Consider the following 129,943-nt stretch of genomic DNA (forward strand, 5'->3'; position numbering starts at 1 on the left):
TTTCTGGGTGGAGCTGAACTCTCTGTCCTCTATACTTTCTGTTTATCTCCCTCACTGCTGCCCTGGTTTATGGGTCAAACTGCAAAAGTGTGTGCCTCCATCTGTGTGTGTGTGTGTATCTTTGTCAGCCCCAGGGCGGCGTATCCTATCTTGGTGTGTGTTATCATGGGCGGATAGTTCCGGCAACAAAATGGGAGAGAAATGGAGGAGAGTTTGGAGAGAGGAGAGACTGAGCGTGAGCTGGGCCGCAGCCAGTGAGCGAGTCCCTGATGGACCAGACTCTGGCTGCTCAGACAGCTGATAAGACCTCGGCCTCTCCAGCAGCATCTATTCTTACTCTGGGTGTGTCAGCTATCTGCTCCGTCCAAGTTTTCCTTTATTATCCAGACTACACCTTCCAGGTCACTCACGCCTCCTCGGTCTCTGATTGCAGAGGCACTTCATAAAACACTTCCAGGCCTCTTGAGATCTTAATTCATCCAGTGCCAAGTTATTTAAAAATGTGTTTATTCTAGATTTCAGATCTGTGCAAAGCAGTCTATTGCATATTTGCAATTTGCATATTGTAGATGTTTTCATTAAAGCTGCAGTGTTTTTGTTATAGCCCCAGGCTTATTTTAGCAAAATGTTGCTGATGCAAATACAGGTCTTCCTCCTGTTGGCTGCACATCTACCTTCGTTTCCTGGAAGATGTCAGTACAGGCTAGAGCGGGAAACCGACGGCTGTCTCTTTCCTGTGATGATGTCACTTTCCCAAGCTCTGCCAAGTTGCAGCCTGTCATTGCTGGGTGGACACCACACATGAGCGGAAAGGGTGGGGAAGTCCACAAGGGGAATGGGGGAGAGAAAAAGGGAGAGGGATTGACGGACAAGACAAATACGGGATTGAATGAGAGGAAGGAGTCGAGCGCAGGCAGAAAAGAGAAGAAGAGAGGGGCTGTGGGTGAAGAGATTAGGGAGGAAAGAGAGGAAGGGTGTTGCCAGAGAGAGAGGAACAGATGAGGGGTGCTGGGTGTGCCCTCACCTTCTTTGATCACTGCTGTCAACATGTTGCAACGGAATTCACAGTTTGTGTCTTTCTGTTTACTTTACAGGCCCTGTTAATGAGAAAGTCACAGATTTGATTGTGCAAACATCTTATTATGACACTGCAGGGGTGTGTGTGTGTGTGTGTGCGCGCGCACGCGCGTGTGTGTGTATGTGCGCGCGTGTGTGTGTCAAATTCGATAAATCAACTTAAACGGTAATGATATGTTGTGTTCACAACTTGCTTCCGCTCAAAATCACTTATTGCATGTTTGACAAAACACCTTGAAAGTTAAACACGGTGTTTAACCAGCAGCAGTTATTTCTAACACATCCCCAGCTCACTCTGTTTGAGCCATTTGCCTCCAACATATCCAACCAAACCAAAAAAAAGGAAAGGTTTTCTGGTTTTGTGTGATATATGTATTTTGATTTACTACCTCAAGTGTGATTAAATCTTGTACTCATTATTAAATATTTTATCTGATAAATTCAGTCACTAGAGGATGACAGCCTCACTCATTAAATGCATTTGGCCTGGCCTGTTAGAATGATCTTTGTCTAAAAAATGAAGATTTTAATTCATAAAACCTTAATAATTTCTCAGTCTGACCTTATTAGAGGTGGTAATTTAAGTCCAGACATTTCTAGCATCAGTATCGTGATACATTTATCGTGATAGAGAAACAGCATAAAAAGGTGAGATATAATCTTTAGAGGTTATTTGATTAATCATTTAAAAGTGGGCATGTCGTAAAAGTGAGTCTCAGTGGTGTAATGCCAATACGCTAATATATGTCGGGAAGAGAGATACGAAGTTCATTATAGGCACCGTGTAACGTTCTTAAGGCAGTCCACTGTAAAAAGCACTGAACACATTATGGAGCTAGGTGAGGATTTTTGGCACAACTTGACTTACTTACAAGGTGCATGGAAAAGGGTAATAAGTCAAAAGGAGGTTGGAATCCAGCAACATCAGATGACCCTGATAAGGTGTGTTGTCTTGCAATAAAGTTGAATACTACATACTTAAATACTACAAGTGTTGCTGGAGTTCCAAACCCTTTTGCATTATCTGACGCTGCCAAAGGCACCACTTTCCTAAAAGTGGCCAAATTCTAGCCAGATGGCCTGTAACCACGGTATTTTGGGGAAACAAAAACACACAGATGTAGCATGCTGTTGCTTGCTCGCTAATTTAATTTTTAGCTTCTGTGTGGCTAAAAGTTGCAGATTGATTGACAGGTGGATGTCATGATATTATTGGCTGAAATGGGTGGGTACTAGCTCATGTAAGCACACGTCATAGTTTGTTTTACAGGAAGAAAACATGATTGTGCTGGCAATACAAAGTGCTTTGCATAGAGACAAAGTAGGCAAGGCAAGGCAGCTTTATTTGTATAGCACATTTCATACAGCAGGGAAATTCAAAGTACAAAAGAAATACTTTATTAAAAGAGTTTTAAATACAATTAAAGACACCATTAAAGAGCTAGAGAATAGAAAATAAAAACAAGACTAAGAAGACTAAAACATGAGAATAAAAGTTAAAGTGTAATGTAATAAAATGTATATTATTTTTTTTAAATGTGTGTGTGTGTGTGTGTGTGTGTGCGCGTGCGTGCAGATAGTAAAAACACATTTGTATTTTACTCTCTAAATTTAAATCAGTTTTTGTCTGCAGTCACAGTTGCTTTTTGTCTTCTACACTGGTTTTATTGTTCTGGCTAGGTTACCACAACAAAGAGCATGTTGAAGTCTGTTTCCGTAGTGTATGAAAGTGCACAAGTGCAGAACAAAACCAAAAAGAAAGACAAAATGTACAGGACTTGGTGCTTTTTGAAGACAGCCACGCACTGGCATCTGGCCAGGTGTTAGCACCTCGGCTATACACACAGACGCGCGCACACCCACCTAAGGACCGAGACAAGAGGTTGACAAAGAGTTGTCATGTTATTGAAGTCTGTGTGTTTATTATGTTCGTAGCCTCAGAGAGCGATCTGCAGAACAAACGTCTGAAGCTGGACTATGAGGAAATCACTCCGTGTCTAAAGGAGGTCACTCTGGTGTGGGAAAAGATGCTGGGAACTCCTGCGAGGGCAAAGGTCAAATTTGACGCAGAGACCATACACGCTGCTGTTGCACAAGGTACATATTTGGTTCCACAAATACATATATCAGTTCCTCTTGGAAATGTTTGTTCTTTTCTTCTTTTTTTTTTTTTAAAGAAAAACCCAGAGGTATAAGCAAATATTGACCAAAGCTTAATGTATTAAGCTCCAAAACTGAAAATATGAATTGTAAGGATATGCTTATCATCAGCCTGGACCCTTTTAACAAATACTGCAAAAAAAGAGAGCTTAAATTCCATGTGTGCACACAGTAAAGACAGTTTGTATTTCACTTTAACAGTTGTTCCGCTCACTGAGTTTTTCTCATTGTCAAGACCTTCTGTTCTGCTTTCTAGTATCAGTATGTTCCGCACAGAGGACAGGGAGGTTATCTCCGCTGTCCTCAGCCTTTAACGTAACGGGACATCTAAAGTTCAAACTGCACATGCAAGCAGAAAGGCTTCTGGCCAATGAAGATCAGTCTCAGAACTGAGTTAACCTTAAGATCTAGATTATGACGCAAGATGATGACATCAAATTGACACGGTGGTCACACGGGAGTAAAGCTGCAAGGTCACATGTTTGAACATCCTCCCCCCTGTGATCTTCACACACAGTTTTGTGGTTATACTCAGGCTCTTAATTTCAGTGAATTATATCTTATTATATCTTAGTTGTTTACTCCATACAAATACCTAAGTGTAAAAATAACATATTTGCTCTGCTCCTTTTAGAATATTAGCATACATACAATAGAAATTTCAGCCTGAAAAATATGATCAAGGATCTAAGCAATGGGTATCAAAATGAATAACAGTTGGAGAGTTTTGGAAATCTGAGAGGAAGATACCAAACTGGGAATGAAAAAAATTCATACGTACCTTCAACTAAAGGACTATTCCAAAAAAAATCATGTCAGATTCTTGGAGGTGAATACTGCTATCCAAATCAAAATTAAAGCATATCAGGAAAGTAACATAAGAATAATTTAAGCATTATATCAATGATTGAACACTAATAACAAACATTTAACTAAATATATCAAGGTGAAATGGGGAAAAAAGAACTCAGTGAAAAATTGGCATAATGTGTGTAAGATGGACCATTCATACACTAATTCGCCTGGAGGGAATTCTCACGGAAGAATCTGATTTGTGTCTTTATTACGCCAAAAATGTAAAGTAATCAGTTGCTGTCGTCAGAAACGTTGGTGAGAGTGTGGTTCTTTTGTCGTATGTTTTTCACGTTTTTTGGAAATGTCAGCAATAATTATATTTTTAGAAATGGTATGCAAAGAGATAAAGAAAATACTAGGACATGAGGTCCCTTTGGTGTTTTTTGTATGTAAATTCTTTGGACAAACTGTTAATGCCAGTGATAGATATTTGATCAAAATACTGCTAGTAGCAAGCAAGAAAGCTACCACTTAGAACTGAGGTGATGGCACACCACCATTGAAGGACCAATGGCTGACAGCTGTGGAAAAGGTCTTTTTAATTGAAAAATTGACACATACTATGACTACAAGAAGCACAACTAGAAAGAAAATGGAAAAAGCTAACTTTATAACAGACTCAAAAAGACGACACTGGACTGGAACAATAGAAACTAATCTTCAAGGATGTAAAAATTTATATACACCCAAGCAGTTTTTGTTTTGTACTTAAGCTATTGTCTTTGGGTTTATTATTCTGTCGTTACTGACATGTAGGGCAGGGCGATATGTCCTAAAAATAAGATCTCAGATTTTTTCACTCCAAAGTAGATTTACAGTTTTAATGGACATTTTTTCTCTCTTAAAAACAAACTACAAATTGCTTTAATTTCAGCAATAAAAATGAACAAAGGCAAACTGAAAAATGTAAAGGGCTTCAAGTCTGTATTGCATATCACACAGTTTTGCATATTGTACAGCTTTACAGCAGAGAATATTAAAAACGATCAATTCTGAGATCATACAACCGTCTTTAAACATTAGTTCCGTGTTAACAAGTAATGTCATTTATTAAGTTCAGATTTGGTCTGTTGTAGTGGAGTCAAACAACGTCCCCTCCAGCTCTCTAGCGATCTTTTCACATGTACATTCGCAGCCCACTGTGACCTACGGAAGCCCAAAGAGAGAGAGCAGAGGAGGAGAAAATCTAGATATGAATTTAAAAAAAAAAAAAAACAAACACAAATACAAATTCCTTGATAAAATCAGTTAATCATCCAACTCTACTTACATGGCAACGTCACACATATTTGTGTTAATAAAGATTTAAGTGGAAAAACAGAATATTTGCATACAGCTACGTATGTGTTCCTAAAGTCAGGAGTGAAACTCCACACTCACTCACTGTTTAGAAACCCTTTTTACTGGCAAACAAACTCCCCGTCTGTCACTCAGTCAGACTAATTACTGGGCTTACATGAGGTATTTTTTCAGAGGAGTTAGGACTTCTGAGTATCTTCAGCCCCCTGAGGTTCACCACATTTTCACGCCCTGACGTCAGCTTTTCTCATGATTTGCATATTACTGGTAGAAATGGGTCTTTGACAATGTCTGCATCTGAACCTCTGTCAGGTATGGCATGTTAACGTGTCATTCCACTTTAGTACTACCCCGCCCAACCCCACCCTCACTCTCTTTCATCTCTTGTCATCTTTCGGCAGGCGTCCCAAGGCAACATCGAGGTGAGATCTGGAAGTTTCTGTCGGAGCAGTACCTGCTCAGACAGACGGTCCCGTCCCGACCCCCTGCCAATCACACTCCGTACAAAGAGCTGCTCAAACAGCTCACCTCGCAGCAACACGCCATCCTCATAGATCTGGGTAACTTACACACACACACACACACACACACACACACACACACACACACACACACACCACACACACAGATAATATTCATATTCACTTGCACACATTTTTATATGCTTGATTTTGAAGCTATTCCATTACATGGAAAGAACACTGAGATACACATGAATATACAGTAAACCCTGTCCATAAAAACACAAATTTCCTTCTCATTCACACATTTTACATTTTGCAGACTGTATCTACAGGTCTTAAAAAGTATTATAAAGGGTCGAATTCAGTTCCCTTAACAAAAGGCCATAGAAGGTATTAAAAGTCTTGAATATTCTTGACAAAAATATTTCTTTCTTGCCTGCTGTGGACACTAGTTCTCTTTAAATGCCTTTGCAGTGGTGACAGTGTTTTTGGGTTATCTGTCCCATCCATAGACTGTATATAAAGATGGACGACATGACAACTTCCCCCCAAGTGAGGTTATACAATCTAAATCGCCCCCTGGTGTCTGACTGCAGTATAGGTCATAAAGCCCACCCCTCCATGATAGTGAATGGGATATAGGCCAAACTAAAAACTCAAAGTACACACCAAATAAATATTGTCCAGAGATGGCTTCTGTCACTGAAGGTGGTTCTCACCAACCTGATATTTGTTCAAGTGTTTGTTTTTATGATAAGTTTGGTTTTAATGAGTTATTGAATTATACTAAAGGGGGCTTTTCCACCATGATTGGTAGCTGTGACAGCCAATCCGTGTGCTCGCACTCAATGGGGCTGCTCACGTTTTTTGGCGGGATCTCCCCCACCATGGATATCGCTACTGCGCAGATGCAGGCTCTCAATGACATCACCCTCACAAGATGGCAACGCTCTTATCTCAAATATTTTAACCTCACTTGCATAGCGGGGGGTTAGTGGGGGCACGTCTTCCGTCTTTATATACAGTGTATGGTCCCATCCTCATCAACGCAATATCTCAAGAAGTCTTTGGGGGAATCTCCCTAAATTTACCACAAACTTGGAGTGAAAGATGAAATGATTAGATTTTGGTGGCCAGAGGTCAAGGTCACTGCGGCCTGATCCATCTCATTCTCATGAAGATCTTGTGACCTCATAAAACACGACTTTGGCCATAACTCAAGAATTCTTTCCCTCATTATGACAAAAATATGTGATAAAGTGATGTCAGTTTATCTCCAAAAGGTCAAAGGTCAATTTCACTTTGACATTATAGTCTGCAAGAACACAGAGGGGGAGACATTTGGTTAGATACTGAATTGGTGACACTAATCTTAAGACTGTTGTCATTGTTTACTTTGCTGCATGATTTAAGATATGACATTTCCATGTTTTGGAATATTTAAGGTCTTCGCAGCAACATCCATATTTGAAGCATTGTCAAATGGCTATATGTGAGTCTGGATAGATATTGATGGAAACTGCAAGTGCAACTTGACTGGTTCTGTTTTTTGTATCTGGCTGCGGGTTGTTTGAGACGCATCCAGCGACAGCTTCATGTGTTTTACTCTCTTGCCTTGCCGCCATTACCGCCATGCCAGGTCACAGTGTTCATGATTTTGACTGAATGATGTTTACTTTTTGTTCATAAGGTTGCTCTAGTTAGTGGAACTAATGTTACATTTCACAATCACATCACAGTTAGTCGACTGAGTTATTTTATTCTGTGGGACAACCGCAGCCCACTAAGGTCAGCTAGCTAAGCAGTGTTAGCTGATGTTATTTGTTTCACTGTCAATTTTTCAAGTTTAAGTAGCTGAGAACTAAACAGGTCTTCCCAAACTCAAAGTAAAAAGTAACGTAAACATAGAAAAATATTTATTTATTTTTGTATGTATTTGAGCTGTAGAAGTTCTAGAATGACCGAAATAAACTAAACTAAATTAAGGTAACAAAATGAAAAATAAATGTAAGAGCAAAAAACTCTATACTTCTATACGCCATAGCAATCACAGAGATTTAATTACATCAGTATTGACTCACTTATTTCTGAACTGGTTAAACCATTCCACATCATCTGGGTCCATTACTAGAAAAATAAATATTTTACAAATTGCCATTATGAGATATGCATGAAATTAAATGTATGTTAAATTATAGTTGATTGTGCCTAATGATTTCCCACAATTCTTTGACAAGTATGATCATCAAAAAGGTATTAAATTGCCTTATTGTGATTTTTCTTAAAAAGTCTCTAAAGGTCTTAGATATAATCTGGTGAACTCCCTGTCAAAGTACATTTCAGTGTGTCAAACCTCATTTTAACGCTTTCACCCTCAAATGTACCAAACACCTCCCACCCAAAAACCCACACACACACATACACACACACAAACATTACCTACACCTCACCCACGTAACACCCACATACATATACACACACATCCACCCACACATCCATCCCTGCAGCACCTCACCTCCCCTGTTTTTGCTGTTCACCCTGTGTCTTTCATCTGATTATCATGTTATTCACTCTACATCAAATATAAGGGCGGCGACAGAGGTAACGGCAATTGAGTGATGGTTATAGCTAACATGGCCCAGTATGAAGGTGTTATGTCCTGTAGGATAAAAGCGCAAGGTGTTTATGATGCTGACGCGGCAAAGATGTTTGCACAGCAGCTCTAAACCCGCCCGGCTTCACGTAAACATGCAAAATTGCAGTTGAAATGAGTGAGGCGAGAGAATAAAGGTATAGAATTTAGCGTTGTGAAGTTGCAACACACCCAAACCTTACATTCAGAAACACACACTTTCCTCCAGGCAGGGGAGGGAGTCTTGGCTTCATGTTCACAAACGATAAAGCCCCCACAGCACATTCCACGCATAAGCACTCACCCGGATCGACATTGTCTTCTCCAAAGCTTTACTGTCTCACACTGTAAGTCAAGAAGTCCTCGGTCCCCAAAACACACACACCTGCCAATTACTAGCCCATCCATGTTAAGAATGTTCTCTTACAGATCCCAGGTCATTATGTTGTCAAGGCAGATGTCCCATCCTCTGTTACATGTTAAGCTTCTGAAGGGAGGGCAGGCTGTTTTTTGTGCATAAAGCCATGTATGTTTTCAACATGTTTGTCGACAAATGCTTGTGCACTTAGCTCCTTTTTCACTCATCAACAGCGAAGTGTGAAGTCTCGCAACCCCAAGGCAAAGTCGAATAGAGTTTATGTGCTTCATTCAAACACATGCACACACCCAAAGGTCTCTTATGGAAAGTTCACTCAGATTTTTTGCAGGAGTATGTCAGGAAAATCAAATAAATCAAATCTATTAACCCTTAGGGCCTGTTTGGCGCATTTTACGCGCCTTTCATTCTTCATTAGTTAGAGTTTTGTCTGCGTTCATGCATATGGCTTAAATTCTGGCAAATTGCGAATTTTTGTTAAATTTTGGAATTTCCAGTTTCGATCCTACAGAAAGTCTAAAATACACTGTGGAAACAAAACTTAAACATTCATACTGTTTGGCATTTTTACTATTTTCTACCTGATTACATCATTTTGACCATATTTGGTATGTGGAGAAAATACATGCTATTTCGAATAAATGCATGTAACAGTTAACATTTCAGCAAACACTGACATAGCCCAGGCTCTGATAATACTAAAAAAATCTACGTTGTATGTAGTATATAAATAATTGTTTATTAATTTATTTTCATCTAAAAACATAGTGGCATCATGAAAACAAACCTGGCATTCAAAGGGTTAAAAGTTTTTACAGCCTGATTTTGAAAAAGCGTATTTTGTGCACAGAACGGTATGAGTGTGTGTGTGTGGGTTAAAACTGTTTTTTAACAGGTTGATCTCTGAGAAATCAAACAGTCTGCAGTGGCGCATCTTGCTAAATATAAACAGTGGTGATGTTTTTGCAATATAGATAACATCATGCTCTCTCTTTGGTCACAGGTCGCACTTTTCCAACTCATCCATATTTCCAAGCACAGCTGGGAGCGGGACAGCTGTCTCTGTATAATTTACTGAAAGCCTACTCACTGCTGGACCCCGAGGTATCCTTAAATTCTTCCTTCAGTGTTCTTTCTTTCACTTTCTTTTTGGGCGTCTCCCTCCTCCTCTTTTAGTGGACTAAACTGACCTGTCAGCTGTCTTAAAGACTTAAGCTTTTTTCCCCTTCCTCATCTGTGCAGACGTGAAGTTTGTTATTGTTGTTACTGTAGGTGGGCTACTGCCAGGGCCTGTCCTTCATTGCGGGAGTGCTGCTGTTACACATGGGGGAAGAGGACGCCTTCAACATGCTCAAATTTCTGATGTATGACGTGGGGCTCCGCAAACAGTACAGGCCTGACATGATCATCCTGCAGGTAAAACACAAACACAGGATCTCTTTGTCCCACATGTACAGAGCACATTTACAGAATCTGCCTCTGTTCACACCCTTATCTAGATCACATGTCTCATAGACTAGCATATTAACCCTTCAAAACCTGGAGCATCATCACTTCTCTTGTGCTGCTATCAGGCACCTTTCGTAATATTTAAACTTTTGACCCCTGGGCAAATTGTCAAGAGTTTTTTTGTTAAACATGGTAAACAAGGGAGTGAAGAAACTGATGAGAAATGTTCCACAAATCACAATAAATTAGTAGATTTAGTAAATAGTTAAAAAAAAATAGCTTGGAAAAAAATACCTGGGGGAAAAAAAGAAAAAAGCTAAAGAAATTATATTTTTAAGAACTTTTTCCAGGCAATTTCTTTTTTTTTTCCTTCATTTTTTTATGTGTGTGTTGTTTTTTTATTAATTATTTTATTATTTATTAATTATTATTTTTCAGGTCTTTTGATGTGTAGTCAACATAATGATGTTGTTCAATCCAATGAGTAGTTACATTTTGAGCAGGTGCACGTAATGCTGCAGCTGTGTGCATATGCTCCAAAGCTCTGCTATGGACCGTTTCACTGATAATGCATTGCTATGCAACAGCTTGGGTCAATAACACCTTTATGAGCAACAAATCTAAAAAAAGCACAAAACTGTACACTCAACCACATGCTCCCAGTCAGATTAATAAAACAGTCTCTGGTGTGTTGTCATGTCAGATTCAGATGTACCAGTTGTCGCGGCTGCTCCACGACTACCACAGGGATCTTTACAGCCACCTGGAGCAGCAGGAGATCGGACCCAGCTTGTACGCCACACCCTGGTTCCTCACCGCCTTCGCCTCACACTTCCCCCTCGGCTTTGTGGCCAGAGTCTTCGGTAATCTTTGAGAGCTGAATATGTATCCGCGCTCTTAGACCACACTCTTGTTTTACTTTGTGGCTGCAGTATAGATGTAGGACTAATGAGATCTTGGATCCAGAATGATGAAGGAATGATGAAGGTGATTGTGGTGAACTGTGATTGAAGGACTTGGCAAAACATGAGGAAATAGACGGTGTAGAGAGCAAACTGCATACAGAGAAAGTTTGGCAATAGGGAAAAGAAGATGGGAGTGGCATTTTGTTGTTAAAGAATAAACTATTAAGTTTTATGATTCTTTGGAATCAAGTTTCCAAAAGGGAGTCACGTACACTCAGATACATGTGAGATAAAGTCTTTGTTTGTCAGGTACAGGCTGTTGTTTTCAAGTGACCTTTTATCATTTGTGTAAATACCATCACACCCACAGCCCGTGCTATACGTCTTTTCCTCTCCCTCATTCCTTCCTTACTGTTGTTTTCATGCTTAATTTCTTACACGGTGCTCAGTCACTGAACCAGACTCTCTGGCTCCTCATGCTCATTTGAGCATAACGCCGTGTATGTGTGAGTGAGTGTAAGTGTGTGTGCGTTACAGTGAGGCATCATCATAACGCTGTAAAGTCTTTGATATGATACAGTATGTTGGGCTCCACCACTCCCTTCCCATTCTTTAATCTGTGGTGTGATCTCATGCAATACTGCCTCACCCCTACCCCACCCTGATGCATTCAAAGCACGCACACAAATACACACACCTACTCCGTCTCTGACCTATATTTATGCTTGCTCAAAGCTTTTTATTGACGTCAAAGCATCCATCATTTAAAGAAAGAAACAGTGAAGTCACCAATCAACACAGTAGGCTGTGCTTTGATCATCTGTTATTATTTATTTTACTGTTACGTAATTTCAAACCAAAAAAAAGTCACGGCACGGTGTTTCCGACCAATTATTCCCCTTTCTTTTCTGTATACTTTTGACTCCTGTTTGTCTTCTTTCAGATATGTTGTTCCTGCAGGGATCAGAGGTCATCTTTAAGGTGGCCTTGAGCCTGCTGGGGAGCCACAAGCCGCTGATCCTACAGCACGAGAGCCTGGAGTCCATAGTGGACTTTATCAAGACCACGCTGCCCAACCTGGGCCTGGTGCAGATGGAGAAAACCATCAACCAGGTGAGAATAACAAACAGACCCTACAAGGAGTCAACAGATATAGGTTTTTCAATGGCCAGTGTGTAATGCAATATCTTCTTGTAGTTATTGTTTATTGCATCTGATAAAATACAACAATGTAATAATAAACAAAAAAATATGGATTCTGTTATTAATTATTATATTCTGTGAATAAAGTATTGAACACACAAGCTCAGTATTCACAAAAAAGGAACAAAATAATTATGAACCACAGGAGGTATGTTAGAAAATTAATTATAAAGCACAATTTGTTTGCCATTTTCACTAAAAATGGCATTCTATAAAAGGCCTATTTTGCTTCCATGTGCTCTGTTAAAGTATTTTTAGTGGACTATGTTGTTAGTAATACAAACTTTACAGTTCTTGTCTCCATTTCAAATGAAAGCAAAGCCCATGGTAATCATCAGGAAATTAGCACCAGCTTAATGTTGGTAAAATATGCAAATGGCTGCCAGATTTGCTTTATTTAATAGCTTAAAAAACAGTAGTAATCTGTTGAGTACTGGTAGATTTTGGAATCCGCTAGCCACAGTGGCAGGTCGACAAAAAGTTAATTTCCAACCCTGGTAAACATCCTTTGCTTGATCTGCTTGCTCAGTTAGATGCAGAGGGAAAAAGAGCATCGTTCCACACACAGCAGCCGCACTGACAGGCTGCATGCAGTTCATGCAAATGTGTCTGCAGACATCGCGTCTTTAAGCCGCCTCGTGAGTGCAGGCATTGATTATTTCGAAAAAGCATTTAATCGGCGGGTCGATTAATCAGTGGACCTCTAAGTCAATACCACTTTTAGTCACTGGACTTCCTAATAATAATATAATAAAAAGTTTTTATGGGCCTGATCCAGTGCTGCACGATTTGGTAAAAATGTGCAATTGTGATTTTACTGAACAATATTGCGATTTCGATTACGATAAAATAATAAATAAATGATATCATGAGTCTGCCTTCTTGGTTATAAAGGAAATGCAGAGAATAATAAAAGTTTTGAAGTGTGTATTTCTCAACTCAAAACATACAGATATTAAGTAGAATGAGAATAATACAAAACCTTACGTTTTTACAGTACTGATTCCAAAATAACTGAATATTTTCCCAAAAAAGTATTTTTTTTCATTAACTGGCTAAAGTTTTCTGTTTGACTTTGGCTGTAGGTGGACTTTCCACATCCAGACTATCCTTCTCCTTTTAATACGCAAATCGCAGCCTTTTATGCAGTTATGTAATCGCACAATTGCTATTGTGATTAGCGATTAAGAATGGTAGATTAATTGCGCAGCACTAGCTGATCTTATGTATTTTAATTTTGGGGATTGCAGTAAAGTGCTTGAATCACATCCCAGCCTGGGAAGGTTGATGATACTTCTGGGAAAGCAAGGAACGGTAATCTATCCATTGCTAAAAAATGAGTCTGACATTCCTTTTAAAAACTTCATATCGTCACCAAATCCCATAAAAATACCAAAACCAACAGTGTGTTAGTCTGCGTGTCACTGCCTTTCAGCTTCCCTTTCCTGTCTGTTACTCACACAACAGCCCATTAACTTCCACTGAGAACACAAATCCTTCAAAATAAATCATGAATATATACTGTAGTTTAATTTTGAAATAAAAACTTGGTAATTTTCCAAACAGCTGCACGTGCTGCTATACAAGAAACTGTGCAGAAAACAAAATCTAAATATGCGTTTCATAACAAGGTCTGATTTTACAGCTCACGGCAGTGATAAAGACAGCATATAATTGCTTACAGGCAAAACAAACAAAACAGAGAAGGATATTCTGCATGAGTGGCAGGTGCTACCAGTGTGAACCACACCCTCTCCTTCAGCGCTGATGAGGGCAGCTGATGGGTGGAGCGTCAGTGAGGTCATTTAACCTTAAATTCATGTGTCAGTGTTTGCGGTGACAATCAAGGAAACTACCGAATGTCAATAACACCAGGCACACGTGTTTAACGACTCCAAAAAGCAAACGATTACAGAAGTCTTCTTGTGTAATAATGTTTTTATGAGTCAGTTCAGTGGAAGCTGATGGCAAGATGGAACACTTACAAGTGAAGTTGCTTGTAATGTTGGTCAGTTTGCATGAGATGTGATGAGTCACATACATGTAGAGAGACGTTATCAAGGCACTCTATAGTTTAGAAAGTATGCATATACCATATCATTTGCATGCAATTGCAGAAGGGTGTTGAGTCATGCTCAAGCCTGCAGGTACTTTCCCTCAGGTGCCACTTATCAACGTCAGGTTGTCTGTATGTTGACTGTGGTGTGTCTCACAGTTTCACAAAAAAAAAAGAAAGAAACATGGTGTGTACTCACAGAATGTTTGGAGCCGCTTATGCAAAACTTATGCTGCAATAATACTGAGTGTGAATGTACAGGAAAACAACAATTTACTAAATTTGTGACATTCAAAGGAAACATCTCTTAGTCATTCCTATTAATAATAATAACTCACCAAGTTAGATTTCTGAAATCTGAGAACACTGTAGCATTACTATAAGAGACACAATCAGACAGATTTACAAGTTGTAAAGAAACCAACAGGTTAGTCAGAAAACAAAGGTGACTGCTTATCTTGCTACTTTATTATGACTGCCTGGGCCTCTGTACTTGCCATAACTGTGCTGTAAGGAAACATTTCTGGTGTGCTCATGCTGACTTTTATTTCCCAATAAAGTGGCTCAAATATTCTTCCTAAATCAATACAAAAAAAGATCTGATTTGTTTTATGAACAAACAATGTCCTTAAAAGGGATCTATTATGCTTTTTCAAATTTTCTGTCATATATACACAACATTACAAACTCAAATGATCATATTAAATGTGACACAAAGTTTCAAGTAATAAGATAAAGATATGTAAACCCTGTGAGCAAAAACTTTTTCTACTTTCTACTTTTCTACTTTTGCATCAAGATGATGTCAGCTCATGACAGATTTCTCTATATATATGGTCATCTGTTCCAGGTATGTTACTGCAAGTGTTTATACTATGTAGCCTACACTGCTACATATAACTACATGCTGATGTCAGGAAAACATGGAATCTTGTATTCAGATGTTGTTAATTTGTCCCCAATTTTGGATTGTACTTCTATCAGTCATTCCATGACTGATAAGTACACTGCTACATGTAGCTACATGCTTCCATCAGGAAAGCACCTTATCTTTATTGTTTATGTTGATTATCATCCCCCACCCGGCCCAAAATTTAGGATCAGATTTCTGCTTAAACATGTCAAAAATTCAAAACACTTTTAAGATCTGATTATAAAGAAAGGGTTTAAAATTGTACAGCAACCAATGCATTTCGGTCAAAAAACCAAAACCTGACAAAGACTTTTAGCCATGTTTGGATCAGCCCAAACTGCTTGTTTAGAGCTTGATTAATTGATTGATTGATAAGTCTTTACTTAGCTTTGTCACTGTCTTAGATCTCAACAAATACTTAAGTAAGTATTTAAATATATTGTAACTGCAGTTCGTTCACTATTTTTTATTTTATTTTAGTAGTTAGTTTAGAGGACATTTAAAAATATTGGGATAAACATCATGTATGGCGATACAGCCTTTAACTATCGTGATAATATTTTAAAGCCATATTGCCCAGCCCTAAACCCAAGTTGTGACTACTAAGTGGTTCAAGAATCTGTTACATAAGCAAAAAGGCTCATGTGTCATACGTAGGAAACAATGACTTGGTTATTGCTCGCTTTGATGATTAGTGGGCCAAAAGGATGTGTTAGACAAGGACACACAATCAGGAAGTGAAAAACAGGAAAACTAATCAAGTAAAATGAGGAGGAGGAAGAAGGCTACAAAGAGTCTAGATTTCTTGCACATCTTCGACTTAATCAGACAACATTTTTTGAATAGATTGTCTTCTTATATTAAGCTGCGAGGTATTTACTGAAGAGCGGCTTAAAGTTTGTTTTTTAAAACATGTCAGGTTGTCTCTTTAAAAAAATAAAAACAGGTGTAAAGTAATCCAGAAACATTTTAATAGTCGGGAATTTTCTTTCCAAAGGTGAGTTTTCTTGTCTATTTTTGTTGGTAAAGTTTCTGAGCTGAGGTTCCCTTAATCTACTATTTTTTTGCAATTTGCAGGACATTTCTTGCCAAGTTGCCAATTTTTTTCCCCCATGTTTTTAAAGAAATCATACCAAACGCTCAGCATTCAAAGATTTAAATACTTCAGAAAGCCATCTGAACCCAACACAAGAAAGTTGATGTTGATCCAGGATTCAAAGGGTTAATTTAAGAAGTATGAATGGCGGGATCTGGGTTGTTGCTGCACATTGTAAACACCACCTGTGTTCATCAGGTTTGTCAGATGGACGTGTCAAAGCAGCTCCAGGCCTACGAGGTGGAGTACCACGTCCTGCAGGATGAGCTGCTAGACACGCCCCCGACCCTTAACCAACACCAGAGAGCAGCGCAGCTGGAGCGGACCAATCAGAGCCTCCGACAGCAGAACCTCGACCTGCTTGAGGAGCTGCAGGTACACTCACAAACACAAATGAAAACAATGAACAAAACTCCCTGTGAACATCCAGTGCACATGACTAATGATCAATATCATTATATAGTGTATTTCTAACATATTATCTGAAGAAAGCATAAATCATGACAATATTCACAAAACTTATCAAAAGACAACAAGGATTTCATGACAAATAGTCAATGTGACATTATTTACAAAATAACATTTATCAGAAACATCAAGAAGCCTAGAATACTTATTTATTTACCATTTTCCCAATAAGGAAACTAACTGCTATCCAGAAGGCTACATTTCTTAAAAAGAATAAACCACCAGTCTTACAGTTGTCCCTTTGTCTCACAAAGTGGGAAGGGTGAGTGCCAGGGTTGATAACTATGATAATGATAATAATGTTGATAATTAGTCATGTGACTCATGAGTATTTATCGCACCTGTGAATACTCATGTAATTTTACTGAGCGAACCTGTGGAAGCTACAGCCGAAACGCGTCGTTCGTTTTGAATAAAGTCACAATAAAGTTCTTCAGTGTGCGGTGGTCAATTTTTTTTTCACAAATAAAAACAAGTTATTTTCTCTTTTGCTCTCATTTGATCCATCATGCTTTGCCTCAGGTGTCACACGCTCGAGTCTGCAGCCTGGAGGGCCGAGTAGAGGCTCTGGCCCAGTCGGAGAGCCGACTGAAGGAGCACGTCTCTGCATTGGAGGAGGAGAAGGAGCAGCTGGTGAGCACCGTCACACGCCTCCAGGACCTCCTCGCCACCCTCGGCATACACACCACCCCTGACGGACACACGCTCCCCCCACCCTCCGATAGACACAACATAACAGCTTCAGCAAAGGTGGAAGATGGAGAGGGGCTTGTGAACAGGACTGTGGACGCCCTTCCCCACCCTTTGGTGCTTCCAGAGGGATCTTAACCGCACCTAATAATTTTCCAAATGGTAAGGTCGAGCAGAGGAGGAGCCGTTTGTGGAGGGCCCAGGAGGAGAGGGTCGAGTAAAACTCCTTGCCTTGACCTTTATCCTCCAAAATGTTTTGATAAATAGAGGGAACACGGAGGTAGTTGGACCTAAAACAGAGAGGAGAAGAACTGCAAAAAACCCAAAAATGATAGAAATGAAAAATAAAGGATGGCAACCTTGAGTATTATCCCAAAACAAAAGAAAAATAAACATGCACTGTAAAAATAAATTTAATTTAACCTAAGCTGAATTTGAGAATACGAGTTGAGGTGATTTTATAATGATTCAACTTGTCTTCTCAAATTTAGTCAACAATTTAAGTCAAACCCAACACTAACTTTTTAAAGAGAAACAAATGGTTTATTTTGACTGTGTGTGATATGAACAACAATTCCCAAAGATAGCACTGTCCCACTGGGCCTCTACTGTAAAAAAAAAGAACAGTTACATTTGCACCTGTACATGTATGAATGTTTGTGTCTTTGAATGTCTGAGTGTCTTAACTCGCGTGTCGGATTCAACAAGGCTAACATAGCCAAAGAATGTCATTATTGTTATTATAAAAGAAGCTCGAACAAAGAATCAGATCCCAAAACATGGTATTTATAACACTTAACCACAAAAAATACAAAGATGTAATGTTTCCAAAGAGGAGAGAAGTGTGACAAGAAAGTAAGATGAAGGGACGGGTGAAGAAATTAACTTCATGACAAAGTGTTTTTTTCTACCATTTTACATTGAATATGACATAAGCTAAATGATGTCAGATCCAAGATGGCGGTGCTCATATTCAGAGGTCAAACTATTTTTGATTCCTCCTTTGTATTTCTGGTCTCGTTTCCTGATCCCGTGCGTTTTTAAAACTTCGGTTAGAGTCGCTCACAGGAAGAGTAACACAATAAATCCAGTCCATTTCACATCCTGTTTTTTCACCTTTGAATATGCGTCGATCCTTCTATGGAAAGGGAACGAGATGCAGTTTCAGCAGAAAATTGAAGCTGTGCCTTGTTAGTGAGGGGAAGCACAGACTGATTAATGAGTTTGCTTCAAAACACACTTCTGTCTGAAACTTCAAATAGATAAAACCTCTGCTGTTGAGACAATCTGTCAGCTACGAGTCTTTTACTGTATCCAACACACTGAATTCAAGCCGAGCTGCAGCTTTGGTTTGAGTGAATGTGTGTGTGCACTTCATTGATAGCAACAAATCTGATTTACACTGTAAAAATATTTTGCTTTTACTCCATACTCCTCTTGCACATTTTTTTTTGTTTTATTGATTATTATTCTGTTCTTTAAAATACATTTCATATCCTTTCAGCACGTCTCAAGTGAGTTCTCTTTGTGTGTGTGTGTGTGTGTGTGTGTGTGTGTGTGTGTGTGTGTGTGTGTGTGTGTGTGTGTGTGTGTGTGTGTGTGTGTGTGTGTGTGTTTACGGGGCCCACAGTGCAGACTCACGTGTGTCAGGTCAGGTGTCAGACTGTTGAAGTTGGTGTAGATTGTAGCTCCTGTCTAAACACGCCACTCACTTTGAATGCTATGGGCTTGGTAGAAGGTTTCAGTCATATGGGAAATATACCATACACAATATTTAGGACACAGACATGCATTTGTTTCCAGGAACTCCTCCTGAGGTTTAAAGAAAAAAAGGCATGTCTGGGCAAGCTGTGGCTCTGTTAGTATGCATGTATGAGTGTGTACACAACGGAAAAACGCAAAAACAGCAAAGCCTCAACCAAAAGAAAAGTAAAAAAAAGACACAATAAATCAGAATGTGGAATGATGAGAATTTTGACCTCTTTGGTTTGTGCATTACAAACTTAAAACAGTAAAAAAAAAATTAAAAAAAAAGACACTGATCATGAATTATTGACATGACACTGCGCTGCTAAATGCCATGGTTCTTCAAGGTGATGGTGTCTTTTTGTTTTGTTATGCGAAAGACTGCATTTCCTCAAAGTCCAGCCCGCAGAAACAGGATTGAACAATTACTCAAGTCTCCCAGCGAGAGCTTTTTCTCCTCACATTCCTAAACCTGTGTGAGGACCTCTGAGTGCAGCCATTAATCAACCAGCTGGTCAGGGTGAAGCCCATGATTTATCAGGATGTTTTTGTGTGAGTGCATGATCATCACTACCAAAAACAACAACCATTTTATATGGTTAAGTGCGCTGTTAAAATATGATAAAGCACTGAACTGGTTGCACAAAGACAGAATTTCTACACAGTTGATGTAACATTAACTTTTTTTTTTTTTTTTTCAAATGTGACACAAACATCCAATTTGGCTCATCAATGAATGACTGGATTATTTTGGTCATAGGTCAAAGATCAAGGTTACTGTGAACTGGTCTTTCTCATTATTGTGAATATCTTGTGTGATATATAAAGAACATCTTGATTGAACTGATTCAAATTTGGCACAAATTTTCACTGGGACTCAACAATGAACTGATTTAGATTCTGATGGTAAAAGGTCAAGGTCACCGCAACCTTGCATCAGTGTCATTCTCTTAAACACAATATCACAAGAGCACTTGGAGGGAATTTCTTCAAATTTTGCACAGATGATTAGAATTTGTGGTCGAAGGTCAAAGGTCACTGTGGGTTAAGGATAGTCCCAGGCTGAGAGTTGGTCCTGGGCTAACTTGGCCCATTTTCCAATACATGTTGTTAATCTAAGACCAGAGCTGTACCATTTGCACTGCGCTTTTACCAGCCCTGGGTTACAAGTCATTTGCAACACATAACTAACATCAACTTTATAAAATTCTATTGGTTGCTCAGCCCCGTTTCACACTGGCAACTTTTAGTCCCAGTTTAGGTCCAGGTCCAGTTTTCACCCTGCAAACTTGAAGCTAACCCTGCTCCAGGGAAGGGCCAGTAAACTCTAAGTTTAAGTCAATGTTAGCCCACTTGTGTGTCAGGAATGTGCCAGTGTGAGCGCTGCCTCTGAAGCAGGAGCTACAGGAGCTGTTAGCCTGGGGCTGAAAGCAGTATGAAAATTTGTCTGGTTCTCATTTGCAGAACATTAGACTTTTTTTCTTTTCAGCATGAACACAGAACGGACAGCTTGTGGACAGACTGAACTTGACAACAAGTGTATCGGATTAGAATTGCTGACTCCATCTTTAATGCAGGTGACCCTAACAAAAAATGATCAAATATGTGCACAATCCTACTGTGAATCTTTCATGGAAATTTAAGGAAAAACAAAACTTTCTTAAGATTTTTCCTTGTTTGTCTTCAGGACCTATCTTACATCTGTTTGCAACTCATACTAATGTTTTTAGGTGTGAGTCCTTTTCCTCTGTGTGTACAGTGTGCATTGCATTGTGGGACAAGTGGCAGTCACAATAAATTAAAGGCAAAAATTATTTTAAAAAACATGTATGCTGGCTACTGACTCCTTGTTAGCTTCAGAAATGCTGCACTGCAAATGACCTTTGACCTGCCCTGTGGATAAGGGCAGGACTTTCCCTACAGGGATCAACAAAAGAAACATATTATGAGCTGTACACCATAATTAATACCGTCAGTGAACTCTTGTAGCGATCATTCTGCTTTAAAGTCTCAAGTCTTGATCCAAACAAAACACTCCAGCTGAATGGAGATTTCCACGAAGCGGCAACAAAGGGAGTCAGATTATTCTCACAGCACCGAGAAGCCGCACACGCCCTGCTGTAGGCCACTAATGACAGCGATCAGCGGGTAAACTGCATGAGTGCTTGATTCGCGGCCACACCCAGCACATCACCATCACCTGCCTCACCAGGGCTCGATGCAGCTAATCTGTGATGATCTCTCGGATTTTTTTAAACTCCATAACCCCCTCTTTGACCGAGCAGACATGCCCATCTCGTGTATGTGCCTGTGTTAAAGGCTCAGTTATTATGCAGTGTTGTAAGATTTTGTATATGTGTTTGTGTGTGTGCACCTGCAGTGTTGCAGGTTGAAAAGGGCACAAACATATTGTCTATTCAGGAGGGACGGCTTCTTGCGTGACTGCGGTTGAGACTCGGCCTCACAGGACAGATTTTCTTAATTCTCTGGTTGAATGAGCCGAGATGGAACGGGATCAGCCGCCGTCTAGAGTGCCGCCTACGCTGTGTGTAAACACAGTGCATGTGTGCAGCGTGTGTGTCTGGTGTGTTTATGTGTGTCCCTCTCTGCCAGGCCGAACAGACTGCCAGAGGTTGTGCCGCTGCCCGGAGTTTTGTTTTATTTGACTTGGCATCTATTTACCCTTCTTCACTCCACCTCAGGCCTGCCCCGCCCCGCCCTGCCCAACACACAGCTCCACCACATGCAATGTGTCCTCCTACAACCACGAGCCAGCGCACTCTGAGTCAGCCCGAGAGACGGGTTTTAAACCCTGGGATGTGATAATTATATATTGATTATAAATAAGTACTTTGATGGCAACATATGTTTGTGATATCAGAGATTATGAAACTCTGTTTTATTCTGGTAGAAACCAGTGAGGGTGCCCTAGCGATGATGTTTCTCTCTAGGCCAATGCAGAAGCAAATATCGCCCTGATTCCCTCAAAAAGCCCATGGGATTTTTCCACGTTAATTGACACGCTGTCCCTGTGCTTTTAAAACTGATGCTGGGGGGAACCTGGCGCAACATATTTTGAGGTTTAGGACCACTGACTGAGGGTCGGTATTTGACAAGTTGGGAGAAAGTGAGAAAGTGTTGAAAAACATGGAATGGACGTGTTTACAAGGTTAAAAACTTAATTTTCTCTGGAGAGGGGGGGTCTTACTACAGCTCATTCTGTGGGGCACATGAACATCTGTGCTAAATAATTGTTATAATGTTATAAATGTTATAGAATTGTAATTGTTATAGCAATTCATATGTATTCATATGTACAGTCTGTATCCACTCAATCCAGTCATTTCACTCAAAATCACCAAAGTGAAGCTCATGGTGGTGCCAAAGGAAAATCTCAGGGGATCACCTAAGTTAGGGTGGTTCATCCTCAAGAGACCATGAATGGCTTCACTAATCTTAATTGTAACTCATCCTGCAGTTGTTTGGATTTTTCAGCACGGACCAAAGAGGTGGGTGGACTAGCAGGGTGTGTCTATCAGCCCACCTTTACACACCAATAAATATCTTCTTTCATCCTTTTATGTGGCGTATAAAGTCATCCAGGTGGATGTAATCATTAATGATGCTCTGTTTAAAGACTTTTACCAGCACATCAGGCGCTGACATCAGAGCACACTGGTCAGTACAAAAGGTCAAACGCTGTCAGTCACAGCTCATAAAGCTCCACTGCAGCACTAAATCCTGATAAGCAGCTACTTTACCTGAAGCACCCGGATAATTAAGGGGATGGAGGCCATAAAGTCAGCTCCTGATGATACTGGACTTGCTCCTCCTTTTGTACCTTTGGTCTGACATCTGCTCAACCTTTGAAATATTAATCCAAATATATTTATTTTTGATAACAGTAGATTATTTTACTCAAATAGAGATGAAGAAAGCTTTTTTATGCTGTATTCAACCTATGATCGGGCTTATCAGTTTTCTGGGAACCCTTTGCTGTACAGGAAATTATGCCTTACATATTGATAATGTTAGTTACAAGAGGAATCAGAGAGGAAAGATAAGAAGGTGCACTTTATATAAATTGTCTTTTTTTCCCTGTCGTATTGTTTTTAAAAATCCACAAATTAAATGAGAAATGCTGAAAACAAGTAAACTCTTTAAAACTTGAATAAACTGGTTGGATTAAATAATAATAATAACAGGGAGCCTGGTGGCTCAGTGGATGGAGCGGCGTTCCATATACAGAGGTTGTATCCTCGCCGCAGCGGCTGCGGGTTTGATTCCGGCCTCGACCCTTTTGCTGCATGTTGCACCCCCTTTCACGCTCAAACTGTCCTGTCCATTAAAAGCAATACAAGCCCAAAATCTTAAAATCTTAAATAATGATAATAATAGAAAGAGGGGGCAGTAAACAACTTAACAAGAAATGCCCCAGAAAGTAGTCAAAAAAATATGTGAAAATTAGCGCACAAAAAAAAGAAAAATCAAACAAAATACGAAAAAAGAACATTTTTGAACAATAGTCCTTAGTTTAATTTTAAAAAATAATAATTTTTGCCACCTATAACTTTTTTTGTCCTATTCCCCATACTTTTAAAGATATCAATTTTCTTAGGTTTCACAGGTTTAAATTCTTGTGAAATGTGTCTGAAAGCAGCACAATAAAACTGATGCCGATCCAGGTGTTAAAGGGTTAAAGCCTGTAATTAAAAGTCTGTTTTTTCCTCCACAATGTTGTTATTAGCATTATGAGTTAACCGTTACTGCTGACAGATGATGTTTGAGCTTCTCAGAGATCCACCATCTATTTGCAAATTTGTACTCAAGCATGCACAAAAGGTTTTTGGTTTACTTTAATTTTTTTTCCAGCTCTGACACAGCCCACAGAGACACCAGGCCTATATACACATACATATTATTTGTATGTTGTTTTTTTTAATCCTTTGTATTTATTTGGGTTAGGATTAGACGAAAGATTTATTTTTACTCAAATTCTCACACTAATTTTCTTTTCAAAGTTTTCAAAGTTATACTGTCAGCATTTATACAGTCAGCATTCCATCACACTTGTCGTGTGAGCATGTGACAAAAATAAAACTAAATAAATGTTTCTAGATTTTTTATTTTTATTTTTTTGTCTATCGTTCAGGTGGGTTTGTTCTGAGTTGCACTCTGTGTGGGGTGTGTCAGTCAGCAAGAAAAACTAATAAGACACCTAACAGATCTTTTCAAAGAAACGTCAAATTCCTGGCAAGGAAATTGCACATATCCCTCCCTGTGGTGTCATTTCAACATCACTGTCTGTGTAAGCGCGCGCGTGTGTGTGTGTGTTTGCATATGTGTTTCAACATACCACCCAGACATTGCAGCTCCACATGTCTTAACTGCTGGTTAACATGTCACAGTTGCATAATGATGTGTTCAGTTACTGATACATACATTCCACAGTAATCTGACTAAATTGAACTCAAGGTGCATTTTTGTGCGTGTGTGTGTTATGTGTTACTTATTAGACACATCACAGTTTAATTACTGGAAATTAAAAAGCACTCCCTTTGGTCTTTTTTTCTTTCTTCTTGGAAGATGAACAAAGACAGCACTCCTGTCATTCATCATGTGGCTGTTTGAAGCACTGAAAGTGACAAACTAATGTAGAAATAAACACAGTTAAGCATTTTGCTCATATAAGTGCAGATTGTTTACTAACGATGTTCTCGGGTGTAATTTGTCCTGTTTGTCATGTTGGCTTGAAAGTAAAACAATCGGTTTTTGAGATGGTAAACAGTGTTATAAATTAAAGATGTGCAGATAAGAGTTGGTTTGAGGTTACAGGAGGCAGCTGGCATTTTAAAAGACTGATTTATGGCTGCTGATATCTGAACTGATTATTGTAACACTTATTAAATAAAAGGTCATAAAAAATTATCTGTATAGGGCCAAGCCCTCAGTAAAACAATACAGGTACACTGTAATTGCCTTTAGTATGATACGATATAAAACACACCTTATGTAATTAATCGGTAGTTTCTGTAATAGCCCTAAAAGACTGACCCTAAATCAAAACTGGGCATGTGTATGCAGCCATGTTAACCCTGTGAAACCTGGATTGACATCAGTTTTGTTTGTATTGTTTTTTTTTTTTAATTTTTAGGGCATTTTTTTTGCCTTTAATTGTTAAGACAGTGACAGTGTGAAAGAGGGAGGGAGAGAGGGTGACATGCAGCAAAGGGCGGAGGCTGGAATCGAAACCTGCAGCCGCTGCAGCGAGGACACAGCCTCTAAATATAGGACACCTGCTCAATCCACTGAGCCACCAGGTGGCCCATGACATCAGGTTTGTTGTGCTGTAACTTGGCAAGAAATGTCCCACAAACTGCAAGAAATTAGGAAAAGGTGACTAGAAAATGACCTGAATATTCATTTTTAAAAAAGGGTCCAGAAAACTATATGTGTAACTATTATAACCATATATTTCAAATTATGTTACAGGTAAAAATGCATACTTTTTAAAAGAGTTGGCTTATTTTCAGGTATTTTCCTTGTTTTTTTTTTTTAAACTAATTTCCTACTAACTTTTGGGTCATTTGTTTCTGTTTTTGTTCTTTTACCTTTTTTTCGTGGCTAATTTCAAGTCATCTTTGTGTAACTTTTCACTAATTTATTGCTAATTCTTGTGTCATTTGTTGCTTAGGGTGCTTTTTGGCTTCTGCCCAAGTTTTAAAAAAAAGTCAAACCAATTTGCTCAAGTTTTAAAGGGCTGATGAGACAACTAGAAGTATAGCCTCAAGGTTGTGTGCCTCTGCCAACCAGCCACATTACAGTTTACATCCAAGTCTGCTCAAACTCACATGTAGCTATCACAACTGACAATGTGTCAGATGTTGCTGCAGGAAACCTACAAAATCTAAAACGAGGACGCTTCACACATGTTAGGCGTAGCAACAGTAACCAAGAGGGGCTTAGCAAAGGATCAATGATGTAAAATTTTGTCAAAATAATCTTGAGTTATGGCCAAAAATGTGTTTTGCATGGTCAAAGTGACCTTTTGCCACCAAACTGTAATCAGTTCAGAGTCTAAGTGGACATAAATGTAAAATGGACTGTACTAGTATAGTGTTTTTGTAGTCTTCCAACCACTCAAAATGCTTTTACACTTTATGTCACATTCACCCATTCACACAAAACACTCACACGATAGTGGCAGAGGCTGCTCTGGTCAGAGATCCACAGATCCAAAATCCATTGCTATCGGTGCAGCTGTGAAGTTCTCCCCCAGCTGCCTGCAATCAGCCTACCTAGGAGGTGGGGTTTTTTTTTGTTTTGTTTTGAGTGGAAATCTGGGTTGAGTGGTGTTGGAAGTGTGATTCTTCTTTTGGCCATTCATTTTGTTTCCCCCCTATTGAGTGAATCCCACTTTTCGTTTGTTTTAAAACCTATTCTTTTGGTTATCTATCATTTTGACAGACTCAGTGGGTGGCTGTGGGGAGTTTGATTCCCACATCACTGTTTAGAAACTAAAGTAGGGGTAGGCGATATGACAAAATCATCATATCATGATTTTTTTTAACTCAGTATCACAATTATCACAGTTCATTTTCATTTTGAATTTTAATACTATTGTGCGTGTTACTAAACAGTACAACCAAGCTAATTTCCGAATTTAAAAAATATAGCCCTAAAATAAAAAAACTAAGAGAACATTTAGGCCAAAGTACCTTTTTTAACAGATTTTGTGTGTGCAGTTTTGCTTTCCACTGTTTTGATAGGAACCGTATCTTTTGTCAGGTATAATATTATCGATGTTGAAAGTCAGTGTTTCCATTTTCGTCCATGACTTCTCACTTGTGAAGTAAAGGAGGAGGGGAAAGAATGCCAAGACTTGAAGGTTTGCTATGATTGGTTCATTTATGTATCTATAGGGAACGCATAAAAAAAAAAACTAGCAAATAGTGAGCTTCAGCTGAGAAAAAACAAGCATAGGTTAAACCTAGTATATGGCTGGACCAGGTACAGTGGTTCCCAATCTTTTTCCTTCAGGGATTTATTTACTATCACTGAGTACACTGAGGACATAGTTTAGGGATATTTCATATCATAATAAGAGAAAGGTTGGAAATAAGGCCGTGTGCCTGTGGCCCCAGGCCCCCAAATCACTATGTCTGCCCCTGGTAATAATAATGACAGCTCAGTGCCAGAGGCTGGATGAACCTGACTAAACCTGAAACTAACACACAATAGTCCTTAGGAGTCTAAAGAAGTCACTTTCCACCTCTGAATATTTGTCTGTTGGTTCATTCAGACACTTTGTTGCTTTGAGGTGAAGCTCCGCTCTGTTTGTCTCTCTCTAACTGCGCTGTGCTGTTGGGCAATCAGCTGTTTGATCAGTGATAATGAAACACTGCTCGACTGTCAAATTGAACGTCCCAACGTGACCAGCAAGACTACACCAGAGCCAAACGCAGTCTGTGGTCCATCCAAAAGGTTTGGCTGTGTCATGTGTTATGAGCATAGAACTACAACAGATAGAATGAGCACTGTGATGGCGGATCGTGGACGCATTCAAATTTGTCACAATCGAATATCATCATATCGCACACCCCTATGCCAGAATAACATTGCCATGTCCGATAACATTAAATGAACAGTATTAAAGGGAGCATTGAGGGATTCCAGTTTAGCATGTTAAGTTAGTATCAACTGACTGACTTTGAATTTTTGATTGGCTTTATCCATATGGCATGATAAGACAATAGTTCAAATTTGGATTGAGGCTAATGTCTGATCATTTTTTATGCTTTTATTACACATGTAAGACCCTATATTGGATGAAAAGAAAGTTTTTGGTGATTTGGGTTCCAAGAGGCTTTAAAACCAAGACATTGGGGGATTTAAGAATTTTTGTAAATACTCATTATTTGGGGGTACAGCGCTGGAAAAAAAAGTAAAGTTTGGGAAAAATTATGTAAACAACTGACATTTTCCAGAAAACAAGCAAATATGTCCTGTTATAATATGCTACCAAAACTGTGTAGAGCAGGCATGTCAAACTGGTCCACAGGGGGGCCGGTGTGGCTGCAGGTTTTTGTGCCAACCAACCAAGAGCACACAGTTTGACCAATCAACTGTCTGAAGACGGAGATCAGTTGATTAAATGAGTCAAGTCTGGTGTGCTGCTACTTGGTTGGAAACAAAACCTGCAGCCACACCGGCCCCCCTGTGGACCAGTTTGACATGCCTGGTGTAGAGTATAGCAAGTTAACTGTTTGGTATCCCAGTGCTGTAGCCCAAAGGTACCAAGAATAATAATTTTCCTCTAAAATAACCATTTGTTACTCCTTTGTTCCCAATCGGTTTATTTTCTTCCTGGTAAAGTGCACCCAATGCAATGTTTTGGTAATGTTTTTAGCAGAAAGTTTTCTTCTAGTTCCCAGAACTTCTTAAAGTTTGGGTAACATTCTCTATAAACATCATTATTCTTTTGTTTTGTTAACATATCACATTATATCACATTTTCATTAAAAAATGGTCTATAATTCTTCCTTTGTTCTCATGTAACATTGTGGTAACATTTTATGATCTGTCACCTTTCAATATCCTCAGAATGCTACAGTTGTAACGTTGCATCTTAGTCAGCATTTAACCTTATAGGGACATTATTTGAAATAATAAACATCCTAAAAGCATTCTTGGAACATTAGATTAAAATGTTTTCTTTAAAACAGCATTGCAAAACAGCATGTTGTGGGAACGTTCCCCACAGCTGGGTAAATATCTTTTTGTACCTAATTCATAAAACATATTTACACTGCAAGTCACAGGTCGTATTATAAAGTCGTCATATTTCCTGACAAAATCTAACTTAGTAGCAGTATAAAGTGGTGTAAAACTGAAATACTCATGTAAAGTACTTATTGTAGTGAGCAGAATTAGGACATAAGAGCAGAGAGTGCTGCGAGCCTCCAGCAGTGACCTCAGACTGAAAGAGGTCCAGATTATAAAAGAGGCAGATTGTAGTCGTCCTGCTGAGTCACAAACTGCTAACATGGACCAGCAGAGAAAAGACGTCCTCACTGGAAAACTGGGAAGGATGATGTTACAGTGTGTGTGTGTGTGTGTGTGTGTTTGTGTGTCTCATTGTATGTGTGCAAGGGTGTTTCTGTTTGTTGTAGAAGGTCAGGCGCCGCAGTTTGGGTGTGACCACCGCTGTCCTGTCAGCACATCGAGTGTCCACAAAACCCCTCCCTTTACCCCCTGCTCTCTTTCACTTGCTCAGCCTGTCTTTCTGTCCGTCTGTCTCTTTCTCCGTCTCTCTCTCTCTCTCTCTCTCTCTCCATCTCCTCTCACCCTCTTTCTTCCTCCCTTCCTCAGAGCGAGGGTGTAACCAAGACTCTACTTGTCAGTTACTCTGATCTGTAAAAGGAGAGGGGGGTCTTTGTGTGTGTGTGTGTGTGTGTGTGTGTGTGCGCGTGTGTGTGTGTGAGCGACAGGCAGAGACAGCAGGCAGGTTTTCTTGAACAATAAAGCTGTCTGTTGGTTATTTCTGAACCCTGGAGAGGAAGCACAACTCCCTGCAGGGTGGGGAGACGATTCATAGAGCCCCCACCCAACATGCACACACACACACACACACACGCACGCACGCACGCACGCACGCACGCACGCACGCACGCACACACACACACACACACACACACACACACACACAGGCTATCTTTGAGCCTAAAGTCTCTTTCAGTGTCTTGCCCCACCCTTCTTATACAAGAATTGGTAATTGTGTAGTGGAAGGAATCGTCTATTATAAAGCCGGGCATTATTCCAGCTCGCCTCTGAATAACTGCTGGTGACTTCTCTCAGGCCCGCTCTGTCCGCCGCATGGCTCACAGACGCTGGATCAACTGCTAGTGCTGCAGGTCTATATGGCTTACTGTAAGACGATATGTAAGGATTTAGGTTTGATGCAAGCTTTAATTATAGCTTTAATCAGAAAAATGTTTCATGTGTTTTTTGTCTGTAGGTAGAGGTGGTCAACCCTCTAAAATCTGAGCAAACTGGCTTGATTTCTTTCAAAAACAGGGAAAGAAGGTGTTGAGCAACTTAAGAAATACTATAGTGTGCATGCAGCATGTTGCAGTTGCTCCTGCTTATTTTCTCACTTTTTCTTACTTTTAACTTTTTTATTCTGTGGTACTTTTTAACCTAGTAACGTAGTGAGCTGTGCACTCTTTAAACATGCTCTTTGAGAGAGTTCTGGGTTGTTTTTTCACCATGGAATTATTTCTTTATTTCCATAATTTCCCCCCAGGGATCAATAGGTGTTTCTGATGCTGATTGTGATTCTGATTCAGATGAAAAATTAGCAAGACATTAGTAAAAAGTTACAAGACAAATGACCTGAAATGAGCCACAAAAAAGAAAGGTAAAAGAATAAAAACAAGAAATAACCTAAAAAAAAAGAAAAAAAAAAGCTAAAATTAAAAAAATATATATATATAATAAAATGAATATATTTTTCTATTTTTTAAATATATGGCCTAATTATAATAATTATATAGTTTTCTTGATTTTTTTTCCTCATTATTTAATACATTTCTAATGATTCTCTCTCTCTTTTTAAAAAAAATATTTTCAGGTCATTTTTTGTCACCTTTTACTCATTTTTTTTTGCAATTTGTGGGACGTTTCATGCCAAGTTTCTGATTGCCTTTTCCCATGTTTTGACAGAAATTAAACCAATTTTCTCAGAGCTTAAAGGTTTAAATGCTTGTCAAAGATGTCTGTCTAGATTTCAAAGGGTAAAAATTGTACATAAACACAGATAATGGCACTCATACATTTACACAAGATTACTGTGTGTTGGGTAATATATAAGTATGCATGAACTGATGATGGACATACTGTAATGTTTCCATGTGTCTCTGTGGGTTGGTTTGCTTTGCCCTCCAGTAACCATAAATATGGATTTCATCACAAAAGAAATGTCATCAGAAATAAGATATTTTGGAGGAATGCCATGCATTTTTGGGGTTTAAATACTACAATACCCATGAATCCTGGCTGCCATTGGAATGAGCCAGAGGCGCAAGTGAGAGTGGCGGCAAATTCAAAATGTTTCATTGTAGCAGCTTAGAAAATAAAAAGGCACCATAGTTAAATAATCTATCCACAATTGACCCAAAATTCAAAATGAATTGATTTAAGCTACAAATTGGGTTTTCTGTGTGCTGAACAGGGTCGTCTTTATAGCTGCTAACAGCAGAGTGTATGACTGAATTTAAGCTCAGTGATTGCAGTTGATTTGGTTCTTGCGTAAATGCACCTTGAAAGTCATAGTTAATGTCTACCAACATTTCTTTATGTATATAAGCTTGTACGTTTGATCTTGTCTCATAGAACCATTTATTTTACAACATTTTTTTGCACTGATGATTTAACTAGGAGAGTTGTGCTCCAACTGTGAGTCATGACACATTGTCTATCGAAAAAGTAAATGGGATTTGTTTTCCATAAATAGGAAAATACTTCTTTCAGAGTTTAAGACTTTAGACTATGTTACAAAAGTTAACTAAATAGCATCACTGTTAGCTCAGTTATACATTTCTTCAGAAGTCTTTACACAATGAGGCGATTTAATCATGCAATTAATATACGTCATTAAAAAAAAATTTAAAAATTCAAACTGTTGTTTTTGTCATGAGCACTTTAAACCAGAATCAGAATGCAAATTAAAGGTTCAGTGTGTAGGTTTTAGGGGGATATATTGGCAGAAATGGAATAAAATATTCATAGCTATGTTTTATATATCAGTATGATCACCTGAAACTGAAGAATCTCTTAATATTTAGTTAGCTTAAAATGAGCCAATTATATATCTACATATGGAGCGGGTCCTCTTCCATAGAGACCACCATGTTGTTCTACAGTAGCCCAGAATGGACAAAAACAAAACAAAAAAAAAACCTGGCTCTAGTTAGGGCCATGCAGTTTTTGCATCAGCTATCATATTTCTCTTACATGCTTGGCACACAGGAAAAGTTTGTTTTAGTATTTTTTGGAGCAAGATCAGTTTTTCTGAGCATTCACGAATAAAGACATCAACCTATCATTTTTGGCAGAGCGAAAGTCACCTCACGGCAGTTGTAGACTTGTTGAAACTGTTACAAATTTGTGTTGCCTCCAGTGTGTTTTGTGTTTTGAGGAATATTATGTTATTATGTTGAATGTAATTCAGAACCTTCCATTTGAGTCATTATTGTAGAATTATGATCAAGTGTCATTTATCATTTGTCTAACATTACCTGTCTTACTCTTCACATTACACAGGTCACTCATTTGGAAGATGACACTGGTTTTGGTTAGCTCAGTTAGCTAGACTACAGTTACCAGGCAGGTGTTTAAATGGAAACATTTAGTAACAAATATTCTATGCAAAGAGTAGGTGTGTTAGATCAAACTTGATGCACCTGTAGCGTTTAATTCAAAGTATGCCAACCTATCCCGCGTTGTCTGGGAAAGCAGCCAAGAAGTAAATGAAAAGTAGAACACACTCAAACGCCCCCTGAGCACTCTCACAATTATCTCCTATTCTGCAAATATTCTTTTCAAGTAAACTTTCCAGCAACAGCCAAATGCCCAGAAGGTGCAGAGTTAGGTTTTCTTCCAGAGAAGAGTTTATTTTTGTAATTGCAAAACGTTCCTTGTGGAGGTATAGATATCATGTCTGTTGGTCTGATGGTAATATATCTTAATTAAAGCAGTATTGTGTTCAGTTTGAGAACATGTTGGCTTTGGACCAAGACCAATCTATTTGATCTGGAATTTCTTCAAGGCTGTTTTTTTTTCAGTCACTATAATTAAAAAAATAGATATTTATAGTAAATCAAAATTCTTAAGGTAGGTTAAAGTCAGTAATTTGTGCCTTTGGGTACAAAAAAATTCTTTTAAAAACATAGGAAGAAGGCAAAGAGCAACTTAAGAAGATATGACGCAAAAATTTACAAGAAGTTATTAAATAAATTAAAAAATAAATAAATAAATAAAAGTTTAATAATAAAAAACTAATTAATAATAAAATTACCTCAGGAAAAAGTGCTTAAAATATAATAATTTTCTGTAACATGATTTAAATATTTTAATCCAGTAATTATAAATATAGTTATAGTTATAGTTATAATAACTTTTTTCCCTCTAAGTGATTTCCCCTAGCTTTCAAAAAAATATTAATGATTTTATTTTTTTTAGATTTTTGTAACTATACTAGTATCTTGCAATTTGTGGAACATGTCTTACCAAGTGGCTCATTGCATTTTTTCCCATGTTTTTGAAAGAAATTGAACCAATTTTCTTAGGGTTTAAATACTTTCAAAGGGTTAATAAAAAATGATATTTTATGCCCTCATTCTCAATTTTCCGTATGGTGTCAAAAATTACATCAAATATAGACATTTTTTGAGATATTGGACTGAAGTTGGAAATTCCAGTAGTGTAAGTCAATAGGGTCTAGCTCTCTGTCATGACTCTGTATCACAGAGCATCATCTTCAGGTTGTCAACAAGAAATAAATCAATAAACTAGCCTTTATGGTGGCATGATTAACTCTGCCCTGAGTCATTTTTAATCACAGTGTGAACAACAATAGCGTCTTTTTATGTGCGTATTCAGAGTGCACTATTACATACTTCATTAGGGCGGATTGATTTTCCTTCAGGTTGGCTTCGTGTCTCAGTTAGTGATATTTTAAACGACGCCACAAGGCAAACCCGCTCTCAATGACAAGCCAGACATGCACACACACAACCTGCTATGATTCTCCCAGTATATCCATACTGGGAAAATAGGCAGCAGAGGAATTTTGGAGCCCAGCAGAGTTTTGATATGAACAATTACAGTGTTATGTGTGTGGTTACACTATACTGTCTGTGGTGAAGATGGAGACAGAGATGTGATTGTTCCCTGGGGAGACGTTAATGGACTATAGCATAGCTCAGAGTGAGAGTCACCTGTCTTTATCACACAAACACACAGTGTTCATCTAATTTGACGCTGGAAAACAGTGATCATATTGAAGGGAGATCATAATCTCACTCACATATATTAATTGGTAGCAATTTTTGTGGTTGTCAGAGCTCCACCTTTCTGTCTCTCACCTGTCAGACGTCTGGAAATCATCCAGAGATCAGACTCTTACAGTCTCCAAAATTCATTATCTCGAGTATCATTCCATCTGTTAATAGTGTTTTATGACAGGATCAAGAAATACACACACTTGCAGATATCTTGCACAATGTTTTGTTTCTGTCTTTGAGCTCCTTCTTTGTGTTTTTCTGATAATTTGGCAGCCTGGCCTCGTTGCAAGTCCGCCGGCAGGCGGCATCGATACAAACCTGTCGTATTTATGATTCATCATAATCACCCTTATCAGTCTTGATCTTAATAGAAATGAATGATATAAAGACAGTTGGAGCGAAGAGATAAAGGTGTGTCTTATGATGTGTTCTGTTATTGTGATGTGAAAGAGTTTATGCAAATAATACGTGGTTTCGGAGCAAAGTGTCCAAAGAAAAGTGGCACCATCTTGTTGCTTCTTGTCATTCTGTCAGTGTTGCAATCACAGTGACTCGAAAGACACTCACAAATACACTAATGTTAATGTGTGAGAGTGCGTACATAACAATAAGCAGTGGCAGGCATGTTGGTCCATCCACCACTTTGGTTCAGACACAAATATTTCTATCTCTAACTGTTTGATGTATTGGCACAAACTTTTTACAGATATTCATAATCCCCAGAGGATGAATCCTATTGACTTTTCCCTTAGAACCACCATGAGTTGGGTTTTAGTGGAATATCTCGACAATTAAAGAGATGAATTGTCATGAAATTTGTTTAAGACATTACCCTCATCCCTGTAAGAACTTTGGGGATCCTTTGAAATTTTTAAGCAGGTGAAAATTAATTTTGTCCAACACATTTTTATGCCCAAATATCTGCAAAACCACACTGCAGCGAATTGTGCTTTTTCTTTGTACAGTGAACAACTGAAATAATGTTACAAGTACTCCTACATGATGAAATTATAGGCTATTATTGAAATAGAGTTGGCATAAATGAACTGTAACCTATAACAGATGGAAGATCCTGGCAAAAATTATCGTAACACATGTCGCTAAACATTGCAAAAGAAGTCATAGTATAGTATGTCATCCAAAGTAGCATAAAAAAGTCATTGTAAAGCGAATTGTCAAAAATAGCATTAAAAAGTGATGGTATATAGTAAGTTGTCCAAAATAGCCTCACAAAGTCATATATAAAAAATGCTCATAAATATCATAGTATATCATGTTTTTAAAAATAACATGAAAAAGTCACAGTATAGCATGTCTTCCAAAATAGCATTAAAAAAGTCACAGTATTGCATGATGTCAAAAATAGCATAAAAAAGTCATAGTAACTCTTTTGCTGATGAAATAATAAAGCTGTTAAGTTGCAGGTCCTGCACTGATGTAGAGCGTTTTTGGGTCAAAAATACATCACTTGTGACAACAATTGACAGCTTAATTAATCTTTCCACGAACAATTGACTAAAGGAGGTGTGTTGGTGGCGCCTGGCAGCCTCGCTGCATTTGGTCTGTTTGTAACCTTAGATCAGGGAAATGCCTGTTATTTTCAATCACGCACTGAGAGTAAGCAGGCAGTGGACAACAACAGCACTTTGTTTCAAGAGATTATTGTTGCCCATGACAGGGTGGGGCCACAGCAAGATTGGGGAAAATTTTAACCAACACGTAGTGTATGGTGATTACAAGTGACTAACTCTGTGCAGGCCTAGTTCATCTCAAATTAGTATATTGACAGAATAACACATGATATTTAAAGAATCCAATTAATGATTGGTTTTAGTGGGTTAAAAAACCCTCTGATAGCGAGCATGCATCGATGCCAACTTACTGGCCATGTGCAACACCATATTGTGCTCATTATGAAAGTTCCATGCCACTGCCCCAATAAACATACACTGAACAGATAGATATTTAATATTGTCATGGAGATGTTAACATTTTTAATGTACATTGTATTTGGTGAAAATATATATCCTTCTTTAGTATTCAGGAAACAGCAACATTCATTTAATTCTTCTTGTTGTATAACAGAGTCATTTGTTTTTTAATGGCAGAGTAATGTACAGATTAACCCTTTGAAAACCGAACAAATTTGTTTGATTTATTTGACTGATTTATGTCATTTATATAGTAAAAATGTATATATTTTAAATGTTATAATTATAAATATAGTTTCTGGACATTTTCCATAATTTTTGGGACAATTTTCTAAATATCTCCCTCTTTTTTAAAACAGTTTTTTGGTACATTTCTTGTCAATTCTTTTTTTTTTCTTGCACTTTGCTAGACATTTTTTGCCATGTTGGTTACTGCCTTTTTTACCCATGTTTAGAAAGAAATAAAAGTAATGTACTCAGGTTTCAAAGGGTAATATAGACTGTGAAAGGATGCAGCACAAGAACACTGATGTAAATCCAGGTTTAAAAGGGGTAAGCATAAGTTATGCAAATACAAATAAATCCTTATAAATAAATAAGGACATAAAATTAAATGAAAAATGAAACTTAGGTTTTTTATCTTTACCATGGTTACGAATAGAATGACAGGTCCTCTTTCCACCACAGAGAGGGAAGTTTGTCCCAAAGCTTGCCGCTGTATTTACACCCTACACCTTGATGAAGGGAGCTCCATTTAACCGTGAAGGTGACTACAAATGGAATAACTATCCGCAACAGAGTGGAAGGCTATTTTCAAAACCGCCTACTATACTAGCAGCATACACACTGATTTGGTCAAAATGTAGAATGCAGTATGTAGTATGTAGTATGCCGTATGGGAACAAAAGTGAAATCCACAGTACGCCAGAAATACCCAGATGTCCTACTGATTCGGACAAAATCCTCAGTATGCATCAGACCAGTCTGCCTCACCTACTGTTTCCCACAATGCATTGCGCCAACATTTACCGGTCCTAGGGAATAATGGCGGAGAGCACGTTGGTAGCAACGACAGAATAATACAAATTCAGTTTTTGCGACCTGTCTACATCACCTGATGCCAGAAAGCTATCCACAATTAATCACTGAAATCATTCTGTGGCTCCAGTTGTCTGCAGTTGCAGTCCCTCCCTTGTTTCCACTCACCCTCACTGTGACAGATTCAAGATAAGAGAGCCAAGATTTAACAGAAATTTAACCAGAAGAAGGTGAGGTAGCTGTTGTTATGCAGAATAATGAAAGCAGGGTCACGCTTCATTTCACCTGGGTGTTTAGCTTGGCACCTTCCTGCTGTCAGTGACTGCCTTCAACAGAACTATGTTTCCTCATCACCGTTTGGCATTGTTATCTCAAAACCACCATCACACAAGTGTGGGTGTGTTATTTCTGGGTAGGCAGGTAATGCCGAAATGAAACTATAGAAATACCTGAAATACCTAAAAAAAAAAAAAAATTAAAAGAAGAAGCCTACCTCTTTATCTGCTGCTGTCGTTTTTTAAGATCAGCATATTTAAACCATTTTTATTTTCCTGCTGATCTGTTTTGTTGTGACTCCTGACTCATCTTGGTGGTCATGTTGCATTAAAGACAGAAGAGTTAGGCATAATCTAATCTTTGAATTTAGTGCAGCTGTAGGTGGTAAAGATTGTTTTTGTTTCTTTAAACATCTTTAAACTGAGAGGAAGCACTGACACACTTCAGTCTGTGTCAATAGAGTATAATCCAGGAGATGCAAGAGTGTGTGTGATGCTTTCTTACACAGGGTGTGACCTTCCCTGGTGCAGTCAGGCAGCTTTTGAGTTTGACCCAGCCCTGTGATGGCATGTGTGTGTTTGTGCCTTCAGGACTAAAATGTTTCATGTGTGAATAAAACGTATAGCTTCTTTCCCTCATGTAAACTTCACTGTAGTCTCAGTAATTAAAGCCCCCCCCCCCAAAGAAAAAATCCATTTAATTTATTCTTTATTTAAAAAGCATTTTAACAACAAAGATGTTTCCCAGTAAAGCAAAATGGACACAAAAATGAAATCGGGCTACACAGAATAATGTATGTATCATTTGTTCATTCATTCTTCAAAACACAACCAAAAATCAAAAAAACAAAAGTTTTTTTCTATATTCGTTTCCAAAAATAAAAATGATAAGCACAGATAATGACGTTTTTTCCATTTCTGATTTTGTGTTCAAATTTTTAAAAATGGGGAAAAAAAGATAGATAGATAGATAGATAGATAGATAGATAGATAGATAGATAGATAGATATACTTTATTGATCTCAAAACTGATTTTGGGTGTAGCAGCGCCATGCAGTAAGAACAAGAGAATAAAAACATTATTAATAGAATATAAAGGAATACACTTAAAAAAACTAAAAAACTAAGAGACTGTACATATATACATATATACATGTGTAAAGTGCGGAACAGTATCTGAATAAATAAAAATAAAGTCAGCAGTGTAGAGTGACATGGAGCTAAGACCAGAGTTTAAAGAGCAGACAGAGGTGAGTTATTGTACAGGTGGATGGCTTGTGGCAGGAAAGATTTCCTGTATCTGTCCTTTCGACAGCGAAGCTGAATCAGTCTGTTGGAGAAGGTGCTCCACTGTCGCTCCAGTGTGCGGTGGAGGAGGTGCTCAGCATTGTTCATGATGGCGAGCAGTTTTTTTTTTTTTTTTATAACTTATTTTTTATTAACATTTTCTTTGAACAATTACAGTGAGAAGGTGTATCCTGAATAGTTCATTAGACAGTTATAGTTTTCTCAAAGTCCTTATTGTCCAGTGGTAATGGTGGTGTCCTCTTCCTGGCTTCTGTATTCAGTCCATTTTTCCCATTTTTCATTAAATTGCGTCTCCTGCAATCTCAATTTATGTGTCAATTTTTCCATAACAAATAACTCCTCCACAATGCACAGCCACTGCTCCTCGGTCGGTGGATCCACTTTATACCATAGTCTTGTAATTGCCTTTTTGCTTGCCAATAACAATATTTTAAGTAGATACTCGTCCTCTTTTTGTACTATATCCTGTGTCAAATTTCCTAGATAAAATATCTTACATGATTTGGGTATCTCATACCCAATTATCTTTTTAAGGCCTCGCCATATTATTTCCCAATATCCTTTTATCTTTTGGCAAGACCAAAACATATGTGTGTGTGACCTACATCCATGTGTCCACATGCTCTCCAACATGGCTGCTGGTTAGATAACAGTTCCTTCCTAATTTTTGGAGTAATAAAAAATCTAGTCATAGTTTTCCAGTTGAACTCTCTCCAGATCTTGGAGCTGGTGGCCGTGCACTGCGTTTTACAAATAGCAAACCATTCTTCTTCAGTTATTTGTTTCTTCAACTCTTTTTCCCATTTTTCTTTGATATACAAAGAGGAAACATTTCTACATGTCATCAAACCTTTGTATAGAGCTGAAATCACTCTGCATTTTTTGCCCTCATAGGCTTTCTGAAAAACCTCAATAACTTCATTTGTTGTATATGTTTTTATCTCCTTTTCATAATAATCCCTTATTTGTAAATATCGAAATCACTCGTGTTCATCTAATCCAAATTTTTCCTTTAATCTTTCAAAACTCTGCAACTTGCCCCGTTCAGTCATTATACATATTGCCGTGATGCCTTTATTCCTCCATTGCTTAAACCCTTTATCATGAATACCGGGTATAAACCTTGAATCATCTGCGAACCAACTCAAAATCTTCGTCTCCTTTTCCAGCTTATATCTTTCAACCACTGTGTTCCATATTCCAATTGTAGTTTTAGTTATTAGATCTAATTGATTACTTAATTTGCCCAATAATCCTTTATGTGTTATTAAATTTCATACTTCTATGTCCTTTATCCCTACTTCTAAATTTTTCCATCTTGCATTATACCCATCCTTGCACCAGTATATTAAAGGTCTGATCTGTGCAGCGTAAAAGTATTCCTTAAGGCTTGGTAAAGCCAGACCTCCTTTATCTTTAGGGAGCTGCAAAGTTTTGTATCTAATCCTGGGTTTCTTTCCTCCCCATATAAACCTTGATATCCACTTATCCCATTCTATAAATTGTTTTTGTGGGATCATCACTGGAAGCGACTGAAACAAATACAACAGCCTTGGTAAAATATTTATCTTAATTATCGCTATCCTTGAGCTAAAATCCAAACTAGTAAGTGACCATCAGAAGCCTATCGAAGAAGACTATCGAAAGCCTTTTCTGCATCTATACTTACCAAAATTGCACTTTCTCCTTTCCTTTGTACATGTTCTATGACGTGTAAACACCTTCTTATGTTGTCTTGCGTTTGCCTTTCTTTAATAAAACCAGTCTGATCCTCATTGATCAAATCCTGCATGAATTCCTCTAATCTCTTTGCTATGATGGAGGTATAAAGTTTGTAGTCTACATTTAAGACCGATATAGGTCTATAATTACAACAATATTCTTTGTTTTTCCCTTCTTTTGGGATAACGGAGATGATAGCCTCTTTCCATGAGGGAGGGATCTTGCCTGTCCTGAGAGTATAATTAAATGAGTCATACAATAATGGAATTAACTCCTGTTTAAAGGTTTTATAGAAGGAGGCCCCCAATCCATCAGCTCCCGGTGATTTCCCTGATTTGGCCCGACTAATTGCCTTTTCTATCTCTTCTACTGTTATTATTGAAGTAAACATTGCATTTTGTTTTGAGCCTATTGCTGGCAGATCTAATTTGTCTAAAAACTCCCTCAAATCCTCTTCCCCCGCAGAGGTAGGTTGTGTGTATAACTTACTGTAATATTCCTCAAATACCTTTTCTATTTCCTCTGGTTCGTATAAGATTTTATTAGTTATTGGGTCTCTTATTTTATGTATATTACTTAATCCTTGCTGTTTTTTTATTCGTCTAGCCAAGATTTTAGTGGCTTTAGATCCTCCCTCATAGTAAGTTTGTTTTATGAACCTTGCTTTCCTTTCCACCTCTTCCATCAGAATATCATCAATTTTTTTCCTAACTTCTTTAACCTGGTTAAGCATCTTTGAGTCTTTTGTCTGTTTATGCTGTTGTTCCAATTCTTTTAATTTTGCTATTTGTTGCTGATATGTTTCTAGTCTAACTTTTTTTGCGAATGCAGTGTATGAAATCAGCTTCCCTCTTAATACTGCTTTTAGAGCATCCCATAAAATTATCAGGTCTGTTTCTCCGTTATCATTTTCCTCCCTGTATCTAATGATTTCCCCTTTAAATTCTTCGACTAGTCCCTTATTGTTTAGAATACCTTCATTTAGTCTCCATACTGTATTTTTCTTCTTATTGTTCAAATGGATTTTCAGGTACACCCCACTATGGTCTGACACATCACTTACCCCTATCCTGCATTCCTTCACTCTGTATATATCTCCCTTATTCATCAGAAAATAGTCAATTCTGGAATACATTGCATGCGGGACTGAATAGTGGGTATAGTCCCGATCAAATGGGTGAAGTTCTCTCCATACATCTAATATATCCATTTCTGACAGCATGGTATTCATATACTTAGTAATTTGTCTTTTACCTTCCTTGGCACTTGTTGAATCTAACATGTTATTCAATACCACATTAAAGTCCCCTCCCATTATCAATGTCCCTTCTGATTCCAAATTTATAAGGTCAAATATTTTCTTAAAAAATGTTTTTCTACTTTCCGGAGGAGCATATACGTTAAACAGTGTCACAACTTGGTTTTCTAGTTTACCTTTTATCATAATATATCGTCCTTCCTTATCCCCAATTTCTTTAATCAATTCAAACTTTATCATGTTAGAAATCATTATCATTACACCCCTCTTATGTTTTTGTCCAAAGGAGCTGGGGCAAGCAGTTTTTTAAGTGTCCTCCTCTCCACCACAGTCTCCACGGTCTCCAGCCTAAAACCCACCACAGAGCCAGCTTTCTTAATGATTTTATTAAGTCTGTTGGTGTCACTGGCTCTGATGCTGCTACCCCAACAAACAGCAGCGAAGAAGATGGCACTGGAGACAACAGACTGGTAGAAGATCTCCAACATCTTGCTGCACACGTTGAAGGATTGTAGCTTCCTCAGGAAGTAGAGTCTGCTCATCCCCTTCTTGTACACAGCGTCAGTGTTAGATTTCCAGTCCAGTCTGTTATTGATCACTACACCCAGATATTTGTAGGCCTCCACCTCCTCCACAGTCTCCCCCCGGATCTGTAAAGGTTGTGACGACGTCCTCTTCTTCCTGAAGTCGATCACCATCTCTCTGGTCTTGTTAACATTCAGCCTCAGGTGATTATGTTCAGACCACTCCACAAAGTTGTCCACCAGAGACCTGTACTCCCCCTCCTCTCCTTCTCTCATACACCCAACAACCACAGAGTCATCAGAAAATTTCTGCAAGTGGCATGACTCGGAGTCATACTGGAAATCAGTGGTGTATAACGTGAAGAGGAAAGGCGAGAGCACAGTCCCCTGCGGAGCTCCTGTATCACTGACCACCACATCAGACACGACACTGCCCAGATGTACAAACTGTGGCCTGCCTGTCAAGTAGTCAGTAATCCAGGATAATAAGGGTGGTCTGTTGAATGAACATGCACAGTATAGTGAACATCAAGTTTCCCAACACCCCATAACTTCAAGGAAAACCTTAAGTTTTAAACAAAGTCTTAAAATCTATTCTAAAATGTGCATGCATTTCGAGCAAGACACAGGTATTTTTTCTGGCTCTTCATGTGCTGTTCTGTTCGTACATTTTTTTTTTAACAAAAAGTAATGCACCAAAATTCGTACATATCCCATGTAATCATTGGCCAGTAATTTGTCTAAAATCCCTGCAATCACGTGCTCTGATGGGAGTGAAAAAGGAAACTGTCCAAGTGGCCCAACAGAGCTGGGTGGTGACATTATCACCATGTGTTTTTCTCCTAAACCTAACCATAGTAACTTTACTTGCCTAAACCTAACCCTCACAACTTTAATGAAACTTTATTCATGGGACGCTAATTTATTAGACATCATACAAACTGTTGTACGAGGATACATTTGGAGTAATTGGAGTCTTTTTTTTGGCCAAGATGATTTCCTCAATCCAAAACATTCAACATGATGATAGAGTGAGATGCGGCCCATTGGTCTGAAGATTTTATCTCTGAGAATGTTATCTCAGTCAGTTTTTGGACATCAACAACACACACGTCATGATTAAACGTCCATTAGTCACATTTGGCTGTGACAGCAACACAAGCAGGAAGTGCCATTATCGCTGCTGTAATTTATTTTATCTTTTGACGTGATGACTCCCAGGTAAATGCGAAAGATACACTGTATAGGATTGTGTACTTGCAGTGTGTTGCAGCAAAAGTCAAGCCAGGTTAAACTTTTTTTGTCAAACACCCCCCACTGTAGCGGCATGACAATTGTGTTGATGGAGTGACCTCATGTATTTGTCTCATTTTTGAATTTGAGTCATTAGCATAGAAGAATGGGTATCCAGGGTCCTAATTATGGGGATGGATTTCATTTTGGTTCATAGAGTATATGTTTGCCATACTTAACGCAATAAAGTGGATTTATAGTGAAGTGATTATATTTGGCTTTGGTACTTTTGTTGTATTTTTCTCTCAAAATTATGATTTTTTATGATTCATGACTGTCTGTCTCTCTCACGCCCACACAGTGTGGCCTCCTTTCCGTCCCCTCCTCTCCCCTCGGGGACAGAATTTAGTGTTCGCATTGTGTCTGAACAGAAAGTTGTCTGTGTGCGAGTGTCTGCCTGTCTGTGTGTGTGTTTGTGTCTGTGTGTGCATGCCACCGCCTTCACCTGCAGCTAAACTTGACATTTACAAACTGCGCTCCTCCCTCTATGACCACACCACACACGTATGCTCGCACGTACACACGTGCACACGTGCACAATACCAACAGTGGACTATCATTCTATTTTTAGTCCTTTGAAAAAGAAACTATGCTTTTCAAATTTTCTTTAAAAAATTACAAAGAGATGACCTGCAACCCTGTCTGATGTCAGTCGAAGAGGGGTCCTCCAGAGGGGTGAACACAGACTGTAAAGAGACATACACAGATACAAAGACTTTACTCGTGTTCAAAACTTCAACTACAGTATATCGTTAATAACAGTAAACATGTCATTGCGACACAAATACTCTGAAATTATGCATGGCTACTTTAATTTAGAGTAAATTTATGTTTAACCTGTAAGCTGTATTAGTTACTTGGCTACATACTAATATCATATTTTTATGTATGAAGAACTATACTCTAAAATTCTATCAAACCAGTAACATTTTTATCATATGCCATTATATTGGTCCTTTTAGAGTGAGGGCGTGTATAGCATTTTAAGTAGGTCTTGGGGTTTATCATGCTCTGACAAGAGTTTGCTGTAGCTATATTTTTTCTCTATATTATATATTATCTCTCTTAATCATAGTAACCTCCTCCTACTGTTTTTTTTTTTAATTATTATTTGTACCGGTTCTATTTCTTTTTAATTGCACAGAGGAACTGCAGAGAATTCATGAATTTTGTACTTTATAATTATGATATCCTTATGGAGATTTTGTTTGTTGTACATTAATTCTATCTAATTATCTTACTGAAACTTAATATTGATATTTAAATTAATTTTGCATAGTACAATTATAGTTGATATTACTGTTATTGTTAACGTTTTGTAGAACACCTGTATCATCCTCTGCTAATCAGCACAAGTTTATTTAAAAGGAACAGATGACACAGTCCGCTTCACATCCCATCACTCCAACTGACCACTACCACTTCAACTGTATGAAAGCATTTATCTGGCAACATTACGTGAATGCATAGTGCATTGACTCTGTTTGCAATATTTGCACAAGGCACAGTGTACCTTACTTTATGCTCAGGTTGATTTTTTTTATTCAACTTATCATTCTACTTTTATTATTTTTATTCTAATTTTATATTGTTTGCATGAAGGAAGACTGGCATATTAATAATTTTGCTGTATTGTGTAAACCATTGTGTTTCTACTGTGCATATGACAATAAGCTCTTTGAATCTTATAACTAAGAGAGGATTCCTGTTATTCCAGACTGAATTGCTGAAGTGATTTAAAATAAATACATAAAGCCAACTGAGACACGCACACCCACACATGAATAATCCTTTGCTTTCTTTTCTATTTCACTATAAGGAGTTGCTGCTGTGGTTAACAAAACATTACACAATAGTTCAGTTAATACAATACAATCTATTTTAGAAATACAATTTAACCAATGCTAATGGAAAGAGTAACAATAAACAATAACTCTAATTGCAATTAATTAAAATGGTAATGTAATTGGAGACAGACAGGTAACTTCTAATGTTTTCTAATGTTTCTAACATATTGATGATAGTAGCTTTGCAAGCATTAATATAAGGTTTTAGCCATGCTAGCAGCATTGCTACAGGGGACAGGACATTTATGGTTCCTATACGATGAATCACCATCAGGTAGACATTTGTGGTTTTGAGTAAAATATCAGCCTGTTAGCCTTCTCATTGTAAACATGTTGGCATGCTGACTTTAGCATTTAGCCGGCCCAACTCCAGCCTCAGAGAAATGCTAGGGCTAAGGCCGTCATTAAAAATGAATTATTAGAGCTGTGAATGTAAGCTACAGCAGTCTCTGCTACTCACACCAGCAAATATATATCAAAATATCAATTCTGGTAATACAGCAGAAACATAGGTTGTTGTTTTTTCATACTTTTAAGTTGTAGAACTTAATTTATACTTTTTGTGACTTGAGCTATGTACAAAACAAAACGTAGCACTAGCACTACACACTATTGATCATTTTTAGCCTGATTGCACAACAGTTAATCAGTCATGAAAATTGTTGCAAATTAATGAGTGAACTAGTATTTTATCCCTTTAATCTAATAGAATCTTACCACTGAAAAGGTTTTTTGGATTCCACTAATCACTAAAACAGAGCATTCTCCTTATTAACCTTATCCATTTTTTCTGTATGGGTTTTGGAAGAAAAAAAAGCCATCTTAAAATGGCAATCATGGTGAAAAGAAGTTGTTGAATTTCAGTTCACTCTTATTTCAGTTATTAGCTCAATGTGTCTCTACACTGCAGTCAGTGATAACACAGTTTTAAAATGTATATTCAACTCATTAACAACAACAGCAGCCTCAATGTGTTTTATAACGCACCGGTTTAGTTGAGCAGTGAAGCATCACATACTATGAATTGTGTGTGTGGTTCCAGAGAAAGAAATCTTATCTACCTTTTCAACAGAAAACAACACAATATGACATGATTATCACATTCCATGTTAAAACAAATACACACATAGCAGACAACTGTGAAGGTGAACACACACACACACACACACACACACACACACACACACACACACACACACACACACACACACACTCACACACACACACACACTTTTCTGGATAAAATGCCTGTGAAATCTGCACAGTCAATCTTCTTCTATTACACGCACACACACACACACACACACACACACACACACACACAAATGACCTGGTGGAGGCGCTAACTCTGTGAAACTCAATCGTTCTCACTAAGGGGATGAGTGTGGTGAAACTGTAACTGTGTGAGTACGGTAAGAGGTCAGTGCTTATGTCCTGTAGACTCAGAGGACCTTATTTTCTTCTGATGGAGAGTCAACCATCCCAAATCCATACAATATTGTTGATTGAGAATGTGTAGAAACTGTGCAAAAAAGACTAAATGAAGTTTACTCTGACCAGACACATACTAAATATGGTTCATTTTTAGTGTGTGGCTGATGGACATTATTCTCCCCCAATGCAATGCATAAAAAATGGAAATGGAAGAGGTGCTAACAGCAAACATACAGTCATGGAAAAAATTATTAGACCACCCTTGTTTTCTTCAATTTCTTGTTAATTTTAATGCCTGGCTCAACTAAAGGTGCATTTGTTTGGACAATTATAATGATAACAACAAAACTAGCTCATGAGAGTTTAATTTAAGAACTAAGAACTATTCATTTTCCATGGTTTTCTTGATAATAACCAAAATTACTTAAATTCTTACATCAATAGCTATGGCATTGCAAAAAACACTACTTTCAAGCATTCCATGTTTTCTTTTCTGTTTGCTTTAAACACATGATACACACAAGAGTTAATACTTGATTGCATAACCATTGTTTTTGATGACTGCAGACATGCGTCTTGGCATGCTCTCCACCAGCTTCTGACATTGTTCTGCTGTCACAGCAGCCCATTCCTGTTGGACAAATTCAAACAAATTTTCTTTGTTTTTGGGCTTGTGGTTCTCCATTTTGAGTTTGATGATTTTCCACAGGTTTTCAATTGGATTAAGATCTGGTGATTGAGCAGGCCAAGGCATGGTGCGAATGTTGTGGTTCTCCATCCAGGCTTTAACTGACCTTGCTGTGTGGCAAGGGGCATTGTCTTGTTGGAAAATCCAGTCATTCGAGGCAGGAAAGAGTTTTCCAGCTGATGGAAGAAGACTGTTTTCAAGGGCAGTCCTGTACATGACCTGGTTCATTCGGCCTTCACACAATTGCATTTGCCCTGTTCCACTCAGACTGAAACAACCCCAGATCATGACTGATCCACCCCATGTTTTACTGTAGGGGCAAGACAGTCTGGGTTGTAAGCTTCTCCAGGCTTCCTCCTAACCAGTAAGTTGGCTGGAGTGGGCATCAATTCAAAATTGGATTCATCACTGAAGAGAACCTTAGCCCAATCATCAACAGTCCAATCCTTGTGGTCTCGAGCAAAGAGTAACCGGGCCTTCCTCTGCCTTTCATTGATGAAGGGCTTCTTGCGTGCTCTGTGTGACTTCAAACCAGCTTCAACAAGTCGGTTTCGAACTGTCCTTGCGGAACAAGTCACATTTCTCGACAGTGCCCACTCATTTTTAAGGTCCCTGGAGGTCTGACGACGATTCCTGACACAGGAACGGATGAGTGCACGGTCATCTCGTGGGGTAGAAAGACGTTTCCTGCCACGGCCAGGTAGCAATTTGGTAGTGCCATGTTCAGCTTGTTTTTTTTTGTTGTAATGAACGGCTGTCTTGGAGATCTTCAGTTTTTTCGCTACCTGTCTCTCCAATTTGCCAATTTCCAGCAGTGCCAAGATGGCTGCCTTTGTGGCTTCACATAATTCTTTTGTTTTAGGCATTATGTGAGAGCTGACAACTTCTGAGTTGTGCTACGGCTTGAATGTAAGCAGGAAACCACTCTAGGCCTTTGCATGTGCAGTGCTGCTTGTGACATGAAATGGCCTCTTATATACCCTGGGAATCAATTAAGCTTAAGAATGTCAAATAGGTCATAAAGTATTATGTGACCAGCTGCATTTTTTGTTGTGTTCATTGTATTATACGTTTAGTGGTACCAGATATTAGAATGAACAAGAAATTGAAGAAAACAAGGGTGGTCTAATAATTTTTTCCATGACTGTATATATATACAGCGCCGACTAAAAAACATGCACTAAGTACAGTGCTGATCTTCGCCAGGCAGCCAAAATGTGGCCTGCGACAGACGGTAAGCTTGTTGTTTCTAGCCTAGCCAGTAGCTAGAAATGCCTTTTGCTTTATGCTTTTTTCAAAGGATTTTGTTAATGACTTGCTTCCTCTACTGTCCAATTCAGAGGAGAGAGTCAGCAGCCAATTGGGGTATGAAATAGTCAATAAAACAGTTTTTTCAACAAAAGTGAATCAATAAAACCATGAAAGGTCCTTGGGCATAAAGTCATACATGTGCACCCAAAATATTAGGCTGATTGGTCCAGTAGTAAGCAAGAATAGCTGTAGACAGATACGTACACACACACACTCAAAAATACACAACCAAACACATCCCCTTCACATCCCTTACCTCTAGTGGAGATAACATCATTTTCATGTCCATTTGTGAAGTTCAATTGACAGTAGCTTTTCAAAGTTACAAATTGATTACATCCAAGACCACCTGGGTTGTATTGTTTCCCATTTAGTACGAAATGGTTAGGTAGGCTGATATTTTTGGGTTCTAACTGCTAAAAACTTGAATGTGGAGTCTCATGCACACCTTCAAAACACTTGTGGACAGGTGCATAGGAGGAAAATATCCACAGATGAGAAAAAGAGAGTTCCTGCACACCGTCCAACTACGTGCAAAAAACTTAATTAGGTGAGCAATGTTTCAGTCGTGGGACTGACGTCATTTAGGATACCAACTGCTTAATGTACTATAACTATTACTATTCATGCTTTACAAAATTAGCATGGAGTTTGGATTTGGGGCACATCTTCAGTTTTCATTCCACTTAACCTGGGCAGGTATGATCTGTATTTTTTTCATTTGCAGATTTAGTAACTTAAAAATGTATTAGTCACAACCATGCGGGATGGTAGCTTGCACCCAGTTTCCAAAAAATGACTGATCCCAGTCTAGTGGTACTAGCATACTGACAGGTCAGGGGACTAAAAGGATGTCACCTGAGGACAAAATAGTTGTTTCTTTCCCAGCACATTTTAACTTACCAGAACCGTTCCCCATTATCTGATCACAAGAGGCCACAGGGTGGCTTCAGGACATGTGTCTCTGACCTTTGCTCTGCCTATTGTTAGTTGCTGATAATATGAGCAATCCTGACACTGAAACCATTCCAAATCCGGTAACTTTTTCGGATGTAAATGTATCTTTTGGTCTAAACCTCATTCTGTCTGTACACTGAGCACCATAGTGAGCCTGTATATCCCGGGCTCAGGGCAGCATGTTCAGGTCATGTTGTCAGTAGTTTCTGTGAATTTGGGGGAAGGTTGGCAACTATAATTTTACCGTTATCTGAATTTTCTTTTTTTTTCAAATCGGACTTTTTACTGGCTTTTTTGTTTGTTTTTAATTAAAACCCTGAAAAGCAACAGTTTCATCAAATGTTTTCATATAGAAATTACTTTTGGATTGGCAAAAATCTTTAATCCCACATTGATAAGCAATACAGGCTTGCTACATTTTTAGCCATATTATTGTTTTTTTAAAAATGATCTCTTAGTAATGTCATCAAATTAACTTTGACGTTTGCATGTGTGCAGTTGTTTGCACTATTAAGCTTTTGAACTCCGACCGACAGTATATGACTGCTGCTGAGTTCAATGTGCTGAAAAGTTAAAGCTCTTCCAATTTAAAGATTAAGCCACTCTGTGTTGAATGCACATGCCGGCTCATGCATGTGCAGACACACACACACACACACACACACACACACACACACACACACACACACACACACACACACACACACACACACAGAGAGAGAGAGAGAAAGATATCTTGCCCAACATTGTTCACACAGAAAAAAGCTATGAAAATTTTTTGGGTTTCAGCCAGAAAATTTCACACCAACATCGCTCCCACACCCTGGTTTGTTCATTCTTCTGTATGTGTGTGTGAGACTGTGTGTGTGTGTGTGTACTCGCAGATGTAATGAACCATATATTCATGTAACCCTGAGATAGTGTGAAAAAGCACCGTCAGTAATCTCTCCTCATACAAGAATGCAGTGTAAGATAAAATGATAACAAGAAAAGAAGAATGTGGCTGTAGGAGCTCACCAGTAGCATCAAATAGATGTGATTTAAAAAAAAAAAAAAAAGGACTTACTGTAGCTTAATAAAAGTGGATAGAAAAAACAAAGCACTAAATGCTCAATGTATTTAAAAGGTTTCTCTAAACTAACATTTTTCAAGAAAAATGCCCCAGTATCGTAAGATCATCTACAGTCCTTGCTGTGGACAGTTTCTGGGGACAGAAAAGTGTGCTAGGTGTGTGTTTTTTTATAATATGTATCTACAAAGGTGGATGCAAATTTTGTTGTGGTTTTCATCATTGTGATGGAGAGAGATTAGATTTTGAGCATTTGTGGTTTGGTTTCCTAGCACCTAAAGATTGGGAAATTCTGAAAAAAATGTATTTATGCCTTCATGTGTATCTTGCATTTTCTTTTGGAAGAAAACAGTCCAAAGGAATTTGACTTATTTCTCTGCCTGATTGGTATCTTCCTAAATTGGTCCAAATTTGATGTTTGATAGAAAGAAAGAATAAGAAAAGAAAGATTTGACATCAGAAACTCTACACTGATGTTATTTTTTTTTTGGAGGGGCAACTTGTCTGGTCTTGTTAACACTGAGTGCCTCTGGTAAATTGTATTTCTGTTCAAATCTCAAATCAGACATAAAATAGGGGAGATTGGGGTCTGTTGGGACAGGGGGACAGGGGGCAGTAGTGCCAGTGCCTTTTTAGCAGGCCAGAAAGCAGCTATGTCAATGCCATGTCAGCCACTCCCTCCTCACTTTCAACCTCAAAGTGGAGGTCTTCTGATCACTACTGTAATTTTATTAACAGTTATAAAATATACAGCATATAATAACATTTTTGGCTCCTTTTTTTGTTTTAATTTTTCCTCCACCTTACTGTTTTTAGTTTTTACACATACAAAAAACATGTCATTGGAAAGCTCATTTTCTGACTTATGGACCCACTGCCTTAACTGTTCTGGGAAGGATGAATTTGGGGAAATTGCACTCCTTGGACATTTTACAAAACTGTGCCTTCCATGTTTGGTTTTGGCTTTTGGCTTTAAAAAAACAAATTAGCAGGATCTATTCAGGGATGAAATTATTTTATTAAAGCAATATAAGGTTATTTCATCTTGATACAAAAACTGGCCCTACTCTCCCCTACTTATCTACTAAATCCCAGAGATGTAGGTTAGCATTAAAAAAAAAAAAAAACAGATTTGGCTGGCAAATGTTAGCGTAACAGTTACAAGGACTTACAGACCACACCTAGAATGTGTCTTGCATAATGTAAATTCTTCTTGTGCCTGTCAACATGTTCACAGTGTATTGTGAAGTCAGGCACATCTAGTTCTTCTCTCTAGTCTCTAGTCATTTCTGACACAGAAACACAGTTACAGCTACTTATCCGACCCGACCAGCCCACCATCACAATCCATCCTGCCCTGTAAGACATCACCACCACATCTCATGCTCTATTTCACATGCAGACGCAGCTGGCTAAGCCTAAGCAGACGTGTGTTTAGACTTAAAAGGCTTACACCTATACTAATATAGAAACCATCCATGAAATAACAGCTGTCATATAACTGCTGCCTTATTTCAACAGCCAGCTCTGCAGCAGCACCCGGCACTGCCTCACTTCGCTGCACAGGGGGCATGGAGGGCGGAGCTGTAATGACAGACACCACTCTGTGTGTGTGTGTGTGTGTGTGTGTGTATGTAAAAAGTAGGATTCTAAAATCCATTTTCCTAAAGCATAAAAAAGCAATATAACGGAAACAGAGAAATAACTAACTGAATATTTCACTGAACACGTGACATTGCAAAGTGCTCACCTACAGTAGGAGCAGTATGTTACACCTACAATTTCCTGTGGCCCTTTGCCAAAAATATAACAAGAGTAAGTGTTCACTGTAATTATGTTTGAGGAATCCTGCTGAAAGATCTTCATGAACGCCTGCCAGCTGATCAATCAACAGAAGCAAACTGCATTACTGTATTAAAACTGCATGTTGTACATGTAAGCGAAAAAGCAGTGGGTGTCCCAGTATAGGATAGATCTCCCATATCACCCTATCACCTTTATACCATGACCCTATAAGACACAGAGGCTGTGTGCAAATCCTGTTATTTTTTTTAAGTGAGTTTGTGAGCAGTTTAAACCATGGTGAGGTCAGTTTCACCAGAATTAGAAATGCAAGGACTGATCTTTGATTATCAAGGTGCAGAAAGTTTCTATTATATTAACTGATACTTTTCTAATGTCTCAAATGACAATATGAAAACAATGTGACCATGCATCTGCATGCAGTTACAGGTGGAAATGAACAAATTAATCTTTTTGAACAGCTTTTTTTAGTGTCTGGTATGCATGAGTGCATCAAACTGAATATTTTATCTCAATTTACATGGGCTCAGTTTATACATGCTGAGTATATATATATATATATAAATATATATATATATATATATATATATATATATATATATATATATATATATATATATATATATATATATAAATATTCGTATATTTTTTTATTCTATAGATTTTTAATTATATTTGTATATAATAATTACACTTGTAATTTTGAATTCTTTTTTATTCTATTTTACGTATAGTTGTGCTGTCCTTTAAACTGCGTGTGTGTTATTTTAGTTTTGCTAGGCGAAGAACTTTGAACTCCATGTTTGTATGAAAGGTGCTATATAAATGATGTTGTTTTGTGGGACAGCACTTGTTGAACATGCAAAGAACTATAACAGGGTGTCATGGAAAAACTGACATCATACCTATTTTGCAAAATCAACATGCACAAATGTATCAAAACCCTAAAAGTTTGATACATTTCCAAAACCAAATCAAATCAAATCAAAAAAGGCTCTTGCACAACTGTAAGCTGCAGAGTTGGGTGTTGATTTTCAGTGGGGTCGTTTAATGGATCTATTAATGGATCTTCAGCAGGAAACGTAGTGTTGAATATAAATATTGTTGCCATGTTAACTGCAGTTTAATAGACCATGGGTCTTTAGATTAGTACTTTAAGTTCTGTTGACAGGAACTGTGTTTGAGGTGTCTTGACACATAATTTTAATGTGCACCTGAGAGCCAATCAGAAATTAGCACCATGATGATTCACAAGTGTTGCACATGAAATTATATAATCTGTTTTACACTTTAACCTATAATTGTCTGCCCCTCCCTTGCAACAGTTATGCAGTTCCTTGTGGGAAGAGTTGGTTCCTTGTCACGCCCAGGCCTTCCTCTTCCTTCTACACACACTAACATGCATGCACACACACACACACACACACACACATAACAAACACAGTAAATAAATTACTTTAAATTCGCTCTACCTTCCACCAGAAATTAAAATATCAGTATTGCCAATCCATTGAGTGCTTTTACCATAATTAGCCAATCAGGTACTTTTCAAAAGATAAAATTTGCAATTTATACAGAATGTTTTCTTAAATACTGTAGTATTACATAAAAACACAGTACACAGTGTAGTTAAATTAGGACTATAATGGTTTGAAAAGTTCCAAATTGTTGTCGTCCAGCAGTGGAAGGTAACTAAATACATTTACTCAAGTAGCCTATAATTTTGAGTTATTTTAACTTTACTTGAGTATTTCAATTTACTGCTATTTGAAGCTTCGACTCCACTACAGTTCAGAGGAAATATTGTAGCCACTTTCACTACAATTCTTGATCACTTTACTTATCAGCGTTTTTAATGCAAAATCAAGTCAGCATAAAAATAATGATGTGTCATTATCAGCTAAGAAAAGGTAAGTCTTTATTATAGGCTATATAACATCGTTTTTAAAAGCTCCACCTTCTGCTGCAACATTAAAGTGATGCACACACAATTAATGCACAGTTGCAATTCAGTAATATAACTAACAGACTACATTTTTCTGAAATGGGCCATTATGCATGAGGAGTACGCTGCATTTGAATGCCAATACCCATATGCGGGGCTTTTACTTGAGACATTTCATGCTATTTTTACTCGTGGACAAGAGTTGAGTACTTCTTCCTCTCTGTTGTCTTCAAAGTTGAAAAGAATATTGCAACACATAGGCTGGGTCTGCACACACACACACACACACACACACACACACACACACACACACACACACACACACACACACACACACACACACACACACGAAGCGCAGCACCCCGCCCCGGTCCCGCCCAGCGGCCCGACCCCATGGACAACAGACAGACAGAGCGGATCATGTGACAGCAGCAACAGTTTCTAAACGACAAAACCGGAGAGAGACACACGCAGACACACACGCTCACAGACAGAGAGAGGTAGTTTCGTAACTTCGGGAAGCTTTTTGGAGCCATCGATCAGTGGACTCTTGTTTTTTTTTTCGGATGTCACAGCGGAGCGCCGAGCGTCGCCTGCGTCACTTTTTCACCGGAGTTCACTTTGCGAGTGAGAGGGAGCCTCAGCCGCCAGAGAAACGAGCGTCTCTCCGGGATTAGATCTGTGTAATCCATTTGAGAAGTAAGTGTGACACGGTGATCGTGCTGTGATGTTGCAGTGGGCACCGGGGACGGTGACCCCCGGTGCACTGATCTGATTTCCTCTCGGATGTTCTGCGGTGAAGTCCGTAATTGCTGCACGGTCTTTTAAAGGTTAGATGTGGCAGTTGGATCATGTGTTGGATTATTGTGGGGGAAGAAAAGAAGTCCATAAATCCAGAGTTGTGGGTCTTTTTTTAAATGAAATCAAGTTGCTTGTGTGTGGTCCATTAGCTTAAACAGTTAATTACACAAAGTTATTTTTTATAGGCTTTAGTGTCTTGATTTGTTTCTCTTTGAGGGTCATTTTTAAGACAGTTTTGGGGACTAATGATTTTAACAGTGGCTGATAACTGATGTAACCCGACAGTCAGGCAGCAGAGTCTCTGCTATTTATAGCCTTTAGAGCCTTTTATAGAACATAGTGTGGTTTAATTAATAACATTTTTAAAAAGTGGTCAAATATAGGCATGTGAGGGAGGAAGAGACTCATATATATTGATGTATTTCTGTCTGTGAAGTTGGTTCCTCTCCCTTTTTTAGTGTTAATGTCATGTAACATCTTGTGACCACATAGTGTGTGATTTTGATCTGGTTTAAAATAGATTTAGAGATTTAGTGCCGATTATTAAAATCAGCATGATCAGTCAGGGCTCAGTTTATGCGTGTTTTTGTGTTGGTGTCGGTTAGAAGAGTTATTGTTTGGTTTTAGAAATGTGAAACAGGCAAAAAACAAAACAAAAGTCCATTAAAAGTTCTGATAGTCCAAGGTGACACATTTTATATTATCCAAAGATAGTTGTTTTTTTAATTATAAAACACAAAAGCAGCCAAATGTCATATTTGAGAAACTGGATTAAGCCTTTTTGTGCCATTTTTGGTTGATTAACCCATTGCAATCTGAGTATAATGGTTTGATTTCTTTGAAAAACATTGGGAAAAGAGCAATGAGCAACCTGGCATAAAATGTCCCACAAATTTTGAGAAATAATAGTAAGTAGTAGGATAGTAAAAAGGGACTACATTTTTTAAGAGGAGAGACTAATATATATATATATATACATATATATATATATTAAATGTCCAAAAACTACATTTGTAATTAGTAAATTCAAATTATTTCACAGAAAAAAATAAACATGTATTTTTTCATGTTCACCACTTTCTGTGTTTCTGTTTTTCACTTTTTGTTTGCTTATTTTTCATGTTTTTTTTGTTTGGTTTTTTTTTTGGTAACTTTTTACTAACTTTTTGCTAAATTTGGGTCCATGTCTTGTAAAGTTGCTTCTTGGCTTTTTCTCATGTTTCTCTGGTTTTTAAAGGGTTGAATAACTAAAATGACTGACTGATTTTCAAAACTGTTTTAGCTTTTTTTGTCCCTTGACCCATTGATTAATGGATTTATTGATCAATTGAGTGCTTTGGCTGTATGTCACATTGACAGGCAGTCTGGTGCTGGATCAGTGAGTTTTGTGAGCGATGACCCCCAGTGTGGCTGTGTGGTGTCAGACACACACACACACACATACACACACACACACACACACACACACACACACACACAGAGGAGCATAGGTGACAGGTGTGTGTTCAGTCAGTCCCACCTGAGCTTCTTTGTCTCACCTCTGGTTTCACTTCATCCTTTATAATACACACCTCGCTCTTTCTTTCTTTCTTTCTCTCTCTCTCTCTATGTGTGTGTGTGTTTCTCCGTCTCTGTCTCTCCCTGTTTCCTGTGCTTTGTTTCAAGGCTGAGGCTTGCGTCACACATTCCACTTGGCATATGAAGCCCTTATCCTGTTTAGAGCCTGGAGTGAGAGAGGGAGAGAAAGAAAGAAGGGAGGAGAGAGGGATGTGGATGTGGGGGGTGGACGGGAGGAATGAGGGCGACCTCTCTCTCTCCTTTTCCCCTTCTCTTACTTCACACTCTTAAATCTCTCTAGAAGAGTTCTAAAAAGATGAGCGGATCTCTATTTGTCTTTATTTATTACGTATTTGTCTTTCATTAAAGCACTTAGATATGCACACACGCCCCAAACACCCCACCCACCCCTATGCCTTTTTTTTTCCTGAATCAACATGCTGATGTTATCTGGTGGAACAGAATGCGCAAGAGTGTGTACAAACACACACACACACAAACACACACACACAGCTCAAAGGGCATGTCCTCAGGAACATTAGGGCTAAACATTAAACTCCTGCTGCTGAAGAGTTGGTGAAGTAGAGGGAATCAGGACACCATGGTCAACAGACAGCCATAAATGTAAAAAGCTGTAACTTGTTACACAACTTCATATGCGTGCCAGCACACACACGCACACACACACACACACACACAGAGCGGTGCTGTGTGTCTGTTACTGCTTTTAAACCACTGGATTGAGCCACTGTGACTGTGTAGCTCTCTCTAACCCCCACCCCTGCCCCCGCCCTGGCCCCCTCCCCATGTTTGAGGTTCATTGAAGTTTTGTCATATTTTGGTCGAAACCCACTTCGTTTTCTTCCCTGTTTCTGTCTCTGCCTTGTTCTTTCCACTTCCATTTTGACATAGTTTGGTCAGAGCGGCTGTTTTCTTTGCCCTTTCTCTCCTTCAACCCCCCCCCCACTCTTTTCATTCTTTCGGGCAAGGGAGTTGCAGTGTGTGTGTCTGTGTGTGTGTGTCAGACAGGAAACCGCAGGCCCCCTGCAGCAGCACCCCCCATTTGGCTTCACTCTCCTCCTCCTCCTCCTTCTCCTCCTTCTCTTCTTTACACCCCCCGACCCATCACGCAGTGTGGAAATAATAACAGTGGGACTAAACTCTGAGGGCTTCCGCTTCTCCCCTCTCCTTCTCTCCTTCTCTCTTTCTCTCCTTCTCTCAGTTGTCTGGAAAGCCTCAAAACTTTTGCTCTCTTTGACAAATACAGTTTGAGGTGCATACACTTGTGTGTGTGTGTGTGTGTGTGTGTGTGTGTGTGTGTGTGTTACTGTGTTTGAGCCTTGTATCATCTCCAGTGTGTCTTTAAACGTGTGTGTTTGCTTGTGTGTGTGTGATGATGGATCCTGTTTCCCCTCCCCTGCTGACGGCCCCCCTCTGGCTTCCCCCCGAGGTCTGCAGCCCCACAGTCTGCTGGAGAGGAGCGGAGAGGGGTGTATATGTGTGTATGTGTGTGTCTGTGTCTGTATGTGTGTGTGTGTGTGTGTGTGTGTGTGTGTGTGTGTGTGTAAAAGGATGGGAGGAGAGGGCTAGGCGGCTCAGATGAGGGAATAGGAAGCCAAAATAAGAGGATAGGGGGCTTCGGCAGGGGCCCTTACAGTGAGGAGTCAGGAGTCGTTATCAGGGGAGTCAGGGGCAGGAAGTGAGGTAAGGGTCAAAATTAGGGAGCAGGGAGGTACAGTAGGGGGTGAGGGCTTAAAAGGAGTCAATTTGAGGGAGCTGAGGGCAAACAGAGAGGAATATCGGAGGTGAGGTCAGAAAAAGGAAAAGTTAAACGCCGGAATATTAGTTCGTCACCTTAATGAGTCACGTAATGGATCTTAAGTTAAGAGTGCATCTTCTGAGGGGTGTAAATAGGTAACGAGGGGTGAGTCAAGCTACAGAACGTACCTGAGGTTCTACGCTGTGAGTGATGATGTGAGCGAGTGTGATCAAAGTGACAGCCGTGTTGCAGGGGGCTGACATGAGGTGAGAGCGGCAGGGTAAAAGAGGTGGTCAAGACAAGAACGGGTGGAAAGGCTGCGAACTGAAGGCTCTAAGTGTGTGCGTGCGTATGTGTGTGTGTCTGTTGCGGCATGTTCTTGGACAAAGCTGTTGTCTGGAGGTTTCTGGTCTCTCTGGTGATCTCATCATCTCCAGCCTGTTGCCATTAGAGTGTGAGTGTGTGTGTGTGTGTGTGTGTGTGTGTGTGTGTGTGTGTGTGTGTGTGTGTGTGTGTGTGTGTGTGCGCATGCAGCCCCGTTTTGTGTCTGTTGGAGCCTGTGTGCGAGTCTGTAATAATTTAGCCCCTTTAGTGATTTAGTGTGTGTATTCTGTCGAGCTAGCAGAAAGTTGGTGTGCGGCTGTGAGTGTGCATGTGTGTGTGTGTGTGTGTGTGTGTGTGTGTGTGTGTGCGTGTGGTTGAGTCAGTAGCGAGGGACTCCAAGCCACAATATTTTCCCCTTCAGTCATGTTGTTTTATATCATTCATAGAGAGGGAGAGAGAAAGAGTGCGGCCTGGTGTGCGGTTCAGATAAATACAGTAGTAAAGACGTGAGTGATTGCTGAGGAGCGAGTGGAGAAGAGGTGCAGGAGTCCGAGGGTGGAGAGTGAGAGAGAAAGAGAGAGAGAGGGTGTAGGAAGTGTTTGCTGAGTGGGTTGGGGTTGAGTACACAGTAGCTCTACTGACCTAGAAGGACAATATTTGCAGACCACACTTGACATGCACAAACACACACCCACATGTAGCGCACACATAGGGAGAAAATACTTCTCAACAACTCCAAGGTAGAGCTCCTTGTTTGCCAAAAAGGTGCAGCACACGCTGGTTCCTTCACGTCACAGTGTGGGATTTGATATTTGAAATGGAAATGTTCCAATGACGCAGAGGTGCAACAGTTGTCTGATTTCTATCTGGCAGAAAGAGTTTGCCATCCTCCTTTAGTGGCATTTGACCTGTTGCAGAACCCAGCCTGTCAGAGGATCAGCGCAACTAGGGCTGCAACTATTTTTTTTATTATTGAGTATTCTGTAGATGGTATTCTTGATTGATCTGTTCATTTAGCCAAGTTTTGGAATTTTACGTTTCTGCAAAATAACAAATACGCTACTTTGTACATTTCATATCATATCAGTGTTTCTAAAGTGATGTAGTATTATCTGGAAGTGGAGGTGACTGTAGATGGCACCTAAGCTGCAGACCAGTGTTAAAGAGCAACAAATAAAATGCTGTGCTTCTAGGAGGAGGTATTATATTCTTCGAATTTGGCACAAACATCAACTTGGACTGAATAATAAATTGATTGAATTTTGGCTGTCAGAGGTAAAAAGTTGCTGTGACCTCACAAAACATGTTTTTTTTAAGTCAATAAGTTACTCAGGGAGTTATTTTTATTCATTCATTCAGACATTTAAACAAAGTTTTGCTTTAGACTTTGTTATATTCCAAATTTTAAATATTAAAAGAAGATTTTCATTTTTATTGTAAATACATATCGGTTCCAAATATCGGTTATCAGTCTCATTAACTACTAATAATCGGTATCGGCCCTGAAAAACCAGTACCAGTGTAATCGTAACATATCGGTGGTTTGCAGAAACGCACAATGTCTATTCTGGCAAACGGGTTGGTTGATTGATTGTTTGGTCTATAGAATTTCAAAGATTGTTAAAAAATTGCCAGTAGCATTTCCAGTAATGTCTTAAAATGTCTTTGACCGGCCAGCATTTGAAGATATTCAATTTGCCATCACACAAGACAAAGAAAAGTAGCAAATTCCCACAAGTGAGAAACCTAATCAGGGGAACGTTTTAAGAATTTTGGTTGAAAAATTACTGAAAGGATTAACAAATTATCAAAACAGTTCAAAATCACTGCTGATTCATTTTCTGTCAAACGACTACTTATCATCTGTAATTACAACACTGATTCGTACACAAATCAACAAGCTCCAGCTGCAGATTGTCTTTCATCTCTGGAGGCTTTATGGTATGTGGAGGTGTACTGAGGCAGAAGCTGCACCGCTGAATTCAATTTATTTCCTGTGATTGTCTAAGCTTTCAGTGTCTCATTGTATTTATTGTGTTATGATACACCCCAAGGGCAAGTTTGTCTTTTTCACAAGGACGCTCTCCCCTCTCATCCTGCTGTCACATGTTGCCTGTTCGTTTCCCAGTGTGGTAAACCCAAACCACCTGGCAATCACCTCCACTCAGATTAAAACAAATCATGACTTATCCGCCGCTGCTGCTACTATTCCACTGAGATCTCTGTCACCTAAATTGCCCCAAACCAATGACAGGTTGACTTAGCCCACTAAACTCTTTGTGTCTCAGACTACATAAAACATCTTTTTCACCTCCATGTAAGGTGGCCCGTGAGAGAGAATACAGCATGACAGGTAAACTCGCTGACAGGTGAGAGGAATGGTATGTTCTTTCGAGGATTTTAGTGAAGTGCTGCAGGCGTTTGCTCCAGTTTCTGTCAGAGGTGAACTCGGATATCTTATAAAGCACCTTTATATTGAGCACGTGAACATAAAGGTACGTACGTGCATGTGCAGATACGGCTGAGGTACAAAAGCGTGTTCACAGGTACACACATGTAACTGTAAATCTCCCTCCAGCTGAGCCCTGCAGTGACAAGGAAATTTGCATTTTAGAGTTGAGAGGAGGCTCTGAGTCACTCATGTCTGAGTCCACTGAAGTATGTTTGTTTTTGATGGGTGTTATTTGTTTCACACAGCGGCTTATCGAACTGGTGTGTGACTCATACACTCAGTCACACGTGTTTATCAGGCTACAGAGGGAGATGGGAGGGAGATGTTTTGGCATTTTTAGATCAGTTTGACAACTTTGCCAACCTGTGTAACCCTTAAGAAAGGAGCAGTAGCAGCAGAGATGTATAACTAAACACTGGTCCCCAGTATGGCTCCCATTTATTCCAATAGGGTTGCTCACCAAGCACATATGCGCCAAAAATTTTTTTAGTATTTGGGTTTACTTCCACAATTTGCAGCACACTGAAAATGTGCAATAGTGTTTCTCCTGCTGGCCCCACCTGCAAATCCCTGCTCAGCTCATAGACCTTACATTGTGATGACGTCAGAGATTCTTAAAATAATTTTTCACAGCAAAAGCAAAGTAAGATTTAGGGGATTTAGCATTGTCTAGTGGAGAGGATTGCAAATTGCAACCAGCTGAAATTTATTCCACTTAGAATTTCGAAAGCATTTTTTGTTAAAGAGGTTTTACTTGGAGCCGAATTATCCACTGAGGTCTCTTCTTCTTCGAAACAAACAGACCAAGTGACTAAATAATTAGATAAAAACAGATAAAAACACAAAGCAGTTTTAATTTGCAAATGAGTGTTTCTCCAATGCTGTTTGGTGTGTCAGAGAAAAGCCACTAATCCTGTCGCTGCTCAATGCAAATGTCCCTATCTAGAGCCACTGGTTGGTTTATCCATTCTGGGCTACTGTAGAAACATGGCGGTGCAACATGGTGACCTGTTGCACCTCTGCTCCATAGGTAGATATAAATAGCTCATATAATAAGGTGACGAAAACATGATTCTTCATTTTAGGTGATTACATACTAAAGAAAACATAATCTAATATTATATTGAATTTCTGCCAATATATCCTACTAAATAATACAGACTGGACATTTAAGTGTGTATTAATGTGCAGTATTTGTCAACTATTATAACTAACATATCTTCTATTATTGCAACAGTGTGTTTGCACAGTAGCAACTATTGTTGTCCCACAGAGAGTTACAGTTGTTAACAAACACATTAATAAACATTTAAATCTGCTTGCAACTACATTACAGTGTGGTGTGAACTCTTTATTAAATAAAATAAAATACACTTGTTATAAATGCTCAATAGAGGGACTTAAAGTAAAGTCTTACTTCACAATTTGGGGGTTTAGTTGGTGGCTCAGATAAAACATATATTTGAAGATGTTCTTGCATGTCCATACCTTGGACTGTGGAGACTTGTGATGTCTCTTTTTAAAGCTTTTTTTGGACATTTTGTACACTAAGTAATTTAATCCAAAAATCATTATCAACAGATGAATTAATGATGATGGTTAGTAGCAGCCATACATGTTGAACATTGGGCTGGAAGCTGTGATTCTATCATTTGGGCCTGTTTTCTGGTGCTGTTCCTTTAGTGACACTGTGTCTTCTTGTTTGCAAAAGTGAGTCAGAGAAGTGTGTCTTGCAGCACTCTTTCAATACAAGCACTTGCTGCATCAAAGTTTTTTAATTAGCAGAGGGGAAATATGACATGAGGCAAAGATAGACACAAGGTGTGGGGACTTCCACAATGCACATTAATTTTTCAAACCCAGTCTGTTGGACATTTTAGATTTCTTGTGCCTGTCGGGAAAATACCTGTGTGCTGTGTGTACTGTTCACTGTACACCCACTCTTTTGTCCTTTTTTCATGATCTTTCTGTTTGTGCTTCATACCTACTCTTATTTCCGCCCCTGTGTGTAATTCACAACCACAATAGAGTAACTGCTTGACCTCTAGTTGAACTACAAAACAATAGAAACCCGGATTAGAAAAACACACCCTCAAAGACAAATGTACACATACACGCACATGCACACGCGCCCCACCTGAATGCAGTCTCTTTGTCTCTATGGAGCCGTGCAAAGGGTGGGGCTTTAGTCGTCATGTTCACACCCTTCCTGACCCAGCGAGTGAGCATCCTGCTTTCCTATTGGTCTGTTGCCCATCTGGACTCTGCGTGCATGTACGTGTGTGAATGTGTGTGTGTGCGTGTGCGTGTGTGTACTAGGGTGTGATGGCCTGTGTTCTTGCCCATTTGTTAATAATTAAAGGCTAACTTGTCTCCAGACTGTGGACTTTAATCAGGTCATACACACACAGATTCCCTCAGGGTACATTCTTTGACAGTTCATGTTGCTGCTTAATGCACCGGTGAACACACACACACACACGCAATCACGCTCATAAACACCGTAGTTTAGGCACAAACACAGAGTCATCGCAGCTGCACCTGGCCATTCAAAGCCAAAGTAACTGGAACCACCTTTGAAACCTCACACGCTTTTGATCCAAACACTTGACAGACCTTTATAGGTGGTGTGTGTTTCTGAGATGTGGGAGGTATCGCTGTCTCGTCTTTGTCAATGGGCAGTTTTTAGCCACAACACACCTGGAAGTGTCTCGTAGTGTCATAAAACAGCCTGCCAGACAGTGGACAAGATGGACTGTGAGAAAAAAAGAGCTTCTGGTTGAAAGTAGAAAGTAGAGAGGAGGAGGAAAGGATGTGTAAAACTGACAAAAAAAGGCATTTGGTTATTATCTAACGTGATTAACTGGAAGTGAGGTCGACAGTGCTCTCTCTCTGTCTCTCTCTCTCTCTCTCACACACTCACACACACACACACACAAGAGCGCGCACATTACAGACACCTATACTTAACTCCAGACCCTTGTCTAGCCATCCCCTCTACTTTAAGTGATTTACTCTTCATTACTTCTCAAAGACGTGTGTGTGTACTCGTTCTTGCTTCACACTGAGGACCGAAAGACATTTTTAACAGGACATTTTTGGAAAATGAGGACATTTTAGCCAGTCATCACTTCTTCAAAGGCCTGTTTTAGAGCTCAGAGCTTTTATAGTTGAGGTTAGTCTTGTTAGTGTTAGGGTTTATAGTTGAGGTTAGTCTTGTTAGTGTTAGGGTTGAGATTAGGCATTTAGGTAAGGGTAAGGGGCAAGGGAATGCTTGATGTCAGTAAGGGTCCTCAAGAGGATAGAAGAACAAGAATGTGTTTACATGTTAATGTTTGTCCCAGAGGGAGATATTGTCCTCTTGACTGCACTACATCTATCTGTCAGCTATAGTTACTTTTCATATTATTATTCCACATTCCTTTACAACCTTTTTCGGCTTTTGACCACTTCCAAAAAGAGCAGGGTCTCGCTGAGGCCCCCTTGTCACATTTCAGCTGTCTGTATGAGCTGTTGGCTGTTCCACCAAAGAGACACTTCCCCTCTAAACTTCTCACATGGTTTCGGTTAAACAACAGTTTTGAGGCCCAAAGACGTAAAACATGGCCAAAACTTCACACACAAAAAGTCAAAGGTTAGAGAAAAGTGTAAAATATGAAACCAAATTTATGTAGCACAACTTTTTTTTTTCTTTCTGCTGACCCCGTTAACCATCTCACAACCCCCGAGATTTATCTTGTGGACACTTTAGAGGGTCCTGACCCCTAGGTTGGGAATCACCGGACTATCAGTCATAGTAAAGTACTTTTTCTACTTCAGATACTTAAGGTATATTTAGGTAATAATAGTTATGTACTTTTCAGTGTTTCCCACAGAATTAGAGTGTATGTGTAACCATGGCGGGCGGGGAATAAACAGTTATGTTTCGCTTTCAATGGGCCTGATGTTCTGCTGCTCCATCTGTGCCCAGAGTGCACTCTGCGCTCCAAGAGTGTGATGCAATCAATAACTAAACAGTATATATATTTCAACAGCACCCCTAATGAACGGTCCAGCTCCAAAAATAAAAAGTCTATTTATGTGCGACACATGTTTTTAACGTGGCAGGCTGACACAAATAAATAAATGAGAGGGAAGCCCTGCTTTTACTGAAGTATGGTTTTAAAAGTAATGGAGTATATTGGAGAATATTTTGACTTAAGCGTAGGTAAGAAGGTACCACCACTAGTTATGAATTATTGTTGGGTGCCATGCTAAATCATTGCTCAACATAAAAGAAGATAAAATGACAAAATGAGTGTGTTCACGCATTGTTATGTATTAAATGTGTTTACTAATGGCTTTATTTGGGTCTTTTATTTTTTAGGAGCCTGGCCTATGCAGCCATGCTGATGTATGACTACCCTCTAAAGACAGACATGGAGTCGGTAAGGCGTGTGTGTGTAAATGTAGCTTTAGGTGCTTGTGTGTGTGTGTGTGTGTTTGTGTGTGTGTGTGTGTTCCCATCATGCCAAAACATGTTTTTGATACCATATAGTAACTCTGACCTACACACACACTTCTGCTACGTGTCTAGACAGACTGGTTCCCACATTCCAACTCTTCCTGGACAAACAGGCTGCTGTACAGTGGACATTTGCATACAATGGGTGCAAATACTGCCAGGCAGCAGGCTAATGAACACCCATACACACACACACACACACACACACACACACACACACACACACACACACACACACACACACACACATACGCACACTGTAAGCTGAGACATAACAGTTATCCGCTCCCAAACAGAGCTGGGTTTAAGTTTTTTGGCTGGCTCTAGTTGTTTGTGTGGCAGTAACATGTTTTCCGTGTTATTCAGCACAGGACGGAAATTTTTAACTGCTCTTTTGTCTCCCTCTGCTGCTTCCTTCTTCTACATCCTTTCTTTCTTTCCCTCTCTCTCGCAGTCATTCTACTCTTCGTTAGTGAAAACCCCGGAGCCATACGGCGTGATCTTCTCCCATCCTGCCCACCTCTACCACCCCACGCAAATGCACGCCTTCACCCAGTCCCACACCCCCAGCAACCCCACACACACCCAGCTGGAGCCAGTGGACCTGTCAGTCAGCAAGCGTTCCTCCTCCACCTCCTCGTCCTCCTCCCCTCCCTGCTCCTCCGCCTCCTCCCCAGCCTCCTCACGCAGCTCCCCGCCTTCCCCCTACAGCACGGCGAGCCGCGCCTCCCCTCGCTGCTCCCCCCCACACTCCCAGCTGCGCTCCTCGCCCTCCCACGCTCTCCCTCCTCCCACTCCTTCACTTCCTTACCCCACCATGGTGGCTCCACTGATCAGCTCTGGATCCGGAGTCATCCAGGGGTCGGGGGTGATGGTGTCTCCGGTCATGGTGCCTCTGTCCGTCCTCTACCCGTCGCCACTCCACCTGCATCAGCCCATTATGGTGAGCCCACCTGTCGCCGGTGATGACGACCATCATCGAAGCAGGGAGCACAAGACAGGTGAGGCCTCGTTTATCGATTTAATTATTTTAGTTTTCAATAGTTTAATTAAGCTTTCTTAACATGACATACTGTATGTGTTGCAAACAAACACATACACATAACACTTAAACATCAGTGTACAAGTGCTGGCTTACTTTTTCTCCAAGAAAAGAATAGTAGCACAATGAGGAAGTCCTTTTTTATTTCCTCTGTTTTTAGAAATCAACTTCAGCAGATTCTTGTTTCTCAGGAAAGCCATATTTGTCATTTGTTCCTTTTTTTTTTGGTCAAATGAAGGTTAAGTGCTGTTATTCACAGAGGTCATCATCTCTGAATCGCTTATATTTGATACACAGAGAATAACAAAAAGCATACATAAGTGATAGATACATTTTAATATTAGTGTTTGTTTTTAGTGCCCTGACCTAGAGGGCCATTGCATATTTTATATCTGAGATTATTTTAAAAAAATGAAGAATAGAAGGAAAAAAACTTCTTCTATTTCTTAGCTGAGGCCTTGCTGATTTAATCTTAATTTGATGTATAAAATATTGTGTTAAAGGGATAGTTCGGATCTTTTGAAGTTGGGTTGCATAAAGTAAAACATATTCATTTTATTACAAACAGTGGGTGTCAATCAGCACACACTTAAGTTTGGAGAAGCAAGTTGAAGCCTGACACAGAAACTAAGCAACGTACTGCCACCAAAAAAAATCCTAAAAATTAATATTGGTTTAAGTGTACCATATATTTATGTTTTCTCCGCTTTACCTTAATGTCAGGCAGTGATTTCCGAAAGGGAAATGAAGTCGTTAAATCGCTCCATTCAAGGCCAGACTCCGTAGAGTACAGTAATTTAACATCACTGAACACAGGAGCTGCTGGTCTGCCGCTGCCCCAGTCAGCTGTGAGACTGAGTTATTGTGTGACTTTGGCATTTAAAAGGCTTAGTTCAGATTCACCAAAGTCACACAATAACACTAACTAACTAACTGATGGAGAAAGCAGTACACCAGCAGCTCACATATCAAATTCACTGTTTCTCTTAATGGAGTCCGGTGACTTTTAAAGGGCACAGATTGGGAACTGAAGCCATTAACAGTTATTATGAGACCGAAATTTAAAGCGGTGAAATCAATATCAATATACACACAGCATCCCATCCACAGTAGTACAATGCTTAGCCTCTGTGTCAGACTGCTTCTCCAGACTGGGGTAATACCGACAGACATCTACTGTATGTAACACACTAACTATGGAGTACCTCATGCACTTAAAAAAATCCACACTACCTCTTTTATGTAAAGAAGTTCAGACGATGCCGCAGAATTGACCATACTGACCAGCAATTTCTATCTGCCCAGTTCATTGTGGCGACGCCCACGACCTGCACAAGCCTATCAAAACGGAGCCTCGCTCTGAGCTCGCTCATGACCTCCACAGCAGCCACGAGATGAAATCATCAGTCATCAGGATACCACACGAATACGGGTGAGTGACACTCATACAAGTTTTGAAAGAAGCACCAAAAGTTTCACAAGTTTCAGTGTCCGCTGCAGCGCTTCCCCTTTAACTTTATGTGAAAGTCGTTCTTCTGGTGATCTTTCTAAAACTCAGGTGCAAACCCAAGACTATCAGGCTGGGTATTGTTTGAATTACCAAAAAGTAGAATTTAGATCAGGAAAAATCTTGAAACTGAGAATATGGACCAGCATTCAGTTTATAGTCCAGACATCATTTGTGTCACTCCTAACATCTCTCAGTACTCTTTTCTGTGCAGTTATACTCGTGTCTAAATCCTGAATGTGAGAAGTGACATTTTCAACACATAAACAAAAATCTGAAAGTACCTCAATTATATTTTGTTTCAAAATTATTAGCATGCAAAGAATTATTTCTAAATTATTTATTATTTGGTGGAAATTGAGTATAATGTTTAATTTGTTTTCATTGGTGTACAATAAACCTGTAATCAAGAATCATTGTGTTTCCTTCACCTTAGAATGAGTCATTTATGTGTACACGTGCAGAGCGGTTCTCCTCCATGGAGTCTGCCATGTTGTTTCTGATGTAGCCCACAATGGACAAACCAAAAACTTGCTATGAAAAGGTCCATTTGTGTTTTGGTGTTTTTGCAATAGCCACAAGAGTTCTCCTGCACACATGGCACACGGAGGAAGTTTCAGTCAGATGCAATCTGCAACCCCACCACTAGGTGCCACTGAATCCTGCACACTGGACCTTTCATTTATGCTCAGCACATTTAATTTGCTTGTGTCCACATCAATACACAGTAACTTACCGATTCATTTGTCGTCCAAAAAATTCCTGCTCTGTACATTCTTATTTGCACAGTCTCTCAAAATGAGGAGCTCAGGACACAGATGTAATGCCATACATTTCAGCAAGCTCTGAGGCAGAAAAATAAGGCTGATGCGGAATCACGTAGATCACGTAATAGACACCCCCCCCCCCCCCCATTTAATTTAAACCCAAAGTTACTCATATTTAAAGGATGTGGCTGCTTTGAGTTTCAGGCTGCGTGCCGATAATGTCCTCAGCTTCCAGTCAGATCCACCCCTCACTCCTCGAGAGCTCCAGCCTCCAGAGTTCACAAACCAATGGGTAATGTCGCGGTTGCTAAGTTAATTATTTTTAGAATCTATGTCTGTAGGCCACTTAGAGATCGTTTTTTACAGAGATAACAGGACCAGTAACACAACTATTTGTCCCAAATGACACATGAACACACTGACTCCACTGTAGGCTGGGTATGTCAGGTTCCCTCCTTCCAAGGTGGCGCCTTTTATTGTCTTATTTCCAGTCCTGTCTATCAGCCACACCTCACTGCAGTTCCCTCTCCTTATCGCAGTCTCATCAGCTGTACAGCTTTATATCAGCCATCTTCATCCTGTCACCTTCTTCCTCCTCCCCCTCCCTTCTTCCTCGCTCAGCACTTCCTGTATTTTGCAGCGCTCATTGTCTGGCATCTCCCACTCCTTCTTTCCTTCCTGCTTCCTCCTCCTCCTCCTCCACACCTCCCGTCCTCATCTGTTTTCATTCCCAGAGGTTCCTCTTCTAAAAAATAACGGCTCTTTCCCCAAAGGAATAATTGCATGTCGGTTACACATGTAATAGTCAGGGAATGCTGCCAGTTAGTTCTTGCTTGTGTGTGAATGGATTGTATTATAAGGCCCCCTCCCCGCCCCATCCTTTACTGTAGATGTCAGTCAGGGCGGTAACCATCACAGGCCAGCGTTGCCCTCGGTGATTGTGAAATAACTGGACCCTTAAGAAAAAAAAGGGTGTGTCGTTATCTGTCATCACCTCATTTCTCAAAACACAGGAACAATGTAAATATACTGTATATACGGAGGGGATATAGGTCAGGTTTGCTCAAAGTGTTTAATAATAACGGGTTAGGCCCTGTGTGTGTGTGTGTGTGTGTGTGTGTGTGTGTGTGTGTGTGTGTTTGTGTGTGTGTGTGTGTGTGTGTGTGATAACGGGGGGACTTTCTGCACATTCCTTTACGCAGAACTGATCTGTGAGAGATTCATATTTCAACACTCGACACCTGCTCTCAACTGCCACTTACACACACACACACACACACTCACACACACTAATAATAGTGCAGAAAGACAATTCATTTTTGTTCTCTTTTTTTGACCGATAAACACTAAAATTTGGCACATTTCTACTCTATTCTCTTTTATTGTACTAATTTGTCAATTGATGAATTTAACGCACACACAGAAACACACACACATGCTCATTTATGAGTTAAGTGCAGAGAGACAATTCATTCTTTTTTCTGACAGAGAAAAACTAGAAAATGGCACTTTTCTACTCTATTCTCTTCCAGTCTTTTGTGTTCTACTCATTTATCATTTGATGAAACTTAACACACAGACAGTTATTAGAAAGCTGATCAGTTTTCTGACTTGTAGAGTTGATTTTTCTCATTTTCAGCTGTGTGTCAGCATTGGTGTCAGTTTCCAGTGAATGGGTCGCTGAATGGTTATGAAAGCATGAGAGAGGTGACAGGACAAAGCAAAGGCGTGGTAGACTGGAAAAAGGCGGGAGGTGTTTTTTTCAACTTCCTGACTGGTAGAAGTTGTTATTGCATCGCAGAGTCGCTGCAACCAAATTAAACTTGCATTAAATTTCGACATCACCAAGCAGGCGGCTGCGGTGTGACACCAGCGCCCTCTCCTGGTGGAGCAGTGGACTCTAACAAATTCTCTCTCCTCCGTGTCTCTTTCAGGGGCAACAACCCGTCAGTAATAGTTCATTCAGGCGCAAAGCATCCTCTCCCCGCCGAGTCTCCGGACACGCTGAAAAAGCGGCGGATTCACCGCTGCGACTTCACCGGCTGCAACAAAGTGTACACCAAGAGCTCCCACCTCAAAGCACACCGCAGGACACATACCGGTAAGAGTCTGCATTCACACACAAGCTGCAATATAAAGTTTTTGATCTATTACAAGCTTTTTTTTTCCTTAGGGACTGTTCTTTATTTTTTAACTTCTTTTATTAATTTATTGTTTTATTATTACCCTGCCCAAAGCTGTTTTTCTTTTTTCTTATCTTTTAAAAATTTTGAAGAGATTTTGACACAATATCAGTTTAGATTTGATTATTTTTCCTGTTGGAAGCATACGATTGGTTCAATATTTGAAAATCTAACAATGATTTTTCTTTTTACAGTTTTATACAGGTATTAAGTTATTCTAGTTGTATGTATTTATTTAATGCGTTGTTTAGTTTTTGATATTTAAGTCTTTTGTAATACTGTCACTTTATCGTACACTGCTGGATCTGAGTCACAAGTTTTGTGCTTTTCATGTGTCAGCATGTCCAGAATGACATTAAAATGAACCTTGAACCCTCTGGCTATGACAAATAGTGTACTTTTGGCAATTTTTAAGAAAAAAAATTCCCTCCAAACCCTTTGGCAGGTTTTGGGGTTCAGAGGGTATTGACAATAAAAACAAAACACACCCATTTAATGTTGTATGTCCCTCCCCTAAGCCAAAATAAAAAAAAACGTAAGTCGCTCCACAATCCTTAAAACTTATTTGACATACAATGCCCTTTTTGCACTACCCGTTCCCCCGTCATAAATAACAAACAGTCCCTTACATTTGGTTATTTTGACAGACAGAAGTTTAGTTGCGTATGACATGTTCAAGAACCGTCAGACATTTGAAAAACTAAAGATCATTTTTGTCGTTACACTTTCTGGCTATAATAATTGCTGTTCGTTTGGCAAGTTTGAAAGAAAATGTGCCTTTCAAACCAGCCGTAAAGTTTTGGGGTCCAGAGTTTATTTTAAAAAAACACAATAAATACAAAAAATTAAAGTTGTACGTCCATACTTTAAACCAAAAAAAATTTATAAATTGCTAATAGTGTTTTAATATTTATTTATTTAGTGTAAATTATTTGATATACCTCCCTTGTTTTGCACCACCCCCTCATAGATAACTAACTGTCCCTTGTTTTTTCTTGCTATGTGCAGGAGAGAAACCCTACAAGTGCATGTGGGAAGGCTGCACGTGGAAGTTTGCACGTTCGGACGAGCTGACAAGACACTTCCGCAAGCACACAGGAGTCAAACCGTTCCAGTGCCCTGACTGTGAACGCAGCTTCTCGCGCTCTGACCACCTGGCGTTGCACAAGAAACGCCACCTGCTGGTGTAAAACCACACAGTGGGGGCTACTTCACAGAAACTGGACTGTACCACTTTGACTTGAGGGGGGGGATTTTAAAAGAGCTGGCCTTGGACTCCAGATGGGGAGTGGGGGAATGTTCCTCAGGGTGCAAGTTTTAGACCCTTTCACCTCATTAGCCTGAATATGAGCTGGTGTCATTGATCATCTAACACCTTCCTGTTTGCAGATTCATCATCAGCTCATTTTGACGTTATAATAGAAATAAGGTTGTTGCACCAGACCTCTGATCAGCTGTGGAAGGTCCAGACACTTTTTTTTTTCCAAAAAAAAAAGAGGTTGCAGCATCTCAGCTGGCCTGAGAGCAGTGCCCTCTTCTGGCCGCAGAACCAAACTGCATCGTCACTCTCTCAAGCTTCTTTTTTTGCATCGGCTCTCATTTTCTCTGCATGCATTCAAAGTAAAGATTGTGTACTCCAACACACACGTTATTTGCTAGCTAGGCCAATATAATGTGAAACTTTTCAGAATGTATCATATCACACCCACTGTGCATCGTGTCACGCATGCACCAGCTTCCTCTTATCAGCTACCTGTGACGTAACGCTAACTCCTCCTTCATGGACCGCCACATTTAAACACCACACACCTCATCTGCCTCTACAAGCTTACATCATGAAGTGACTTTTAAAAAAACAAACAAACAGGTAGCTAATGCTTGCTTTTCTTGTACATATGCACACGTTTAACAGCACACACAGCAAGAAAACATGCACTTAATAAAGCAGCCTCTGTCTGGTGTGCTTTTGGTATTTGGGTTGGGAAAAAAAGGAGGGGGGGCTGTGGGTCTCGTTCATAGTCGGAGTGAAGTGTTTTTTGTGTTTTCATTCAGAAATGTGAAAGTTGCTGCACAGGGGCATTATTGTGTCAGTGAGGAAAAGACACCACTCTGTTGGTTTAAAGGTAGAAGCAATGAAATGTCTCTTATATCAAGTTTATGTATCTAACTGTTGTTTGGTTGATGTGACACCGTGGTAGCCTTTTTTTATTGTATGACACATTTTTATGGGAAAAAATACAAAGTGCAAAGCAGGGACATTTGCCCTTTAACCCTTTGAAACCTGGATTGACATCAGTTTTCTTGTGCTACGTTCAGACGCCTTTTACAGGCATTTTAACCCTTGATACTTGACCAAATTGGTTTTGATTTCTATTTATGATTTAAATAGCTTTAAAGGCAACGAGCAACTTGGCAAGATATTTCCACAAATTGCAAGAAATTAGGAAAAGCTGACAGAAAATGCATTGAAAATAAGTTTAACAAAATCCACACAAACAAAGATGAAGAGAGAAAATTATTGGAAAATATTTTTTTTTAAAGGAAAATTTCCAGGAAACTAACTATAAATATATATTTTAAAACAACTTTTACATTTACATTTGTAGCACTTTTTAAAAGCTGTTTTCCTTTATTTGTTTTTGCAGATTTTCAGGCGATTTTCTTGAAACTTTGTATCTCATTTCTTGCTAATTTCTTGTTGTGTGGCTCAATACTTTTATGCCCCGTTTTTTCAAAGAAATTAAGCCAATATGCTTCGGTTTCAAGGGGTTAATTTTTTTTTTATCAGGATATTATGAGCTTTTATTCCAGCCCGCCATCTTTTTAAAGAAAATAACGTTTAATTCAACAGTTTTCATAATCAGTGGTCATCAGATATATTCTTATAGTACACCATCATTTTTTTCAGCACAACTTCCTGTTTATACAACTTCTGGAGAACAAAATAGATTTGTTTATAGCGTCTTTGTACATGCCACCAATGTGCACTTTATATATATAAATATATAAAACATTCCCAAAGCCAAATATTTTCTAATCACAAATTTTTGTTTTTTTTCTATTCATACATCTGCTGGTCAGTTTGATCGGAAAAATATAACAGATATCTCAGATTGTCATTTCCAATGATGTGTGACCCTTTTATATACAAAGAAAACATACACACAGTGAATGTAGCGGCTCACCTGATCTGCATCTTGCCCCTGGATACTCTTTGCGGTTTTTGCTTGTACATGTTTTTTTTTTTTTGTATTTCTGCAAATATAAGTTGTAATATATACAGTATATATATTTTATAATTGATTATTAAACTGAAAGGGCAATTAAAGGTTTTTTTTTATTAAGCATGATTTTGATACTCTCATAATAATGGATATTATACATTTCTATCATGTTGTGTCTATAATAAACCCTCTCTCTTCTTAATCTAAACGTTGGCAATTCAAAGGGAACATATTAAACTGTGAACATATAACTGTACAGGTCTATCTGCGATGTTGCATTTATTTTAAGACGGAATATTCATACCACTTAATAAACTTATTGATAATATTTGCAGAATGGAGTGCTGTGTCTATGTTGCGCGTTCGTGTTGAAAGTGTTAATGGAGGGGGTTAGAACATTAACTGATAGAGAGATTTTAAAATAATAATAATAATAATAATAATAATAATAATAATTAAGTGATTTATCAAAAAAAACATACCAAACATCTGCTGGTACTAGCTTTTCAAATATGAATATTTCCTCTCATTTACAATTTCATATCATTATAAGTTCAATATCTTTGGGTATTCCGTTGACTTAAGCTTCAACCTCGGTTTATTTAAGGTGCAAAATCCCCCTTATCTGAGTCTTGACTTAGCTGTACAATAGTACATAGCAATAGTTATAAGAGCTATTAATACCAAATAATATAAATATAACAGAAGGCAAATAGATCCATGGTCTCAGCACACATTATACATATACACAAAAGACCACACACTCATTCAGGTGGCATCATCACCTTTGGGATGTTATTGTTATTATTATTAGTAGTAGTATTGTTAATATTATTATTATTATTAATATTAATATTATTATTATTATATAGCAAAAAAGACTGATGTTACTATCTATAGCCTAATTGCACTTTTTTTGTTTTTTGGTGTGTTGTGACTTCTTGCTATTTTGTAACATAAAACAACTCAACATTAATGTATTCAGTCAAATAACAGTAAGATGTAGGCTTGTTAAGGCTTTTAAATGTGTATCATAACACAATAATATGGCATCATTATCTCATCATCAGTATCTCTCCAAAGAGCAATTTAAGGTACTGGCAATTTATAATCCTCCCATGTATATATAATTGACATAATGAGTATTCTGTATGCTTCTTTACTGAAACTTAATACGTGAAGTCTTTCGCTTTTTGTAGTGTAGCTGTACACAAGAATTATCCTTGAGATAAAGTTATTTATAATTATTATATGTCAAATAATAATAATGCAAGAGGGGGAAAAAAACAGGGCTCGTCCGGGATTTGAACCCGGGACCTCTCGCACCCTAAGCGAGAATCATACCCCTAGACCAACGAGCCACTATTGATAACAGGCGGAAATGTAGAGTACTTAAAGTATAATAACCCACATGGTTCGTCCCTTTCTTTGTTTTATTTATTTTTTTTTAGTTACTCTACATATTTATTCTTGAGCTCGAAATGCAGCAACGCAGATCAAAGCAATTGTATTTTTTACTCATTTGTAAGTATCCAGGCGAAGCAAGATATATCCTCCCTCCTACTTCCGTCTTCGTTTCCAACCGCCTCACGTCGTTTCTTTACACGAGCAAAGGGCAGCACGTGAGCAAAGCAGCAGCGACGAATCTCTGTTGTTGGGGCAAATAAAGTGTCACAAAGGGAACATAGATGTAATGTCAGACCCTACAGACTGTTTGAAATCCTGTTGCAGTTCGTGAAACCTGTATTGCGCCTGTAAAAACAGCAGGTAAGAACAACGTTTATCGAGTGGATATTTCTGTGGAGCATTATGTTAAATTAGCTTTTGTATGCACTGCAACTTACTAGCAAACCGAAACTGTGAGCAGTTGTTAGCTGTAGTTAGTCAACACTTGCTCTCTATTTGTCGCTTTGCGAGTGGATTCGCAAACCAGCTGATCTCAATTGTTCCTGAGGCAGTGATTTATCTTGTTTGTTGATACTCTTCGGCGCAGTCACCTACCGGCCTGCCGACGTGGCGGGGCGGAAGAGGAGCCGCTGGCTGGCACCAAACGGGTGAGCTGCACTGTCACTTTCGCAAAATCAAAATTGTCTTTTAGGTTTTTGTCTTTCCTTTGCGTAAAACAAGCGAGGGACACAAATGTGCGACAAAACCGGAGTTTAAGTAGCATGAATTTGTTTCATTGTGGAACATTTGTTTTCTGTGCGCTAAAAGGACCGTAAACGTGCGAATAATAGCCTAATTGTCAAATTCGTTTTCAAACTGAACAGTGGTCTTTGTTGGGCTTGTTGCTCGATATTGCTCTGTATGTTGTCATTGTGTAATAATGTGTTTAAATGGTGTTAAGAGAAGCAGAAGAGGCTGTGACACATTGATGTCATCTATATGAAATTATTGTTTTGATGATAATCAATTTGAGTCATTAGTTGTAGGCTGTAATTTAATCTCTACAAGCTGTGTGGACAGTTTATTAATTGATTAGTACGCACTTAATTTTTTTTATTTCTAATGAAAATATTGTCACATTTATTCTTATTGTGCCACGTTTTGTAGGGTGTAGTCTGTTTTTTTATTGACAAATATATATTGGTAATGTGAGACGGTTTATTTACCATCATATGCAAACAGTTTTTCAGTGATTACGTTGTGCTAAGTGACATTTTGCTGCCAGCAAACAGCCTTAAACAAACTTCAGTGTTTGAAAACATGGAGATGACAGGATTCATGTGGATGCATCTACAGCATGTGACCACTAGATGGTGACGTTGCGCCACGTAATCAATGACGTGTTAAATTGTAGTGATTGATTTTGCACCATGTTTCAGTGCTCTGTACTCCTAATTCTGGCCTCAAAATTTTACATAGTATGCATCAGATATCAAATTGTATTTTTTAATTATTTATTGTAATTGTTGTTGCAAATTATACAGAAGTAACACAAGCGTTTCTGTAGAAAACAATATAGCAACCTGAGTATACTAGCCCACTGTAAATATGAATAATGTAACCTACTGTAGAGACTGGCTTTACACTTCAGTAAATCTTGGATTCATTCAAGGCAAACTAATGGCTGTAATTGGTTGCATCAGTTCACCGCAAAGTTTGTTTTTATTCAAGAAATCAACCATTAGATATTTTATTCTGCTGTAAGTTTAGTCATTGCAAATGAAACAATAATGGAAACATAATGCATTTAAGATTTTTTTAAAGTAAAAGAAGGGGAAAGAATAAATGACAGTGGTAGTGAAGGGATTCAGCGATAGTGCTGGAATGATGGTCCCCTAGGTCGTGCTGTTAAAATAAAGAGGAAATGTTTGCAAATAGCTTTGGGCGGTATCAAGGTGTTATGGTATACTGCAGTATTTAGAAATCCTAAAGGTATGATTTTCTGTACAGGTTAAAATAAAAGATGTAATATACAGATCTTTCTGTTAAACTGAAATGGAGATGCAGCATATTATTGAGATATTTGTGTGAGGCAATATGACATCAATAAACAGATGCCAAAAAGGGATTTTTTAAATTATATAAATATCGATTTTGCAATTAGTAATTCAACTTGTGGTAGCCTCCTAGAATAATAGAATTAGTTGCTTTTTTAAGTCAACTAGACACAAGGTTTACTGCAGTAAAAATGTCTTAAGTGAGATGAAAACTTTATTCTATTAGATAAAACTGGTGTTGACAAATTTTTCCTCTGGGGACATCATTTGCGTCTTTGGAAAAAAGGTAATTAATTTCACTTCATTGCAATACATGTTATTGCAACACTCAGCATATGGCAAGACATTTAAAATCGCAATAATACTGTATTGCGACTTAAGTATGGTGATAATATCATATTGTGAGGCCTCTGATGATTGCCACCCCTCCTGTTAGTTTCTATATATATCCCGTATATGTAAGTAGTGTTTTGGTTCCAGGATACAAAGATTAATAAAGAAGCACAGATCCGCACAACTAAAATTGAATATCTCTCTTCTTCCAGATCACCATGTCCCAGACTGACCCTGACCCCTCTGCTGACATGACCCCCCACCCACCCAGCCCCCTCACACCGACCCTGGCTCCCATCAGGATGTCCCAGAAGCCCCTGCACTGCCCTCAGCCCCTCTGCAGCCTCCTTTGATCCCTGAGAATTTGGACCTCCCAAAGTCCACCGCTAAGGAGACGACCACGGAGGACACCCCCACTACAATGTCCACTTCAGAGGGTCTAACTGACCAATCAGAAGCAGCCGCTGAAGGTCAGGTGATCGTATGTGACCAACCAGTGAGCCTGGAGCCGGACGCTGAGGCTGCAGAGGAGGATGTGGAGGTTTGTAGCTCCAGTTGCTTCAGATTCTTGACATACAGTACACACTAAAACCTGAAACCTGATCCTGGATTTTTGAAGTAATCTAGTAATAATAAATAAAGATATCTTAAAGGGACACTTCAGTGCTTTTCTACCTGGAGCTTATTGTCCCATGTTTTTGCGTCTCAGTGATGTCACCCAGTGTTGCTCTGAAATCTTGTGAGAGGTGACTTTTTGCAGGAAAAGCAAAGGTGGAGAGAGGGAGAAGAGTTTGTTGTGTTGGAGTACAAGTGTCATGGCTGAGTTTTCAGCCGATTTTGACAAAAAGTCTGCCAGATTTCAGAATAAAACCTCTCCTTTAGCAAGACTTGGTGACACATGCTGACAAACAGGCCGGATCAGCAAAAGGTTAGAAAAAGGCGTGTTACTTTTCTGTAGGAATCATTTCCTTAATGTTGTCTGAGCCTGTGAGTGCAATTTAAAAAACTGTCTGTAAAATTAACAGCAAAGCTTTAAAATCATGACGTCACAAAACTGTAAATAGAGAAACAATAAAACAGTGTGCAGTTTACAGTAACATTTTGTGAAGCGCCAAACCAAACAAAACTCTTCATTTTCAATTAAGAACATTTTGAAATAATGATATTTTTTTGTAGAATTTACAGATTACTGTAGGGGTTTTTTACATTTTACAAATGTATGTTATGCTTTACTCTACAAAATGAATAACAAAATGTTCCTGGAATGAATATTAGGACACTGACAAAACAGTTATGTTACCTGCCAATAACAGATATTTGAAATTAAAAGAAAAATAATTCTGACATACTAATGTATAGGTTTTCAATTATCAATCTAATTTGAGGGTTTTTACACATAACATGACTGGTGACAGAATTCCAGGAATTTTATTTTTGTCTTCTAAATGGCTGGTGTAAATTTTACAGTTTGATATTGTTGCAATTGCAACAGTTTTGAATTGTAACATTTACGGGTTGTTCTGTAAAGTTGTCTGTATTTTTTTACAGAATTACTCTGGCCAATAAAAACAACAAAACTTTTTTTTACAGTGTGGCAAAAACAAGCAGTTTTAGTGGACGTAAATTGATGGCACTCAACTGCCCTGAGTCTTTAAAGTGCAGCCTTTTTCTCAGCCACATTGCTTTCTCTCTCTGCAGAACCAGTTTTAAAAAATGTTGTCTCTGTTTTTCACTGAGACAAAAAAAACCATGGGAAAATATTTCTAAATATATATCTATATATATATAAACATATATATTATAAATATATAAATATATCTTTGACATTTCTGTGGTGCTGTTTCTTGTCTATTTCCATTCATTTGTAATATAATAATATTGATCAATATAGCAGCTGCTGCGATTTATCACCAAACCTTTTATCAATATTCAGTTGACCTTAATTAGTTTAATTCACGTTAGCTTAACTTTGATTTAACTGACTCCAGAGTTCATTTTGTTTGGGGCTAATGTTTAAATATTTTTGTAGCAAAAATGCCAGAAATCGTCCATGTAAAGTTCTTTGGTTAATGCCTATAAATACTTTTGATTTGAGTTGACAAGTTACACTTTCTTAGTTGTGGGAATTTGATGCTTTTTCTTTGTCTCATTTGATGTTGAGAGTTTAAAATTTTTAGATTTTGGACTGTGGATAGAATTGAACATGATGAGACCTCAGGGAGCTGTGATCTGACATTTTATAGACCAAAGGGTTAATCAATGAAGAAAATGATTATTTATTGACTTCAGCCTTTGAGGCGAGTTAATCCAAGTATTATATGTACTGCTGTGTCTCTAGTACTTCTAAAATAATGCAGACAAAAGTCAGGTTTCCTAACTGCTGCTGTGATGTGTGTTTGTGTGTGCAGAGGTCACTTCAGGAGAAAGAAAAAGGTTGGGGAGGTTGGAGCTCATGGGGAAAATCTCTTCTGAGCAGTGCCACCTCCTCAGTCGGTACGTCCTTCTCTTTCTTCTTTTTTCTTGTCCTTTCCACCTAACACTCTCTCCCTCCTGATCTCTGAAATCTTTACCGTGTGTGTGTGTGTTTGTGTGTGTGTTCAGGTCAGAGCCTGACCTCGGTTAAAACCAAGGCAGGAGAAGCTCTGCGTCTCCACAGGACCTCAGTAGGAGAGGAGGCGCGAGAAGAAGAGGAGGGAACTGAGGAGGAGGAGAAGAAAGAGGGAGGAGGTGAAAGTGGAGAAACTGACCTGTCCAGCTCTGGGGAGTCCTCTGTTAGTGCTGCAGCTCCTGGCAGGGGTGTCCTCTCTACCATCACACACGCCGTGCAGAACACAGTGAGTGAACACGCTAGCACGCGCACGTGCGCGCACACACACACACACACACACACACACACACACACACACACACACACACACACACTTGTACTTATACCTTGAACTGAATTTAAATGTTTGACTTACTAAGATATATATTACCTCTCCTCGTGGGCTGAACACACTTATTGTGCAGTATAGGCCGAATGTGGCGATCATCTGTAAAAACTGTGTAAATGTGGAGAGTCTTGTTTTTTTGGTTTTTGTTTTGGAAATACATCCATATAAAGTGGGGTCATCTTGTTTTCGGGATGTAGCCTCTTATCCCTTTGAAACCTGATCAAATTTGCTTGATTTCCTTCAAAAACAACTTAACAAGACATGGCCCAAAAATTTGAAATGAAATAAATGAATAAATAAATAGTAAAAAGGTTACAAGAATCATCATTTTCATTTTCTGTAACCGCTTGTCCTCGTAAGGGTCGCGGGGGGGCTGGAGCCAATCCCAGCTGTCATCGGGCGGAAGGTGGGGTACACTCTGGACAGTTCGCCAGACCATCGCAGGGCCGACACATATAGACAGACAACCGTACACACTCACAGTCACACCTAAGGGCAGTTTAGAGTCACCAATTAGCCTGAGCTGCATGTCTTTGGACTGTGGGAGGAAGCCGGAGACCCCGGAGAGAACCCACGCAGACACGGGGAGAACATGCAAACTCCGCACAGGAGAAGATCTGAAAAAAAAAACCCAATAACAAACTAGAAAAGAAAACTACCCAAAAGTTCTGAAAATTAGATGTATGTATTTTATACATTTTATTATATTTTTTTCCGTGTCATCAATTTAAATATGAAATTATCATAACATAGTTTTATGGGCAGTTTATGGGAGGATAATTTTTGAATAGTGCTAATTTTTAAGGTGATTTTCTTGTCACCTTCTACTAATTTATTGCAGTTTGTGGGACACTTCTTGCAAAGTTGGTCATTGCTTTTTTCCCCTGCATGTTTTTGAATGAAATCAAACCAGTTTGCTCAGGTTTCAAAGGGTTAAATAGCTTGCGAAAGGTGTCTGAATTCACCACAAGAAAACTGATGTCGATCTAGGTTTCGAAGGTTTAAATGTCAATACACTGTAATTAAAATTTTTGGTTTTAAAAGTCAAAATGATGAGACAGCAAGTCACCTTTTTTATTATAAGTTAAAGTAGAAACAGACAACTTTTCAACTTTTCCCCCTTAGCATTTCCAAGTAGTATTATTGTTGGCACCGCTACTGCAAAGACATCCAAAACTTTCTGTTTTCGTCAGAGCCGAGCAACTACCACAGTTTCCACCGTTACTTCAGTTCTTCCACCGTCCACCATTTCCATGACTAGAAATAGTAACTGCAAAGAACCTACACTGATACTCTATACTAACTGGGGATAGCTACCGATGGCTTCCAAAGAAAACAAATCTTTTTTTTTTGTTGCACAGTGGTTGACGTTCTTCCTTTGAGCCGTAAATTGAGCCTGGGAGATCACACCTGGTGGTGGACAGAATTGCCCAGAGAAAGCAAGACTCATGGAAAACCAAGCTAAACACTGATAAGGGCCATCATTCTGCAGCCTTTACATTGTGCAATTAACATTTACCTCATAATGATAAGCTACAGCCAAAAATGGAAAAACATGTGAAGAAAGCAATGAACAATTAACAAAAAAATAAAAAATAACCCAAAAATTAGCAAGATGTTAGTAAAGAACACACAAAAATTAGAAAAAATAAATAAATTAAAAAAAAAAAAACAACAACAACAAAGAAATGACCAGGAAAAGGTGTTTAAAATTTTATAATAATTCTGAAATATAATTTTAAATATGTTGTTATAGCAATTATATATATAGTTTTTACCTAGTTGTTTTTCCTCTAGACATTTTTCCCTAGCTTTCCCTTGCAATTCCTGGAACATTCCCCGCCAAGTTGCTTGTTGCCCTTTTCCCCATGTTTTTGAGAGAAATTGCACCAATTTACCCAGAGTTCAAAGGGTTAAATATTTGTGAGGGCGTCAAAAAGCAGCACAAGAAAAGTAGGTTTCAAATGGTTAAAAGATACTGTACTTTTTCACTGATACATCAGTCCAGTTCTTTAATTTTTTGTTATGTTATATCCATCTTTTATTCGGACCAATACAGTACTATCTCAGTTGTGACTTACAGTCACATAATTATGTTTTGGTGTGTAGAGTTTTCACTCGATAAGTCAGAATATTGCCTTCTTATTATTATAGATGTTCCATTTAGTTCCTTCTTTCAATGCCATTGTGTTCAAAAAAATAAATAGCGTTTAACCGCTGTATAGAACTAACCAATTTCCATGTCAAGAAGCCAAAAAAAAAAGATGAAACAGAGTCCATTTTAATTAAGTTTCTAGTAGAGTATCTCGATCACATATATAACACTGCTGACCAGTACGTGGTACTGATGCACAGACTCACACTGTATTTGCCAATACCTATATCAGAGGTATCTGTAATACTCAGTTCAGTTTTGTTCAGTTCAGTTCAATTCAATTCAATTCAGTTCAGTTCAATTCAGTTCAGTTCAGTTCAGTTCAGTTCAATTCAATTCAATTCAATTCAATTCAATTCAATTCAATTCAATTCAATTCAGTTCAGTTCAGTTCAGTTCAATTCAGTTCAATTCAATTCAATTCAATTCAATTCAATTCAATTCAATTCAATTCAATTCAATTCAATTCAGTTCAGTTCAGTTCAGTTCAGTTCAGTTCAAACAACCTTATGTATCCCAGAGGGCAATTCAGTTTTTTACAGTCTACAGACCATCCAACCAAGAAATAAGTGAATAAATAAGGTTGCAAGGTAAAGGACGCACAAGCAGTGAATACCCAGGATAAGAAAATAAAATGTTCATTCCCAGACACTACTGTCGAGGTTTAATAGCCTGATGGCAGATGGAATGAGGAACTTTGAATAACGATTTTTTTTTCCTGAGTGGAGTGAGAATTTTTTTTAATTCCTATTTTTTTTAAATCAATCTCTTCAAGTTTTACATAAAAGAATGAGCCTTCATAGCATGGGGAGTAGTTAAAATACTCATCAATAGTGTTAAGTCGGCTATTGTACTCTGCAGGCAGGGGTTGCTATCAGCAGCTCCACATATGTACTGTGGTTATCAATCAGAATTTTGAAATAGCACCTCACAACATAAATTGATGATTTAATAATTTAATTTAAAGAATATTTAAATGAGTCAAAACAAAACAAAAAGGACTCCTTTCATCATGATATCGACTTGCTGCTCCATAATGTTTGTTGAGGCAAAAGTAATGTCATCATTTAATCAGAGGATTTTTCCAGCATCTAATAATCTTCACTCGGTAAGTCAAAATTTAGACTTTGTACCATATCATCATTTTCCTTTTATTATTTTTGTTTTTATTATTCCTATTTCATATCATTGATTTCTCTGTTGGACCCTCCCTGTCTCTCTTCAGGGTAAGTCAGTGATCAGTGGAGGTTTGGACGCCTTGGAGTTCATTGGAAAGAAAACCATGACCGTTCTTGCCGAGAGTGACCCGGGTTTCAAAAAGACCAAGGTTCTGATGCAGAAGACTGCATCTCTGAGTCAGGCATGTAGACACACTCTCAAAGCTCACACACACACGTTCAGACGCTCACAGAAAACCAATACATCTCCTCCTATCAGATAAATAATGTATTGTGTGTCTGCGTGGGTGGAATGATTTGGTGCTTTTCAGGCCTCTAAACTGACCACTCTGCAGTGGCATTACATTAAGGTTTTGCTGTGGTTTTTACAGATGTTGAAAGAAGCCAAAGAGAAAGAGCGGGCACGTCTGGGCAACCAGCCAATCAGCGCGCCCACTGCTCACTACGGCATTCTGTTTGACGACTACCAGGGCCTGTCACACCTGGAGGCCCTGGAGATCCTGTCCAATGAGAGCGAGGCCAAGGTAGGTCGGAAGTGTGACGAATATCGAGTACATCTGAGAAACAGTCTTTTTAGATTTATATACTTCATATCTGCTCCTAGGTCCAGGCCTTCCTTTCCTCCCTGTCTGAAGAGGAGCAGGAGGAGGTGAAGAAGGAGCTGATTTTCATTAAGAACATCTTCATCAAGAGAGAGGAAGAGAAGGAAGGAGAGGAGGAGGGAAATGAAGAAGGAGGAGGAGGACAGACGAAGGATAACGGTGATCTAAGTTCCCAATTACACTGTTCTACCCCCCTATGTGAGTGACCCAAACCAGCCGCCAGACCTGCTGGAGGTAGAGGCGCTCCCTGAGCACTGACCCAGGATCAGTTGGCCTTGTTTCCGTTTGAGCTCTGACAAAGGGACATTAGTCCAGACTGTAAATCAGAAGTTTAGGATCAGAGCTGATATTTCACTTTGGTGTGCATTTTCCATCCATCATTTTACTTAGTATGTGACTTCAAGCTGTGCTCTGTATTTATGCATTTTCCAAAGCATATGAAGAATTTTCCAAGCAGCCAGTCCTTGTCGGATCTAACATGATTAGCATCACCATCCATCACAGTAAAGACCTTTATTTTTATGTCCAAGTAATGTTATAATTGCACGCTCCTTCAGCAGTGTTTTCATCTACAACATCAATGTTTGAATGTTTGTAATGCAATACTACATTGTCAAGACAATATGGTCATTAATACATTTATAGCAAACATGCAAAATAGATTTAAAAAACTGAGTTAAATGGTTGTTAATGCAACTAAATGAGCTAACCAATCAGAGATGAGGAAGAAGTTTAAAAGCCTACCTCATCTCCCCTTATAAAGTCGCACACGATCCTCGCCTCAGCACCAAAAAAATTAATTCATTTCTGACTCCCTCTCCCTCCTAATAATATTTATACACTCATACAAGCAGATGACTGTCACAGTTAACTAACATGACTGACAGGCTTAACAGCTTTTTGGCTGTCACTATGGTTAACCTGGAAGTCACAGTAAGTGCACTGCAACACTGCAACAGTCCTTTTCATCCCAAATGATTCTGCTTGTGAAATCTCTTTCCAGTTGTCCCCGTCCTCTCTGGGTCAGTGTCAGGAACAGAGCAGCAGCCTTGCACCAAGTAGGAATTCAGTTTCAGGGGTTAAAAGGGGGGTTTATATGAAGTTAAGAGTTAGAAAAGTTTGAAAATCCACTTTGACTGTGTTTTCTAAAATAATATTAACTGATTCAGTGTCAACATACACAAATTACTATTCCTGTTTGCCTGGAAAACCTTGACGCCTTCTGGGAAGTGGTGTTGGAGGCGTTTTGTTCCTGATATATTGTCACTGTCATTTCAAGAAAAAGAAAATGTTCTGCCAAAGTGAAATTCAGTGTCGAGGGGATGTCATGTGATGCCAAGTGTTGGTTTTTATCATATCTCACCAGACACTTGTCGCTTGACATTTGAAAGACTGTATGTAAACGTATGCTGTGCGACAGGTGCCCTCGGGCGATGTCACAGCAGCGCAGAGCTCAAAGCTGACTGTTGTCCCTTTACCTGAAGGGTTTATAACACGGTGCCTGATCCAGTGTTGGTGTTCAGGGGCCACTGACACATTCACAACACATCACAGATTCAAAACAATTAATCTGCATGTGTGCTTTGAACATTGAGATCTAATTGGACATTTTGTTCAAGTCCAAATTAAATTTGGCAGGAAAAGAAGAATGAGAAGTGAAGGAAATCTCTGTTGTGCTGTTTAGCTGAAGGCAAACAACAATATTAACTTTATGATCTCAGCATGGGGGAAAGCAAACCATTGCACGCCATACAAATCTGCTCTCATTCTACAGCTTATGCATCCATGGCTTCAACATATGCTGTGTAAAGTGAAGTATACTGACATGACGTGTATGTGTGTGCGTGTCTGTGCGTGTGTGATTGTGTTTTTCTGCCAGCGGCTGACGGCGAGGAGTTTGTTAGCATTCTCACTGAGCTGCTGTTTGAGCTTCATGTCGCTGCAACACCTGATAAACTCAACAAGGTGAGTCTCACATATGCGCACACACACACACACACACACACACACACACACACACACACACACACACACACACACACACACACACACACACACACACACCCATAGGCTCCACTCTCTCCTGCTGCAGTCTTAGACAGTATATAAAAGTTCTCACCTTTGAAGTCCTGCTGCATATTCAAATTCACATGTATGGAGCCAGCATTAGCATATAATCGTGTATACGCATCTGATTAGCATACATCAGGATGGCGATCTCTCACCACGCTGAGCTGATGGCTGGTAATTATGCACCTCCAGGCTCGGATGAGGGCCCATGATTGGGTGAGCGATGTGGAACAGCCTGTCACTACGGAGACGGTTGGCAAGGAAACACAGGACCAGCCGGCAGGAGAGGCCTCACCTGGAGAGAACGATAAGGAGGAGAAGAGGGAAAACGGAGAGGAGCAGGGGGAGAAGGCCCAGGGGGAGGAGGCAAAGGGAGGAGAGGAAGAAGAGAAGGAGAAAGAGAAGGACCCCAGATCTGTAGAGGTGAGGTCAACTCAACAATGTTACGTGACAGGAGAGACTTTTTCTTTAGTCTGTTAATTTAATCTCCCTCTCCTCCTGCTGTTGATTTAATACAGTTACTCTGAATACAGATTACAGTGTGTGTGTGTGTGTGTGTGTGTGTGTGTGTTCTCTCCCCCTTCTCTCCAGGCTGTCTACCTGTCATCAGTGGGCAGTCTGGCAGAGGTGACGGCCCGCAGTATCGAGCAGCTCCACAAGGTGGCAGAGCTCATCCTCCATGGCCAGGACCTTGAGAAACCAGCCAGAGACCAGGCACACATCCTCACCAGGTGTGTGTGTGTGTGTGTGTGTGTGTGTGTGTGTGTGTGTGTGTGTGTGTGTGTGTGTGTGTGTGTGTGTGTGTGTGTGTGTGTGTGTGTGTGTGTGTGTGTGTGAGTCCGTGTGTGTGTGTGTGTGAGAGTCTGTGTGTGAGAGGCAGCACATTATGTGCGAGGAGAGAGCTTTGCTTAAACGTACATTTTTATTTCAGGTTGACATGTGCCATGTGTAAGGAGGTGGAGTGTTTGGCCAAGAAGTTCTCTGATATGCTGCTTCTTGTCGGGGTAGGTGAAAGGATTGTGTGTGGTTCTTTTTTTTTTTTTTAAATTGACAACAAATCTCATAAAAAATGTCTGTCTCTCACTCTCAAACAGTCTGTCTTTCTGACATCCCAGTTGTGCTTCTTGTAGTCTTAATGCGTGTCAGTTTTTCCATTCAAGAGACTTCTTCTGCGATTGTCAGCCATTGGTTCTTCACTGGTGGGGTGTCATTACCTCAGTTCTTATTGGTAGCTTTCTTGCTTGCTACTAGCAGTAATTTGATCAAATATCTATCACTGGCCAAACATTCTGGCAATAATGTTCTTCAGATATTTTACACAGATAAAGCACCAAACAATTGTTAGGGAACTCATATCTCAGTATTTACTTTAACTTCTTGCATACCATTCCCCAAAATACAATTATTTTCTGACATTTCCAAAAATAAAACAAACATGAGAATGTTTTTTGTGCTGTAAAATAGGATAAGACACAACTTTATTTATCCCAAAGGAAATTGCTGTGCAGCATTCAAGTTCGAAGGGTGCAATATACCAAAAACAGCAGAAAAAGAAAATGTATAGCAAACATAAAATGCAATATGTAGTGAATATAAACTACATAACGTACAAAATAAAACAAATAATAGCTAACAGTAAGGTGCAAAAAATAAGGTACATAGTAAATAGGTGCAAACCAAGACACAGAATATATACAATGAAATAAACAGGTTACGAGTATAAATGATAAATATAGTGTGGTTGCTCATAAATATGTTTGAACAGTTTCAGATCTGAGCTGTCGGAGTGCAAGTGACACGTTACAAAGTCAGCTCATATACACTTTAGAACGGTTATAATGATGCATTTGAAACAAAAAAGTATTTATGATTTGCAGAAATTTATAATACCAACATTTTCTTCTGGCAACTGAGCTGTAGATTGGCTCACAAATAAACATATATATATATATATATATATATATATATAGATATAGATATATATATATATATATATATATATATATATATATATATATATAGATATATATATATATATATATATATATATATATATATATTTTTTTTAAACTGTCTCAGTAGTTTTGTCGAAGTAGTTCTCAATTAAGAGTAAATAGTGCATTTGTTCGGGAATATTCAACAGAAGATTACTTCATATTTTGTGTTTCTAGTGAGTATTTATAGCAACAGGACAGCATTTATGGGTAAGATAAATGTTCAGGGTGATGAGGATGATTCCGTTTTCAAGTTTTTGTATCGGAGTTGCAGCATCCACAGGTTGGCCCTTTATCTATACTGACAAAGGTACAGACTTCTTGTTAATATAATATAATATAATGTAATATATAAGATAAGATAATATTTAAAAGATTCTTCCAGGAAGTCAGCTATTGTTGCCAAGTTGTTATTCACATTTCAGCCTTTGTAAGTCGAGCACCTTGCTGGCTGGTGAAGTAGCAACACCATATTCTTCTGCGGTAATGAGGGAAAATGTCACTCAGTGAAACAATGTGGCTCCTTTTTGTGTTTTGAATAGTTTTTGGAATATAATGGAGGTTTATGGCAGGGTGAGGCTGCTGTACATCACACATGCCAGTAGTTTATTTCTGGATTTTTTTGACAGCAATGAAAATCTAAAATATCACCAGTCTTATCCTTAAATGTTTGTCTTTGTTGTTTTTGTGTTTTTTTCTCCTAACCACTGATTTTCAGTGAGCACACTGAGTGTCATGATGGTTCTCACATCTTTGCTTCCTGTTTCTCTCTCTCAGGGCCAGAGAAAAGCAGAAGAGTTGAATCCGCTAGTAGACAGTGTGCTGCTCGAGGTGAGATGCACACGTTTGTCCTCAGATTATCTCACTTATATTAAAGGGAATTAGATTAATAATGTGGCAGTCTCAGCCTGATGATGGCTGCTAGAAATGCCTTTTTCGTGCAACTGATGTGATAATTGATCATGTTTAGTTTGTTAATGGGGAATAAGGTGAAATCTTCACACAATGCTCAAAGGTATGTTTACAAACCCAAAAGCTCTACATCGATTTTTCACACTTAAAATGCACTTTATTGCAAGCATAGTCAACATTTTTAGATTAAAACTCAAACACAAATCTTGTTTAACAATATTTATTATTAATTTAGATATTATTGTTTTTTGCTTTGTCTTTAGTATTTAATTAACAGTTTGTACTGTTCTGTTTTTCATACTTTAGCAGGGTTTGCTTAGTTAGTTAGTTAGTTTTTATTTCTGTGTCATGCCATTTCTGGCCCATACCACTTGGGATTACAAGACACCATCACAATTCAAAGCATGTGTCATCTTCCAGTTTTACAGATATCAGCAAAAAAGAAAAAGTATGTACACAAAATAAATTAAATCACAAAATAATACATGAATTTGTGAAGAAAAAACTTTCTCACATGCCTCCACAGTGAATGGAGAATCAAAAAACTTCATGAATTGAGGTAAATGCAAAACTATTTCAAAACATCTGTTTACAAACACAAACAACACACACGCGTAACTAGTGCAGTATAATCCAAGTCTCATTTATCCAATTGTATCCCGCGCACATGCATTTTTGCTAAAATGTTACAATATCAAACACTTTTGCCATGGAATAGCGAGAGCGTGCCTGAGCTCCATGTTTGAGCTCTACTTGAGTAGAGTTCAAACACACGTTGTTCCAGGCACGCCACTCTGCCATGCATGAGACTGTTTGTAATGATGTGTTTCAAATTAGAATGTCTTAGAAAAAAAAATCATATGTTTGGGAAGTAGTGAGCATAGAACTGGATAATTGACACTTGGTTTATTTTGCACAAGTTGTGTTAGGGTCTGTAAAGTGATTTTTGCTGTTAATAAATGTGGGCTCTGTTTACTTCAATTCATTAAGAATGTTTTCCGTTTTTGGATTCTTTGTTTAGTGTAGAGGCTTGCCAGACAAACAAAGTCTTCCTCACGAATAACATAAAAAACATAACACGCGAAGAGTAACTGATGAAGAAACTATCGTTTTGGGGCGAACTACTCCTTCAAACAAACCTTAACAAGTTCAGTCATTTGTTTGAATGAGAAAGGTGATGATGAAGATGATTTTATCTTATTTTATTTCACCTTTATTTATACAGGCAATCTCTTTTAGACATGGGTCTCGTTCTCAAGAGAGGCTTATTTTGGACAACATAGAATATAACAGAAATTAGTTACAGACAGACAATTTTATCAATACAGTACATCCAACATGTAAATGAAAGAGCCAGGTGGAAGCAGATTAAAAATACTTAACACAGGAAAAAGTTTAGAAAGATGCTTTTTCCAGTGCCCTTAAAATAAGTTTAAATTCCCTAGTGGGATGATGATGATGATGATGACGATTACGATTACGATTACGATGACGACGATGACGATGACGATGACGATGACGATGACGATGATGATGATTGTCTCCTGTCTGCAGGGCTCCAACAGTACCAACTACATAGAGAATGCATTGCAGCTGCTGCTGCCCGTCCTGCAGATCTCTCACATCCAAAGCCAGCACTGTCAGCCCACCACAGAACCAGCAGCACAGACTCAGCATTAACACACACGCACACACACACACACACACACACACACACACACACACACACGCTACCTGCTCACCTGCTTGTCTTAATGTATCTATTGTTGTACAGTAAAGAAAATAGATGATTCCAGATGAAGTGCTTAAATCCACATAAAGTGCCATGGCAACAGGCAGAAGATGTTTTATATATAAACATAATATAATCTTGAAAATAACAGTTTAACAAACAGATAATGTACGTTTAATTACCCACAACGCAGCTTGTATGTGTGCCTTCTCCATGTCGCATCTCTGAATGTCGTTTTGTCTCAGTTGACATTATGCTTTGAGGAACCAAACTGTGTTTAGAGCTGATCTGAGATCAGCTGTGACTCACTCCATCTGACAGACAAAGATGTTCCTGAATTGTTTCCCAAAGCTGAACCAAAAATGACTGATCGTGTTGAAGGGACTTGACTTTAATGTATATTAAGCATTCTTTGCACTCCTCATGGTCTATTGTTATTTTAAAAGAAAGAGCAAAGACTAACACTAGTAAAATATTTTAATCTGGTTTGAGACAAAATGCCAGTGTTATTGATTATACACATCCATTTTTTTTCTAGTTTTTTTATATTAAATTATGGGAAGTAACGCTACTTTATAATTCACTCTTATTAAGTTTGTTTTGATTGACAAATCTGATCTTTATACTTTGAGTTAAAAAAAGATTAGTTCTCCTTCTCCATTCATGTGTACATTTAAGATGTAATGTAGGTGAATCCATCTCTCATCATGTTTTGTTGTGCTGCTACACTTTAATAGTATAGTTTGATTTTTTAAAATTTTATCTTAAAGGGATAGTCCAGATTTTTTGAAGTGGTTGTTGTATTGTATGGGGTACTTTTTCTATTTTCACTTTATAACATACAGTAGATATCAGTCAGTACACCAGTTTGGAGAAGCACACTGGGATGCCGACACAGAAGCTACACTATGTGCTTCTGTGGATGGGGTCCGCAACAAAATGTATTTTAGCTACCTAAAAAAAGGTCCCACCTAAAAACATCAGTATCAGTTTATGTACCCTATATTGAGATTTGTTTTTGTCATTTTACCTTTCTATCAGACAGACTTTTCCCACAGAAAGCCATAATTACACTCTCATAAAAGCCACCAGACTCCATTGACAAAAACAGTCATTTTAGCTCTCTGAACACACGAGCTACATGTCTACTGCTGCTTCGATCGGTTAGTTAGTTTGTGCCATTGTGTTAATTTAGTGAATGCAAACTCACCCTTTCAATTGACAAAGTCACATAATGACAAAAACAAACAAACCAATAGAGGCAGCGGCAGACCAGCAGCTCCAGTGTTAAGCAATGTTAAATCACTGCTTTTCTCAATGAAGTCTGGCTTTGAAGAAAGCAACACAATGGCTTAATTTTCCTGTTGAAAATCACTGTCTGACATTAAGGTAAAGCTGTGAAAATATTGTAAATACAACATACATTTAAACCGATATTTATTTTTTTTTAAGTGGGATTTTTTTCCTAGGTGGCTAAAATCTGTTTATTTGTTCTGAACTGCAGAGGGACTGTGGAATTATTGCTAAACTATAATCTGGTTTGGTTGCATCTATTGGTAACATTTATGTTTTAAACTGTATATGTTCTCTTTTTAATTAAATAAATAAATAATGATAATAATGTTTTCTTGGTGACATCTACTGTATGTTATATACCCCATATAACCACCACTCCGAAATATCTCTTCAATTGCGTTCTTGCCGATGAGAACATAGATTACACTAGTAACAGAGGTTGGCATTGATCCTCTCATCTAACTCTTGACAAGAATGAAAATGATTTTCCAAAATGTTAAACTATTTCTTTAACAAAAACTTGACGTCATGCCCTCTGTTGGATCATCTGAACACCTAGAAGAACGCATTAGCCGAAACATTTTATTTCCTCTTAAATAACGGCATTAAATACTATTTTTGCCAGGCTCTAGATTTATTCTTCATGCTCCCCAGAGTTATACATCTCAGCCATTTTCCACCTTATTATTTCCTCCCTTTTCTTCGACCACCTGTAGATTTTCAGCAGCAGTCCCGAGGTGCTCACAGTGCATCTGTGTTTTCAATATCCAGTGTTAAATTGGCTGAGCTTCCAGCCAGCAGATCTCTGGAAGAGATAAAGTACTCTCTTCGCCTCCTGCCTCCTCCCTTTTAGAGACACATTGATGCAGGCAGGAGAGATATTAAGCAAAGAAAATATTAGTCTCTCTGTCGTAATGGTTCGGCTCCATTCAGCCATATCCAGATGGAATACAGCCGTTCATCAGCTGTGTTTCTGTCTCAGAATACAAAATGGTTTGTAATGAGAAACGTTTGGAGGCAAGTCATTTATTAAGGTTTGGACAGTTTACTAATATATTAGGATTCCATTTTAATGAAGTGCCCTATGACTGTTTGAGGATAAGATGTTGAAAATAAACAAGATTTAACCATCCATGTGTCTGAGATGTTTTCATCTACCCTGCAGAGGTGGCTGGTAATTGAAGCAGTCATTTTTATTTTTATCCAGTGCTCTCTGTGTCCATTTGTGTGCTCCTCGGGCGGCTCCTCTGTTGTCAGGCCTGCTCCTCTGTGTCGGGGATGGAGGGGTGGCAGCGATGATGCAGATTTGCTAAAGATAGACATGATTAAAAAAAAATGCAATAAACACACTCGAGTTAGATGACAGTGAAAAGAGTTAGGGTGAACTTAACTCTGATGACACTGATGTACAGTAAATTGATTCTGGTTTCTGATTATATATAAAGTCAGCAGTTGCGAGTAATAAGTATTGAGTAGGATCTATGGATGCACAATATGAGGGGTTTGGCGGTTTTTGGGTTGTTTTTGTTTAGTTTTTGTTTATTTCTCAAATATCCTATATGCAAATACAAAAAAATATCTAATTTGGCAGATAATCAATACCAATATATTCACTTTTAATCCCAATTTTAGTGATCAAGTGTATTCTGTAGTGGAATTAACATCATACTCTGCATACGCTTCTCCTGACAGCCCACCAGCAGAGGGAGACATAACGTACAATACTTTTCAGTGTATGTAATATTTATTCATTGTGCAAAAACTAGTAAAAATATTTCAACATAGGGTTGATGTTTTGTATGTTCAATTTGTCAACAAAAAAATGGTTTGTGATATCGGCGAACATATATGCAGCTTTTTATTCTTATTAGGCATATTCTTATTCTTGAAATATATATGTAGACATGCAGCCTTCAAATATTGATCGGAGGCTACATGTATAAAATATTCGTGGCTGAAGCTTCCTAGGTTTATCGCCACTGCCTCATACTAAGCATAAATTGCAGTAAATCTTAGACCAAACACAGTATCATCTAAAAGGGAGGATGCGAGGTATTGGTGAAAAGTAACTTGCACATCTACTTAAGTACTACAGAATTCCATTTATTTAAGGGCTTCAGTTTCTTCACATTGTAGATTCAGATTATTAATTCAACATACAAACAAGTGGACCTATACTATGCAGTTAATAAACAGTACAAAAAAACAATAATGCAATCAAATTAAGAATTATGTTTGTGGGTTTAGGGTATTAAATTTAAAAAAAAAAAAAAAGTTGCATCTACCCAAAATAAACAATGGTATATTGCACCGCCCGTCTGGCACACCGAGATACACAAATCAAACACATCTGCGTCACCAACAGGTACGAGCCGTGAGTGGCTAACATGCTAAATCGCGCGTGCGTGCATTTCTGCGTCCACATGAACTTTTACCTTTAGTGAGGTGTGTGAGGACCTCCTGCTGTCCGGGACACCCCTACACACGGCTGTTTTTTGAGCTGAAAACGTTTTGAATTTGAAGAGTACAGTCGGAGAGGCCGAGTGGACTGCTAATATGATGCTTTGAGAATGAAGCAGCGGAGAAGTTGGCGCAGTCTGAGGAGGACTTCGGTGAGTACAAGCTAGTTATTTGCGTAGCGTGTAAAAACTCTGCAAAAGCTCTTTTTTGCTTGTTGTTGTGGCTGTAGCTTATGTGGAGATCATTTGTACACTTCTCTGTTGTCTGCTTTGGTGACACGTAATTCTCCTGTTGAGCCTGTAACACGGGGTGGCCAAACTAGCCATCTCTTAGACGCCAATCGCGGCCCGCTGCCCGTTTTAAACTGCCCCACGGCCAGGTGTTAACAGTACACTAGAATATGGTTTAAACATTTTCTAATTTCACTGCGTGTACACTGCAAAGCCTAATTTAAACCATATAAATAACGGATGTAGCTACAGTGAAATCAGCTATTGTTTTTTTGCAATGCTCTTTTGATGTCTTGAGTATTTCCGCTGTCGCCATCTTGGTTATTCGGAGTCAGAGGTGTTGGGGCAAGAGTCTGGGGCCCTGGAGGAGCGAGGGGTGAATGAGGCTCATATGCTCATATTGACCATATGAACACACCCCTGATGTGGTATTCTCCACTTTCTGAGTCAAAACTTTTCTGAGCGCATCAACTTAAGTAAAATAATTTGTGTACATCACTTCTCTTGATGTAAACACAAGTGTGTGAGTTACATTTAGCGGCAGCAACAGACCGTGGTGACACCTTGCAGACGACCTGTATCTTTGGGTCTGAATAAAATGTAAATGGGTGAGTTTAAAAAAAAAATCCCCATGCAGTTGTCAAGAATTAAGACCAAAACCATTTTTTGTACCAGGCTATAAAAATGTTTGTTTCTGCTGTAAAGTTGGGCATTTTAACATGAGGGTCTATTGGGACAGACTCTGTTTTGGAGCCAGCCTCAAGTGGCCATGTGATGAACTGCAGGACCCAAGGTTGCTGCTGGGTTTAAACATGATGTCGCTGTCATCTTTAACTTGCGTTTGCTTAGTTAGTTAGTTTATCATCATCATCCTCTTACAAGCCCTGCTATTGCACTAATTAATTTAAACATGAGACGTCGCCACTTCACCTACAATGATTGATTAGTAGTCGGTAAAAACATTTACCTCAGAAAACACTGACCTGATAAAACGGAAGAGGGAATACTCTTTTTTAAAATGTTTGCCCACCGATAAACTACTGTAATGTCAAACGTTAAACAGTTTGTATGTTGAGTAGGAATTTTGATAGAAAATGAATTTTCTACAGAAAATGGGCTTTCCTGGTCTCAATTGATTTCTTGCTGTGTGATTGAAAACTATTTCTTTCTTCTTATATTTCTTCTATATCTTCTATATATTTTATGTCCCCCTTGATCAAAAATTTAATTTATCTGGATTAGTTCTAGTAAAAGTAGGAAATAAAATGAAAAGATCTGGGTGCTTTCTCACAGTAGTCATCAAGGAAAACAAATTGAGGAACAAAATGACACACTTGAGGTAGCCTCTTTCAGTTTGCATATTTACCTGTATGGCTGTGGTCAACATTTTCGTCCAACAGAGTTTCGGTCTCATCTGAAAAATGCATGTGAAGACAACAGACACATAACATCAATGGCTGTTTTCTTTGAATTTGTTTAAGTGTGTATATGTCACGATATCCTACCTTGAGTGTCAACTTCTTGAATGGGGGAAAGTCCTGTCCATTAAGGAAAAAAAAGTTGTCAAAGGACTGAAACGTCACAGTGATCACATGATTTTCATCTCAAACCGTGTCAGTGCATTTCGGAACTGACCTGAATGAGCTCGGGGCCCATAGTACTGAAAGTTCATCCCTGTTGGACAATAGAAAATCATGCCAAAAAAGGAATGTAGACTTTGGGTTTGGGGTGTATTAGTGTGTAATTTACTAAAATCATTTACCTTTTGGAGGGATGATCTCTGTGCGCATCTGACCATCTAGTTTGAAAGATCATTAGAAACATACAGTATTACTCAGTTCATAAAGAGGTGTACTGAAACTGTCTTAATTTTGAGCAAAAGAATCATAATTCTGAAAATCGACAGACACAAAAGCACTAAGCCCATTGACCATTATGACCGTTATTCATTTCATAATTCTGAGTTGAAAATCTTCCTTGCCATGAATTGTCCAGAAGAAACAGCTATTACAATTCAAATTATTTTGAACTAGATATTGCAAAATTTCATATTGACTGTAAAATTGTTTACACATATTTTTAGAAATTGAAAAAATGAGGGAAAGGGATGTTCAGTGGCGTAGAAAGTTTAAGAAAAGTTAACAGGATGTACATTTAAATTTACCTTTCAACTGCTGGCCAGTGACGCTGTAACCAACTGAATGCACATTAGGTTTTTCTGGTGAAAATAAGAAATGTTTTCAGGTCAACTTCCAAATATCAAACCAATCCAGTGTTCATATGAGTGTGTGTGTGTCTTACTGCACAGGTGTCCCCTGTAGTAGATCTGTGCGAGCACTACAGTGACTATAGTCAGCATCACCACACACAGCAGAGCGAGCCAGAGCATCCTGAACATACACCGCCACTCATCTGGAGGACAGACAGGGATTCAGTCAGAGACACATTTAGGTCACAGAAAAGACACAGGCCTGCAACAGCCATTGCTTTCTTGATCAATTAATATGTCAACTATTTCTTCGATTAAAATGTATTTTTTTAGTCTATGCAATATCAGAATACTTAAATAAGCCCCTCAGTTATCCAGAGGCAAAGCTTGAATTCATCAGGTTATTATTTTTTGTTTGTTTTGTTTTTTCGCTCAGCCCATAGCTTAAAATATTTAATTAACAATAACATAAAATAGAGAAGAGAAGATCCTGATAAATTTGAGCAAGCATGTGTTTGGCATTGAAGCTGTAGTTGGTAACTGTCATATACCCTGACCGTAGTACATGATACAGGTGATCTGTAAAACGAAAAGTCTTGTACTTCTGTCATCTCTTGGTGCTCTAATGGCATTTTTTCAGCTGTAAAATGAGAACATTTGTGACCCGCCTAGCATGTTTAAAAACAGTTGAGCCAAAATGAAGCACCACCCACCAGCAGAGGCAAACTTTCTTATTCTACAGCTAAAGCTAAACAGTACACTAAAATATGTTTCTGAAAACATTTGAGGCGAGAAATGGCCATTGCAGTTACAAAATATAGATCAGCATTTGATCACTGCTGCCTAATTTGACAGTTCGACCACAGTTCAAGAGCAGTAACTGACGTGATTGTAGTGTTGCACGGTATACTGATACTAAAAAAGTATTGCGGTACCCAGCTGTTAAAAACAATACAGTACCACCTTTTATTAATACCCATACTTTATGAATGACAGTGTTTTAAAAAGAGCCGTGTTTCTCCGCTTGCTACAGTGAGGCTGTGTGTATGTGTGTATGTGTGTGTGTGTGAGTGCGCGCTGTTCAGGCTCTGCTTTCACTCCCTGCAGGCGCAGGGTGTGTGTGGGTGTGTGCTGTTCCGAGCTGTGCTGGTTCTCCCAACATTGTGGGTGCCAAACATGTGTTTGGTGTCACGGTGAGATGCCACAGTAAGAGCAAGAGTCGTGGCTGCTAAAGTTTCAGATGCTTGTCTTGCTGACCGTCCACAACTTTTTAACAAAGCAGACGCTCGGAGCGAAAATAATATTTTTCGACCCCACAAACAGCAAAAAGCACATGTGTAAAAGATCAAAGCATCCAAAGCATCCAAAGCATCTCAGCGACGGACACATTTGACTTGATTAATGAATTCAAAGAGCCACAGGTTGGTTACCAAATGTGATAAATAACATGATTACATGCTCCCATACGTACACACAGAGCGGAGACCTCCGTTCATAAGGAGGCGATTGTATAGTTTGTGTTGAGTCTACTTTAGTGCACCGCTGTAGTGTGCAGGCTGATAATCCTGGGTTTGAGCTTTTAGAGCCTGATCACGAAGTGACAGACTTACGCTTACTGTCATTTGTGTGTATTGTTTTTATAGGCTATCAAACTGAATTATTGAAATATTGAAACTAACATTAGCATCATTTGTATATCTCCACCCCACAAGGCACACAAACACATGCCAGCAAAATGTGCAACAACCCAGTTGAGGCAGCCTTACCTTCCAGCTGTGTTTGAAATCAACACAAAGTGTGAAAAATATTTTAAAAATTTTAAACAGCAGTAGCTGAGTTAATCTTTTTTGATCGGGTGTCCATAATTCATTCAATAAATCCCCTCAGTAATTACATTATTGCACCCTCTTGCTAGCAGTTTAAATAGAGCACTTTGTTGACTTTGCAAGACAAGAAAAAACTGATGGCTTACTGCCAGATTTCACTTAAAAGTTAATTTATACAAATTAATGTTAATACATTTATAATAAAACAGCTCAAGTGTAGTGTACATACCTATCTTCCGCTGTCCCCTTTTAAAGCCCTTCATTTCTGTCTTGTCAGGACTGTCATCTTATACTGTATAGTATTTCATTACTTTTCCTGCTGTTAGGTTTGTGGTATCGTTTCAGTATCGGTATCGAGATATTTTGGGCAGGTATCATATCTAAGTCAGAATTTCGGTATCGTGACAACGCTACCTGATTGACAGCTGTGTTAGAGGCACCTCAGCTCTGATTGGCTGTTTTCCATCAGCCGTGGTAAAGTCTAGCAAATGCCATCAAAAGCACTACAAAGAGGAGGGACATGACTTTTTCACAGACTGTTTGTCTCATGTACTACTGTGTGTACATAGTGTCAGTTTTAGCAAATATAACTAAAAGTTATTGTCATAAAAGTAACCAACTATAGCTTTAAAGATTGATAAGTTACTTTTATTATTGATTTAAATATTTATTGTTGATTATTGATTGTTGTTTAAGACTGTTCTTGATTAATTGTGAGTGGGTCTTTTAATCAGTTAATCATCATCAATAATAGTTTTAGCACTAAAAAAGCGCCTCATCATCAGATGTGCAAAGAACTACAAATTCATAGCTAAAAATAGGGATACAAAGATAAGGGTGTTGTCACAACAGCTCCCTCAGTTGCGTTTATTTTTGGTCATTTTATCTTCTTGGCCTCCATCTAGCCACATCCACTTCCCCATGGCGCTGCGTCTCGACTAAACTTCACCTGTCTGAAGAACTGAGTCTCATAACCTTGAAAATGTCAGGTACTATATATTCAATAGCCACAGATGTCTAATTAAGGAAGAGGCATTAAATTGTTTCAGGATTTGTTGAATACCATAACCGCAGTCCATTTGTCCACTTTTTGGTTAGTGTAAGCTTTTAACAGATAAGTAAATCTATAAACCAAGCATATTCTGCCGTAAGTTGATAAATTGAGAAACCAGAAAAAAAACGAAGTATTTAAGGGACAGTGTGCAAGTTTAAAGTTTCATCACTTTTCCTGTGTTTTAGGTTTTTGTTGTGGTATTGTTTCAGTGTTGGTATCGAAATATTTTGGCCAGGTATCGTATCGAAGTCAGAATTTTGATATTGTGACAACAGTGCCATAGATGAGGGGCCGCTTCCCATGTAGATATAAACAGCTCACTCCAAGTTAACAAAAACAGGATTCTTATTTTCAGGGGATTAAACACTGAAGAAACTTATACTTGTTATCTAATATTACATTTTTACAGACATGTCTCCTTAAAGCCTACACAATGGACCTTTAAAAAGCTGGAATCAAGAATTTGATTTTCTTTTTTTAATTTCTCCAACCGATTAGTTGACTATCAAATTAGTTTAAGTTGATGATAAATTCAGTAGTTGACAATTAATTGATTAATAGATTAATCATTGCAGTTTTTAATTGCAGAAACTGGGTGATTCATTAACTGTCTCAAAGAGCTAGTTTAGTCCCGCAGATACTCCAACCTGATTGGCAGGCCATTATTAAGAGAGACAGAGGCTGATGTGTGTTCATATCAGGAAATGTAGAAGCATTTTCTGTAACGCTGTCAGTACATATACCAACACCCTTTTTTCTCCAGTCAGTTGCCAGATTGGCAGTGTTGCTCGGTGCCCTGCTTTCCAGCCAACTGAACCTTGAACCTGCAACCTGAACCCTTAACCCTGAAACCAGTGCATGCCCGTAAGCTGAATTTATCAATAAATCCCAGAAATCTTCCTATCTGCTTTCTCTTGTTGCCTTGTACTCAACAGCCTTACTGATGAACTTTGATAGCAAGAGAGAGGAGAACATAAACAGAGAAAACAAATATATTCAGTGAAAGACATGTCAGACAGAAATGAAATGAGATGAAAATGCAGAAATAACAGCAGAGGATACAGCAACAAATAGAAAAGTAACAGAAGGGGAGAGTGTGGAAAGTTTGGTGGAAAAATTTACGTGAGATGGATATCCAGCTTTCAGCACACACACTGGAAAATATGAGTAGCTTTAAGCTTGGGGGAGTGTTGGAGAGACGAATAGAAAGAGAGCAAGCCAGAATCAATACAGCTTTGGGGATACAGCAGATTAAGATGTACTGTAACTCTCAGATCATACAGCACACAGAGAGAGGGGAGGAAACAAAGTCACAGAGCTGAGATTGGAGTTGAGAGAAGAAGAATGGAGGTAAATTTGCTCTATTGAAAAAAATGACTCCACTGTGGACAGAGAGAGAAGACGGGTTTGAATGAGATTGAATCAATTTAACCTAAAATGAAAACTGATTGGCTAATTTCATTCCTCTCCTCTCTCCAATCTTCGAGTAAAGCCACAGTGACCGTGCGGGGAACAAAGAGCTCTCTCATCCTGACACCGACCTTTCTGTGTCCGTTTCCATGGCAGCTTTTCCTTCGCTGTTGCAGTCAAAACTGTTTGATTGGCGAGCCAAAGGAGACAGCGGCTTTGATTGGCTGACTCCGAGGTGGGCGGAACAGGGAGACAGCAGTAAAATGCGGTCCTCTGTCCTTCATCATCTTTCTTATCCTCCTCTTCCTCCCCCTCCTCAGGTGGGTGGAGGTGTAAGGAGCTTTGATTATTGCGGCCGTACAAGGTGAGATTCAGGGTCTCTTCATCTCTGAGTTGAAGCTCCACTGACACCTCCAGATGCACTTCTGCAGCTGTGAAGGGACAGAAAGATGAATGTGTGTGTGATGTTGAAGCTCAGAAAGCTAGCAAGTGCAGCCTTGAGCATAAATTAGCGTAATTACCAGTTCTTTTGATCATCTCAAAGGTTTTAGTCTTTAACAGTGCTTAGAGCTAATGCTAATGTCAGCATGCTAAAACATTTTGATATTCATTAGGTTAAATGCTCACTATGTTCCTAAACTTAGCATGCTAAAATTAGCTAATTAGCAATACTGCATGAGGCTCTGTAATATTTCCTAAAAATTAAAATCTCAAATCTACTTATGGAACATTATTAGGTTTATCGTTTAGCATTTGAAATAATTCAGCCCAAAATAATTACACCCCAAAGATGTCTAATCACCCTTTGTGTGCTGAGAAACAAACACTAAAGTTTTTTTTATAGACAGCCTCATTAATGTTCACAACCTGTAGCTATACAACTCTAAAGTGAGATTCAGCAGCGTAATATATGAAATGTTCAGTAAATGCATCTGACACATTAAAAAGCAATTAACAGCTGTAGCCTGCTGTATTTACCAACCTCTTACTCCAAATTAGTGTTGTGTCTTTTGGGGACATTTCTTTCAAAAGAGCAAATGTTTTGGGCAAACAAACTCAACTGAATCACTTCCTGAAAAAAATTCCTTCATTTCTCAGTTCACCTGAGCTCTCAGTCAGTTGCTAGTGAACGTGCATGGACTCACTGTGAGAGACTGCATTTTAAGTTTGATCACACCACATAGTACACAGTGAATGTGAGGCCTGAAAGTCATTGAGTCGCTCAGGCTCACCCCTCTCCCTCTTATGTCTTGAAGTCTCGAAAGTATAATCAGATATTTCATTTAATGATCAGGTGTCAAAAAATATGCATGCTGTACATAAAAGGCTAGGACTTCAGCTTTTAATTAGCAATGGCCATCTTAATGGCCATCTCAAACTAAATTCTCTGTTCTCGGTTCAGTAGTAGCAGAACTGGAATTTCATCCATGTTCAGTCCAATCAGTGGGATTGCACACAGTCCAATCTCTGGTCAAGCACTAAATGATTAAGAAATCATTGAATGAACCAATGAACACATCTTTTTAATTGAGAACTGCTTTGCCCATTACTTCTTCAAATAATGAAAGCCCTTATCTACTTTATGTACCTTATGTAGAAATGTAGACGTAGGATTCATCCTCTTGGAACCCAGCTCATTCTCATTCCCAGGTTGTCAAATACAGACTCATTGTCACACCCCTTGGCTTGTGATACTGACATCAAAAAGCACCCTGTAATGCCAGGCTTTCAACTAACTACAGTAAAAACCCATCTGCAACATTACTATAAAAGCATTGGACGTAGTATCAAGAGCAAGAAAATCTGCATGGGGAGGTGTGGATATGGATGCGTCAAACAACCAAAGGACTTTAACCCAGGAGGCCACAGTTTGCGTCCCGAACGAAAACGAAAGCAAATATTGTTTAAACATAACATGCAATTTATGTAGGGTAGTTACCCACTGATGTCACTGACCTGTACTTTTGTGAAAAAGATACTTATTCTAACCCAAAACATGGTCTTGTTCTAAACATAGCCAAATAGCTTTGTTTCCTAAACAGAAGTCACATAACCCTGTCTGTCGATATCAGACGCCATGGGACATGGTAAACCATCAGTATTTGAAAACCTGGGAATGAAAACCAGTTGTGGAACCACAAATGTCTTAAAATAAAATATCGTAGCAATCCATTCAGTAGTTGTTGAGCTATTTCAGTGTAGACTGAAGTGATGGATGACATCCCCATAGCTGCATGGCTAAAAGCAACAAAATTTCATCTTAAAAACTTTGTAATACCTGAAGATGAGATGTTGCTGTGTAATTCTGCCATGTCCATATCTGTCTCACACATGAACCAGCTCTTTGCTGGGTCTTCATCTGCTCTCCTGGAGTCTGACTCATGATCTGTTGTGTTGCGTTGATGCTCTTGAGTGCAGTCCTGCTCCCACTTATCACCTTTTGAGGTCTGTAAAGGGACACACATATCCTTTCTCCTAATTTCAGCATCCCCAAGCTTCCCATTTCCCCCCTTCTTCAGCTGATTCCCTCGCTCACAGGGTCGGTAGGGAAGGCAGAGGAAGTTCACTTTTAACACTGCAAGGAGAAAGAGAGTGAACAACAGAAAATTCTGAATGATTTCTCGGAGGGAGCAGGCTAAGAGCGGGGGAAAAAACCCCGCAAAGTGCTCTCAAGTCAGAAATCAGAGCAAGATCTCAAAATGGAAGCTATTGCCTCCAGTTTTTATCTGACACACAAAGAGACAGGAAGGGCACAGACAGAAAGCAAAGCCATTGAAGGCAAACACGTGCACAAGTACAAAGGCTAAAGCAAGCTGCTCTCAATAAGAGAAACAGGCCTTTCAAGGCAACACAACATGGAAACATTTTCAAAGCAGCTGTCAGTCATCTAGCGTTGTACGGAGCTATATTTAGGAGTGAGAAAGAAAAAAGAGCTTGAATCAGACTGAGTCTACATGCAGGAAGAAACAGGACAAAATGACTAAACAAAAAAAAGTTTACTCCTTTTTTAAAGGTAGACATTTGATATAAGGTTTGAACTAATCTAGGAAAATTGAGACATAACAAATAGTTCTTTTTATGGAAGAACTGGTTGCGAAACGACAGTGAAGCATGTTATTTTTAAAAAGTGGATAAGCCTCCACCCGATGTTTTGGACGACCCACCTTTGTATAATGTGAAGAATTCTGGGAGGCAGATGATAAATGCGAGGATCACGAGAATGAGGAGTTTAGCGAGGGCTACTCTCGTCATGGTTGCACCATCAGATCACACTTTCATCCTTTTTTTTCACGTGGCTCTTCATGACTTGTGGCTCGTGGTTTCTGCTTCCTTTCTTGAGTTTTAAACAAGCACATTCATTCAACACCCAACAACAGAGCAGCTTTTGGCAGAGTCTGAGAGCTCTAATATATATTGCTCATAATTCTTGCGCTGGCAGGCGGCAACGCAACAAGACACATGTACACAATACTTCACTTCCTATTACACTTCCTGTCTTTTTCTCAGAAAGAGTGAGAAATGGAGAGCTGTAGATACAACAAAAAGTTCCCATCAGGAGAATGTAAGTAGAAATGTGTGTGTGCTGTGTGTATTGTGTTAGGTGTGGATGATAGACTGATAGATAGATGACTGATCATGTTTTGTATTTGTGGGCTGTTTATCCATAAAGAGAGATCCGTTTTTGGTTTATTTCTCTTTGTGTAGAACAGGGGAAGAAACAAAGAGATGTATCTTTATACCTCTACTTGAAAAAACAAGGCAGTCCAGAATCATCTGTTGTCGATTGTACTTACAGTTTCAGTTGCTGATCTTAAAAAGTGGAGAGAAACTGCAGCCAGGTACCACCATTATGTGTTTTTTTTCATAGTTCTGACATATTATCTCATAATTTTGAGTTAATATTGTGTAATTGTGACTAAGAGTGATGACTTAGGCTCAATCTCAACACACCCCTTAGCCCTTCCCCCTCGATTTTCCACGTTCACATCTAGGAGAAGGATGTTCCCATTCTTAAAGATTCTAGAGGGTTTATTGTCATTCCAAAACATGAGGTTCATGAAAGGGAACAAAACTAAGTAAAACTGAGTCCTGGTAAAAACAGCAATGAAGTGGACACTAGACTCTAAAAAAAAGTACAAATTTTATAGTGCAAGAGTATCAATAAATAAGTATAAATAAGTATTATTGAAACAGAGGGTTAGGGCTACATGGCCCTCCAAACATGTTTTCAGAGGCACGCTTCAAACCAAATGTTATGAGTAATCATCAGCAAGATTGTTGTACAATTAACAATGAAAATACCACAAATGTATTTCCTTCATTAATAAAAACTGAAAAATTACATCAACCATCACATTACATTAGGTAATGTTGTTGACTGTGTTATGGCTAACATTACATAGTTATTGTTGATTTCTGCATAACAGTCCAGCATTTAAACATATTTCCAAGTCACATCTACCCTGTGGTGACATATGACGCTTGAGGCTGGCTCCAAGAGCGAGTAAATCTGCAAAAACCTCCATGTTAAAATTTTAAACTTTATTGCAGGAAAAAAACCTTACAGTCTGGTATAAAAAATGGTTTTGGTCTCTTTTGCTAATTTTAATTCATTGTAACGCTAAATTAAGGGTGGGGCTGCTTGAGCAACAGCCTGTCTGTGAGTCATCGCCAATGGTCGCTGCAGTTTGTGAGTCAGATCCACTCCTCCACAGTGCCAACCTTTTTTCCAAATATGGTCGCTCATGGCTCCAAAAAAACAAGATGGCAAAGGCTGAAATGCCAGTCTCAAGGCTTTAGAATGCCAGTCCACAAACCAATGGGTGACATCATGTTAGCCAAGTCCATTATTTATACAGTCTATGTCAAATATCAGTGCAGACTGGTAGATGAGAAGCATGGGTTGCAAACGCCTACAGAGCACTGCCTGTTGTCTAGTAATAAAGCAGTGTCCTTTTTTAATTTAATAACTTATTTGATCGATTGATAGCATGAAACTTAATCTCTGACCAAATCGCCAATGTCCTGACAACTGCAAAGGGATGCTTATAACCCAGAAATCACAGGAGGAGACCAGGTTATTCTGAGTTTCTGGCAACCCTCATCACATCTGTGATGGCGTTCCAAGGGGCAAGGTGGCACTCAAAAACCAGAGGGAGGGTAGAAAAAAAGCTGATGCTCATGACAGATGACATCTCAGAATGTTGACATTTCTCTTAATTCGAGATAGAGATACAAATATGAGATACTACGTAATAATTATAAAATATTACATTATAATTTTAGGTAAGTTGTGAGAAGGTTTCTCATAACGTTGAGGTTTTCTCACAAAGTTTGATTTTGCTCACCTTTATGAGATAAGTCAGTTTCCCATAATTATGATATTGTATCTCATAATTATAGTATTTTAAAATTTATAATAAGGTCATAATTAAAAGATCATTTGTCATAATGATGAAATAAGTCTGCGATAGTCTGGCGACCTGTCCAGGGTGTACCCTTCCTTCCGCCCGATGACAGCAGGGATTTGCTCCAGCCCCCCTGCGACCCTTGCGAGGAGCGGGGGTGGGGGGTGGGCTTGATTCTCGAGCAGTTATGGACAGTGAATGAATGAAATAAGTATCATTAAGACACATAATGATGAGAACATTTCTCATACATTTCTCAAAATTATGAGTTTGTTTCACACAATAATGTCATGATTGTAAGAAGGATTATCATGACTAACTACTAAATCACAGATATCACATCTCATAATTATAAGATCTAAAGTCATCATTATAAAGTATATGAGATAATAATGAATTAGTAGTGCTTTTTTTGCAGTTGCAGAAATGGCTTTCCACAGACCTGAGGCCAGCTGCCGCTCCTTTAATTAACTTTGCCACACAGCAGAGAGCTGATAGGTGTTTCTGTTGCTGCTGTAGAGGAAATTACCTTTCTATTGATCTTTTTTCATTTCACTCTCCTGAAGAAATATGTATTTTTTTCCTTTGTACTGTTTGACTCCATTTCTGTTGGGTGTTGAGTGTAGCCCAGATTTTTCGGTTGGGTTCCTGAGAGCCACTTATCTTGGCAGACCTGGGACAGCAACACAAATACACACATATACACACAGTCTCAGATAAACACACGCATTCTCAAACACACAAACCCAGTGATGAGGTTGGCTGGCAGGTGCAGCCTTATCTCCACTCCACAGCGGCTTGTCTCTCTCAGGGCTCAGTCTGCAGCTTAGAACGGGATGGAAGCAGCCAAAAGTAAAAAAGAAAAATCACTTTCTGTCCTTTTATGTTCAGTCAGAGCTGCTTGACACTTAAAGCATTTCCAAATACTTTAAGTGCAAGACCGAAATGTATTTACCACCATACTACCTGTGATTGTTGACAGAGTTTGGGCATATGCATTAGATGGTTTGTTGCGTGCGTGCATGTGTGTGCATGTGCGTACGCAGAGTTACTTCTGTCAGTGTCTACAATGCTGAAGTTTCCTTGAGCAATACATTACCTCCCTCTTACTAAAGTTCAGTGGAAGCTGTTTATAGTATTTCTGACCATGCATTCAAGCCAAAAAAATTTGTAAGTGTATTTTTCAAATAGTTTGAAATAATTAGAGAAAGAAAAAGTGTGGAAAAAAGTGGACAGTTGATACACCTTCACATGATTTAAAAAATAATTTATATTTATATTTACTAAGGTTTAAATGGGGCACCTTTGTCAAGCATTCTGCATTTCTGCATTCCAGAGTAAAGGAATTTTGATCTACAACTTGGTTGAAATGGTAAATCGATTCAGTTAGTTGTTAGAATATTTATCTGCAACTATTTTGACAAATGCCAAACATATGCTAATGAAAATGCATATTCCACTATTATTCCGGTTTAGATGCTTAAAAATAAAAGCTCTGTGCTGGAAATTCACCGTACTTGAGTATAAAGTGTGTTGTTGTTTTTTTTTTTTTTACAAACTTGACGTGTTCACAAGTCACTTGCTGTCCATTCAGAATAAAGCTGCATCCCACTTTTGGACCGTGATCCACCAGTTGGGAACCACTGCCGTAACACATTCATCACCTCAAAAAAGGAAAAGTAGAATGGCGGTTGCTTATGTCAGGATTTTTTTCTACCGATAGTGGACTTGTTCGACTTTGCGGACACAAACTCTATTTTATTCCTTAAGCCATCTGCATGAAAAGGTTGGTCAGGTATTTGCACATATCCAAAAATCTTTTAATATTCAAATCCTTAATGTTGAAAAGTAGATGTGTTATCGCTCTTCTTTAAGGCATGCATCTCTACCCCAGCCTTATAAACTGTTAGCTATCTGGTTTGTGTACAATGTATGCCTGACATTGTACAGAGCTGACCATAAAGAAAAAAGACACCATGTCTCACAAACTGCAGTAAAAACCCCAGTTGAAGGACATATTCTGAATCTGCTGCATACGTGTCCAAAGAATGCTCTTAAAACCCAAACAATACCGGCATATCCCACATCTTAATCTCAAAACGCTACATTCCGATTAAGGCCTCAATTGCATTATCCAATTTGCGATTTACATGAATCATACTTGAAATATTGTCATTAGAGCTGCAACAACGAATTGACAAAATTGATTATAATCGATTATCAAATGTGTTGGCAACGAATAACATTAGGAGTTTGTTGTGTCGCACGATTATTACATCTCTCGCTGTGTCACAGGACTGTTTACGTCGCATGCAGATGGGAGAAGCCGGTGTTTTGAAGAGGCATGGCTGCAGCACAGAGAACGTTTCGTACGAAAACTTCAAAAGTTTGGGAGCAGTTCACGTTATGCAAAACAAGGAATTGTGTTAGCTGCAAAATATGCAAAAGTGACACAGCATGGCACGCGAGCACGACGGTTATAATGCAGAATCTAAAATGAAAGCGAAAGTGAGGAGGAGGAGAGCTTAACGACGGGTAAATCTCGACAAAAAACGACATATGTTCAGTTTTAAAGTAAGGAAACGAAACGGTATGTTGTAAAGGCTTTAGCATTTAGATTTTGAATTGTTTCATATTTGATTTTGTAGTTATTTATAATTTAAAATTATTTTGACAGCTTAGGGATGTTAAAGCAACTGCCTGTTTATGCACTTTTAGCACTATCAGTGATAATCTGTTTTTGAACGAAGTGATGGGAGAAAAAAATGCTCATTTGATTATTATTTCTGTTTTTATTTTTTTAAATCCAATTCATTGATTAACTGAAAAATTAAGCGACCGCTTAATCGATTATCAAAATAATCGTTAGTTGCAGCCCTAATTGTCATATTCGGATTAAGATTGGAATATTAGTGTGCTTATAAATGTGCTCATTGTTTCATGCAATCATACCATATAAAGACACCGCAGTGGTTAGACCTCGGATTCCCATCTGAAAAAGGTTTTGTATGTCTCTCTCCAATTCTGGAGAAATTAATGTGACCTGCTAATCAGTATGACTTTATCTACATTTTTGGACGGTCAGCAAAGTATATCAAAAAGATAGAAAAACAGAGTTTTTATCCTTCTTTGTAAAGAGCTTTTATGTCACAGCTCCACACAGATGGAAGCTGAGAGTTGGAAGATAACAGAGGAGGGTGAAATGCCTGATCAAATCAGTCTTTATTGGCTCTAGTGGAGTGAAATTGAAGTGTTCCACATTTTTCAGGGGACCAGATGGAAACCCCTCCAGGATCCTCAAGCCTCCTTGAAACCTGCTTCAAAAGCCACAGGTATGGACTCACTCTTCTTTACTCTCGGTGTGTGTGATTAGTAAACTGCTGTGATTCTGCTGTGTTCACTGACGGACCAGCACAGCCAGGAAAATAAAACCTACTTTTAGTCTCGCACAGCATGAGCCGAACTTTCAATCTGACACTCTGACACATCTAACAAATCATAAATGAGGTTGACCGAGTGGAAGCGCGAGCAGATGGATTAGAAAGATGTAAATTTGAGACCCGACTGAAGATGCCTGCAGAGAGTCGGGCCCTAAGAGAAAAGCCAGGTGTTCAAACGCTCTGGTTTCAGGATGTAACAACCCCTATTTTATTGCTTTTCCAGCAGGATGAACCAAGCATGGAGATGTCAGTTGGAGTCTGCCAGACCAGTCAGAGAGGGATAAAGTAGTTGATCTTCCCTCAGGGGCAAAGTTTCCCCTTGAATAACACCTTGGTCCTAATTAAGCTATCACCAAACTAATTGCCAGATTTTCCTGCAATTATTTACTTTCTTGCAAAGAGTCGAGATGAAAAATTGGTGGCACTTTTATTTCTGCACTTTCCATTGGAGCCAGACGATTAGCTTAGCATCAGAGCCAACTTGATGACTTTCTCACTATTTTCTTTCTAGATTTAGCGACTCTGCAGACTGTCTTGTCCTCTTCTTGACTTTATTTCTAAAACAGCAACCAGCGAAAAATTTAGTAACTTGTTCAGACCATCAGGGAAGAAGAGATAAATACACTTAAATACACTTATTTCCATGATGCTCCTAATTAGCTACTCCTTTAAATTTTCTGTAGATATCGTCCCTCTGGTGATGAATCCTAATGTTTTGGTAATGGCTTTTCCTCTAGTGCTACTGTCTGCCTACATTTTTCATTGTATACAAGAAATATTAAAATCTGTAGCATTAAATTTAAACTCACAGGTTAAATATTTTGATTTGACCAAATGACCTTTACTCTGGCACAACGTCAGGAGAAACTTTACATTTTTAGCCGCTCTGCTAGAATGACTCCAAAATTGTCATTATGTTGTTAACTGGGTCCAATACTTTTATAGGCTGTAATGAACTCTGCCACCTCCAGAGATCACTGGCACATCTTCAGCCTTGTTTATAGCAATTTTCCACTTTTGGCATACCTTCAGACCATTTAATCATTTGACTTAATCAAACAAGTGATTTGCTCAGTAATAGCCTGTTCTGTAGTGCTCTGTCACACAGAGGTAACAGTTTACATCTATCACTTTTAAAACTGCAGTCAGAAGCTCTAACGATGTACACAACAGTGGCGTACAAATGCTGACTGGCTGAAAGTGTGTGTGTGTGTGTGTGTGTGTGTGTGTGTGTGTGTGTGTGTGTGTGTGTGTGTGTGTGTGTGTGTGTGTGTGTGTGTGTGTGTGTGTGTGTGTGTGTGTGTGTGTGTAAGAGAGACAGAAGTCAGGTGTCCTTCTCAGCACTTAACTTTTCTTCAAGACGCAGTAATTTGCTGAATATTTTGAACATTAAGCATAAATCCAGTCAGACACGCTGACAGTCTGCAGTCGGCGTCACCTCAGACTGAAATCACCTGAGAGATACTGTATGTGGGCTATTTCTGGAGCTCTGCATTACTGCAGAATCTGATGTAGAGAGTGTAGAGACTGAGTGTAACAGCATGATGAGATTAGGGATTTAGGTAGACGAGAGGATATTCAACAACAGGCTACGCTCCGCAGGCTCAGCGCGGGTTATGGTTGTATTTCAGGCATTAGATGTTATATATTTGATCCTTCTCATCGGGTCCTCGATGAGATGTCTGAATTTAATCCCTGGATCTGCTTTATATGGACACAGAGATGTTCTTATATAGGCTAAAGCATCAATAGCTGCAGTGATTTGAAATTCTCTTTCATCCTTTGCATCATTTGTGTTGAGAGAAAAGAGGTGAAGCAGGTTTGTTTTGATTTTTAATGCAGTTTGTTCTTTGTGTGATCCAAAGTCATTGTTGGCTTTAACTGCATTTTTGTTTGTTTTTGTAGCCAGAAGATGCTCTACAGGAAGAGTTAGAGGCTCTTTTTGGCCCAGTTGTGAAATCTTCAATGAGGTGTGATGCTTGTTTGTTTTCTGAGATATAATTAGAGATCAAATATAATTCTTTAGGTTTCCGTCCTTTCATATGTTGTTTTGCAACTGAGGTTTTCTTTTATGGCATATTTTCTGGTCCCATTTTCATCACGTGTGGTCAGTCTTTTACTTATTAAAGCTGGGGCAGGCGGTTTCATTTTGGGGTCATCAGTCAAAAATCCCATCATAAACTTTGAGCATATTGATGTTCAAGTGGACTGAGAGAAAATAGACTCCTGCACTTCCTCCCTCTTGAATCTGTTTTCAGGCTTTAGAAAATCTACCCCATTAGAAGAGACTTTCTGCAATCACAGGTCGTTTCAGAAAGAGGGTGTCCCTATTGGCTGTTCTACATATGCAGATGAACATGTAAGTTCCTTCAGTGAAAGTCCAATTCAATGGCGTAGATTCCTGCAGAGAAAGTTGCTATTCTTGCGTTGGCAACAACTGCTTAGACTGCAAAGCAACCCCAGAAAAAGGAAGAGGCACCTCTAGAGAATGGCCCAGAGGTTGACAACAGGGATAAGACCCTCATTTGTGGTTGAGGAAACAAAGAGAGATTAATAATAGTACCGGAGACTCCAAGAAGACTTAATAGATCAGTGTACTGGAAACACTGGGATACTGTGTAAATCGTGCGTATGCCTGTGGTTATCTGGTGGGAGGGGCTTAAGACTGAGAAGAGAGAGCTGCAGGAAGAGGGTGCATTTTCAAATTTGGACTTTTTTTCTACTCCACATTTCTAGGATGCCCAACTTTAAATTATAGATTGGAGTGAATACATTTCTAAAATTTTAGTGGCTAGGAGTTTCCAGAACCACACAGAAGTCCCCTTTCAAAACACATTAGTTTGTGTGTTAGTTATTTTGTTACTCTGGTACACGCTGTCTGCTGTGACCTGTCTGTCTTGTTTTTCTTTTGTTATTTGTGACACTGCATGGGCGAGCAAACTAGTTTCCCCTCTGGGATGTAATGAAGTCATATAATGCAATCTAAACTTGTTCAGCTCACATTGCATTTTAGATTTTGCATCAGTCACAAAGCTGAATGGAAATTCAGCATGCTAATGAGACAAGGAAAATATCACTCCAGATCCCCTTCTGCTTACATCTTCATACATTAACTGTGTCAAACTTTCATCTTTGCCTCTCATCTCTTTGTCTAACACCTCAGGAGAAAGCAGGCTGTCTCACCTCTGGCAACGTTTTAGCCAAGCGGGAATGGCAGTATTGTTTGGTGGGTTAACTACTTTGGTACATACTAAAATTTCTCAAAAACAGTTAGAGGCATTTACATTGAAATTTTTTCTGACATTCATGGTCTCCAGAAGATAAATCTACTGATTGCTAGTGTGGTTGTAGACTGCTAAGAACCCAGATATAATCAAGTTTGTGTATGAGCGCTGAGGTTCATTCTTACCAGCATTATATAACTAACTAATGCAAGCTCAAAAAGCAACGTAATAGCTCTCAGAGCTTCTGATCTTTAACCTCATCTCACCTCTGGTGATATGGTTGTATATGGGGTTAAGTTCGGACACAGTCTCTGTTCAAAGATGGTCTCAGGTGGGATGAGAATGCCGTCCTTGATCTTTCTTTGAGCGCCCACAGTTTGATGCTGTGACAGCTTGTGTTGTTGGTTTACTATGTTCATTTAGTCTCTCCTTCGGGGTCCTCAAAATTTCAAATTTCCAACTGCATATGCACCTACATGTTGATTTGGTTACACATGCAGATATTGGTAGGGGAAATCTAGCCTACTGTGTGCAAAAAGTTTTGAACATGAGCAGGAATCTTGCTCAAACGCATCAGCTATGAAAGTCTGGGGGGTTATAGATGAATTAAAATGAATGAATTTATCTTTGACATAGTTGCCACATGTACGTTTAGAAAGGATATTTTCCCAAATAAAAGGCACAAAAGAGTAAAGTAAGTAAGAGTAAATCCCACCCATGTGTATGTTCACTCAAAACAAATAACATAAATAAATTAGAAAAGATGATCGAGGAGAATAAATATCTTAAAGCAATACAGAATTTCTGAGAGCCTTGCTGCACTATATTCCATTATATTTAGAATTTTCCTCTGCTGCACGCATTTTGTTTTCTCCTTTACATACCAACACATTCTCACCACCAACTTTTAAATACTGATGCTTGATCAGTGACTCTACACGTCAAACTGTGGCATCGGTTTTTGACACACAGGGACAGCTTGTCAATTTATGCTTGTTACATGCCTTGTGTCTTTTTCAAGATTAGCTTTCATCTTCACAGAATAAGTAGTTTCCACTTACTAAATGCACACCGTTTGCTGTTAAAATAAACTCAGAAAATGCTAACTTTAGGTATATTTCTATAGGTTTAGGTAACAAAAGGACAGAGTTAGGTTTAGAAAAAAACATCGTGGTTCAGCTTTAAAAGGTTACCAACGTATTGTAACGTCATGTGACATACATCATTAGTGTAGCATGCTAACATATCAGCATACTATGTTGTTATTAAAATAACACAATTTATTTTTATAGTGGCGGTCTTCCAGGTAAAAGTCCAGAGTTTGTTTAACCAATCCAAACCCCTTAAACCCACCATATGGCAACTTTCTTGCTCTTTATACTACATCAGTTGCTTGGAGCTTTATAAAAGTGTTGCTGCCTGGTGCTTCTAATACTGCTGCTAAAAGATGCCTCAGAGCATCATTATCTGATGCTAAGGGCCAATAACAAAGCGTTGATATTTTACTAGTTTGGATTGTACATAATTGAAGACCTTTCCGCCATAAATTATTGTGAAATAATTCACCAAAATTAAGGAAATTAATTGTTAAACAAACTTCAGAGGACCTGACCTCTCGGTTGTATCCTCCTCACCCCTCAGTGTTGAAATAAACCTATGTCTTTGCATGTACCACTTCCAGCTTTTTCTGGACCTGTTGTGCATATTGGCATTGAATTTGAAGCCAAAACGCAAAATACGTATGCAACTTCAAAGCCAGTTATCACAAATGTTTAAATAGGTTTTAAGACTCACTACAAAAGTGATGTAAAAATTAAATTGCACTATACAAGAAAGATATTTCCAGCTTTCTTGGTTTGATCTCTTTTGATTATTTAGGCATCAGCATTAGCATTTCATTTAATATGACAGAAATGTACAAGTCACAGAAAAACACAGAGCGGCTATAAAAAGTGGCAGATAAAGAGCTCTATATTTCCCAAAAGTAGAACTAAAACAGAGTAAAAATTGGACTTACATTCACCAGGTGGACAAAAACACAACTCCAGATGAATGCTAATTTTGTGTTTTAACTGCTGGATGTGTAAATAAGTAACTGTTTGCTAGCAAGTTCACCTGAAAAGGTGAGAGCATGTCAACATTGTGCTCACTAGTGTTGTCACGATACCAAAATTCTGACTTCAAAACGATACCTGCCCAAAATATCTCGATACCGATACTGAAACAATACCGAGGCAAAAACCTAACAGCAGGAAAAGTAATGAAATAATATATAGGGCTTGGGCGACTCGTCGATGTAATCGACTGATCAACGTAATTGATTACGTGAATACGTGGATTCACGTAATGTGCGTCGACGCGTCGCACCATTTCACACAGTGTGCGCCATGGGAGCGTGAGCAACGTCCATCGTGTTGTTTTTGTTTCGGCGCTCTTGTTATCAAGTTAGAGCGTGCACACTGCCTGCCTGAGCAGCGCTTGTCAGGCGCGTCTGAGCTGTGTGTCAGCTGCAGCACATCTAGAGAAACGGTGGCTCGCCACTTTTTTATGTGTGACGCTTGCGTTTGTTGAATCTATACCACTTTATATTGCAGTTTAAAGTCTCTCTGTCACAGAGATGAGGAAATACAAAGATGTTTGTTTTACCTCAAATTCCCTACTTCCCTTTTAAAAACAAAAACTATCTGACTGTTTCTCTGTGGACAGAATGCCATCAGTTGCTAATACAATGCATTTTATTGTGAAACATTTACAGGACAGGGAAGTCAGCTGTGCAGGAGCTTGTATAACTTCATAAATGAGTGGAATATGCGCTTAGAAATATGAAAATACAGCACTCATATCAGCAGGCAGCAGTATGCCTTAAGGCCCAGTTAAGGCTGGTCTATTTTGATGCAGAAAGAATGGACTAGTTATAATTATTTCTGTTAGAAAAGTTATAGTGTTATTCAAATTGCATTAATTTTACTGTAAAATGTTTTGTTCGACTACTGGATTTGAGGTTTGTTACTGTAACAAAGAGTAACTGTTTTGTTACTCCTCCTAATAGTGACTTGAATTTTACATTGTTTTATTTATTTTGCTGTTGGATTGCTAAATGTAGATTGCACTACATTCCTTTTACTTGAGTGGAACAAGCGCTTGCATTAATTTTATTTTGGAGAGACTTTATATCAGACTGTAAAACACAGATTACCAGTTAAGACTGGGCTATTTTTGTTGGGGAATAATGCCCTGCAGCGTTTTAAAATGTTATTTTTGGTAAATTTGTTGTTACATTAATTGATTAATTAAAAAAAAAAATTAGAGCAATAAAAAATAATCGATTGACTAATCGATTAATCAAAAAATTATTGATAAAGAATAATCATTAGGTGCAGCCCTAATAATATTTAAGATGAGAGCCCTGACAGGACAGAAATAAAGGGCTGTAAAGGGGGATGGCAGAGGATAGGTATACTACAGGTATACTACATTTGAGCTGTTTCATTATTAATTTATTAACAGTATTACTGTATAAAATAACTTTTAAGTGAAATCTGGCAGTAAGCCATCAGTTTTTTCTTGTCTTGCAAAGTCAGCAAAGTGCTCTATTTAAACTGCTAGCAAGAGGGTGCAATAATGTAATTACTGAGGGGATTTATTGAATGAATTATGGACACCTGATCAAAAAAGATTAACTCAGCTACTGCCCTGTTTTTTTTAAAGTATTTTTCACACTTTGTGTTGATTTCAAACACAGCTGGAAGGTAAGGCTGCCTCAACTGGGTTGTTGCACATTTTGCTGGCATGTGTTTGTGTGCCTTGTGGGGTGGAGATATACAAATGATGCTAATGTTAGTTTCAATATTTCAATAATTCAGTTTGATGGCCTATAAAAACAATACACACAAATGACAGTAAGCGTAAGTCTGTCACTTCGTGATCAGGCTCTAAAAGCTCAAACCCAGGATTATCAGCCTGCACACTACAGCGGTGCACTAAAGTAGACTCAACACAAACTATACAATCGCCTCCTTATGAACGGAGGTCTCCGCTCTGTGTGTACGTATGGGAGCATGTAATCATGTTATTTATCACATTTGGTAACCAACCTGTGGCTCTTTGAATTCATTAATCAAGTCAAATGTGTCCGTCGCTGAGATGCTTTGGATGCTTTGGATGCTTTGATCTTTTACACATGTGCTTTTTGCTGTTTGTGGGGTCGAAAAATATTATTTTCGCTCCGAGCGTCTGCTTTGTCAACAAGTTGTGCACGGTCAGCAAGACAAGCATCTGAAACTTGCGCAACCACGACTCTCGCTCTTACTGTGGCATCTCACCGTGACACCAAACACATGTTTGGCACCCACAATGTTGGGAGAACCAGCACAGCTCGGAACAGCGCACACCCACACACACCCTGCGCCTGCAGGGAGTGAAAGCAGAGCCTGAACAGCGTGTGCGCACACACACACACACACACACACACACACACACACACACACACACACACACACACACACACACACACACACACAGCCTCACTATAGCAAGCGGAGAAACACGGCTCTTTTTAAAACGCTGTCATTCATAAAGTATGGGTATTAATAAAAGGTGGTATTGTATTGTTTTTAACAGCTGGGTACCGTGATACTTTTCAAGTATGCTACCACACTAGTGCTCACTATCTTTCTGCTGCCCCCAAATGACCAAAAAATTCAGTTATGGCAGGTTTCATTCTCTCCTTTGTCACACTTTTCTGATAAAAATATGCATGTTTACATAAAGCGAATGGTATACTCATTAATGTTGTATTGACTGTGTTTAAAATGATGGCAAACAGGCTAAGGGAGAGACAAACAGTGAGGAAACACAAGCTAAGAGTAGTGAGCATGTCTTTCCATTAAAAACAAGTAAAAGGAGGAGGAGGAGGTGGAGGGAGAGCCTGGTGATTAAGTGCTGTGTCAGCAGTAAGGCGTCATCTGGCTCTCCAGAGACGAAGCCACTGTGAAGCTTTATGACTCTTTATGGAGAAATGACGATGTTTCACAAAGAGATTATCGTTATGAGCGAACCTTTAAAGGTGATAAAGGTTTCCAGACTCATCCTCCTTGTGGCTCTAATAATTCTGTCTGTCCATCTCCCTGCCTGTCTGTCTGAATCACTGTGCTTTATATTAGCCGTATGTGCTCTGAATACAGTATGTCCTCGACGCTTTGTCTCGTCCCCTCCTCACTGTTTTGTCAACCAAAGAAATACGGAGGGGCCTCTCCTGCTGTCTCTTTCAGAGTTTCAAGGTTTTAAGAGTCAGCCACATCTTTTGTGTGTGTGTGTGTGTGTGTGTGTGTGTGTGTGTGTGTGTGAGTGTGAGTGTGAATGCGAATGCGTTTGGAGAGCCAGTACTTCAAAAGAAACACTAAAGTGGGCTAAAGTGGGTTGAATTTACAGGAAGTGCAGAGCCATCATGGGGCTGCATCTCTTTTGTATCCCTTCATGTTTCACCTCCTCCCTCCCTCCCTGCTCTCCTCTGCTGTAACCTTTTCTGGGGAGAAAATGCCATGTCAATAAAAGCTTTTTAACATGAGGAAAAATCAATGTGCTCCGATTGCACCTTTTTTCAAGCCTGTCAGCTGAACAAATGAGCGGTTCAGCCTCTGCACGCAGGGTGGCTGCTGGGTAAAAAATACTGATCTCTAATGTACAATTTCAGTAGTTGTACAAACTTTATATTGAAATTGAAATGAAAGTCCAAAGTCTGTTGGAAGGTCTCATAATCCTGTTTATATTGATATAACTTAACACAAGCACTTTACACTTTGAAGTGCTTTATTGGTTGCAACTCACACCATCAACTTTTATTGTCCTGAAAGGAAAAGCAGGCTTGCAAGCAGGGTTGCAATAAAACTGCATCATAAAAACAATAAAAACACAGTAAAAACACACAAACATAAAAGCTCTATAAAATGCATGATAAATAGACACATTATATACCCATATCAGTTGGTAAGACCACACAATCAATCTCTCGTTTAAATTATCAGTCCAAAAGTCTTTGGAGTGATCCCGCAGGAGTGATAACAGTATTTCCTTTTTATTTCAGACTCAAGAAAGAAATTCAGCCTTTTGTATTCAGAGCACAAAGAACTCAGAACCATTCAGTGCTGTTTGTTTTTCTCTATAGTCATCCAGAAGGCTTGCTTTTTGATTACTGATATTAGTTAAAACAGTCCAACCAAGAAAATGTTGGCATTTTACATTTCTGCAAACCACAAATATGTTACATTTATGAGTTGTTTATGTATGTTAAAATGTTTTACACATAGTATATGAGCTGACTTTGCAGGATTTGGAATGGACACTGGATGTCTTGACTGTTGAAGACAGTCAAATTGCAGACAACTAAATTGTTTTTTTAATAAGGCATTGCTTTGTTTACGGCAGCTTTTTAGCAACCACAGATGTTTGGGTTTTTTTTTAATCACTGGGGTTACACTGAGGGTAGTGCCTGGAAAGGGTTGATTTTTTTTTCCAGAGACATTGCAGCATTTTGTCTTGTTTGTTTGATTTTTTTTTTTTTTTTTTTGTACGAGAAATAACTGCATTTACAGCCAGGTGCATTCAAAATCCTGGTAATATCCAAGAGACATATGTTTCTGGGCATGTTTTGTCTCTACCTTAGCCTTGCAAACTTTTGGCTAGTTTGTACACAATGCATAGAGCTGACCGTAAACTGGCAAGAGTGTGTCACAAACTGCAGTACAAAATCACAATTGAGATGCCTGAAACCTGAAACCAGAATAATATAAGCACATCCATATGTCTTAGACAGAAAAATGCTACATTTAGAGTAAGATCTAATTGTGAACACCCATAAGGAATATATTGTTCACATGACCTGCATCAAATTTGAAATATTTTTATATTCTGAATAATAATGGATATACAGAATATGTGCATGTAAATGTAGTCCCTAGTTAGTGCATAAGGAGGGTAAAGATGATGTGCGGCACTCTGAGTGGTCTGCCTTGTTTCTGGTTTTGTGGAGGTTTCTATGCATTATTTGTGCTCTGATGGCCGTGCTATTTGCAGAGCTTTTGAAGCTTACGGTTTACCGTACGAGCTCGATAAAAGATGAACACAACATCTTTCTCTGCCTGTTTGTAAACTGTGTTGTATTTTTGGAGCAGACTATTCCCGTCACGTCTTGTACAGCAGCTTGTTCAATAAGAATAAAAATGAGCCTTCTTTCTAATGTTATAATAGAAAGCAGAACACACAAACACACTTTCTCATGCATGAGAGCAAATGTTATTTTAGGAATTTTATTTTAGGATAATGTTATTCATGAGTTTGGGAGAAAAGGAGCAAGCAGATGTTTTGGGAGAAAGCCAGCTGGTAGATGTGACATTTCAGTGACATTGGCTTTTCTTGCATTTTCTATGAAACTGTGTTTTGTGCTTCAGACAAAAGAAATGTATTATCATTAAGAGGAGGCAGGTTAATTCTGTATTGGTAATTGTAATCGTTTTTGGCATCTATAATTATAATCATACATCAGCGAGAACCATCAAGCCATTACTGTTTGATTAACATTTTATCACCCATCTCCAGACTCTCTTCGGACACACATACACACCCGCACACACACACACAGCCTAAATGCTCTTCTATCATCCGATGATTTCAGTCATTCTCTCACTCTTTCAATAAACCAGATGCATGATAAAAGCTCCCTCGTGCTAAAATATGAAGTACTGATGGCCAGTTATGAGTTGATAAGCTGCAGCGTCAGCGTCCTCTAAATGCTCCCCCATCCTCCAGTAATTACCGACAAGGTCTCCTGCCTGTTCATCCTCTCCTTCTCATTGTTAACACGCCCTCTAATTTCTGTAGTCTACTAAAAGCCACGTTCCTTTTATCCTGCGCTTGGCCACAAACTCACTTGTGGATGTTGGAAGGCAGATGGGCCACAGTTTTTTTGGGATTTAAATGGAAGTGACCCACAGTAAGCACAGTAATAACGTTAAACTGCATGTAGACCTTTTGTGCTTTTCCTTATTTTCTGTCATACATAGGCTATATAATGTTACAATGAGGGATATTCATATTAAATGTGTGTAAAAGTAATCTTTTGAGCAAAAACATCAGGCTCCATACTGTTCTGAATTCTCTGTTTCCGACAGAGCTTTTTTGTTTTTTTTGTTTGTGTGTTTTCTTTCTCTTACTTTCAAAGCAAGCTCTTTATATGCTCATCTGCTCCAGGCACGCCACTTAAGTTTTTACATTATATACTCTGCTACATGTAGCTACGTGCTATCATCAGGGAAACATGTAATGTTGCTTGCCGATGTCGTTAATTTGTCCTCAATTGTGGACTTAAACATGTGTGGTTGTGTTTTGAAGCTTTTCTTGGTGATTTTTCACTGTTAGAAGGACTTCTGTATTCCTTTACAGTGACCTTTCCTCAGCTGCAATAACAGTGTTATCTGTATAAATAGAACTGGATACAGTGTTGAAGGCAGGACCAAGGTTGCTCAGTGGTGCATGAAGCCGAAAGAGTTTGTCTTCCCAGTAGTAAAATTGCATAGATCTACTAAATTATTGGGCCCATAGAGCATAAACACTTGGTTTGCCAAGTGCCTATGCTTAACCTGAATGGGGATAAAATAATTAAATTGTGTGTCTCTTTTAGACTTTTGAATTGTTTGCTAACTGAAAGGCTCCAACCGTGATAGTGTAGAGAGTCATTTTGCAGGGGCTGGGACGCTCAAAAAAGTATTCACTAAATTACAGACATTTATTTTTTCCTATGTTAGTCTATGGGAAAAAGTCTTTTTGGGCCCAATGGCATTATGTGACATAGTCAGAAGTTGTAGTTGTACATCAAATTGGATTCAGTTTGACTAGGTATGGTCAAGGTAGGATTACATCACTTTACGTAAGGGAAATCACATCTTCATGTATAATCAATTACAAAGTGAGTTATTGCTGCACGTGAAGTCATATTTGTTACGTCCGTCCATCCCATTCTTGTGAACGTGATATCTCAAGAACACCTTGTGGGAATCTCTTCAAATTTGGCACAAATGTTTATTTTGACTCAATTTGGTGGTCAAATGTCAAGGTCACTGTGACCTTGCATCCTTCTCATTTTTTTGAATACATTATCTTAAGATGGCCCTGGCGGAGGTTTCTCAAATTTGGCACAAACATCCATTTTGACTCTAGAATGAACTGATTAGAATCTGATGGCCGAAGATCAAAGGTTAAGGTCATGGTGACCTCATAAAACAGGCTTTTGGCTATCACTCAAGAACCCACAGGAACCACCTTGAAACTATGGTGGTTGTAGAGATGGCCTGTGTGTGAAGCATCCATGTTTTCACAGACAAGGATGTAAACTGTATGTGCAAATTGACTGGTGCACTGAGACATACAGTCGCATAGCGGGATATGTAGTTTGAACATTAAAGAATGTAAACATATTCTGGTAGTAACACAAAATACAAATACAAACCTTCAAATGAGCATTATAAGTCCCCTTGAATTAGTCTTTAAAGGAACAATTAAATTCATATAATCTTAATCATTCTGACAATGAGTCATGCCAAACAAGTGTATTGAAGCAAACAGTGAGAGCCTCCAAAAGCTTCCCAAAAAAACTCATGTCTTTCAGGACACTCCTCTGCTTCCTTTCTTTGTCTTTCATTCTCCAGTTAATTTGTATATTTCCTCATATATTCTGATCTAAATAGAGGCAGCCATCAAAGCTAAATGACTCATTCCTGTAGTAGTCTACGGAATAACCACCCTTTGCACTTATATTAAATTTCCTTGGAGGACAATAATATAAACAAACATTTTCTCATTTGCCACCTTTTAGCACGCACACATGATTTATCGACAGCAGCACAGCCTCACACATGTAAACGAATCAGTGTGTTCCAATTAACAGGCAGCTGTTTGGTTAGTGGTAATTTGCCCCTTTAGATCCATATACAGTAGATTGCAGTATTAGGTATTTCAGGGTGCTCATTTCTGTGGGTTTCTAGTCAGTCTCAAGTGTTTGAAGTAACTTATGTAAAACTGAGATTTATTTGGAAAGCATTTGGATTGTTTTGCTTGAGTCTGTGTTTTCCAAGACCTTGCAGTGGAGGTGAGGGGTGGAGATAAACATGACCCATTCATCAAGATGACCAGACCTAGTTTGGAATAAACAAGAATTTTTCTGTTTTGATTTTAGTATTCTGCTATTTAATTTTAAATACTGTGGGGTAACAATTGTTACAGTCTAACGATCATCTGCTTCTGCTCTGTCCTTGTCAGTAATTTTCAGCCTATAGTCAGTTAATTGTCTACTATGTTTTTTTTCTGTGTGATGGATGTTATTGCAAAATATATGTAGAAAGAGGCTTTTGCTTTTTAAATCTCAAATTTCTGAAGCATTTAAGAGACTTTTGCCACAAATAATGCATTTATTTGTTTATGATGGCAAACTGGTTATACAGTTGTGATAATACTGACTTGTAATTAACAATACACTCATTTTTGATCTTGTAAGTGTGAAGGGGGAGGGCCGTGTTATGATGGCTGCTCCTTTTCTTGTCTATCTCTGTCTCTTTTCTGTCTTCTTCAGAACGGCCAACATAGGCATAACTTTCACACACTCACACTTAGGGAGAAATTGATCCAGAATCGATTGAGTGTCGACTGTCTAACTAATTACTTAAAGATTGTGACTTGTGGGCCGTGATTATTTTGAAATTGGGCTGACATTCAGGTCCAGAAGCAGCCAGAATTGTTCGTAATATTAATTGATCACCTTTTAATTCTCCTCTTTCACCTCTGTCATTGGATTTCTCTCTGTGTATATCCCTGTTCTATTCCCTCCGTGTCCCTCCGTTGTCTCGTAGGTTTATGGATCAATGATCGGGAGGGGGTAAGGTGACCTTCCTCAGGCCATCCAATCTGAGAGCTTGCGGGATAGAGCGCTGCCTCATCCAAAGACTAAAAATGCCTCTCAGGCACTATCTATTTCTTTCACTCTAGAGCAGAGTGGACCAGAGAATACAGTAGAATCTCTGTGCAGGTGTGTGTCACACTTAGAGGTAAAGTTTTAACTCATTGAGGATGGCTTGTCTAATTAAGAAAAAAAAAAGCTGGTGTTCTCAATCGGCTGCCTTTACCACAAATTGGTGTCTGTCTCCATTGGGGTGAAATTAAGGTTAGCTTAATGTTTGGGCTGAGACATGTGTCCATTATGGTTAAGGACATTGCAAGCCTCCATTTATGAATGTAGATATAGAAAGAAAGTAGGGGAGTAGGTCACTCTGATAGGTGGAGTATGTCATATAAGATATGAAGATTTTCTGTCAGACATTGAACATGACAATTATACTGTAGAACAGGCATCACCAACTTGCGGACCTATTCAACTAAAAGTCAAAGAGGTCTAGTTTTTAAATATCCTCACAGCAAAGGTCCAAACCTCATACCTAAAATCAATATCACCATTAATTGAACATTTTACTTCGATTACTATTAATGAACGATTATTTTGCTTTTTGCTTTTCATTTTTTGTGATTTGTTTTTTAGTTATTAAACTTTCCAGCATTATATAAAAATTAAAAGCTCAATCTTAAACAAACAAACAAATTTAAGCACATTGTGCTGATAATAGGCCAGCCTCTCTTGACTGCAGGACTCTGACTTGAACTTCTGTGAACCTTTTGTGAAACGTCTGGGCTGTTAATCATTTTACTCAGGAAAAAACAACTATTGAGTAGGACTACTTCTCCTATAGCTACCAACAGCTTGCCAACATTCCCAGTCAGAGAAAGGGTGAAAATAAGGTAATGTGCTTGTGGCCCCAGGCCCCCAAAACATTACATCTGCCCCTGGTAACAATAATGAGCGCTCAGTGCGAGCGGCTGGATGAGACATGGATCAATGAGTCCTGCTGTTTCTAAATAATTCCATCCAAAGTCTGACTAAACCTGAAAATAACTCAAAGTAGTCTGTAGATGTCTAAAGGAGGCACTTTCCACCTCTGCAGATTTGGCTGTTTCAGACACTTTTGTGCTGTGAAGCTCCGCTCTGTTTGTCTGTCTCACTGCGCTTCTGTCGGACCATCAGCTGTTTGATCTGTGAAAATGAAACGCTGTGGAAGCACATACGACTCGGTTGTCAAACACTCAGCTGTATTATAGAGTCAAAGTCGTTCACTGCATTTGGTTTACCGCAGCACTATCCTTATTATCATTGACTGTTCTTGTTGTCTGTCAAAACATGGCTGGAATGTGTTCTATGGACGACCTGCAGCACTGTAGCCAACGTGCCGTTTCTGGCTTATATCCAGTGTTAGTTATAAATCATTTGTTAATTTCTTGTGGTTGATTCTGCTGTGAACATTTGATGACGTGCGGTGGAGATCCTGCCCGCATCAGCCTTGTTGCATCAACCTTGCATCAACCTTGTTGGGTGGTTCCAAGAGGCTTTTTTTGCACGTCTATACAATACATGAGTGTACCGAATTTTGTAATTATATGTGAAACTCACCATTTGGGGATTTTTGGGGGATTTTCCTAACTATGGATATAATTCAACTAAAAAGGGTGAACTTGAGGTAAACTAAAAATGCCATAGCCTAGCTGAGCTATAAAGGAAAGAGATTCACTGGATGTATACTATAACACAAGACAAATTAATAAACAAGAAATGGACCTGCACTTGTATAGTGCTTAAGTGCTTTCACATTATGAGTCACAGTCACACATTTACTGTCGGCAGAGGCTACCGTACAAGGTGCCACCTACTACTCTGTTTTTAAACATTCACACACTGATGGAAGAGCCATCAGAAGCTGTTTTGGGTTCAGTGTCTTGCCTAAGGATACTTTGTTATGTTTATATTGCCAACCTTCTCATGAGAGGGCGACCTGCTCTACCTCTGAGCCACAGCTGCCTTCAATGTGAAATGGAATGCGGCACAGTAATCATCTCGACTAGATTGTTTTAATAATCGTTGGAAGCCAAAGTCTTAATTGAAAATAAAACTTGATTGAATTCCCTATTATAAAGTGATAATTTGTCAGTGTTGTGTTTATAGCTTCTTTTGCTGCCACCAGCTGTTGAAAAAATCAATAACTGCTGCTTTAACTTGCAGTGTGTTCTGCTCTCTCGGCAGCTGTATAAATTGACTTCCTGAGCAAAATATTCTGGCACATTGCAAAGTCTCTGACCTCTAAATCAAGTTGTCCATCAAATTATAAATAATTCACCCTTTTCAGAGAAACTCTGAGATGTAAGGAGGAAGAATCCACTGCTTTGCCACAGATCTCTGATATTAAATTTAATTTGTAAAATTCTTGTTCATTTTTACTTTATGGATGCCTCAGTTCTTCTTTTTTTTTTTTTTTTACATTTCACAGTACTTTTAACACCTCACATACTCTTTCTTGGGACGGATGGTACCAACATCTCTCTGTCTTTTCCCCTACGTCTCACTCATGACTCTCTCTCTCATTTCTGTGGGAACGCCGGGCTGTGACTGGCTTGTGGCAGAGTAAATTATTAAGGTCTGCTCTTTATTTGGCCGTAAATGCCCCCTCTCCCTCTTTCTCTCTTTTCCATCTCTCTTCCTTGTGTTTTCTACTTCCTCTCCTCCCTCAACACTCAGCCCATTTAGGAGGAGAGAGAACAGGATAATGAAGGCACTGCAGCGCACGGGGAAAAAAAAGGCAGAAAGGGAAAATAACACAGACAAATGTGGTTTGTGGAGATGGACAGAAATGGAGAAAGAATGTCAGAAGGGAAATAGGAAAGGGAGCTATGGAGCATTAGAGACAGACAGAGAGGGGGAGCGCTGATGAATTGCACAGCAAGCGCTTTGCTCTCCTCCACCTGCCACCTGCCCTGCAAAGACCTGAGTGCATCATGCCGGAGCAAACACACACACCTGCTTTCAACCTATGAAAAGAGACTATTTGCTGGTGTGTGTGTGTGTGTGTGTGTGTGTGTGTGTGTGTGTGTGTGTTACAGTGGGTGTATGTGCTTGCAAACTAAACCACAGAGAGACCAGTTGAGTATCATTAGGGTTGAGGGTGGAGAGAAAGGAAGAGAGAGCAAGGAAGACAGACAGTTACCAACAGACAAAAAAAGAGCAGAGAGGAAACATGGAGTTGTTTTCATGTCCATCAATAATTCAGGATGTGTATTATCTCCTCCAGCTGCAAACTTCATGCCTCAGCGATTTCAGCGGCGGCAAACAACTCCGGCCTGTGCATGTGTGAACTCACACACATGCACAAACCGGAGGATTAGTGATCGTTTATGTCATTTTGCACACAGAGGTGTAATTTATGTAAATATGGGATTCTCGCTGTGAGACATTCTGACTACTAAAAATAAGTGGGTTGGTTATTAGTGTACTTTTTTTTATCTGTTGCTCCTTTGAATCTAGCAGCATCTATTTAGCATAACACTTGACTGACTGTTCCTCCATAAAGTATACTGTAATTGCACCGTCTCTTTGTGCTGATGGCAGCTAGCTTAATCTTCTGACTTTCTCTTCTCCTGGTTATGACTTTGGTCTTTTAAAGCTGTTTCATTTAATTTGTTCATATTATCAGTGGATCAAATGACTATGCTTGATGTGAAAGGGGCCATTCATACTGATAAGCCCACTGAGAGCTAACTATATTGGTTCACTCTCACCACCCAAACTGCTGTCTTCAGTGAAAAAGCTCTGCTAAACAAACCACTGTACTCTTCCTGCCCAGCACCAAACAGCAGACAGACTATTTAACAGCCAGAAAGAGATTAGTTATTGGACCTTCGTTCATTAGATGACCAAAACCTTCATGAAAATCGATTTTAAAAATATATAAATAGATAGACATATTTGCAGAAGGCTGTCACAGCATCGACAAAGTATTATATGATGCAGCAGTCTGTGGGAAAAAAAATCATGTCCGTCCATGTATTTCAATTGCTTCTAATGACATTTTCTAGAATTTACTGCAGCACACCGGAAACAACCAATCAGAGCCAAGGAGTCTCTGACACAGCTCT

The 129,943-nt window shown here is 38.8% G+C and overlaps 4 protein-coding genes and 1 non-coding gene across 10 annotated transcripts in view; 3 read left to right on the forward strand and 2 right to left on the reverse strand.

The window, feature by feature from the left end:
• Positions 1-19,146, forward strand: part of tbc1d1 (TBC1 (tre-2/USP6, BUB2, cdc16) domain family, member 1) — a 71,844-nt gene extending 52,698 nt beyond the window's left edge. For all 5 annotated transcript variants that reach the window (XM_088075385.1, XM_042484948.2, XM_088075386.1 and 2 more), the window contains 8 exons: positions 3,013-3,174; positions 5,793-5,951; positions 9,867-9,967; positions 10,136-10,279; positions 11,016-11,175; positions 12,161-12,330; positions 16,684-16,860; positions 17,476-19,146. In XM_088075385.1, the coding sequence (XP_087931511.1) occupies positions 3,013-3,174; positions 5,793-5,951; positions 9,867-9,967; positions 10,136-10,279; positions 11,016-11,175; positions 12,161-12,330; positions 16,684-16,860; positions 17,476-17,781 (1,379 nt within the window). In that variant the 3' untranslated portion in view covers positions 17,782-19,146. The remainder of the gene's footprint in view (positions 1-3,012; positions 3,175-5,792; positions 5,952-9,866; positions 9,968-10,135; positions 10,280-11,015; positions 11,176-12,160; positions 12,331-16,683; positions 16,861-17,475) is intronic.
• Positions 19,147-55,270: 36,124 nt separating this feature from the next.
• Positions 55,271-75,305, forward strand: klf3 (Kruppel like factor 3 (basic)). Its single transcript, XM_088075389.1, has 6 exons — positions 55,271-55,556; positions 66,117-66,177; positions 66,709-67,255; positions 68,602-68,728; positions 71,505-71,671; positions 72,762-75,305. Exons 2-6 carry the CDS (start codon positions 66,136-66,138, stop codon positions 72,941-72,943), a joined length of 1,065 nt encoding a protein of 354 aa, XP_087931515.1. The 5' UTR covers positions 55,271-55,556; positions 66,117-66,135; the 3' UTR covers positions 72,944-75,305.
• A 961-nt stretch (positions 75,306-76,266) lies between these two features.
• Positions 76,267-76,338, reverse strand: trnap-agg (transfer RNA proline (anticodon AGG)). Its single transcript has one exon. It is a non-coding gene; the product is annotated as a tRNA-Pro (tRNA).
• Positions 76,339-78,673: 2,335 nt separating this feature from the next.
• On the forward strand, positions 78,674-94,760 carry fam114a1 (family with sequence similarity 114 member A1). Its single transcript, XM_088075390.1, is given in 13 exon segments — positions 78,674-79,011; positions 79,014-79,294; positions 81,162-81,246; positions 81,355-81,587; positions 85,070-85,204; positions 85,394-85,546; positions 85,627-85,822; positions 87,504-87,589; positions 87,887-88,117; positions 88,286-88,425; positions 88,626-88,698; positions 90,466-90,519; positions 92,155-94,760. Coding segments are annotated over 13 exon segments (1,833 nt in total). The 5' UTR covers positions 78,674-78,971; the 3' UTR covers positions 92,281-94,760.
• Positions 94,635-106,296, reverse strand: LOC121942004 (uncharacterized). Of its 2 annotated transcripts, XM_088075391.1 has the most exons (10): positions 105,982-106,292; positions 105,096-105,392; positions 102,949-103,248; positions 98,620-98,730; positions 98,483-98,536; positions 98,081-98,116; positions 97,954-97,992; positions 97,824-97,856; positions 97,685-97,732; positions 94,635-94,937 (listed from the first exon to the last, which is right to left on the reverse strand). In XM_088075391.1, the coding sequence occupies exons 1-10, from the start codon at positions 106,067-106,069 to the stop codon at positions 94,882-94,884; spliced, it is 1,062 nt and encodes a 353-aa protein (XP_087931517.1). In that variant the 5' UTR covers positions 106,070-106,292; the 3' UTR covers positions 94,635-94,881. The 2 variants fall into 2 exon arrangements, 1 of the variants encoding a protein (XP_087931517.1); XR_015776176.1 differs by lacking the exons at positions 94,635-94,937; positions 97,685-97,732; positions 97,954-97,992 and having other exon boundaries at positions 97,832-97,856; positions 98,483-98,730; positions 105,982-106,296.
• Between the last annotated feature and the right edge of the window lie 23,647 nt (positions 106,297-129,943).

Source organism: Plectropomus leopardus, chromosome 3 (assembly GCF_026936395.1).
Source record: "Plectropomus leopardus strain MGB_pleo_1.0 chromosome 3, ASM2693639v1, whole genome shotgun sequence".
In the NCBI taxonomy this organism is placed as follows: Eukaryota; Metazoa; Chordata; class Actinopteri; order Perciformes; family Serranidae; genus Plectropomus; species Plectropomus leopardus.

Coding starts and splice junctions, on each gene's coding strand:
- klf3 (XM_088075389.1), top strand. CDS start 66,136: ATGCTGATGTATGACTACCCTCTAAAGACAGACATGGAGTCG. Junction 66,178..66,708: donor TAAAGACAGACATGGAGTCG/GTAAGGCGTGTG, acceptor TCTCTCTCGCAG/TCATTCTACTCTTCGTTAGT. Junction 68,729..71,504: donor AGGATACCACACGAATACGG/GTGAGTGACACT, acceptor TGTCTCTTTCAG/GGGCAACAACCCGTCAGTAA.
- LOC121942004 (XM_088075391.1), bottom strand. CDS start 106,069: ATGACGAGAGTAGCCCTCGCTAAACTCCTCATTCTCGTGATCCTCGCA. Junction 105,393..105,981: donor ATTCTTCACATTATACAAAG/GTGGGTCGTCCA, acceptor TTCTCCTTGCAG/TGTTAAAAGTGAACTTCCTC. Junction 98,117..98,482: donor CACTGGCCAGCAGTTGAAAG/GTAAATTTAAAT, acceptor CTTTCAAACTAG/ATGGTCAGATGCGCACAGAG.